Source organism: Stenella coeruleoalba (assembly GCF_951394435.1).
Source record: "Stenella coeruleoalba genome assembly, chromosome: 10".
In the NCBI taxonomy this organism is placed as follows: Eukaryota; Metazoa; Chordata; class Mammalia; order Artiodactyla; family Delphinidae; genus Stenella; species Stenella coeruleoalba.
The window spans coordinates 38,391,475-38,508,507 of NC_137156.1; the positions used below are offsets into that span (position 1 = coordinate 38,391,475).

At 44.2% G+C, this 117,033-nt stretch overlaps 3 protein-coding genes across 3 annotated transcripts; 2 read left to right on the forward strand and 1 right to left on the reverse strand.

The window, feature by feature from the left end:
- Positions 1–13,673: 13,673 nt before the first annotated feature.
- On the reverse strand, positions 13,674–79,094 carry TBC1D22B (TBC1 domain family member 22B). The gene is made up of 13 exons (XM_079933264.1): positions 78,851–79,094; positions 66,413–66,469; positions 58,029–58,336; positions 55,549–55,728; positions 54,943–55,013; positions 53,407–53,535; positions 52,087–52,152; positions 47,990–48,104; positions 29,622–29,728; positions 29,082–29,157; positions 26,653–26,780; positions 26,292–26,387; positions 13,674–15,668 (listed from the first exon to the last, which is right to left on the reverse strand). The coding sequence occupies exons 1-13, from the start codon at positions 78,904–78,906 to the stop codon at positions 15,540–15,542; spliced, it is 1,518 nt and encodes a 505-aa protein (XP_079789390.1). The 5' UTR covers positions 78,907–79,094; the 3' UTR covers positions 13,674–15,539.
- Positions 79,095–96,521: 17,427 nt separating this feature from the next.
- Positions 96,522–97,094, forward strand: TMEM217 (transmembrane protein 217; the record flags this gene model as incomplete). Its single annotated transcript, XM_079934315.1, has 1 exon — positions 96,522–97,094. The coding sequence occupies one exon, from the start codon at positions 96,522–96,524 to the stop codon at positions 97,092–97,094; it is 573 nt and encodes a 190-aa protein (XP_079790441.1).
- A 10,176-nt stretch (positions 97,095–107,270) lies between these two features.
- Positions 107,271–108,052, forward strand: TMEM217B (transmembrane protein 217B). Its single transcript, XM_079933528.1, has one exon. It carries the CDS (start codon positions 107,328–107,330, stop codon positions 107,880–107,882), a length of 555 nt encoding a protein of 184 aa, XP_079789654.1. The 5' UTR covers positions 107,271–107,327; the 3' UTR covers positions 107,883–108,052.
- Positions 108,053–117,033: the final 8,981 nt, after the last annotated feature.

Here is a 117,033-nt window from a genome sequence, read left to right on the forward strand (position 1 = left end):
AAGTGACTCAGTTATACATATATATATTCTTTTTAAAAAAATATTTATTGACTTATTTAATTATTTGCGCCCACTTTTAGTTGCGGCATGCGGGATCTTCATTGCCGCATGCAGGATCTAGCTCCCTGACCAGGAATCCAACTTGGGCCACCTGCATTGGGAGCACTGTCTTAACCACTGGACCACCAGGGAAGTCCCTATATGTTCTTTTTCATATTCTTTTCCATTATGGTTTATCACAGGATATTAAATATAGTTCCTAGGGCTATACTGTAGGACCGTGTTGTTTATTTTATACATAGTAGTGTGTATATGTGAATCCCAAACTCCTAATTTATCCCTCTCCCCCCTTCCCCTTTGGTAACCATAAGTTTGTTTTCTAAGGCGGTGAGTCTGTTTCTGGTTTTGTTTTTTGGGGTTTTTTTTTGCGGTACGCGGGCCTCTCACTGTTGTGGCCTCTCCCGTTGCGGAGCACAGGCTCCGGACGCGCAGGCTCAGCGGCCACGGCTCACGGGCCCAGCCGCTCCGCGGCATGTGGGATCTTCCCGGACCGGGGCACGAAGCCGTGTCCCCTGCATCGGCAGGCGGACTCTCAACCACTGCGCCACCAGGGAAGCCCCAGTGGCTAGATCTTGGTTTCTAATACCATTTTCCAATAAAAGGAAGCAGGGCTCTTTGGAGAAATGGCTCATACCAGGTCTAGAAAGTAAGGAAGCGCTCAGTAAAACACAATGATGGGAATATGCCAAAGGGACAATGTAGCCAATTGAAAGAGCTCTCAACAGCCAAAGTAGGTACAATTTGAGTAACAAAATAAAGTGGAATTGGATTATAGCACAAAGTATAAAATAATCATCCATGAGTTCATACTGATGTAATAAATGACTTGGTAAATAAATGGGGACGAAGAGACAAATTTCCCATGCAGAAGAATTCCAAATAATTTCTGTGGTTACCATGCCCTTAAGGAAGTGGAGCGTAACTAGGCCCATGAGCCATGGCCGCTGAGCCTGCGCCTCCAGAGCGTCCGGAGCCTGTGCTCTGCAACGGGAGAGGCCACAACACTGAGAGGCCCGCGTACCGCAAAAAAAAAAAAAAAAAAAAAAGATCTAGCCACTGGGTGTGCTCATCGCTACTGGGATGTTACTGGTTCTCTCAACAGGCAGAGCAGTGAATACATGTGTGAATACTAACCCCTTTATATCCATACATTGATGAATATTTATGTAGGCATGCATGCATGTATATTGTATGTCTTATGTAATAACATGTGTATATACATAAACATATATACATAAACATACATATATATCTCCACCTGTAAACTAAACATGTGCATACTGATGTCTTACAACTCTAATGCATTATTGCTGGATCATTCTTGCTTACCTGTGACCTTCCACCACTCCAAAAGTGAGAAACCTGGCTCCCACCATCTGCCATCCATTTACTTAATCATCATTTCCAGTATACATGTATAGTGGTTATAGTATTGTTAACCCATACACCCATGGAAAACAACTTTATCAGTTAGAGTACACAACTTATACACAGGTCTTTTGCCTTTAGTCATATAGATTATTTCCAGACTTACTTAGGTCAGCACCCTTTTTCCCCACCCCCTTCAAAGAGATTGTTTCATAAAGTTATATTCTTTTGCCACCATCTGCATTCTATCTGAAATCCCCTGACTTCCTAAATGATTTTTTTAAATTATATACATTAAGGTTCATTCTTTTGAATGTAAAGTTCTATGGGTTTTGGCAAATGCATAATGTCATGCACAGTATCACAGAGAATAGTTTCATCACCCTGAACAAATGCCCCATTCTTTACCTATTCAACCCTCCCCCACACCTGCACCTTGCTTGTTTTATTTAACAATATATCATGGACATCACTCCATAGCAGTATAAACATATAGTCCTCCTTCCTCTTTTCAGAGGTATATTACTCCATTGTGCTGATGTACCATTGTTTATTGAACCAGTCCCTTATTGATACATGGTCGTGTTCTTTTCAGTCTTTCGAGATCACAAATAGCCCTGCAATGAATTAGTAGGTACAACTTTTTAGTACCTATTACAAAATTTTTTATATTATCTTACTTGATTCTCACACCATCCTGCATCCATTTACCTGTGAGGAACCTGAGACTACTGTGTTGCCCAAGGTCTCATTACCATGAGCTTCTTGAAGGTTATGTCTTGTTTTCCATTGCATTCCTGGCATTTTTATTGAATGAATGAATGAAACTCTATAGTAAATGGCAGCACAGGGAACTGAAGCCAGGGCTGGAGACCGGATCTTTCTAGCCCCAAAGTTGCATTCATTACTGTCTGGCAGTGGTCTCTAAGGTGGAATGGCCATATCCCAGGGAGTATACAAGGTGGCCCATTTGCTTGTGGAAAGAATATATCAGGATGTCTAATTAGGATTTTATCCTGTTCTTTTAAAAACGTCCAGTTTTGTGAATATTTTTTACTTACATAAAAGAACATAGAGAATATGTATAGACTTTTTATGAATAAATAAATATTCATATATCAGGCTGTATGCTCAGACTTTATTTTGACACCAAGAGTGCATGATGAAAACAGTTTGGAGTTACTGCCTTCTAAGATTTGGGGATTTTATTAACTCCACCTCCCCTGTATCTTCCCTTATAACAGTGATTCCCAACCAGGGGTAATTTTTGAGCCCCAGAGGACATTTGGCAAAGTCTGGGGACATTTTTGATTGTCATGACAGGGACAGGTATGCTTTTAGTGAGTAAAAGCCAGGGATGCTGCAAAACATCCTACAACTCACAAGACAGCCCGCACAGTGGGAATTATCCAGTCCCAAATGTCAGTAGTGGTAAGGTTGAGAAATTTTGCCTTATACCCATCTCAAGAGGGAAAAATGGAGGCGCAAGAAAGAGCAGGATGCAGAAAAGGAAGTAGGTTGTTATCTATATCTGTAGATCTAACATCTGTCTCATTACATATGCCCAATTAATGTTCATTGAAAAGAGCCGAGGAGTTGGCAAAGGAGAGGCTTGGGGAATGGGAAAGGAAAATGGCAAGCAGAAAAGGAAGAACAGGGCAGGAAGAAGAAAGGGAAAAGGAGAAGAACAATATGGGGAAAGTGCAGCAGATCGTTTTCCAAGATGATTGCAACAAGATCGCCCATGCCACCTGCTCTCACAGTGTGACACTGACATTCCTCACATTGCAAGGTGGCATCTGTATTTCCTTCCCTTGAATCTGGGTGTGTATATGACTCCAGCAGAAGTGATGCTGTGCCATAAAAGGTGATACAGCTTCCACATGGCTTTTTTGGGATGCTCTTAGAGCCCAGCCAACCATGACGAAGAGGAGAGGTCACATGAAGAGGCCACATGTACATGTTCTGGCCAATAGTCTGAGGTCCCAAATAACATGGCAGACTTATGAATGAAGGTACCCCTAGAGGATACCAGCCTTTGAGTCATTCTGCTGAGGCCCCAGACATCGTGGAGTAGATCTAAAACATTCCTGCTGCGCCCCATTTGAGTTCCTTACCCATACAGTTTGTGACCATTATACAATGGTTATGTTAAGCCATTTGGTTTGGGGATGTTTGTTACACAGCGATTAAGAACTGGAACAGGAAGGGTGTGTGGGGGGGACCCTTGGAGAGTTGTTGGTTGTCTGCTTTATATACTAGTTAGGGTAGTGCTAGCTGCTGTAACATACAAACGCTAAATTTCAGTGGCTTAACACAATAGAAGTTTATTTCTTACATAATTATTCAGAGCAGTGTTCCTGGTTGGTGGACAGCCTTCCGTTAAGTCACTCAGGAACTCCAACTACTATCATTCTGTGGCTTCTCTATTCCCCAGGGCTTGGAGTCCTCTGCATCCAGAAAGCAAAACAGGGGATGAGAGACTGGAGAAGGCACACCTTCTTCTTAACTGTCTTGTCTCAAAAGTGATATATATTTTATTGGAGAGAACTAGTCACACGACACCACCTAGATCCAAGGAAGTTTGGGAAATGTAGTCCCCGGTTAATCAGCCAATTCCCAGAAACAGTTGTATACTATGGAAAGGGGAGCATGGATTTTGGTAGATAGCTGTCTCTGCAGACTTTAGAACTGAAGTTAATGAACTAAAATGATGATCATGACAAAGCTTTCTCTTTCCCTCTCTCCCATTTCCTTTCTTTTTATCTCCCTGGAATAGAGGTGGCATAAAGGGATGGAGTACAAGTGATCACATTTTGCTCACTCTGTGGTTTTTGTGGGAGCAGCCCTTACTCAATTCAGTGGTAAACCAGTGGCTACTGCAGCATGGTAGTGAGGTGTGTGGAGTTGGAGCTAAGTTGCCTGGGTTCAAATCCCAGCTCTGCTACTTATGAGATCATGAGCAAATTACTTGACCTCTCCAAGCCTGTTTCCCCATTTATAAGATAAGGGTAATGATAAGGATAGCATTTAACTTATAGGATTGTTGTGAAAATTGATTTGGTTAATTCCTGTAAGATAGTTATGCTTGGTACATAGTAAGTACCCAATAATTGCTAGCTACTGTTGAAGAATGGAGTGTCAGCTTCTGCAGAAGCTACCTCCTGCAGGTATAAACTCTATCTCCCTATGCCTCTTCTATGCTCCCTTGTCCAGGCATGAAAACAAGGTGTTTTCTTCTCTTTAAATTGGTGAAGTTACAAAGTAGAAATCCCTTCAATCAATTTTAAACTTTTATTACCCGTCTCCAAGCAAGATGGGTTTTTAAAATGTCTAAACGAGAGAGCTCCCTCTGTGAGCAAGGGTTGATTCAATCTGGGGCACATCTCTGCCAATTGATTTGAAGCATGGTTCCTCTTTGTGAGGTACAGTAAAGGTGAGGTGGGACTTTTTCATTGTGTTTTTTTGAAAGATAGAGCAGAGAAGAAAGGGGTCTTGATGTAGCATCTCAGGTGAGGTCCTGTGTTTCTCCTTAAGTACTCTCTAACCTTGAGATCACAGGCCAGTTTTTCAATAGACTGCTACAATTGGGGGTGGGGTGGGCAGTGAGTGCACAGATGGGTCTCTTAGACTTGGAGGAATTCAGGGTAACTGAAGGGAGGTAAAATCCCAGAAGGGGTGATCCAGCCTTTGCGTCTGGGGGTGGGGGTCAGAGGTGGAGAGTTGAGGCTGACGCTCCACATTCTTGTTCATTCTACCCTCTTTCTTACTCATTTATCCTCCCACCTTCTCTCCTCTGCCCATCTCCAAAATGGAAGACTCTATGCTGAAAGAATCAAGGAAAGATGTCTTTTATTTTTGAAAGAGAACTGTTTTAGAAAACAGGAAGTAGGTGAGGAGGAAAAAAGGGATCAACTGCTTTGAACAGCTTGTTTATTAAGTGCTATTTTATGTAAACATAGGGTTTCAAGTATAGAGTCGTAAGATATTTCTGATACCTTTAATTAAGTTTATTTTGGAAGTACTTATAAGTCATCGAATTTATTATATTCTGGAGTTATCTGTAATCAGTAATTAAGGTGGATGATTTGGAGGTACTTGAAATAGTACTGGAGGAAACTACCTTCTTCCTTTTTTGTTGGGGCCCTGGCAAAGATGTTTTTAAACATCTTTATTAGAGTATAATTGCTTTACAATGGTGTGTTAGTTTCTGCTTTATAACAAAGTGAATCAGTTATACATATACATATGTTCCCATATCTCTTCCCTCTTGCGTCTCCCTCCCTTCCACCCTCCTTATCCCACCCCTCTAGGTGGTCACAAACCACCGAGCTGATCTCCCTGTGCTACGCGGCTGCACCTGGCTGTTTCTTTAAGCATCTATATCCTTTAACTTGCCAAGGATCAGTATCCGGTTTAAATATTTATTACCCATCTGATTTTATTAAAGGGGGTGCGGGGTGAGGAGGTAGGCAAGAGGGAGGGAAAGAAGGCCGTGGGAATCAGGTATCAATAATTACTGCCTTGTTTTCCTCTCATTGCAGAGTTGGCTTCAGACTGTTTATTTTGCAAGTAATACATGGTACAAAGCACCTAATATAAAATCAGGCTTGGGGTGACTTACAGTTGGATCATATCACTCTGAATTGGCTACTTTGGGACTACAAAAATCACAAAGATCCCTAACTCAATTCACTTTCATCCGGGGTTGGGGAAAGGGGAGAGAGTGGGGCTATTTCTCATTTGGAGAACCTTGAGTTCTACAATCCAAGGTAATAATGCAATTTTCATCACATTTTTTTGACTCATAAATTCATTGCACTATCAGCTTTAGTATTTATTATTCAGGACTTGTTGAAATGTGCTTACATTTTTTACAGCTAGTAGAAGCCTTCTCTCTCTCACTTCCGTAGTAATGTCTGGAGCTGTGTTTTTCAAACTCAGGTTAACGGTAAAGAGTCTTGACCAGCATTTTTGAAAAATGGAATACAATAGAACAGGTCAGAGGCCATCACGCATAGGGAGGCTGGGCACTGTTTGTGAGACGTTGTTCATCTTTGTGTGTGTGTCTGTACTGGGTCTCAGTGTAAAATGTGTGTTTTTACTGTACGTTGTGATCAAAACGTTTGAAGGGTTTTTGGTTCCGGACAAGATGAAATAAGCCCATTGCAGTCTCTCTGCCAACAGTTACAACTAAATATTCTCGACAAAATACAACTACCTGAGAACTCTGCAAAGTAAACAAGCAGGTAAATTAGGGAGCTTGGAGAAGCTATCTGTATTGGATAAGTTTCTCAAATTTTTTTCCTTTTTTTCCTCTCAGCTTTGACCGGAGAGTAGGCCCCAATGGGAAGCTTCACAGTAGCAAAGTCAGCAAAAACTGAGAGAAACCTAAAAGAAAACAACTCTTGTTTCTTCTACTCTACTCACAACTCTACTTCTGACACCAAAAGTGTGGGGGTTTTTTCCACACCAACCAATTCTCTTCACTCTTCAGACACCGACTGTGTGTCCTACAGCTCAATTCTGACGTTAACTACCTGGAGTTAGTGCAGACCTCGAAGGTTAAGGGCGGGCTTCCCTGGTGGCGCAGTGGTTAAGACCCTGCCTGCTAATGCAGGGGACGCAGGTTTGAGCCCTGGTCTAGGAAGATCCCACATGCCGCGGAGCAACTCAGCCCGCGTGCCGCAACTACTGAAGCCCGCGCGCTAGAGCCTGTGCTCTGCAACAAGAGAAGCCACCGCAATGAGAAGCCAGTGCACCGCAACGAAGAGTAACCGCCGATCTCCAAAACTAGAGAAAGCTCCGTGCACAGCAATGAAGACCCAATGCAGCCAAAAATATAAAATTTATTAAAAAAACAAAAAGGTTAAGGGCTCAGTCCCACAAGATTGCCCGTTTCAGATGCCAGTCACAAGTCCCAGGTTGTCACCTATATTCTGACCAACTAGCTACAAATTGGGGGTTCCCATACCCTACCTCTTCCTCAGGTTCGATAATTTGCGATATCAGCTCACAGAACTCAAGGAAACACTTACTTACATTTACCAGTTTATTATAAAGGAAGATGAAGAGGTACATTAGGGGAGGTCTGGAAGGGTCCCTGTGAAGTTGCGGAGCACCACTCTCCTGGCACATGGATGTGTTCACCAACTGGAATCTCTCTGAATCTTCAGTAAGGGTTTTTTATGAAGGCTTCATCATGTAGGCATAATTGATTATTAATTCAATCCCCAACCTTCCTCCCCTCCCCAGAGGATGGGAGGTGGGGCTGACAATTCAAAGCTTCTAATCATGGCTTGGTCTTTCTGGTGACCAGCCCCCCCATCCTGAAGCCACCCAGGAGCCCACCAAGAGTCACCTCATTAGAACAAAAGATGCTCCTACCACTCAGGAAATTCCAAGGGACTTAGGAGATCTGTGTCAGAAACCGGGGCGGGGGGGGGGGGGGGTGAGGGGGAGGGGAAAGACCAAATGCTAGAAAAAAAGATACTCCTAACACCCCTATCCCTCAAAAAATTACAAGGGTTTTAGGAGCTCTGTGTCAGGAACTGGAGACAGAGACCAAATATATATTTCTTATTATGTCACGAACCCCATCTCTCTGACCAGAGGACTTGGGAAAAGGGTTCTTCCAAGTCAGAATTCTCATTAAAAATGTTTTCTCTCTCTCCCAGACCTGTCCCAAGGGCAGCCCTCAATTGTGGGGCAGTGGTGGTAGCAGTATAGGCAGCTAAAATTTCAAGAGAAACACTGTCATTCTGGTTCACTGACTAGGAAATGGAGCCCTGGTGAACCAGAGAGCACAGGGAGGATCCCAGAGAGGAGCCAGCTAGAAAGGGAATCCCCTAATTCTGTGTATGAACTAGCACAAGTTTTACAAACCCTAAGCAGCATAGCAAAGCCTCTGAAAAACTGAAATGACATCAGAACTACAGCCCATAGAAGATGAGACAGAACTTGCAGTTTGAACCTAACTGGATTGCCTGATAAAACAAAACAAAATCAACGCTCTCTACAGCAGGGGTCAGCAAACTTTTTCCATAAGGGAACAGATATTACATAGTTTGGGCTTTGTGGGCCATACAGTCTATCACAACTATTCAACTCTGCTGTTGTAATGCCAAAGCAGCCATAGACAATATGTAAACAAAGAGGCAGGGCTGTGTTCCAACAAAACTTTACTTATAAAAACAGGAGGGAATTCCCTGGCAGCCCAGTGGTTAGAACTCTGTGCTTTCACTGCCGAGGGCCTGGGTTCAATCCCTGATCAGGGAACTAAGATCCTGCAAGCCATGCAGTGTGGCTAAAACAAAACAAAACAAAACAACAGGAAGAGAGCTGGATTTCAATAAGACCCAGAGTCTCACACACAGTATTCAAAATGTCCAGGATACAATCCAAAATTGCTCAACATAGACGACTTAGGAAATGTTAGAACCGAAAACCACACTATCTGAAATTAAAATTCACTGTATGGGTTTAATAGCAGAATGGAGATGACAGAAAAGGAGTCAATGAACTTGAAGATAGATGAAGACAGATCTGAAGAACAGAAAGAAGAAAAAAAGATTAAACAAACAAATGAACAAGAGTCTTAGAGACTGTGGCTCCAACATTCCTATCAGCAGAGTCTCACAGGAGGAGTAAGAGATTGGTGCAGGAAAAAAAACAAATTTGAAGACATAGCTGAAAGATTCTCAATTTTGGTGAAAGACATAAAATTACAGATTCAAGAAATTCAGTGAACCCCAAACAGGATAAATGCCAAAACAAACCAACCTTCCAAAAACCAAAGAAACAAAACAACTTACACTCAGACGCATAAACCCAAAGAACAAGAAAAAAAATCTTAAAAGGACTCTGAGAAACAATATGGTGGTTCCTCAGAAAATTAAAAATAGAATTACCATATGATCTGGCAATTCTGCTTCTGGGTATATACCCCAAAGAACTGAAAGCAGGGCCTCAGAGAGATATTTATATACTCATGCTCATAGCGGAATATTCACGATAGCCAAAAACTGGAAGCAAGCCAACTGACAGATGAATGGGAAAACAAAATATGGTATATACATACAATGGACTACTTAGCCTTAAAAAAGAAAGTCTGACATATGCTACAACATAGATGAACCCTGAGGACATTATGCTAAGTGAAATAAGCCAGTCACACAAAGACAAATACTGTGTGATTCCACTTATATGAGGCACCTCGAGTGGCAAATTCATAGAGACAGAAACTATAAGAGAATGGTCGTTGCTAGGGGCTGGGGGGAGGGGAAAATACGGAGCTATTAATGGGTACAGAATTTCAGTTTTGCAAGATGAAAAGAGTTCTCGAGATAGATGGTGGTGATGGCTGTACAACAATGTGAATGTACTTAACACTACTGAACTGTACTCTCAAAAACGATTAAGATGGCAAATTTTATATATAAAATTTGCAGCTTGCAGGATCTTAGTTCCCCGACCAGGGATTGAACCTGGGCCCTGGCAGTGAAAGCACCGAGTCCTAACCACTAGACTGCCAGGTCACCCTTCAAAAATGCTCAAGATGGCAAATTTTATATTATGTACATGTACATATTGTTACAATTTTTTTTAAAAGCAGTCTGATAAAAGTGATTAATTGGATATAGAACAATGATTTCAATGGCTGTGGATTTCTCATTAGAAACTGTGGAAGCAAGAAGACAGTGGGACATCTTTAAAGTGCTGAAAGAAAATAACTATATCCAGAGAGAATAAATTCAGGAATGAAGGCAAAATGAAGACAATTCTCAGATGAAGGAAAACTAAGAGAATTCATTAGCATACTTGCTCTAAGAGAAGTGCTCAAGGAAGTTTTTCAGGCTGAAGGGAAATAATAGCAGAGGGAAACTTGGAACTTAAGGAATTAAGGAAGAACATACATTGTAAGTGTCTCCTCTTAAGTCCTTTAAACTATGTATAACTATTGAGAGCAAAAATTGTAACAGTATCTGGTAAGGTTTTCAATGTACCTTGACATAATTTATACAACAACTACAGTATAACATAAAAGGGGGAGGGTAAAAGGATCTATATAGCTGAGGCATCTACATTTTACTTGAAGTGATAAAATATTAACTGCAAGTAGTTAGATATGTATATTATAATCCTGAGAGCAACCTCTTAAAAAGTATAGAGATATAACCAAAAGTCAATAGATATATTAAAATGAAATACTAAAAAATATTCAAATAATCCAAAAAGTGGCAGGGAATGGGACAGACAGGAACAGAAAACAAATAAAATGGTAACCTAAATCCAACCATACCCATATCATTCATAAAAAGTCTATTTTTAAATTTTTTTGGCCACACCCTGTGGCATGCAGGACCTTAAGTTCCCCAACCAGGGATGGAACCTGTGCCCCCTGCAGTGGAAGTGCGGAGTCCTAACCACTGGACTGCCAGGGAATTCCCTGTAAATGGTCTAAATGCAAAAATCAAAAAAAAAGAGATTATCAGACTGGATTGGAGAATAAGATCCAACTATATCCTGTCTTAAGAATCCCACATTAAATATAAAGACATAGGTTAAAGGGATGGAGAAAAATTTTGGAGACCAGTGGCTTGAAGAGCAGGTCTGAGTTTTCCTCTCTCAGATAGCTGGGTGGGGTAGGACAGGTGTGTTTCGGTCACTACAGAGACAAGCGTGGTATCCCAACAGCAAAAGCAGTGAGTCCCCCGAGTCTGGCTCCCAGACTCGCCACCTCAGCTATCAGTTCAAGCAGGGACTTTCACATTCATCATCCAGAAGCCAGAGTTCACAAACCACCTGCTGAATCAAACTCAACAGGGATTCTCCTTGCTTCCAATAATTCTAACTCAGCTTTTGCCAAAATAAGGGCATGCTCTGATCGGCTGTAGCTGTGGCTATCCTGGCAAGCTGGCACAGGCTCCAAAGAGTCTGGTCTTGTACAATGTGCTTTATGTTCTCTGATCCTCTGTGAATCTCATCTTTTCCATCATGAGTCAAATCAAAAGTGTCTCCAACTGGTAAGGGAATATTGGAAGTCCTGAGGAGACGAATGAAGAGCTCAGTTACTGGGCCTTAGGTTCTGACTCCAATCCTTGAAGCTTTACAAAGCTGTTTGACATGGAAAGTCCAATCCAAGACAAGCCAAAAGCTTAAAATGAGATGCATGCCTCTAGGAGCAAATGCAGTCACTATTCGAAGAATCTGTGCCACTGTCCCCTCACAGATGAATAAAAACAGAGGTAAGGCCTACTTAAGTAGAACCGTAGAGGTTTTGATCGCAGAAAGAATAGATAAACTACAGGTCAAAGTATGCCAGGATTAGTTTGAAAGTTTTCACCAATTTCCTAATCATGATCAAACATATTTCAGAAAATGATTAACTTCCCGCATAAATGAAAAACAGAATTTTTGAATGAAGGCTAGTCCAGGTCAGTTATTTTCTCTACCAGCCTCAGGAACAATTAATGGTCTTGGTCCAAATAACACCAAGTAGAAATGCTGTCCATGTTTTGTTTCGTTTTGTTAATTTTTATTTTTTTATTTATTTATTGGCTGTATTGGGTTTTCATTGCTGCGCACGGGCTTTCTCTAGTTGCGGCGAGCGGGGGCTGCTCTTCATTGCGGTGCGTGGGCTTCTCATTGCTGTGGCTTCTCTTGTTGCAAAGCACAACCTCTAGGAGCACAGGCTCAGTGGTCGTGGCCCATGGGCTTAGCTGCTCTGCGGCATGTGGGATCTTCCTGGACCAGGGCTCGAACCCGTGTCCCCTGCATTGGCAGGCGGATTCTTAACCACTGTGCCACCCGGGAAGTCCTGACTGTCCATGTTTTATGAAAAAGGTTAAATTCTAAGGTTAATCGTGAAAAATCACTTGAATTTCAGTCAGATCTACCCCCCACCCCCATATGCTTATGGGAAAGTCTGGTCTCCATTTTCAACTTATTTTCCTAAGTTCTTATTGTACAGATTGCTACCTGAATCCAATATCTGTTCTCCCCTTCCTCCATGGTATAGAATCCTGATTCTGAGCCAGGCAAATGGTGGCCTGGAATAGACTAATCCCCCAACCTCCCTTGCAACTAGGTGTGACCTACCATGGGACTAAGTCCTAGCCTGTGAGTTGTAAGAGGAGATATTATGGAGCAGCCTTCAGGAAACTTCTATAGAACACTGCTCACACATTTCCTGCACTCTTTTCTGTCTCCTTTCTTTAGTCCATCTAGTTGCTTGGAAAGTGGATGTAGTAGCTGGAGTGCTAGCTGCCACCTTGACCATGAAGACCCGGAGGAGTCCAGGTTCCTAAAGACTTTGTGAAACAGACTCATCACACCAGCCCTGGGTTGCCTACTTTTGGACTTTCATGTTAGGGAGAAGTAAATTCCCATGTTGTGTAAACGCTGCTGTTATTTTTGGTTTGTGTTACCTGTAGCTGAATCTAATCCTAATATAGCTCCTAATGACTGAAACCAAGAAACACTCTCCAGGGATTCCCAGGAAGACGTTCTAGGTGGAGAAACCACCATTCCAGTCTATTCTTTGTAGAAGAAAAGTGCGGTCAACTGCCTTTCTTGAGACATTTCACAGTAAGGTTACCAAGAGAAAAACCAACCAACCAACGAAACAAAACAAAACACAAACACAAACACACAAAAACAACCAACAACCCCAAAACCAAAACCTTAATGAAAACCCTAAATGGAGAGCCAGTCTTTGAAAACATTTTAGTTCTGCATGATTTGGTGGGAAAAACACAGTGCAGGTAAGCTGGAAGGCCTGTCCTCTTAGTTCTCATTCTGATGCTCCCTTCCTTGGCCTTGGGTTGGGTTTTCCTCTGTGAACAGTGAGGGTTGTTGAACTAGATAGCTCCAGGCTTTCATACAGCACTGAAATTCTAGTCCATTTTCTAACTTCCATTACATTATATACTCCTTTTTGGATAAATTAAATAATCCTCAAGTGTTTTTCACAGTGCTCGGCACACGGCAAGGTGCCCCATAAACGTCAGCTAGGAGGGACCACGTTACTCATTGTTGTAGTTTCCACAGTGTCCTGCACAGAGGATGTGCTCAGCAAGTGTCTGCTGCATCCTCCGAGGCTGCCTTATCTTCTGTTGGTCCCCTGCCTGCCCTACAGAAAGCTTCTCCCCGGTACTTACTGGCGTCAGCACGAAGAACCTGAGAAAAGGAGACGTTAGGTTCCAGGTTACACAAATGCATGGCAGAAAAATCAGCAGTGGAGGAGGAAATACACTGTTTATTTACAATTCTTTCACTTTATCCACAATTTCCCATACAAACATAAAAACTAAAAAAATAAAACCACCACTTGGGAACACAAGTGTCTTTCTTTAATTAGTCCATCGAGGGAGGGTCACAGCCCTCTCACTCTGTGAAGGAGACTATTGAGGCACACTGAAGGGGAAAAGGAAAGGGCTAGAAAGAATGCCTGAGAAACAGCTCCCGATGAGAAATGTAACATGCCAGCGTGGTGGGCTTCACTGGCAGGCTCAGGGCCTTACCCACAGGGGAAAACTGCCTGGCTTTCCAAGAGGGTGCCGGCTGTCTGCCACCTCTTCACTACCAAACACCCAACATCCAACACAGGTCACACATCTCATGAGCTGTGTGGGGTGTGATGGTGACAGTGGGGGACACCGAACACCTCTCTCTGGGAAGAGCCCAAAACCCCAGGGACACACAGGAACCCCTCTCCTTGGCACTGACAGTCAGTCACAGCTTCTGTCTTGAATACAATGCTGACTTAAAAATGTAAAAACAAAAGCCCTCCCCAGCTTCCAGGGGAAAGGCAGGGGCTAAAACATGCAGAAGGGCTTCTGCCTCTGGAGTCCTCTCTCTGGGAGGCTGCTAGGGGAGAAGGGTGGGGAGCTCTGACCGCTGAAGACGTGTAAGGAGCACGGCAGATGCTCCACAAAGGCCTGGGGCAGGGATTGAGGGGTGGGGGGCAGGGAGAGAAAACTCTGAGACACGGATGCTTGGGTTGGCTGCCACCCGGTCTTCAAAGCAGCTCCATCTGCTTGGCTGTGCTCACTCTAGCAGACTCCCGTTCACTCCCCTCACAGGAGGGCACCCAGAAGCCAACCTGGAGGTGCTGAAGCCACCTGCCCGGCAACTTCATTTGTGCTAGTGACCTAGATTGCTTTCACATGTTGATGCACATTATAAATATAAAATCATATCTGCTACAAAGAAGACATATATTTATACATCTTTACCCATATACATAATAACACAATTTACACACAATATCTTGGAGTGGGTCATCATGGAAAAAGCGTCTGGAGAGGTAAAAAGCCCCTTCTCCCTCCCCCGCCCTGATCCTTCTCAAGGGATGCTTGTGTATGTGGTCACTGGGGCCCTTCCCAGCTGGTTGCAATGGGGATAGTCTGGACACAGACATTCAGACGTGTAACTAAATGCTGATGGGTGTGTATACCCACATACACACACAGACGCAGGCACACATACAGATGTCTGGTGAGAAAAGGAAAAATGAAATTCCTAGCCCTTGGGTGTAGGCCTCTTCCCAGAGTTATAAGCATCAGTGCCTCCTCCATCTGAGAACAATGGTCTTAAAAAGCTGCCCCTCACTGGCTCAGACTTGGGCAGAAGGGGAAAGGCTAGGAATTGGGGGTAGAGGGGAGGGGCCAGGAGTCTTTTGAAAACATAAGGCGTTTTTGACCTGTGAGCAAATCAAACTATGTCACAAAAAAGCAACAGTATCAGTTGGAGCTGGGAGGCAAGAGACAGCCAGTCCATGTAGGGCAATGTGACTGGAGACCCTGAGCCTTCCCCTTCTTCTGTCCCGTTTCTTTTAAAGGGGCAGACAACCCTGTACCTCCTTTTCTGTCCTCTCCCAGAGCTGGGCCCATCCACATGTCATGGAATACTGATAGTGGTCCAGGAGAGCCATCTGGAGACATGGAGTGGTGGACAGGCACGCCAAAAAGTTAAGACCTGGGTGGCGGATGTGAGCTTTTTACAGCAGGAGTGGTTCCTGGCCGGGGTCCACGGCTCGCACAGTGGCCACAGTGATCAGATTGCCATCAGAGATGGGGGCAGTCTGGGTCCCCGCGGGGAGACAGCACCTATCGGCGGTAGTGATTGGGGGCGTCGGCAAACATGTACTTGAGTCTATACGCCTCAGCGAGGAGCAGCCCAATCTCTTCGTTGCCCCAGTGTATCGTAGGTAGGTTTTGTAGCAGCATGAGGAGACCCTGGAATGCAAGAAAGGACTTTCATCATTTTATCACTGACCAAGGGACCGGCAGGCCCTGGAATGGAGCCCCTTCTCCTGGGTCATGCATCCCAAGGGTCTGATCTCCCTCCTCCCAGGCGGCACACAGCCCTTGGCCCCTAGTTCACATTCAGGAAGCCTTGAATAGCCTCTGCTGAGTCTCTGATTCACTAACACCTGCTTCTTTAATAATATTATAAATAGAGAATGACAACAATAAATAAGGATCTTTAAAAGAGAAAAATAATCACTCATCATCCAAATATACCTCTCTTAATTTCAAAGTATTCCTTTTTAGTCTTTTTTCACATGCATATTTCTTTGAATAGTTGTAATCATAATTATGATTTTACATGCTTTTTAACCATCCTTTTTTACTATAATTTTTGTGTTTTCCCATGCAGCCTTCAAAAATGATTATTCTCAATGTCAGTATTCTAGCATGTGGCTATACCCTAATTGACTCAACCCTTTCCCTTTTTCCCTTTTATTAGATACTTAATTTGTTTCCTTTAAGGAAACAAAACAAAACAAAACCTTTATTGATAAGGCTGCTATGTACCCTTTTGCATTTGACATCTTTCTCTGAATCCCAATGTTCACTTGTAATCACTTTATCCTCTGCCCTGTTCTCCAAAGACTCTCCTCAACCTACCTATCCAGCTGATTTCCCACTGTTCCCAACATATGAGCCTCATCCAGCCAAGTCCACTTCAGCCACATTTATCTGTGCCTCCAGGGTTTAATTTAGGTTGTTCCTTTCACTTGGAACACCTCCTCTTTTCTCCTCTCCCTATCTAAATCTTATTCAGTTTTCAAAGCCCAGGTCCCTCAAACAGCTCCATGGAGATAGCCTATTAAAGAGGATATTAGAGTAAAAGATGAATGTGAGGATTTCCCTGGTGGCGCAGTGGTTAAGAATCCACCTGCCAATGCAGGGGACACGGGTTCGAGCCCTGGTCCGGGAAGATCCCACATGCCGCAGAGCAACTAAGCCCATGCGTCACAGCTACTGAGCCTGCGCTCTAGAGCCCGCAAGCCACAACTACTGAGCCCACGTGCCACAACTACTGAAGCCCGCGTGCCTAGAGCCCGTGCTCCGCCAATGAGAAGCCACCTCAATGAAAAACCCACCTGCTGCAACGAAGAGTAGCCCCCACTCGCCGCAATTAGAGACAGACCGCGCACAGCAACAAAGACCCAATGCAGGCAAAAATAAATAAATAAAATAAATAAATTTATAATAAATTAATTAAACTTTTTAAAAAATGAATGTGAGACTTTAGGTTATCTCTGTAATTTAGCTACCCATGCTTCTGCTGGTACTTTGTATTCTTTCTCTGTCTTCTTTCTGAACTGGATATTCTTATTTTTCTGATTATTAAAGAAATAGTAGCAAGACAAAACCCAGAGACAGAAGGAGACTGACAGATTTGATACAAATTTGAAACCTCAATATGTGGAGGCACAAAAACAAGGTTAAAATAGAAGAAACTGACTGTAAGAAAATAGAACACTTATAAAGGACAAAAGGTTAATATCCACAATAAAAAAAAGGAGTACCTACAAATCAGTAAGAAAAAAAGGAAAACCACCAAATGGAAAAAATGGATGCGAATAGATAATACACAAAATATCAATGGCCCACCAACATGCTAGAACATGCTAGAACCCTGCCTTTGGCTGACTTTCACCATCCAGCAATGCTTTGTAGTTTTCAGTGTAGAGGTCCTGCATAGCTTTTATAAAATTTCTTCCTTTAGTAATAGAAAGTTAGTGGGGCACAAAGCTGCCTCAGCACATCAAGGCTATGTATGGCCAGCATGATTAAGTTCTGGCCAATTTTGGAGACAGTGTAACTCCTGGGTTCTGCCCTAAGCTTACCCTTCTCTCCTTCCTAGAAAATGGCTATGAATAGAGGAGTGGAAGTGGTCACCTTAGACTGTAAGAATAAAGCTATGTGTTGAAGATGGCAGGGCGACATGAGAGAAGAAATCCGAGTCCCTGCTACTCTGGAGCCCTGTTAGCCCTGGACTCTTACACTCAGACTGTTAGTTGAAGAGAAGTAGACAGCTACCTTGTTTTACACCACTGTTATTCTCTGGTCTTGGTTTCAAGAGACAAGTTTATATCATCTTAACAAACACAGGCCACATCTATCAAAATCAGAAATGCAGGTAATTCCCTGCTGGCCCAGTGGTTAGGACTTGGAGCTTTCACTGCCAGGGCCCGGTTTCGATCCCTGGTCAGGGAACTAAGATCCCGCAAGTTGTGGCAGTGCGGCCAAAACAAACAAACAAAACAAAAACAAAACAAAAAACCAGAAATGCACATGGTCTCTGATCCAGCAACTCAACTTCTATGTACCTCTCCTTAGGAAATATTCACACTCCTGTACAAGGGTCTGCACTGCATCATCGCCTCAAGTAGTGGGGAAAAGGACACGAGGGAAGTGTCTGTCAGTATGGGACACTTAGATAAACCAGTTATCCAAATAATGAAATACAAGGCATCACCTGTAAAATGAAGCAGGCCTACATATGCCAAGGTGCAAAGATATCAAAGACATTTTAGGGGGGCGGGGGAACAAGCAAGTTGCAGAAAAATACTCATAGTACAATCCCACTGAGGTAAAAGAAAAAACACAACTATATGTTTGTATATGTACACAGGTATATAAAATTTTTAGAAGGCTAGGTGGTAAACTGTTAACAGTGGTTACCTTTGGGGATGGGAGACTTTCACTTTTTCTCATCATACGTCCCCTTGTTTTCAATTATTACAATAAAGTCTTTGTATATTACCTACTTATAAACTATTTTTTCGAGTAATACACATTCTCTGGAAGTTTAAAGTTTTGCTTACTTTATAAAAAGTAAAAAATCAGAAAATAAATTACCCTTAACTTTATAATCAAGAGGAAGCCACGTTTAAACGTTTTGGCATATTTCCTTCCAGTCCTTTTTCTGCACATTTTACACAGTTGAAATACTTTCTCTAAATAATTTTGAATCTGTTTAGCATTTATCATAAGCATTTCCTCTAATATTAAAAACTCCTTTTAGACATTTTCAACGGCCAAAGAATTTTCCATGATGCAAATGTACCATAATTTACATCTTCCTGCTTTGAGTGTTTAATCATTTCTGGTTTTTCACTATAATGAAATTATAATGAACAGCCTTGTGCAAAAAGCCATATTTTAGATGATTTCCTTGGGCTAAATTCCTAGGAATGCAATTACTGTATCAAAGGGCATGAACATTTTAAAGGTACTTAAAGCTCATCCAGAAAAATGCTTATTTCCCTAGATCTCTACCAGCACTGAATACTCTCATTCAACAAACTTTGTTAGTTGTAACTCCTGTCCCTGAGATTTCCAAGCCTGAGAACAGAACTCAAAGCCATAAGTCAAAGGAATTCCCTGGTGGTCCAGTGGTTAGGACTCCGTGCTTTCACTGCCACTTTCACCGCCGAGGGCCTGTGTGGCGTAGCGAAAAGAAAAAAGATAAATCTGTAAATTGGAAAACCCTGCACTCAAGTTATTATTTTAATGTTTTCACAATTTTTATACAAGCATGTACTCATGTAATGTGAAAAAAATACAAAAATGGGGAAAATCATCTAGATCTATGCTTTCTGACATTATAGAACACCCACTATATTTTGTACAGTGATAAAAAGAGGTTACAAAAACAACGCATACAAAATGTTTCCATTAACAGTTATATACATACAGTATGTTTTTATTCATATGGATTTGCATGGCAAAATGTCTGGAAGGAGATATATCACCTTTGTGTGGTAAGATTTCAGGTAACTTTTTTTTTTTCTTTTTGCTTATTGGTATTTCTAATTTTTCTATAATGGTTACACACACTTGCATAATTGACAAGCAAAAATAACCAACAAAGGGGTGACCTCTCTAGAAGAGAATATTCTTTGATAGGAGAAGCTCTACCTGTAATTTCCAATTCTTCTAGTCTTGCTAGAAACCTGCCAGAAGCCTTGAAATATTTCTTCCCCTGACCAAAGTCAACCTCCCACCTCTCCCAAGGGCAGGGAGGCTTAGGTGGAGGTACCATTCTGCCACCTGGCGGCCATGCCTAGGAACTGCACCGCCCACACAATGCTGTAACAATGGGAACCCTGCCCATGATGCATTGATAAATTAGGGATAAAGAAGTAGAAACCAAATTATCACGTGTGGGGAAAGAAGGTGTTAATCACAAATCAGGTGCTTTAATGAAGGGGTAGAGAAGAGACACTGCTAGGGTGGGGAACAACTGAACATACGTTACAAAGCCAGCTCATGGGAGCACTAAACATAACATGCAGTCAGGTGAAACACTACAGTCGTGAGAAGATAACTTGTGGGGCAAACAGCAGAGAGTGTTTCCACGTTAACAGAAGGGGGCAACGGCTTTCAGAAAAGAAAAGCTCGAAATGGCTGAAAAAGGTACCTTCTGAGAATCCACAGATTCCAAAGGAAACGGAATATTGCAGAGGAAGAATCTGAGCCATGTGTGAGGGGGTGGGGGGAAGACAACGATTAGACAAGGGGGCCAAAGGAGAAGGGATAGTAGGTAACAAGCAAAGAGGCCTTGGTAAGAAAAAAATGCAGGGGAAAGTCATTAGAGAATGTCCAACAGATGGAAGAATTGATGAGGAAGAGGGGGACCATGAAAGATAATAGTCTTCATAATGGTAATTATCATTTACTGAGCACTTACTACTCACCAGATGGGGTTCTTCACACGTACTCTACTATCACATTTAATTCTCATATCAACTCTATGAGGCACATATTATTACCTCCATCTTACTGATGAGGAAACTGAGGCACAGAAGTTAAGGAAGTTGCCTGGGGTCAGAGCGTAATGCTAGGCTGGGATTTGAACCCAGGCAACCTGGTTCTAGAGCTTGTGCTCATAACCACTATACTATATGCTGCATGCCTGGAGTAAGAAAAGTGGGGCATGATGGAGAAGGAATGAAAAGAAGTCATAGAAGAGGCTGTTTGAAGGAAATCTGGAAGAGCTGATTAATTTTACTTGGTAATAAGGGCCAAGGACAACCAAAGAGGATGAGTAATAATTAACAGCAAAGAACTTACAGGTCACATTAAATATATACTATTAAATATGACACTGTGTACAGAATCACCTAGCAATACTAGAATACTCTTTGCAAACGTTAAGTGTATTCAGGCATGTAAAAATACTTTCCTATTCAAATAAGTATTTTGAAACAAATCCCTCTTGTTTTGAGAATCAGTGAGGTAGCAAAACAATTCCCTTGGTCTCAATAAAAACTTTCAAAAACATGTCCTTGTATGTAAACTTTTTCAGTCAAATGTATTCATAGGCTTCCCTGATGTCAAAGCACCTAGTACTTTTAGCAAGTTCCCCCACCAGAGAAAGCCGTGTCCCCCTCCAATGTTTGTTTTGTTTACATGTTGAGGAATCGTGCCCTTTCTCACACCAGCTTGTTCTTGGTGGAAGATCTTTAGGTCCCAGGGTTGTCCCTGAACCCTTCTTCTGGGCAGGATTCAAATTGGCAATTTACTGGATATCTGTGAAGATGGGGCCTGCATTTGGGCAATGTTTCACAATCCTACCCTTAAGTTCCTGCAGAAGTGGTGGGTGGACGCCATCTGGTTCAAGGGATTTATTTACATTTAGTTTGTTATTTAGGCCTGGAACATCCCACGGGCTTAGCACTATTTCATTTAATAACTCTGACCTATCTCCCACAAAAGTCACTTTCAGAGTGGGAATCTCTCCAAGGTTTTCTTCCATAAGATGAAAGCAAAGGATTCTGAGACCAGCTGCTACTCTGGTTTAGAGTCATCAGCTGTCCCACAACTCCTCTGCCAGTTCCCTTTTTATGTATTTAAAGGAACTGTGGTTATTAGTCTTAGAGTTCCCTGCGCGGGGCTTCTCAACATCACTTCTGAGCCATCTGTGGGGTCCCATGCTCTCCTAGACTCTCAAAGATGCTGCTTTTCCTGAGGGGACGCTTTAGGCTGCAGGTGACCAGGCATTTGCTCAAGTGCCTGTCCTCTCTGACTTACATAAAACAATGTATTTATTTATTTATTTATTTATCCCCCTCCTCCATAATAATGGAGGAGGGGGAGGGGGAGGAAGAATCTTGCCCATGAGCAGGTACCACGTAAACCGAGTTCACGTGCCCCAGGAAGTGCCTGTCCAGGCCCTGAGGGAGAGGCATCAGAGTATAATCCATGCCTGGAGCACAGGTTCCAGGTTTCTACACTTACTCCCTGGGTGATCTTGGCCTAGTCAGTCTCTCCGTGACTCAGTTTCCCCATTTGTGAAATGGGGGTAGTAATTACAACTTATCTTGTGGGACTGTTGCAATGAATTAACATAGAGAGACATTTAGGATACTGCCTGATGCATTAAAAGTACTAAGAATTAGCTATTATTAGATTGAACCTTATTAAATTGCCAATACTTGATTATTTTGACCTATAAAAATAATTTCATAAGATGCAACCTAACATTATCACCATTATTCTATTACGCCAGCCCAGGCTGAGGGCCAGAATTGCGGAGGCCCCCTCTACCATGAAAGAGCCTTGGTGCAGCTCTGCTGGAAGCTCTCATTTGAAGCAGCCTATGGCCCAGAGGATGGGGCCATTCTACCCCTACAGCACCTGTGCACGGACACGCCTGAGGTTCCCTTGCTCAGAGGTCTCAGGAAGGAAACTTCTTTTTCTGTTGTTGTTGTTGGCCGCGCTGCGATGTGGGATCCTAGTTCCCTGACCAGGGATCAAACCCGTGCTCCCTGCAGTGGAAGTGCAGAGTCCCAACCGCTGGACCACCAGGGAAGTCCCAGAAACCTCTTAAAGTGAGCCTCCTGTGTCAGTTTTTGGTCCCCTCTCCCAGGCAGACCCCAGACAATCGCCCAGCTAGGGAGAGGCAGATGCCTTTCTTCTGGGCACTCTCACCACAGCTGGGGCACCGCCCTTTGCCCCTGCATCCTCTGAACACCTCCTCTCCAGCCCCATTTGGTCATCCAGCTTGGTTTCACCCAGGGTTAGCCTAGCACGGTTTACTCAGAGACTTGGGTTTCTAAAGCTGTCTTCACTTCACTGCTCCCTGGACTCAGAGTACATTGCAGGAAGTAATATTAGTGCTAATAAGCTCACTGTTTTGAGGGCCATATGCAAAGTACACCAACAGCTTCACATGTGATGATTTGTATAATCCTCATAATAGTCCTAGGAGGTAAGTACTCTCATCCCCATTTTACAGGTAAGAAAACTGAGGCATAGAGGGCCAATTTACTTGCTTAAGGTTGCACACCTAGAAAAATGGCAGAGCTAGGATTTGACCCCAGGCAGACTGGCCCCAGAGACCGTGGCTTAACCACTGTACTATTCTGCATAGTCCCCAACTTTAGAAGGAGGGTTCCTGCTTCACCCTATACCCTCAGCTGGCTCCCCTTCTCTGCTCTTTAAGGGTGATACATCGCCGGTCTGCTGGAACTGCCACAACTCTTTTATATCTGCAGCTACTTCACCTGGTTTTTCTTCGAGTCACTCAGCTTTTAGCCCTAAAAACTTCTGTCCCCCAGGCTAGGCCTGTTTGGCTCTCTGGGATACCTGTATTCACTGACAGAGCTTCCTCTGCAGTGATTTAATTGCAGGCAGCCCTTTAGCAATTAGGATGTACGGGCCTTCTTTCTCTACAGAGGTCACAGAACAGCATCTCACAACCCCACACAACGCTCTTCTGCCCTTGTTCCTCACACCCGTGCCATGCTTCTGTCTCCTAAGGGACACCGCTCGTCTATCCTAACACAGCCAGGTGCAGTTTTTCTTTTATTATTCATAGAATTATAGAACTACGGAGTTGGGAGGAACTTTAATCACCCATTCTGTTTTATCTAAAGGAAAGAGGGGAGACTCCTCTATGAGTAGGACTAGCTGAGGTGCTAATAAGCTGACAAAAAGTCCACTGTCATTCTGTGGATTAGTGCAGAAAGACCTCAGGTCCATCAGATAATCGAATATGCTACCCAGCATAGAATACCTCCATGTCTACCAGAGTTTTAAAGTCACAGACTATTGTCCTGTACTCTATCGATATTGTGAATGGCTAAAAGCCATTCCAGGAATCATGTCCACCTCCCTGAGCTAATCTCGGAAGCACTTTTATCACATATGACAAGGCCCTCTGAGCCTGGCTCATGATAACCAAATTAGACTTCGTGCTCTCGATATCCTGCCCCACCTCAACCACATTATCAAAACTGACGGCTCGCCCAGCACGTGGCCAGTCCGGGCCCTCGTCCTCATTTATCCTAGGGCGTCACACAAGCTGCTGGTTGGCAGAAGCTGTGGCTCTTTATCCGCTGCCTGCAGCCTCGGCCCCATGGCTACCATCTACTCACAGAAGCCCACTCTTTCCTTTTTTCTTCCAAAGCCCTTCCTTGGGCAAATTGGGTCCTGTCTTTCCATTTATCTGCTGAACAGGCTTCTGTGCTTTAACCACCTAACACCAATTATAGAGTGGGACTTCCCCGGGGGTCACTTGGAGATGCTGCTGTTCTTGAGAACACCTATGGTATCAGTTAGAACTTAGAAAAACATTCAACCCCCTCTGGCTTTTTCCCCCTCCCATTTTTAAAAGGAATATCTACCCATTAAAACAAAAACAACCAGGCTTCCCTGGTGGCGCAGTGGTTGAGAGTCCGCCTGCCGATGCAGGGGACATGGGTTCGTGCCCCAGTCCGGGAAGATCCCACATGCCGCGGAGCGGCTGGGCCCGTGAGCCATGGCCGCTGAGCCTGCGCGTCCGGAGCCTGTGCTCCGCAATGGGAGAGGCCACAACAGTGAGAGGCCCGCGTACCCAAAAAAAAAACAAAAAAACAAAAACAACCCCCAAATCCCTCAGTTCAGCAACATACAAAGCAGAAAAACAAAAGCCCACTGCCACCCCCGGAGATCACGACCATGAACTGCCCTCAGGACTCTCTCTCTGCAGATGACAGAGCCTGGCAACCTGTCTCCTCAATCCCCACTCCCCGTCCCCCTGTCCTGGGCCCCCTGCAGCAGCTGCCTGGCTTCCGCCACCTCTTCAGTCTTCTTCACATCCCCCCCTCGGGTTCCAGGACACTGGGCTCCCACTGGTCACCTCCCTGCCTCCTGGCCTGTCTGCCTCGCCTCCCTGACCTCTTGCGTAGGAGGGTGCAGGGCTCAGGCCTGGCCCTCTCCTCTCCTCTGTCCACTCCCACCTCCTTCGGATCTCATGCAAGGCGCTGGCTTTAAAGACCATCTAGCCAAAGGCTCCTAAACATACACGTCCAGCCAGATTGCTCTCTCTTCCGACTCCAGCCCCCTAAGGTTTATCTCCCTATTCTACCTCTCCATTCGGATGTCTAACGACATTAAGAATCCGACACACCCAAAGCCGGACTCCTGATCTTCCTCCGTAAACGTGCTCCTCCTACAGCTAGCTTCTCACAAACTGTAAAGCCACCCTGACTCATCCCTTTGTCATACTCGACACACAATTCCTCAGGAATTCCTGTTGGCTCTACTCCTGTTGGCTCTATACCCAAGCTCAGGCCGCTTGTCACACCTCCACTCCATCATCCAGGTCCAAGCCACTCTCGTGTGTTACCTGGAGGACTTACACTAGCCTCCTGGGTGGTCTCCCTGCTTCCAGCCTTGCCCGCACCTGCAGTCCACACCAGAGTGAACCTCTGAAACCGTAAGTCAGATCATGTCCCTCCTCTGCTCAAGACCCTCTTCCACTCAGAGTAAAAGCCAAAGTCCTTACTCTGGCTATGAAGTCCTCCATGATCTGGGTCCCTTGTGACTTCTCTGGCCTCACTTCTTCCTACTCTTCCCTTGGGCCACTCTGCTCCAGGCCACACTGGCCACCATCATGGTTCCACCAACAGCCCAGGCACATTGCGACCCCATGGCCTCTGCAAGCCTGTTCCTCCTGCCTGGACGCTCTCCCCGCAGATCCCCAGATGTCCACATGGCTCGCTCCCTCACCTTCTCCCAGGCTTTACTCAAATGTCACCTTCTCAGTGAGCCTATCCTGACTACTTTGAAATTGCAACCTGTCCCTCCCCTACCACCTAATAATCCCTTTATCCTACTCTACCTTTAAAAAAATTATATTTCTTATCTCCTTCTAACATTCATTTTAATTTACTATGTACTAGGCTTTTGTTTACTTTCTCTCCCCAACTAGTATGTAAGCTCTACAAGAGCAGAGTTCTCTGTTCAACTTTCTCTATGTCCTACTCCCTCAGTGGTGCCTAGTATGTTGCAGGCGTTCAACCAGTGCTGGTCAGCAAATGACTGAAAGGTCTCTTAGACCCGCCCAGCTGCTCTGCAGCCTTTCTGGCACTAAGACCCTTTCACACTGAAGAACTCTGGGCCCCAGTACCTTCCTGCCAACTGGGAAGGGCACCCTCTTGTGAGCATCCTTTCTCCTTTGCTCTTTCCAGCCAGGTACCTGCTGTGGTAGCTTCTATGCGCACAGCCCCACTAGAGGGATGACTCCCATTCTGACGCTCATTCCCCGTGCGGGCTGAGCTCCAGGCCACTCACCTGAAAGTCCTCCTCATCCAAGATCTCTTTCCTCCACTTGATCAAGAAGGCTGCACACACGTAGAGATGAAAGTGGGAGAACCCTTCGGGTTCAGACTGCGAAGGGAAAAAACAGTTAGGTCTCCAAGCCCTCTCAGAGCCACTCCTTCTGCAAGGTGGGAAAGCAGAACAGCACCCCTTTAATGGCTGGGTGAGCAGAGGCCTGAAAAGATTTAGCAGAGGCCCTGCCCATGAGGTTAAGGCAGACACAGAGGTAGAAAGGAGGTGGCGGGAACTTCCGAGCAGCTATACTGCACACCCGGCAGGGAGCTGGGTGCCTCAGGGACAGCCTGGCATGGAGAGGGCAGGGGTCTCCTCATACCTGGTATGTGTCCCACAGGCGGATGGTGCAGCGAAGGGGAAGCTCCCGCATAAGCAGGTTGTTCATCCAACGAAAGGCAAACTGTAGGTATTCGACCTCGTACCTCCTGAAGTGATTATGTACCTGCTCTGAAACAGAAAGTGTCATTGGCCCCCTGAGAGTAACCTAGGGGACTGGACCCTGAAAGAGTCACATGAGCCAAAAAGGTGGTTTCCATTTCTTTTCAGCCACTCTCCCTGGAGAAGCCAGACACAGAGGGGCCAGAAGGGCATCTGACCATCCTTTACGTTTGATTCCACCACCTCACAGCAACTCTGCATGGTTACGACTCAGCCCTGCATGTAGTAGAACTATTTGAACACCCCATAGTGATATTCTAGGGACCTTTCTTCCTTCACACGGCTGCTCGAGCCATAGAGCAGGAGACGTTAAGGCTCACTTGGCTGCTTGACCTTGGTACTCATCAGAGAAGAACCCAGAATGGAAAAGAACGGTGCGGGTCACCTTGGCCATCCTCCCACCAGTGAGGATTCCTCTTCAGCCTCCCTGACAGATGGCAGCCAGCAGGAACTTAAACCGCCAGTGAAAGATGTTCACCGACTCCACTCAAGGGCAGCCTCGCCCACTGATGATTAAGTGATTCACCAGGAAGTGCCTCGTCGACACCAGCAGACACTAGCTCCCTCCCCACTCCCGTCCCTTGGTGTTGGTGTAGTATTCTGGAGCGACCCAGACAAGCCTGACCCCGTTCTACATGACAGCCCCTCGGATGCTGCTTGACAGGATTAAAAAAAAATCACTATCCTCCTCAGTTTCCTAATCTATAAATGGAGATAATCATCCAGACCTCAAAGCTTGGGGGAGAATAAAATGAGAAAATAAAAGTGCTTACAATAGCACCTGCATGGGGCAAATACTTAATACAATTTTTGAAAGAGTAACTATCAACGATGGTTATTCCTGGGGAGTAGAATTTAAGGAAGGGGGAGGATTTTTACTTTTTATTCTGTGTTTTTCTCAAGTGTCTAAATTTTTGTAATGAGTAAGTATTACTTCTATAATTCAAAGCATAAAGATATATACATTTAAAAATCCACCATCCTAAAGTACTGTGCCTGTATTTTTCAGGTATTTTTGAGGGCTGGAAAAAGAAAAAAAAAAAAAAAAAAACAGGACAGGCCAGGAAGTGGCAAAAACCAGAGCTCCGACCCTCTGGAACCTGGCCCTTGTCAGACAGCTTAGCACAGGCCCTGTACCAGGATCCAAGTGAGGGATGCAAGAGAGCTGGATGTGGGCCCCATCATGGAGCTAACAGCTGGGCCAGGGCAATAATGCAAAGAGGCTAAAAGTATCCCACATACGATGCACAGGATAAAAATAGTAAATTATCAAACATGCTGGGAAGACTGAAATCCCAAGTCATAAAAGGAAGCTGGAGTGAGTGGAACAAATCACAGAAGGTTTTCATGGAAAGAGAACCTGGGAAAGGAGAAAGATACACAATCTCTATACTGGGGAAGGGAATGCTTTGGTGAAGCAGAAAAATCCATGATAGAAAACCAGACAATGGGACTTAACAGTTGTGTAGTAATTGGTGGAATTAATTGGTGCTAGAGATTCCTCTTAACAGAAGACCTCGCTGTCAGACCTCTACGTGACAGTAATTCCGACTTCTCTCCCTGGGCCTCAGTTTCCTCATCGGTCAACAGCAGGGCTTTCCGAGTTGCCTTCAGTTCTAACACTCCATGATTGCACGCCAGAGCCGAGGACTTACTGTCGGGCTCCTGTTTCTCAAAGACATTCTGCATCAGGAAGCCACGACTCATATTCCCCACCCAGACAGGTCATAGGGAGCTATGGGACGTCCTGTTGGGGTATCAGCCAGACCTGGGGACCCGGCATGGAGCCCAGGAGTCCTGAGTCACATTGCAGCGTGAAGGACAAGGTCAGACTACCTCTGACTTGATGCTAAAAGCAATGGAGAGCACAGGAGGTTTCACAGCAAAAGAGGGACATGACCAGAACAGTGCTTTGGAAAGATGCAGGTGTGTGATAGATGGTGTGGAAGAGCAAAGAGTATGGAGAAGGCAAGTTCTTCTAGGAGGAAGTTGCAAAAACCCAAGCAAGGCTGGACCAGAGCTGTGGCTATGGACATCGAGAAGAAAGAGGGAATTTGAGGAGAGATGCTGAAGGAGGACTGACAGACCTCAGTGGTAGAAAACTAAGGAGAGAAAAGAACTTGACATAACAGCAGAGTTCTCACCTCACCTTCCGGTTGAGATGTGGAAGGATGCCAGCACCGCCAACAGCACAGAGTGAATTGAAAAGGGTTGTGGCTAGGAAGGGGGCTGAGTTATGCCCACAAGCATAACTGGTTTGTGTCAGAATCCCACTGCGCTACTGCTAGAGAATTCTTCCTCTGAACCTACCATCAATCCGACTGACAAGCTCTTCTAGTGCCTTGACCTTCTTCTGGATCCCTGGTTGTGCAAAGGTGTAGTTATCCTGCAAACAACATAGGACTCAGGATGAGCAGGGATACCAAACAGTCGTGCCGCCATCCCTCAAATTCACTGAAATACATTTATAAAACACAAGCTGTTTTTCCGAAGCTGGTGCCAGTGTTTTGGGGAACAAAGGAATCTCATAGAACAGCAGAGTGTGAGGAAAGCCTAAAAGAGCCCTGTGCTGTGGAGGCAAACAGCACGGCCCGGGAGCACAGAGGAAAGGAGGGGCACGGTCTGATGACAAGGGCAGGGCAACACGGAGACCTCCTTAGGCTCCAGGGGACACTAGACCATTGCCTTTTGAAAGCTGTAAAGCTAATGAACGAGGTAAAGATGGATGGACCAAAAAGGGGAGGAGCCATGCTGGGTGGGGGGCCCTGTCTGATGCAGAAGAGCAACAAGGAACCCAAAGGGCTGCAGGGAGCCCCAACCCAGGTGTCCCACAAGGGCAGAACCACTCACCTGTATCCCATCCAGCAGTTTGCTCATGCACCAGAAGCTGTCGGCTTCTATGCTTCGCAGCATGTCCTGAGACAAATTGGTCACGTCAAAGTTCTCCACGTCCTCTTCTGTAAAACAAGAGGTGAAGAAAGTCCAGAGGTCTTCTCCAAAAAATGGAGAGAGAAAGACAGAGTCTAGTATCTTCAACGGGGTCCTTAAGGTCAGGAGAGAGAGCCAGGCTAACACGATGCCAAGGAACAGGGGCCTGCCCTCCCCGTCCCCTTGTCAGGTGGGCAAACATGTCCCAGGAAGGCTCTTGAGGATCTCCTTACAACGCTGAACAGGCCATTTCTCACACCAGTTTTGCTGGGTCCAACACATCTTCCTCTTCCACTGTATTTGTTCATTTAGTTTGAGGAAAAAAAATACTTCAGGCCTCCTGTTCAAAGAGCTATATCCAGGGGCTTCCCTGGTGGTGCAGTGGCTAAGAGTTCACCTGCCAATGCAGGGGACACGGGTTCGAGCCCTGGTCTGGGAAGATCCCACATGCCGCGGAGCAACTAAGCCCGTGCACCACAACTGCTGAGCCTGTGCTCTAGAGCCCATGGGCCACAACTACTGAGCCCGCGTGCCACAACTACTGAAGCCCATGCACCTAGAGCCTGTGCTCCGCAACAAGAGAAGCCACCGCAATGAGAAGCCCGCGCACCACAACGAAGAGTAGCCCCCGCTCACCGCAACCAGAGAAAAGGCCATGCGCAGCAACGAAGACCCAACACAGCCAAAAATAAAATAAATAAAATAAAAATAAATGAATTTTTTAAAAGAGCTATATCCAGCCCCCTGGAGATGGTCTGGAAAAATTCTTTGATTTCAGAAATTCACTGAACTGTCTAGCACACTCACACTTACAGGTAGTGGAAAAAGGTGGGATCAGGTAGCCCCAATAGTTCATTTTAAAGATGGGATCCCCCAGTCCTGACAAGGCAGACCCATGGTCTCACCACTCAGAAGTGAAGATGAGTGTGTGAAGGAAGATGGCCCAAACCCGTGAAAGCTCCCAGGATTTAATCTCACCAATCTGGAAGTTATCAAGATGGGCTCTGCAAAACCTCAATCCTATAGGATATTCAAGAAAAAAGGTTCCACAGACAAATATGGTTGAGAAATGCTGCATTATATAAACTCATCTTGGAGGTTCACGAAGATCATAGCATACAAAAGGATTTGAGAAGTTATTAGACATTCTGCATTAAGTAAATCTCCTTAACCTTGCTCACCCAGCATTTCCCCAGCTTCTTTAGCCATGGGACCTCTTTGAAAGAGGATCGCCTATTAGCTTCTCATGGAAATCCCACACTAAATGACAAGAGTGAGAGGTTGTCTATCTGGTCTGAGATACAAGCGGGGAGAACATAAGAGTCTTCTAGAAGAAGGAAGAGGCCATGTGATGTTTCCTTCCTGCCAGAGAGAGGTGGACAAGACAGGCCACCTCAACCTTCAGGTCCCTGCATGCCTGTCAGAGGCCACACATGGAAATGTTCAGGCCCTTGAGTTCTGTGCCAAACGCAGCTTATGTCCTTGGAGCCCTGTTTTGAAAACAGGGTGTTCACTGCAGTCCCTGGTGCTGCAGAGAGACACAGGCATATGATGAAATGTATTCTCTTTCATTTATGAGAATTATTACTCTATTTAGACCTACATCTGGACCTTCTTGGGAAATGTTTAACAACTCTCAGATTCTCATCCTGTATAAACAGTGTTTTTCTAATGGACATCAAGGGCTGTAAAAACCCTTTTGGGGAGGGCGGGGTGCTTTGTCAGAAAAGCTATGACCCTGGGAACACTGTAAAAGTCCATAGTTAATACAAGTAAAGTGTCAACAACAGTGCCTGGCACACAGTAGGCACAATATAGTTTATTTTAGATGAAGTTTACTAGGAATTTGTAATGACATGGGAAAGCATGTCACAGCATTGAGGGAAAGGAGTAAAGTACAAAATTATTTATGGTTTACTCTCAACTACTGCACATACAATATTTATGTGTTTGTATAATCACAGAGGAAAGATAAAGTATATCACAAAGGTTTACAGTGCTTATTCCCAAGGTGGTAGGGATAAAGAATTTTTATTTTCTTTAAGCCTTACTCTTCAAAATTTCTACAATAAGCATAATTTTTATAGTCAGGAAAAAATGCACATGATTTTAGAAAAAAGGGGCTACCATTGACTATATCTGCCTTTCACCATCAAAAAAGAACAAACAAGATATTGTAAAACAACACTAAGCCTGAAGAAATGAAGACTTCAGATAATATATAAAGGTCCGTTTAAGAAACCACGCAAAAAAAATCCTTCCAAAAATACCATCTTTCTATTTTTCTAACTTAAACACTTATTGTATAGTGGGGGCTTGTGTGTGGGGGGGGGTGGCCATATATATACTATTAATTTATTTAAGTGATACTGGGCTCTAAGACCCAGCTCAGAAACTTCCTTTTTCTTGTTGCTTCATCTTACATTTCTAAGATCCTTCCGTGTTGCTGTACAGACCTCTAGTTCACTGCCCCACACAGAGCACCACCTCTTTATATATCCGTTCCCCCCATGGATGGATACCCAGGTGCCTCCAACTCCCACTACCGCGAACAATGGCCAGAGGAACCATATGAGAACCACTCTGGGCCACAGGTTCAAGTGACCTAACCTCTGGTACCACCAGACCACTCTCCAGGACCAGACGCCCAGCAGTGCACTAGGGAAGTGTGTGTTTTCCTTTTTAGTGAGTGAGACTGATCACACCAACCGTCCAAGGCAGTAGTTCCCTCTTTATGAAAATAGGGTTGTGGAACTTCCCTGGTGGTGCAGTGGTTAAGAATCCGCCTGCCAATGCAGGGGTCAGGGTTCAATCCTTGGTCCGGGAAGATTCCACATGCTGTGGAGCAACTAAGCCCATGCGCCACAACTACTGAGGCTGCGCTCTAGAGCCTGTGAGCCACAACTACTGAGCCCATGAGCCACAACTACTGAGCCCGCATGCCACAACTACTGAAGCCCGCGCGCCTAGAGCCCGTGCTCCGCAACAAGAGAAGCCACTGCAATGAGAAGTCCGCACGCCGCCATGAAGAGTAGCCCCCGCTCGCCGCAACTAGAGAAAGCCCGTGTGCAGCAATGAAGACCCAACACAGCCAAAAATAAAAATAAATAAATAGATTTATTAAAGAAAAAGAAAATAGGGTTGTAAGAAAAAAATGAAACCCACAAGGAAGGCTCAAGACAAAACCACCCCCACTATTCATACACGTTTCCCAAAAGAAAATCCAGAGTGCCACAATAAATTGAAGGGTCTTTTCCTACCTGGGCATTCTACCATTCCAGAACATTGCAGCGGGAATGTCACTGGGAATGGAAACCACACACAGCAGAGTAACAAGGGAGAAAGAGCCTGGGTCCCCAAGTAGACTGGGGAGCACAGCTGCCACATCAGCCCTGGTGACCTGTGGCTTTTCTGTCAGACAGAAGAGCACGTGGCTAAGAGCACAGACTGGAGCCAGACTGTGTGGCTCAAATCCTGGCTCTGTCACTCACGAGCTATGTGGCTTTAAGCTAGTGACTTTACCTTCCGTGCCTCAATGCCTCATCTGTTAAGGTGGTAACATCCTACCAATGTCAATGCACATTGTAAGGATTAAACAAGTCAATACACGAAAAGTGCTAACAATGCCTGTCATAAAATAAGCATTATGCAAATGTTAGCTAGTATTATTGCTATTATATGAGGAACAAATAAACTTCTACCTTGTTTAAGCCACTGTTATTTTAGATCTCTGTTATTCGCAGCCAAACCTAACCTAATTCCAAACGTACCTAAAAAATAAAAGTCAATTTTCAAAGCTTTCCATTTCCACCTTCTGGTCTCAAGGAAGAAAACTGAACATGAGGTTTAAGGTGGTAAGATACAGCTCTCAGTAACTGTGCCAGTTCCAAACCTTTAGCTGTCCAGGGGGAAAAGGGACCAGACAGGATGCTGAACCCTCTCTTGGGGCCTCGAGTTGGGGGTTGTTGTTTCCCCACGTTCTGCCCTTACGCCTGGCCTGCGCGTTAGCCCGTGGCTTTCACAGTCAGCGGGAGAGCTCACCAGCATTTCAGAGAGTGGGAGGAGAGTTTAGTTCTGGCTGCTGAGAGGATAAAATTCACACATTCAGTCAAAAACTGTGAGCTGAGTGCACCATCAAAAAGCAGCAGAGAAAGGGAGGCCCAAATGCTCTCTGAAGGGCTTCATTCAGCATAAACAGTCTGTTCAGAAGGATCATTAAACGTCCCACTTAAGAAAATTCAACATATAATTGAAGAGGAACGGGAAACCATGCCAGCAACACAGTCTCCAATGAGGGCAGCGTCTCTGGTTGTCATTATGCAGCGTTCAGCCGCCAGGACTCAGACGGGAGGGAATGAGATTTTAAGGGATATTTTATGGCTGTTTTAAGACGCAAAGCATCCAAAAAGAGGAAACCCAAAAGTTCTTTATAAAAATCAAATTGCCCATTCCGGGCTTGACAAGAACATGCTGTCAAGCCCAGCATTATTAGCTAACAAAATGTCCCACCTGAGTGGTAGCCCCAGTCAAGTATTTATTTTTCTGAGAACTCCAGATCTCAGGCCTAAAATCAGCCTCACCTATGCCTCAAACACTCCCCTACGGCTTCGGGAAGAACGGCTTTTGCTTAAACTGACAAGAGTTAACTTGTCCATTAACTGCTTTAGGCATTTCCCAGGAACCATCTGTGATCGCAAGGCAATTTCTAGATTTTGTCATCTGTTGGGTCAGAATTAATCAGCCTGACTGGCAGGCATGAGAGGATTCAAGGCATCAGACTACAGACGGCCCTTCTATTTTCCAAAGCCTCTGGCTTACCTGATGCCTCTCTTTTTTTTTTTTTAAACTGGACTCACAAGAATACCTTACATAATATTTTCTGATCACAAAAGTAAACTGATTGAGAAAAGAAAAAAAAAATCTTTTCAGCTATACATCTAAAGAACTTCATAAAATAAAAGTTAAACATTTCATCCAGAAAAACACAGTTTGGGGCTTCCCTGGTGGCGCAGTGATTAAGAATCTGCCTGCCAATCCATGGGACATGGGTTTGAGCCCTGGTCCGGGAAGATCCCACATGCCGTGGAGCAATTAAGCCCGTGCGCCACAGCTACTGAGCCTGTGTTCTAGAACCCGTGAGCCACAACTACTGAGCCTGCACGCCACAACTACTGAAGCCCGTGCGCCTAGAGCCCGTGCTCTGCAACAGGAGAAGCCACCGCAACGAGAAGCCCGCGCACCGCCACGAAGAGTAGCCCCCACTCACCGCAACTAGAAGAAAGCCTGTGCAGCAGCGAAGACCCAACGCAGCCAAAAATAAAAAGTTAAAAATATATATATATTAAAAAAAAGAAAAAGAAACACAGTTTTAAGAAAAGTGTCAAGGAATTCATCTGGTCACCTGTATGTAATAATTTTTAAGTGGTTCAAGTGCTATAGAAACTTATTGTTGGGTGTTACTCATCTGGTATTTTCAGTCAAGTATTTGATAGCAGCAGCTGAGACAAGGCCACCACAGCTGAGCATGTACAAAGTAGAGGGGCCCCGGGACTTCCCTGGTGGTGCAGTGGTTAAGAATCCGCCTGCCAATGCAGGGGACGTGGGTTCGATCGCTGGTCCAGGAAGATCCCACATGCCGTGGAGCAACTAAGCCCATGCACCACTACTACTGAGCCTGCACTCTAGAGCCTGCAAGCCACAACTACTGAGCCCACATGCCACAACTACTGAGGCCCACATGCCTAGAGCCCGTGCTCCGCAACGAGAAGCCACCGCAATAAGAAGCCCGCGCACCGCAATGAAGAGTAGCCCCCGCTCGCCGCCAACTAGACAAAGCCCGCGCAGCAGCGAAGACCCAACGCAGCCAAATAAATAAATAAATATTTAAAAAAAAAAAAAAAAAGCAGAGGGGCCCCTTGGTTAAACCCAGAAAAGTCAAACCACCTAACAAAGAAAGGGCATTGAGGACAGGGAGGAGGTTAGAGGAAAGACTTCTTCTGAGGTTCCTAAAGAGCAGAGACCCATGCCGGGCTTTTCTGCTTCATGAGGACCGTATTCCAGACTGAATGAGAGGAGATGTGCTGTTTCCAAGACACAGAGAAGCAGCTGACCATGGAGCCCTTCCCGACGCTGTGCCTGTCAATCAGGGCAGTGACTAAAAGGTAAATATTAACTCAAAATGATCTCTGGCTGTCCACTACTCAGCGTGGGGCAGCCTGGCTAAAATTAATTTTAAAAACCAACATAGGGGCTTCCCTGGTGGCGCAGTGGTTGAGAGTCCGCCTGCTGATGCAGGGGACACGGGTTCGTGCCCCGGTCCGGGAAGATCCCACATGCCGCGGAGCGCCTGGGCCCGTGAGCCATGGCCGCTGAGCCGACGCGTCCAGAGCCTGTGCTCCACAATGGGAGAGGCCACGGCAGTGAGAGGCCTGCGTACCGCAAAAAAAAAAACCATATCACTAAACTGTCTCTACTTTCCTGAGGTTCCTGGATTACTTTTACTTTTATTTAACAAACACAAGTGACTGCTGGCTATGACCTCAGATTACATGAACCTGAACTATATGAGTATTCAGGTTATGGGGCAAGGGAGGGGCCAGGTCCAGCACACACTTCACCTTCTAGGACCTGTCCAAAGACTACCCACAGAGCCAGGCAGCATGTCACCAAGACACTGTGTATGTCAACAGGCTGTAGGGAGTCCAAGGTCCCCTGTGCCAGAGGCTCCTCATCTAGGCTCAAACATCTTGACTATGTTGGCTACCTCAATTTCTCCTCTGTTATAATTTCTCATTTTTGGGGGGGTCAGATGAGAGAGAGAGCAAGTGAGCATGCATGTGTCACTTGGTTTACCACCAGGGAGAGAGCAGGCCGGGCCCTACAGTGCCGGAGATGACAAGCTACAACTCGCCCTTGGAGAGCTTACCTCCTACAGGGGAGAAAATCCAGCACTGGACATCCCACCAAATGCTCACATTGCTCTCAACTGTCCGCTGAAAGCAGCTCAGCTCAGCACTCTGACTGGGCGTCTCCACATACATGTCTGTTGCTGGAAAGAGTCTCATATGTCTCAACTATCACATATGAGGCTGCTGCATCTATGAAGACGGGGCCAGGAGGCACCTTGAAGAAAGGGGTAAAGTTCCAAACAGGGTGAGCGCTAAAAATTCAGCATCGGTCTCACTCCCAGTTCCCTCCAAACCAGTAGCATGAAAATGCAAAGGGATATCCTTACTCTATGATTCAATTTATATAAAGTTTAGAGACAGGCAAAACTAATCGAGGTGTTAGAAGTCAGTAAAATAGTTACCCTTGTGGGGGCGAGGGGAGGGCCTGGAAGGGAACACAAGGGAACTTCTGCAGCGCTGGAAATGTTCCACTTGGGTGCTGGTTATTTAGGGGAAATTTATTGAGCTGTGCATGTAATGACATATGTACTTTAAAAAGTGTATGTTATACTTCAATACGAAATTTACATTTTAAAAGGAATAAAAGGAACGTCCTCTTAAGACAATGAAAGACTACGGAAGTCTGTCCAGATTCATCTTTGGCCTCCACACCTTGCCAGGTGGGGAGGAACAGGATCGGCAGGGCAGAGTCGGGTGTGAGATGGACAATGAAGCCTCCCAGGATCTAAGAGCACGGAGCTGGAGTATAATCCACAGCAGCCCAGGAGCAAGACACGGCAACAGGGGCCACGGTACCTGGGCATGTGGGGAGTTATTAACAACAACTCCTTTCCTCTGAAAATCTGAGTGTTAACTACCAAAAATTAACTGCATGGTTCACCCCCTCTCCTCCTTCAGGACTTTGCTCAAACATCGTCTTCTCAGTGTGACCCCAGCTCACTACCCTGATTAAAACCTGCTCCTGTTCCCACTCTTGCCAACAGGGCACAACTGTGTCCTTCTTTCCTCCTCTGTTCTCCTGCGTAGCACTTAGCTCGGTCGAGGTGACAAATACCTTACTGATTTTTCTATTTATTGTCAGTTTCTGCTCATCAGAATTTACACTCAGTGGAAGAGATTTAGTTTTACATATAATTTACATACATTAGACTACACATAAGCTCACGGTTCTGTTTTGACACATGTATACATCCGTGTAGAAAAGTGCCCCAGGGCTTCCCTGGTGGAGCAGTGGTTGAGAGTCCGCCTGCCGATGCAGGGGACACGGGTTCGTGCCCCGGTCCGGGAAGATCCCACATGCCATGGAGCGGCTGGGCCTGTGAGCCATGGCTGCTGAGCCTGCACGTCCGGAGCCTGTGCTCCACAATGGGAGAGGCCACAACAGTGAGAGGCCCGCGTACAGCAAAAAAAAAAAAAAAGTGCCCCAGTCCAAAGAGAGAACATTTCCAACACCCTATAAAGTCTCTTCTTGCCTCTTCCTAATCAATGTCCCACCAAGAGTCGACCATCGTTCTGATTTCTATCACTGTAGATTATTTATGAACTCCATTTAAATGGAATCATACATACAATGTATACTTTTTCGGTATCTGGCTTCTTTTGTTCAACATAATGGTTTTTGAGATGATTTCTTCCATGTTCTTGCTTTTATCAGTAGTTCATTCTTTTTTATGGCTGAGTAATATTCCATTGTGTGACCATCCATTCTCCTATTAACAGATATTTGGGTTGTTTCCAATTTTTGTCTATATTAATACAGTTGTTATGAATATTCCTATGCAGGCTTTGGGGTACTATACGCTTTCATTTTCCTTGTATAAATACCTAGAAGTGAAAGGCAGGGATTTTCGTCCACTTTGTTTATGGTCGTATCCCCAGTGCCTAGAGCAGCGCCTGGCACGGTGTAGTTCCTCAATAAGTATTTGCTGAATGAGTGATGGAACTCCATCTCCATCCCTTACGAGAGAGAACTTTTGACTATCTCAGCATAGTAGCAGAATACTGTAATTCACTGCCCTCCAGTGGCCAAGCCCAGCAAAGCTGCACTATTTCCTGAATATCTAGCAACGTTATGAAATTTTCATTCTTTCATTCATCTAGACATGTATGGAATGCCTATTTTGGACACCAAAATAAAAGCACTGGGAATATAAATATGTTTAAAATAGTCTCTGGCCTCAAAGAACCATACAGTCTGGTGGGAGAGGGTAGGAGAGAAACACAATAATTGGTGTGGTAAAGTCCTACAAAGGGGAAATGCACAGGGTTATGGAAAGAGTACCACTGGGGTGGTGGGGGTAGGGAAGAAGTCTCAGGGCAGGCTTCCAGGAAGTAGGGGTGTCTTAAAGGATGCAAAAGGACTAGCCCAGGGGATAAAGAGGTGGTACAGGACAAGGCTTTAGATTAAAACTGTCAATTTTGGATTTCTGAGTTTAAGAGGTGAGGCAGGAGGTAGAGCACACAGGGCCTTGCACAAGCTAGAGAATCTGGACTTTTTTTTTTGGCTGTGCTGTGTGGCTTGCAGGATCTCAGTTCCCCGACCAGGGATTGAACCCGGGCCATGGCAGTGAAAGCCCAGAATCCTAACCACTAGGGCACCAGGGAACTCCTGAGAATGTGGACATTTTAACTGTAGGTGATAGGACGCTAGTGAAGGGTTTTAAGCAAAGGAGCTGCACTGACAAGTCTGTGTTTAAATGGTGTGAAAGATGGGAAGAACGGGACAAAAACCAGAGATGGGAAAACACACTTGGCCATTTCAGCAATCCAGGGCTAAGCTAGGGTAGTCACAGGAGGAATAGAGGGGGAAGCAGATTCAAGAAATATTTAGGACATGAAATCATCAGAGCTCTGTAACTGATTGGATATGCAAGAATGAGAAAAAAGGGCTTCCCTGGTGACGCAGTGGTTGAGAGTCTGCCTGCTAATGCGGGGGACACGGGTTTGAGCCCTGGTCTGGGAGGATCCCACATGCCGCGGAGCAACTGGGCCCGTGAGCCACAACTACTGAGCCTGCGCGTCTGGAGCCTGTGCTCCGCAACAGGAGAGGCTGGGATAGTGAGAGGCCCGCGCACTGCAATGAGGAGTGGCTCCCGCTTGCCGCAACTAGAGAAAGCCCTCGCACAGAAACGAAGACCCAACACAGCAAAAATAAATTAATTAATTAATAAACTCCTACTCCCAACATCTCCTTTAAAAAAAAAAAAAGAATGAGAAAAAAGAATTACAAACAAGTCTTAGCATTTCTGACTTAAGTGACCGGAAATGCTGGCAACTGAGAGAAAAGGGTGGCTGGGTATGGAGAGGAGTTAGTCAAACACTGAGTCTGAGGAGCCTAGGGATAGCAAAGATTGTCACTATACATAAATAACTATAACCCACTCCTCCTTGGTGAAAGGACCCATAAGGGTACTGGCCACCTGGGATACAGACTGTGTTTTCCAGGCTCACTTGCAGATGGGAATGGCCATAAGACTAAGTTCAGACAAGAGAGATTCAAAACCAAGTGTCATGTACTTGGGAAGTGTCCTTCAACAGAAGGAGTATGCCTTTCTTCCTTTCCCCCTCCACACTGGCTGGAATATAGATGTGATGGCTAGAGCACAAGCAGCTATCTTGGATCATGAGTACAAAAACACACGCTGAGAATGGCAGGACGACAGAGAGAGGAGGCTGGATCCCTGATACCATGGAGCCCCAGACTACTTACCTCCTGACTTTTAATGTGAGAGAAGTAAGCTTTTCTCTCCTGCTTAAGGTATTGGTTCCCTGTCAGTGCAGACAAGCTAATCCTAACTGGTCATTTATGACATATCTAAGTGTAAATGTCACGCAGGGAACACGAGTCAGAGGTATGGGAAAGACTTCCCTTCTGGGAGTTCTACTGCTGTCATGCTTCTAAGTAAAACCTGAAATGAAAATCCTGCTGTACTACTTCATGCAGAGGAGAAGAGGGAGAGTTATTTGACAGTGTTTCATTTTGTAACGAAAGAAATCACCAGGCACCACTCTTCTTCTGAAAACAGGACATGTCATGAGCCCCACTTTTCTATACAATTTCCTCATTTGCATCACTTAAACAGTTGCTGTTACGCAGCTTAATTTGGTGATGGCCACATCATCGATTACATTTGACCTTAATACATTCCAAGCTAGATCAATAATGTCATCTAAGTCCAAAAGGTTTTGGAGATGAGAGTCTAAAGGCATTCCACCATCTCAGGGGTCACAGTCCAGAGACTGTATCTCCCCAGGGGTGACCCTCCAGCATTGTCACCTCTGGACCCAGACATAGCTGGCTTATCCACAGAGGACCCACTTCTATGTGAGTAGCTGGTTTCAGCAGATAAACAGGCTACTGGGGGGCTAAGCCAGCTACAGAAAAATCCTCTAGCAACTCAGAGGAGAGTCACTGGTTCCCCCCGTTTTCAACTATTTTACAACAAACATGACACAAAGCATGAAGCCAGCTCAGGTACCAATTTATAAAAGTAATAAAGAAGAGACAGGGGAGGAGATAGGAGAGAGGCCAAACAGTGTTCTGGTGGCATGTGGATCCCACAGCTCTACTAGGACACATCCTCCATGCTACAGCTCAGTAAGATGGGGCGGTGGGCTAAGGCTGCCTGATGATACCTGCCTGGGATGATGAGGGCAACTGCCTGGCCTGTTCCATGGGTGAAGGATACCTGAGGCCTCCTGTGGTAGGGAGAGTCATATCAGAGAGGTCATGACAACACACCTCGCACAGTAGCTGCCTTACTAGGATATGGCACTATTAGAGAAGGGAAGAAAAGCAGCATTATTACTCAGACAAGAGAACTATTCTTGAAGGCCACAAACAATGTTGAATCTATGTTCAGGAAAGGCCTTGAGGCTGGAGGAAAGTCTGTATGCCTTGTTTCTTTGAAGCTTAATTTATACCCAGCAACCGATGAACAGACAAATAAAATGTGGTATATTCATACAATGGAATATTTATTTGACCATGAAAAGGAATGACCATTTTTATGAAATGTCCAGAAAAGGCAAATCCATAGAGACAGAGAGTAGATTAATGGTTGCCTAGGAACGGGGGGGGGGGGGGGGGTGCAAGGGCTTGGGAGTGATGGCTAAGGGGTACAGCGTTTCTTTTTGGGCTGATGAAAATATTCTAAAATTGACTGTGCTGATGGTTACACAATTCTATAAATATACTGAAAACCACTGAATTGTACACTTTAAATGGGTGAATTGTATGGTATATGAATGCCATCTCAACAAAGCTGCTATCAAAAAAAGAAAAAAATACCCCAACAAACTAATTTGTAAATTTACTGCACCTCCAATAAAAATTCGGAAGGGTTCCCTACATCCTGAATTTGGCAAGTTGATTCTAAAGTTGACCTGGAAGAAGAGCCAAGACAATTTTTACCAAAGGATGATGAAAGAGACTGGCCCTGAAATAATAATAAAACACACTACAAAGGTCAAAAATCCAAGCTGTTGGTACATGCATAGAAATGGAGATAAATGGAACAGAAATAAGTAAACCATATAAATAAAGAAATTTATATTATATTATGAAAAGGGATCTCACATGAGTGAAGAAAGGATGTACTATTTATAAATAGTGTTGAAAAAATGAACTATCCAGTTGGAACAGTAACTTTAAATCTCAGCCCCCACTGTACAGGAAAATAATTTACTAATGGAATTTAAAAAGCTAAATGTAAAATCAAAACCACAAACATATTAGAAGAACACATGGAAGAATATTCTTATAATATTGGGGTGGGGAAAGACTTCCTAAGCAATATACCGAATCTAAAAACCATAAAGGAGGAGGTATTTCCTTCATGTCCTTCTCACACTTTGCAATGACTTGTTTAATTTTTTGTGAGCCCCTTAACCCCTGCACTAGATGGGAGGCTCCGTAAGGGCAGGGCCCACATCTGTTATCTTAGTCACTCTACCCTCTGGCACATAGGAGGAGCTCAATAAATACCTGTCGAACGGACAGATTTGACCACATAAAAATTAGGAAGTGCTACATTAGGAGACACAATAAACAAATTTGAAAAGACAAATGATGGTCTGGGAGGGAAAAAAAAGAATTAGCTTGAACTATATAAAATTCCCATGGAGGGATGCGGCAAAAATCGTTGAATATTAGCAATTTCATGTGGTTTGACCTAATATTTTTAACACATAGCAGATGAAAAATGAATATATCTAATCCACACAAAGCTCTTACAAAACAAGACCAACAGTCCAATAGAAAAAACTGGATAGGACTTCCCTGGTGGTGCAATGGTTAAAACTCCGCCTGCCAATGCAGGGGACATGGGTTTGATTTGGTCTGGGAAGACCCCACATGCCACAGAGCGACTAAGCCCGTGCACCACAACTACTGAGCCTGCACTCTAGAGCCCACGAACTACAATTACTGAGCCCACGTGCCACAACTACCGAAGCCCACACGCCCTAGAGTCCAGGCGTGGCAACTGCTGAGCCCATGTGCTGCAACTACTGAAGCCTGTGCACCTAGAACCCGTGCTCCTCAACAAGAGAAGCCACCGCAATGAGAAGCCCACACACCGCAACGAAGAGTAGCCCCCGATCGCCGCAACTAGAGAAAGCGCGTGCACAGTAACGAAGACCCAACACAGCCAAAAATAAATAAATAAAGTTATTTTTAAAAAAACGATAAAACTGGATAAAAGAATTTTTTTTCTTTTAAGCCTACAGCACCCGGTATTCCCAGGCGGTCTCCCATCCAGGTACTAACCAGGCCCAACCCTGCTTAGCTTCCGAGATCAGACGAGATCGGACACATTCAGGGTGGTATGGCCATAGACTGGATGAAAGATCTGAACAAGCAGATGACAAAAGAAACAAATGCTAATACACAAAAGAAAAGATAAACCACCTCACTGAAGAGCAAGTGGAAATAAAAATTGAAAGACAAACCATGGTTTATTTGCCAAATTGGTGAAACACAGTTAGACTAAAATACCCAGTTTTGCTAAGGATGTGAAGAGTGCACCCAAACATTAGTGGTTGGAGTATAAACTGCTGTAAACCTTTTCACAGTGTAATTTTGGAGTGGTACCTATTTGGCACGCTTTTAGGACTAGTAATTTCCGTTCTATGGGCTCTCTTTCAGGGAAACATGTATTTTAACACGAATGCATAAGAAAATATGTACAAGGATACTCATTGAAATGTTCCTTATAATAGCTAAAAATTGTAGATTATTTAAATGTCCTATTATAAAAGAATTGTTTACTATAGTAAAATTTGATGAAAGTAATTGCTGAAAGTGATGAGGTAGATCCATATGTCCAAATTTGGAAAGCTGGCCAGATATTTGTAAATGAAAACAAGCAAGATAGAGAAAAGTATGGATAAGTTTGATCCCAGTTTTCTGGATACAACAAAGAAAAATAATATATGCAGCTCTGTCCGCACACAGGAAAAGGACTGGAAAAATACACACCAAGAGGTCAACAGTAGTTATCTCTGGTGATGGGGCGGGTAGCAGTGAGGTAATAAAAATTCTATATTGTTTTTATTTTTTTTAATAAATTTATTTAATTACTTGTTTATTTTTGGCTGCGTTGGGTCTTCGTTGCTGTGCGCGGGCTTTCTCTAGTTGCGGCGAGCGAGGGCTGCTCTTTGTTGTGGTGTGCGGGCTTCTCAGTGCAGTGGCTTCTCTTCGTTGCGGAGCACAGGCTCTAGGCACGCGGGCTTCAGTAATTGTGGCATGTGGGTTCAGTAGTTGTGGCTCACGGGCTCTAGAGCGCAGGCTCAGTAGTTGTGGCACACAGGCTTAGCTGCTCCGCAGCATGTGGAATCTTCCCAGACCAGGGCTCGAACCCGTGTCCCCTGCATTGGCGGGTGGATTCTTAACCACTGCGCCACCGGGGAAGTCCTTGATTTTTTAAAATGAGTATGTACCTCTACTGTATTTTTTTTTTTTTTTTTTAAGAAAAGGAGCAATAAGAAATGTGCTGCCTGCTTTGGAGCAGGGAATGGAGAAGAGGGAGCCACTAAGTTGAGATACCACCAATCTCTAAGTTGGTGCTACCTCTAAGTTGAGATACCACCAATTCTTATAAAAAGCACAAGTATTTAGGTCAAAGACCTAGGTTTGAGTTTGGGAAGCTCATTTAAAATAGATTGATACAGGGCTTCCCTGGTGGTGCAAGTGGTTGAGAGTCCGCCTGCTGATGCAGGGGACACGGGTTCGTGCCCCGGTCCGGGAAGATCCCACATGCTGCAGAGCGGCTAGGCCCGTGAGCCATGGCCGCTGAGCCTGCGCATCCAGAGCCTGTGCTCCGCAACGGGAGAGGCCACGACAGTGAGAGGCCTGCATACCACACACACACACACACACACACACACACACACACACACACACACACAAAAAGGTTGATACATCTACCTTAAAGAGATATTGGGGGCTACTAAATGAAATCAGCAATGGTTTCACTGGTCAGCAAGTGAGACTGACAAACCAAACACCCAGATCAGAATGCAGTCATATCAAAAGACCTAGGTTTGAGTTTGGAAAGCTCATTTAAAATAAGGTTGACACATCTACCTTAAAGAGATATTGGGGGCTACTAAATGAAATCAGGTAAGTCAAAGTACTTTGCAAATGGTAAAGTGCTTTAAAAAATCAGGGTTATATTACAGGTTGGCCTGGCAAGTCCTAGTTTGATAACTGGAAAAATAAGGGTTAAAGGTACAAACGCCTAAGGAAAAGAGACATGGATGGGAACTGATAGATTAAGAGAGACTTAAGAGACATATCAACCAATTAGTAGAATGTGTGGACCTGATTTGAACCCTGATTCAAACAAACTGTTAAATATATTTACGGGAATCAAGAAAATTCGAATAGTGTTATATATTAGATTATATTAAGGACCTATTATAACTTTTTAGATGTAATAATTGCATTACAGCTGTGAGTTTCTTTAATCATTATCTTCGAAAGGTACATATGGAAATATTTATGGATGAAATTATATGGTGCTTGACAGTGAGATTTGCTTACTCACAAAGATGAGTGGGTGAAGAATGGACAGAGTTATGAAGTTGCATGACAGGTATATAAGGATTTATGGTATTATTTTTTCTACTTGTACATATGCTTGAAACTGAAAAGTTTTTGTAAAAAAAGAATGGGCCCCGCCTTCCTAGTTCTAGGAGGAGGTACCAAATACCCATCTGAAGTCTGCTGCAGAGGTGAAACTGAGTACAGCCTTGCCAAGAAAGGCTTCCTTGCTGAGGAGGGGCAGAGAAGCCCATGCTTCACTGTGTAAACGCTGTGGGTCAGCAATGGTTTCACTGGTCAGCAGGTGAGACTGACAAACCAAACACCCAGATCAGAATGCAGTCATATCTATCAAAGAAAGGCAGAGTGGACTTCCCTGGTGGTGCAGTGGTTAAGAATCTGCCTGCCAATGCAGGGGACACAGGTTTGAGCCCTGGTCTGGGAAGCTCCCACATGTCGCAGAGCAACTAAGCCCGTGCGCCACAACTACTGAGCCTGCGCTCTAGAGCCCTCGAACCACGACTACTGAGCCCATGAGCCACAACTACTGAAGCCCACAGGCCTAGAGCCCGTGCTCCGCAACAAGAGAAGCCACCACAATGAGAAGCCCACGCACCACAACGAAAAGTAGCCCCTGCTCATTGCAACTAGAAAAAGCCCGTGCACAGCAACAAAGACCCAATGCAGCCAAAAATAAATAAATAAATTTATTAAAAAACAAAAGAGAAAGGCACAGTGCTTGGTGCGGCTGATGGTAGCAATGGGATGGGCGCCTATAGAAGGTAAAGGAAAATTTGGTACAAAATATAAATGACAGCTAACAAGATAGTTAATATCCAATTAGAACTGCAGGTGCTGAGGATTTCCCTTAATTGGCATAAAAACTGGCAATGCCAGCGTTCAGACCTCAAATGTAGATTAATGAATGGATTAATACCTTCCTAGGCTCATCCTTGAATACCATTTCAGAAAAGTACTACTGCAAGAATCAACCCCCAAATCCCAACAGACCAGCTGCACCACTCTTTAATAAGGTTAAACCACACAGAATTAAGGTGCCTCTGAAAACTGACCTATTAATGTGAGGGGAAAATGAAAGTTCTCCAGCAAAAGCTTTATTTATGTGCTTTTGCTTAGGGTCACTGGACAGAGTGGACAAGAGTGTGACCTTCCACCCTTACTCCCAGTTCTGCCCTGGCTGCTGTCACTTAAGGGGAACAAGGAATGGCATCATTAGGTTGCCTTACGTTTTGAGTAATGAAAAATTAAAAAGGCTGCCACATGAAAGACCAAAACACCACGCCTTTGAGTCCCACCAGAAAACCTGAATGGGAAGGATCAAGTGAGACATTTCTTATGCCCTCCCCCTCCAAGGGGCTCCACTCCAGTCCCCTTCTCATTACCATCCTACCCCCTGCAATGGCTTTCTATGAAAAGAATAACCCACCGCCCTCAGAGTCTGAAGAAGAGGGTTCTGGTCCTAGCCCTGCCACTAATAAGGAGGCAGGGAATCTCACAATCCATCCGTGAAATGAGGGGAGTAGACGGATAGTTTTCTAAAATCCTTTTCAATGTTCTTGTTCCCACCTGAACTTCTCTTTGACTAAGAGAACAAAGCACCAGGCCATGACAGATAGGTTTTCCTATGAGTCTTGAAGCACAAGTGACTGAGGAAACCAAAAAAGTGGAGGATCCTCGATGCCTTTTAAGACTCTGCCTGATTTAGGCCTGGCCGGAGCAGGTGGCTGGAGCTGTAAGAAAACCTAACTGCTGCCGTGACAGCGAATCACTCTATTCAAAGTGACAAGAACCCAGTGGGGTAAGAGGTGAAGAAAGAGGAGGAGAAACCAAGGTCCCAGAGCTCTCCTTGGCCCATTCCATTACCTCCAGTGTGAGCTGGATTCTGGCACCTTTCCTGCTCTATATGTCCACATCCTGCTCCTAAGATACAGCATGCGAACTGAAGTGTGAAGGCCTAATGTATAATCTAAAATTCCAGCTTTCACAGATGAGGGCCTGCATTTGAGACAAGTTCAAAATAATCCAAAAGGAACCTCAGTCAAACCATCAAACCATCTGTTTATGGCAGAACATAAATATATCAATTTGGTCATTCTTTGGCAAAGGTCTTCTTAGGTGAGATCTGCGACCATCTCGAGAGAGAAATTCCTGGCTGCTGCTGCAGCTGCTGTTAAAAGAGGTTTAGCTGTGTATTCTAAAGCCACTATCTTTTTTTTCAGCAAGACGTGCCCACTGGCTGCACTCTTGGGAAAAACAAACAGACCACAGATAAGAAAGAGCAATAGCTTGTTCAACTTGGTACTCATGCTTCTTACCGACATATTCTGAGAGGAAGACGACAAAGAACGGAGTGACCAGGTCATTAATTCCTTGGACATACCCACTGGCAGGGTGTCGGATGGCCCAAATAAATAGAATTCTTTCGAAGATCTAGGAAAATGAGAAAAAAAGACAACATGATGTTAAATCACGGGGATACTCTCCCTCCCTCCATTTACCTACCTCACAATTTAACTCAGCATTGCTACAGAATTTGTAGAAAAAATTTTAAAATATTGTGGACAAAGGCAGTCTACAAATATAAAGTTTCTAAGACACTAACTGTTTTTAAACAGGGGTAGGTGCTTCTTGCCCTTTCTCTTTTCAGTATTTAGCCAACGTGATATAAAATTGGGAAACGTAAAGGAGAGTGACACAAATGGCTTAGAAAAAGGTTTGCTGTGGATGTCATTAATTCAGGCCACCATGCTCATTTGTAGATGCTGTTTCTCTATTTCCAGGAGCAAGATATCAGAATATCTAAGTTCTGATACATTTTCTAAATCTCTTTCGGTCATTACAGGATTTAAAGAGGAAATGCCTTCTTTACCACACTCCCCTTTCTCCCTGCTGAGACGGAAGGAGATCTAGATCTGGATTTAGTTCTAACCCAGCTTGACTAGGAACCAGTGACAGACTCTAAATGCAGGAAGTCATTTCACATATCAGGATGCAACCCAGACGTTTACTGGGGACAGGAAGTCAAATAAATCAAATCCTATGGACTCCTCCAGCCAGGAACTTGAGAACAGAGATGTCAGCCAGGGCCTCCATGGGGAAAGCCTCTGGGGTTAAGTACATTAGCCACAAGAGGCCAGAGGACTAGACTGGGGAGAAAGAAAAAATCTTTTTTTGGCCGCACTGCACAGCACGCAGGATCTTAATTCCCCAACCAGGGATCGAATCCGTGCCCCCTGAAGTGGAAGCACGGAGTCCTAACCACTGGACCACCAGGGATGTCCCTAAAAAGATCTTTATGGTCCTTTTACAGAGTCCGGCCCTGTCGCACTCTGTTACACTCCTCTCTGTTTTCACTATGCCCTTGGAGCTTTTCCCCTGTCTTCTCTCAGCTTGCTGACACTCATCCCCTGGCTTCATCCTGCTGACCACAACTCCTGGGCCCAATACATTCCTTAGACAGGCTTTGACTGGGCTGCCTCAGGTCTCTGAACCACACCAGAGGGATGACAGAGGTGGTAATGACTACATGTGGAGGGACAGGAGATTTGGGGCCTCCACAGCACCTGGCTCTGCAGAGCCCAGAGTCAGTCAGCTCTGCAGGCAAATTGAAGAGGCCCTCTCGGAGGTCAGGTGCAAGGGAAAAAAAACCTCCCATGGGGAAAAGTAAAAAGGAAGTGGTCGTATGGTTTTGGAGTTGGTTAGCCAGTGTAGGAGAGACGTGGAGAATCTAGACACAATAAAGGATGTTTCCCAGCCCTTGTGTTGAGTCTGCCTTCCAGCTGGCAGAGACAGCCAAGAAATACTCCCACCGTCAACACCCCTGCCCTCGCAGGCAGTGAGAGCAAAGCCCAGCCTGGAAGGAGTTGGCCTCTGCCTCCACTAGATGGGCCCACTTGCTCCCCGGGGCTGAGCAAAGGGTGCGGCGTCCTCATTTGTGTTAGGCCCAACACTCCAATGGGACCCCTCTTACATTCCTTGCTGCTAAATACCCTCCTCCCTCCCTTGAAACTGTGGCTCAAGCTAGACCCACCAGGAAGATCTCAAGAGTTCACTGCTCCACTCTGTCTCCTCACACCTCCTGTGGCCTGTGTCTGTCTGGATGTCTCTGTTAAAAGCTCTTCCAGATCAATCCTTCTGAAGGACTTATCACAGCTTCTACTTCACACTATCAGCTCCTTGTGAATACACAAATCCCTGGTGACTGGCTTAAACAATGGCCAAGCGCAGGGAAGCTAGCCATTCAGAATCAGGAGACCTGCAATAATCCCTCTCTAGTAAGGATGGGACAGTGCAGACACTGTACTCACACTGTACAAGTGAAAATGCCAAAGAGATGGAAATAGATGAGCACCAAGCCTGGTTACCAGGGGAGACCATGGAATCTTCCCTACAGAAAAAGCCTGGGACAATCTTGTCTACCTCTGAGACACCTCTTCTACTAGTGTGGGTAATTCTCACTTACTATAGTCAATTCTCAAGTATCTTTAGGTTTATAAAACGAGTTTTTCAATACTCAATGTTACTTAATTTATTCTGTTTATGATAACTACAGTCTGCTAGATGGAAAGGTGATTCAAAAAACATTGGGAAGACTACAGTTTGAATTTCTTTCTCTGTAGGCAGGTTCCACTACTAGGAGAAGCCTTTTAAATAAACTACTTTCCCTCTCTCCAAATTTAAAGTAACCATGCACAGGCAAGAGAGAAGAATCGGAACATCTTCAAGTTAAAATGAGGAATAAGCAGGGCTGAGCCATGGGAAACTGAACGGGAGACACAAAGGGATCCCGGGCGGCTTTCAGCTTCCTTTGAGCTGACTCTTACAGGTAAAATAATGGTGTCACCCTCAAAATCTTCTTTATGCTAGTGGTAAGTTATGAGGGATCCCATCAGTAGACACATCTATATTTAAACGGAATTATGAGTATAATCTAAAGTCAAACAGAAATTATTTTGAGCATTTTTTATCACGTTTTCTCTATTATGAGGATGAGTGAAAATATAATTCAAAGAGCACTTACATCCAGTATCCTAGCTACTATGAAGCTGCAAAGGAAATCCCTAATCTTCAGGAGTTTATATCAATACTTACTGCTTGGTCAAAAGATTAACAGTCCCACTGAAACCTTTCATGTGCTTTGCCAACTTGTTAGGTCTCAACATATCACTACTAATTGACTTCTGGGTAGGTACCCGAAAGAATTTAAAACAGGGACTCAGATATTTGCACACCCACGTTCACAGCAGCATTACTCACAATACCCCAAAGGTGGAAGCAACTCAAGTGTCCACTGACAGATGGCAGATCAACAATACGTCTTATATAAATATAATGGAATATCATTCAGTCTTAAAAAGGAAGGAAGGGGGGCTTCCCTGGTGGCGCAGTGGTTGAGAGTCCGCCTGTCGATGCAGGGGACAGGGGTTCGTGCCCCGGTCCGGGAAGATCCCACATGCCGCGGAGCGGCTGGGCCCGTGAGCCATGGCCGCTGAGTCTGCGCGTCCGGAACCTGTGCTCTGCAAGGGGAGAGGCCACAACAGTGTGAGGCCCGCATACCACCAAAAAAAAAAGGAAGGAAGGGGACTTCCCTGGTGGTCCAGTGGTTAAGACTCTGTGCTTCCTATGCAGGGGGCACAGGTTCGATCCCTGGTTGGGGAACTAGGATCCCACATGCTGCGCGGTGCGGTCAAGAAAATAAATAAATAAAAATAAAAAGGAAGGAAATTCTGACACATGCTACAACATGGATGAACCTTGAAGATATTATGCTAAGTGAAACAAGCCAGTCACAAAAGGACAAATACTGTATGATCCCACTTATTTGAGGTACCTGGAATAGTCAAATTCATAGACACAGAAAGTAGAATGACAGTTGCTGGGGGATGGAAAGTTATTGTTTCATGTGTACAGAGCTTCAGTTTGGGAAGATGAAAAAAAGTTGTAGAGATGGATTGTGGTAATGGTTGAACAACAATATGAATGTACTTAATGTCACCGAACTGTACACTTAAAAATGGTTAAAATGGTAAAATGGTAAATTTTGTTACGTATGTTTTCTACACACACACACATACACACCACTACCAGCTAGGTAAAGCAGAGCAAACACAGGACAAGGAATTCTAGGGTGTAGTTTCTGTCTTCATTCTGTCACCAGGTAGACTCAAGATGCTAGGCAAGTCCCTTAGCCTCTCAAAGTGCTACTCAGCCCACAGGTTTGTTATGAGGATTGAATGAGAATGCATAAGAAAGTGCTCTGAAAGGACCAAAGCTCCTTTGGGAACACAAGGTACGATCACGATTAGCCTTAAACCTGCCCAAGCCTAGAGGGAGGGCTAGGCACACATCCACACAGACGGTGCCACAGAAGGATGGGGGGAGGAGGACTGAGAATGTTGAGCACTTCCCTCACCTCCTGTACAAGTGGTTGCTGGAACAATGGAATGAGAGGATTCGTCCTTGGAATGTCGATGTGAATCTGAAAAAGAGAAGCCGTATCCAAAAACACAAATGCCAGTTTGTTCTTTTGAGAAGTTATTTTCTTAGGAACCGGAAATCAAGGGAGTAAGAGTAAGAGCACAATTTACCTTTAGAAAGAATTGACTGACATACAAAAATAGTCTAGTTAAACCTACCTACCTGTGCATCTGGAATACATTCCCATGACAGCAATAGCTTTTTGAAAGTGAGGAAACCTTCCCAAATAAACCACTTACACCAAACAGCAATAGGCTTCACAACTTAAGAGAATCACCCGCTTTTTTCCTATTGTCTGGAATCTGTTTTACTCTGGGCTGGTACTTATTTAACAGGTATGATCAAAATGTGTATGGCTCTTTCAGATTCTTACTCAACAGTTCCCAAGAAGTAAAAGAGCTCTGAAAGCTGCAAAAACATGCCAGGATAGAGAACTAGACGGAGCTGGCCTTTAATAACTGGCACTGAAAGTTCTGACTTCTGTTACCAAAGAAGTCATGATGATTGGTTTTGGCTTCGGGATTTCCCAAATGTCTAACAATCCTAAGGACTGTGTCAATAGCCGCAGAGGCTACTTCAATTCTTGGAGCTTGTTGTAGACAGTTGCCTCCCCCAGTATTTTCCCCTCTGCAACCACGAGACTCCCCTTCACACCCTCCACCTTTCTGCAGGCTGTGGGGACCACTATGCGCAACGATAGAACACCCCCTGCTAAGGCTGCTGAGGGCTATGGCTCCTGCAGACAGACAAACATGGTTGCTAAAGAGGCACTGCAGCTGCCAGAAGGACACACTGATGTCACAGTCCAGAGGGATGGACCACAGAGTGAACTCATCTTTCAGCTTGTGTCCCATAACCCTTACTACTCTCTGTGTGGTCTGTGGACCAGCAGCAGGTGGCATCACCTGGGAGCTCATTAGAAGTGAAGGTCTCACCCCAGGCCTCCTGAATTAGAATCTGCATTTTACCATAATCCCTAGTTGGGATTTTATCATAATCCTAGATGATGTGTACGCACATTAAAGTCAGAGAAGCACTGCCACTGACCAGAACCCCCCAGAATCTATCTATTTAAATGGCTAAGATAAGAGCTACTGAATTAGAAAGAGGGGAAGTAGTTCTGGGAATAAATTTAATTCCTAACCAGCACACTGTAGCCTGAAGACTTGGAAAACTCGCACCCCAAGAGCACTTCCAGGAGCCACACCTTAAGATTATGACTAGTGAGCAAAAGGGCAGCAGGCAATGACTGTACCTGTCTGTAGGTATCCTGGTGATGTTCCTCATTTCGAGAGTCATAATACTGTTCAATGAAGCCAAAATACTCCTCCCGCTTCCGCTGCAAGGTCAACTTCCTCCTCTCGGTGTTTGCTGGGAGATAGCCCTGTAGAGAGGACTGCTAGTCAGATGGGGACAGGCACTGGTTGGATGAATCCTTACTTTTTATTATAGCCTGAGCAGTGGCTTGGAAACTATCAAAGGAACCAAAAGAAAGCTGCCAAGACACAAGCGTAAATCCCATCTTGGTTCTGGCCACCCAGTGTTTGCCCTCTCCTCATTCAATGAGATGCACATGTGGGCAGATGAAGCACGGCCAGCCAGGGTTATTTACCCCTGCACCCCCTGCACTGCGCTAGGAGCAGGTACTACTGGAGCACTGCGGAGCTCCGGAGCTGGCACAGGAGAGAAGCGAATGTAGGTCAGTAGGAGGGAACTGGACCTGAGTCAGGACCTCCTGGGGCTGCGTGTGCACGAGGCAAACCTTCCCAGGGTCACGGGGAGGTGGCCACCTCTGTGGCATATCTCAGTGGTGTGCCACGTGAGTCGGTGCCGGTTACACATTCTTTTCTACGGTAACATTCAGAATTACCAGCTTAGGAACCTGAATGGAATCTGCAACACAGCAGCTGCAACGTCCAGACACAGAACTGCTGGCAGCAGCCCCCCTCCTGGCCCCAGCTCCAGGCCAACTTACATTCTTATCCCTGGTCTAGATCCCACTCTCAATTCTTACATCTCCTGTTCCCCTTCCATTCTCACCACATCTACTTCTGATAGCATTCAAACTTAGAAGAAGCTGGGGCAATGATTACACGGCTGCAAGACTGGGGGTGGGGGCAGTCAGGAGAGAGCCATCCTCTTGCAGGCAGCTAAGGGATACATTCCATAGCGAGCGAGCGAGCAAGCGCCTGGAGAGCAGGGGCTGTGCCGTCTTCACTTCCCTATATCCTCACAGCACCTGGCACCATGCCTGGCGAACAGCAGGCCCTCAATAAATCCTTATAGGATTTATTGAACGAATGAATGAATTTTACAGGCTCAGGAAGTCAAAGTGTTCGTATCACAGTGACAGGCACAGTGCTCCGTTACTTAGTGAAAGTGGGACTAGGGCAGGCTTCTGAGGGAGGCCCGTTTATCAACTCTTCACAGTTGCAAAGTGGGTTTAACCACCTTGGTTATTCCTACTGAAAAAGGAGGGAAGCCCAGGGAATGTGGGAGCCTGTTCAAACAAGTACTGGCTCACCCAGCCTCACTGTATTCTTCCTCCTTGGTGCTGAGAAGGCGAGATCAGGACTATAGGCACAAACGTGTGCTCTTCTACATGTGTGGGAATAAACTCTCAAGAATGTGTTTCTTTATGCAAAGCAATAGGACTACGGTCCCACAGGTCTGTCACATCCGGTAGGACTAGAGAAGTCTACGGTGCAAGACTTATGTGACCAGACTAACCTCAGCAGGTAAGAAGGGCTGTGTGAGGCTCACGCTTCTCTACACAGTGGGTAGAACTCACCGACAGGAGTCTCCAGGTTACAGGCCGAACCTCCCTGGGAACCCCTGGCCAGCTACACTTCCTCAGTTCATCTGCAAATAGATAAAGGCTTTGTTGGGTTTAGCCCTTCCCACAGATGCCCTAAGACAAGCCTCGGCCAGCGCTGCCTGGTGCCTCCCACCGTTCCAGTAGGACGATTGCCATCGCCACCGCCACCACTGCCGCTGCCACCACCGCCACCAGCTACCGACAAGCACAGGGAAAAAGCCCAAAACACAGCCCTGAGCAGCAAAGTGCTCTGCAGCAGTGATCCAGTCAGCTCAGAGATTAGAGTTAGAGGGGAAGAGAAAGGCCAGTAGGTGTGGATTTCAGTAAGAATCACCTGGAGGTAGGGGAGACCAAAGCCAGAATAGCTACAGGCCACAGAATCCAGTCCCACCTAATTTGGTCCCTAATTCCTAGTAACATATTTCTGACTTAATACCTGCATGTCACTTCAATGGGCACCAGATCAGGAGATGCTGGAAAAGTAAAAGAAGGAAGAATAAAGAGCAATAGCTTCCAGGTCTCTGAGAATTCCAGTCACCAAGAGGTCCTAGCTTTGGCCCAGGGCTCACGGGGACTCACCTAAGTCGGTGTTGTGGCTGGAGAGAAGCTGACGGAATTTTTCTAGGCGGGTTTTCTCCCGGACAGTCATCGGGGGTGCCCCAGAAGCGTTCTGGTCCGAGATCCGGGCAACAAGGGGGATGATGGGTCGGAGAGGGAGTGACTGCTGTTTGTGGAGTGGGTTCCTCAGGCATGTATCACCTGAGATAATTTGAAAGAGAAAGAGAACAAGCTGTGTGAAGAGCACAGATTCTGAGAAACCTTAAACCTGACTGTTGAGCACTGGTCTCCTCCACCAGAGCTGCGGCTTCATGGTTTGTGCGCTGCCTGAAGGTGCTCGGTGTGGAGCGGCCAGGGGATGGAAACCCAGCTGTGCTCCATTCATCCGCCCAGAGGAAGGGCTGCGTTTTTATCATACATACCAAGGCACCTTATGTGCAAACAGAGACTCCAGCTGCGGTAGCAAATTTGACAACATTTTTTTGTGACTTCAGAGGAAAATCAATTGTTTTCTTTGTACCCCAACCTGGAACTTTTCTTGGCGCCTAATAGCAAGTTTTGGGGCAACGCAGTCAAAGGCAGTGCTTGCCTTCCTTCTCCACGTCACAGAGCACAGAGAAAATGACACTGTAAAGCACACCGCAATGAAAGGAGGTGGCTGCTCTCCCGAAGCCCCAGCCCTAGCCAGCTGCCCCAAGGGCTGAGAGGGTCAATACCTCTGGCACAACTCTCACCTGTTCTTGGCCCACTAGTTGTGCTCTGCACACAGGTGAGAGGCTCTGGCCTAAGGCAGGTTCCTCTGTGCTCGCATATTTCTCACCAGCCAATCACATTTCTCTAATTGAAATAACAGGAACACAGACTCAAGCTGAACTCTGCGTCCAGTTCTAGACACTTCTAAACTAGATGGTAGGTAGGAGAAATGAGCAGTATAGGACTAATATTTATTGAATGCTTATTAAGGCATTATGCTCGTCACAGTTACATATGACCTCTCATTTGATGCTTACAACATATGGTAGGAATTTATCGCTATTTTAGAGATTAGGAAACTGTAGCTCAGAGAGGTGAAGTAATTTGCAAGAGAGAGCTGAGATACCACCTTAGGTCTGCCTGACTCCAAAACCCTTATTTATTTTACTACCCCAAATGAAACTCAGTTTTAAGTTCTGACTGTCCTTTCATGACTGTTTCATATTCTTTACATATTAGGGCCTTAAAAAGTAGTAGTCACAACAAGAATAAAACAGTAAATACTCATCAACCGGCATGACAAGAAGGTTTACAGAAACAAGTGCCACGGAGTACTTGGCTTGGATGCCTAGCGTAACGCGGGGCCTAGGAAACGCAGACCACACGCTGCAGAGCTCAGACCAGCGCGCACTTTCGGAATCAGTGACTGACAGACAGATGCTCCCAGGAGGGAACCTCGTAACAGGAATGGTCTGGGCAGTCCTGGCTGCACAAGGGCAGCTCATTAGGGATGGTGGTGGGGCCTTCCCTCACACTGGGACCCTGTGAAGACCCTCAATCATGTGTGAAGACACTGCCACAGCCTGTAGCTGCGGCCACCCGGTCAGTGGACACTGAATGCCTGTCCTGGGCACGTCATTGAAGGTTCAAGCTGGGGCCCGAATCAGCCACGGAAAGTGACTATGGAATGATTTTAAAGGCCTTTCAGCCTAATTTCCTGACCACAACCTTAGTCTGAACCTGTAAAAGAAGTTCTCTTAGAACATGAGCCAGGACACGCGCCAGGGCTCTGGCATTCTACTTTCTTTTCATCCTTTACCAGTCAGCTGTTTTAACTTTCACTAGCTTGAGGGTACTTCCCCCTCCAGCTCAGAATAACTGGCTTCCATAAAACCCTTCAGGGCAACATTAAATACAGCAATGGATATTTAAAAGAGTACACCAGGCATCCCCAAACATCTGATAAAGTCACCATCATCTCAACCAGTTACTGCTGCCAGTTTCCTGAAAAGAAAGGGTATATCCTCCCGCCCCACCCAACCTGGTGGGCAGGGAGCCGTGACACAGGGACTCCGTCCCTCAGGAACAGGAAAAAGACAACCTATGCTAGTGCTGTTCCCCACAGCTGAGGAAGTCAACCAACAGTGCCAAACATTTGTGAAATTCGGCCACTAACAACTGTAACTACATATAGTCAATAGTCTTCAACCTGAGCAGGCCTAAAGCAATGTGAAGCAACCAAACCACAGAAGTTTTGGACCCCACCACAGGTAAAGGAAGAAGAGAATGGCAGGCAACACTCAGGTGTCAGGAAGTGAAACCCCGGGTCGCAGGGCCAGGCAGCCATCCAGGTGGGAGGAGTAAGTACAGCTCAGGACCAGTTAGGCTCACTGATGTCCCTCAGGCTTGAGCTCGCCTATTTATCACCCAGTGGAAGATCTGAGGGAGGCCCTAAAAAAACCTGTTTTTATTTAAAATGCACTCTGCTGAAGAGGCTGAGCCTAAGGAGAGGAGCTGGACAGACTTACTGGAATTTCTGGACAGCTGGGCGTCACTGCTGGACTTTATAACCTTGTGGCTGGCAGGAACTTCAGATGTCGTGGACTGGGACCGTTCTGGTCTCACTCTCAGCTTGCTGTGGTTTTCTAGCACTTGGGCAGCAGTTGCCAAAGCAACTTTTGAGTTCAGAGTTTGGAAAGAAGGGGAGGAAAAGTCCTCTTCCTCGTCATCGCCAATGTCCCAAGCATCACTGGTGTTCCGGGCAAACTCATGAAAACTGGAGGCCTTCTTATTCTTCAGAGGAACCGTGCTGACTTTTGACCGCTCTTTAATGAAGCTTTAAGAAAGGAGACACCGTTACGAAGGAATGGTCTGAAACACCTGACCATCTTCACTTGCTTAATATTAACAGTATTATAAACTATCTCACGCACAATCATTACCTTCTTCAAACAAAAAATATCCATTTCCATTCCTCATCTGATGCATCCAGACCACCTCTATGCTGCAGAGCCAGACAAAACAAGGACAGCAACACTCTCCAAATATTCCATGTGCTCCTCTATACTTTCCAGCCCCCCTGCACTTAGGTGACGCTAGTTCTGGCCAATGGGCTAAGGAGAGAAGTGAGGCAGTCCCTTCGGAGCCAAAGTATAAAAGAACAGGTGTGAGTTCTCTGTAAGCTTTCTTCCATCATGACAACTCCAGATGGTGGCGCCTCCCTCAGCCTGGATAACAGAGTGACCACGTGGAGCAGAGCCTGCCCACCACACGCACCTGACTCTACTCTGGATAGGTGGTGTGAGTGAGAAATAAGCCTTTGTTGTGTCAATCCACTGAAATTTCACAGTTAATCTGTTATGACAACATGACCTAAACTATTTTTTAAAGCAGGACATCAGCTACTGGTAGAACAAGAGACAATTTTAGGTAGCCCACATGTATTACGAACACTGAGTTCCAAAATGAACAAGTTGTTCCCTTTTTATTCTGTTGAAGTCCTGCTGCCCTTGAGGAGAGATCTGAGTTCGCTGCCACTCTGTCTTTACAACTATTTTTTAACAAAGTGAGGGCAGTCTCAGGATCAACATTTTGTAAGAACAGAATCTGGCTTAGAATTTAATTAATAAGATTGTTTTGTGTTTCACTGTATTTATTTTTAAGGTTACTTTCTATTTTTGGCAAATGATACTGGTTTTCCACTTAGGGAACTAATAAGGTTTATTTTAAAAATAAATTAACTGAGTATATACAAGTTTATTTTTTCAAATGTATTTAATAAATAATAGCATAGAATACAGCAAAAAAATCGTGGAGACAGTACGTGACTGAATAATAGAAATAAAGTGCACAATAAATGTAATGCGCTTGAATCATCCCGAAACCATCTCCCCACGCCGCCCCCCAGTCAATGGAAAAACTGTCTTCCATGAAACCAGTCCCTGGTGCCAAAAAGGCTGGGGACCACTGATGTAGACCTTTCCTACTTTCCTGCACTTTTCCTCTTCTTTTTTTTTTTTTGGCTGCACCATGTGGATTGCGGGATCTTAGTTCCCTGACCAGGGATCGAGCCGGTGCCCCCTGCAGTGGAAGTGTGGAGTCTTAACCACTGTACCGCCAGGGAAATCCCCCTGAACTTTTCCTCTCTGTGAACTCCTTAAGGGCTGGGGGCCCTTATTCTGGTTCCAGGGGACTAGGTAGTTGGGACATTTCTAATTCAGTCTTAATTAGCATCCCTGAGGACTGGAATGCGAGGCGTAAAAACATCATTAAAATGCCTGTTTCCCTCAGCAAGGCAGGGCAACTCTAGACTAAAAACAAGGCTCTGCTGGAAGAGCTGAAGTTCCCCCATTTCCGAGAGATGTTTCTTCCCTTTGGGTAGAGGTGGGTGGTCTAATACCCATCCCATCTCCCTAGATATGTCCAATAGTTATTCTGAAAGATAATTGTTCCTAACATTGATAAATACAGACTCGTAACTCATACAGCTCATCGGAAAGTCCCTATTATTAACACCAAAACAGGTATCACTGAGGCATATTTTCAAACACTAGTCTCACACAAAGGAAAGGAAAATATATCACACTATCACTGAGGATGCAGGAGATAACATAAGATTACAAGAAGTAACAGTTCAAACGTAAAGGAGGGCTTCCCTGGTGGCGCAGTGGTTGAGAGTCCGCCTGCCGATGCAGGGGACACGGGTTCGTGCCCCGGTCCGGGAAGATCCCACATGCCGTGGAGCGGCTAGGCCCATGAGCCATGGCCACTGAGCCTGCGCGTCCGGAGCCTGTGCTCCGCAACAGGAGAGGCCACAACAGTGAGAGGCCCACGTACCGCAAAAAAAAAAAAAACATGAAGGAAACAAGATACCATTCTCCACCCACTAAATCAGTAAAGATTTAAAGATGCATCCTCTTTGGTGCTAACTAAGGTGTAGTGAGACCAGCTCTCTAATACTGCAGGTGGGGGTGTATGTTGTACCACCTTCTGGAAAACAATCTGGCAACATACACACCATGAGCCTGAAAATGATTCATAATTTCTGACCATAAGAAAATAATCATTGAATCAAACAAAGGTGACCTAAAACAGTTTATAATAGTATTATTTATTTTGGTTAAAAACTACAAACAAGGGCTTCCCTGGTGGCGCAGTGGTTGAGAGTCCGCCTGCTGATGCAGGGGACGTGGGTTCGTGCCCCGGTGTGGGAGGATCCCACATGCCGCGGAGCAGCTGGGCCTGTGAGACATGGCCGTGAAGCTTGCGTGTCCAGAGCCTGTGCTCCGCAGCGGTAGAGGCCACGACAGTGAGGGGCCCACGTACCGCAAAAAAAAAAAAAAAAAACTACAAACAATATAAACATCTAGAAATCGCAAATGATGAGATATATTATGTTTCAGCCACCGGATGGAATGCTATACTGCTTAACGAAAATCACATCTTGAAGGCTATTTAATAACACTAGAAAATGATCTCAATAAAGTGAAAATTGAACCAAAATTATATATTTTTTATGATCTCTATATTTCTTAGAAAGTATATGCACAGAAAAGACCAGGAATAAAATGCATCAAAATGTTAACATTGCTTATCTCTGGGCTATGGAATTATAGGTGATAAATTTAATTTTTATAATTCTCTGAATTATTCATGTTTTCTACAATGAGCATATTATTTTTATTAATCACTGGAAAAGGTTGTTTTGTTGGCTTTTGTCAATCCCCAAAGTAAAAGTACTGAATGAACAATCAAAAATGAACAAGAGGGCTTCCCTGGTGGCGCAGTGGTTGAGAGTCCGTCTGCCGATGCAGGGGACACGGGTTCGTGCCCCGGTCCGGGAAGACCCCACATGCCGCGGAGCGGCTAGGCCTGTGAGCCATGGCCGCTGAGCCTGCGCGTCCGGAGCCTGTGCTCCGCCACAGGAGAGACCACAACAGTGAGAGGCCCGCGTACCGCAAAACAAACAAACAAAAAAAACAAGAGCCCAAATCAAAGAAAACAAAACTGAGGCAATGCAACGCAAAAATCTACACGTCAAAAATCTATGAGCCAGTAAAGCAATTATACCCCAATAAAGATTCTTTTTTAAAAAAAAGCATCTGGAAATATTAAAAAAAAAAAAATCGGGCTTCCCTGGTGGCGCAGTGGTTGAGAGTCTGCCTGCCGATGCAGGGGACACGGGTTCGTGCCCCAGTCTGGGAGGATGCCACATGCCGCGGAGTGACTGGGCCCCTGAGCCATGGCTGCTGAGCCTGTGCGTCCGGAGCCTGTGCTCCGCAACGGGAGAGGCCACAACAGTGAGAGGCCCGCGTACTGCACCCAAAAAAAAAAAAAAAAAAAATCATCCATGAGCCAGAGGCAAATTACTTCTCTGCAGACCTCTTGAGGCTGTATGTTCTGGAGTCATCACTATGCTTCTCCTCTGTGAAAGGAGATCCAGGATCCACAACCTGCAGTACTCACCTCAGTGGGTTCACTGTCAAGAACAAATAGGTGGATGTGTAAGAAAGATCTGCCATCAAAAACATGCTGCATAGGAGTATGCGGCTATTGTTATTGTTTTCCTCCTTAGAGACCACGTGTACCTCAAGATTGCACAGGACGATTCCAATGGAGTGATAAAGAGTACTTTGGACGCCAAGGTTATTTTTTTTTTCCTTGGTTGATGTTTCTTAAATACCCTCTTGATGTCTTAAGAATTCTTTAAATAAACCACGAATCAAGAAGCTGAATTTTAACTCAGGTCAAGGAATTGACTAGATGCTATTAGTCTAACATTGGGTGAAGCATATGCACACCCTGGAGTGGATCAAAACACTGCACCAGGGACTTCCCTGGTGGCACAGTGGTTAAGGATCTGCCTGCCAGTGCAGGGAACCTGGGTTCAAGCCCTGGTCCGGGAAGATCCCACATGCCGCAGAGCAACTAAGCCCGCGAGCTACAACTACTGAGCCTGCGCTCTAGAGTCCGTGCTCCGCAGCAAGAGAAGCCACGGCAATGAGAAGCCCGTGCACCGCAACGAAGAGTAGCCCCCCTCGCTGCAACTGGAGAAAGTCTGCGCGCAGCAACGAAGACCCAATGCAGCCGAAAATAATAATAAATAAATTTTAAAAACAAACAAACAAAAAAATACCGCACCAAGAGATGGGCCATGGTGAGTGTCAGTAAAATATTAATCCAGGTAATTCTAGCTGGAGGTGCCTTTGGCTTATAGGCTGCCTAATTTTAACATGGTCCCAACTAATCTATAACTAACCTGAGGCACAATAATGCCACAGTGTGGCTTGAAGTTTAACCAAAATTACTTAAACAGAACTATATCGAAGTTACAACCAACCTGGCCTCGCATAGACACCTTCACCATACCTCCTTACATCTGTATGCCAAATTATAGTTTGTTTGTTATATGGGTTAGGAAACAAAAGATCAATCATTCTGTGATTTGATGAATACTACGTTGTTTTACTGAGACGGCTGTTCACTTAATAGAAATACAACACAAATTTATTTAGAAAAATAACGTTTGACACTGGTAAAGGGGTGTGAAGCAAGTGGGGAATTTGCTAAATCCAGTCATATCAATGACTAGTGTGGCTTCACATGAACTAGATTTATAACTCAGAACTAGGATATCAATTCAGAAAACAATAAGTTTAGAAGTTTATCATACCATCAAGTGGCCAATGAGGCCGCTCTGCGGTAAGACTAGTTTTATCTGAGCTATAAAAATTATTGCAGGCAATATTATCACTAATGGTAATAATTTGGCAAGTGGAAGTCAAAATACACAGACAGGTAATGACTTGCTGTGCTCGTGCAGTTTAGATGATTGAAGACCCAATGTAAAGGCTTCTACTGTAATGAGGATTAACCACACAGTAATTAATGGTAGCTTGAAGTGGAACGGTAATCAGGTAGCAGAGAAAGTAATAAAAATGTCCCAACAAAGGTACTCAAATAAGGGCAATAAATGTTTTATTGTAACAATCTGGAATTGTAAAATGGTCCAGTGCAGACCTAGATGTTGTCCCAGATTGTAGAGTGGTAATACCAAACCACCACATGCACAAAAAAGGGATGCAATTTATTCAGTGACAATTATATTCCTCCCAAATTGCAGAGCTAAATAACTACTTCTACTGAAAGTATGAATGTAACTCTGCTGAATGACCAGTGGAAACATTCATGGTTTTATATCATTAATAGGTGGGAAAAGGGGACTTCCCTGGCGGTCCAGTGGTTAAGACTCCGCGCTTCCACTGCAGGGGGCGCGGGTTTGATCCCTGATCGGGGAACTAAGATCCCGCATGCTGCGGTGCAGCCAAAAAATGAACATAAAAATAAATTAAAAATAGGTGGGAAAAACAAGAGTATATAAAGTTTGCCTTGGCAGTCTGGGATATGGTGATATTCCTCAAGACCTGCCTTAAATACAGAATCAGGGAAAACTCAGTTGATGACAGATGCAGAGAGGGTATGGTGACTCTGACCCAAACATAAAATAGGATAGTACATCCCACTGCCTTATATACAGGTGGATGGCAGATTTTACGTTAGCCATGTGTTTATCAAAGGCCATGATAAATTATGCTGTAATGGATCTATTACCAATCAACAAATCCTGGCTGCGAACAGAACTGGCTACAAGGAACAGAATACTCAACTATGATCCTTAAGTTGTAAAGACCACGATGTCAGGGCACTGAGCTGGTGTCTCTGCAATTCTCTTGTCTTTCCCTCAGGGTACAAGTTAACTGTTACAGTTCTTCACATCTCATTTTCTTTTCTTTTTTTTTTTAAATTAATTTATTTATTTTTGGCTGCGTTTGGTTTTCATTGCTGTGCGTGGGCTTTCTCTAGTTGTGGCAAGCAGGGCTACTCTTCGTTGCAGTGTGCGGGCTTCTCATTGTGGTGGCTTCTCTTGTTGAGGAGCACAGGCTCTAGGCGCACGGGCTTCAGTAGTTGTGGCATGCAGGCTCAGCAGTGTGACTCGTGGGCTCTAGAGCGCAGGCTCAGTAGTTGTGGCGCACGGGCTTAGTTGCTCCGCGGCATATGGGATCTTCCCAGACCAGGGCTCGAACCTGTGTCCCCTGCATTGGCAGGCGGATTCTTAATCACTGCGCCACCAGGGAAGCCCTTCACAACTCATTTTCACACTAACGCATTGAAAAGCAGGAAATGTGAGTGGAGGCAAAATGCAGCTTTCTTCACAAAATGTTCTCTCCCTGGTCAAAAAAAGAAAATCCTTCCAAGAACCCTCCTTCAGGAGACTTTCTTTTACATCTCATTGGCCAGAACCAATGAGATGAGCCCATCATAGACCAGTCACTGGTATTACCAAGGAATTATTATAAAAGGCTTAAACTAACCCAGATACCTACTCTAAGTACACTGTCACCGGCTCAAGAACTGAATAGAACTGTGGTTCCTGAGCAAGGAAGAAGCAGGTGCAGGGAAGACTGTTGGGAAGGTAATTAACAGTGCCTGTTACACTGGCCAACAGACCAGAGAGTCCACGGATGGTAAAACGAGGAAATAAAATTCATTATACTTAATGAAAATATCACAAAACTACCACAGAAAACATGTTTCCCCTTAAGAAGATCTAATACAAGGTACATACTAAGAAACGTTAAAGAAAAACCCATTGTCTAAGTAAATGCAGGGACTTCATTCCTTCATTCCATAAATATTTACTCAGTGCCTACCATGTGCAACCTGCTGGTCTAGGTGCTAAGGGTACAGTGGTGAACAAAGAGCTTACACTCTAGCGGTTCCTGATATAAAAATTGTGCATTTTACAGAAATGAACAGTAGTCATGCCTCTATAGTAATTCAGAAGACTGTACCTTCTACACATTGGCCAAACTGCAAAAAGAATGAGTTTGTAGAATTATAGAAAGTTCACCACACATTAAGTTATTAAAAGAATATTAAAATATTGATGATGCATATTTGATAAGGTATTTTTCTAGGTATTCAAAATATTTTAATGTACATTATCTTTACTTCCCTGTTGACTATGAAGAAAGAAAGGGTAGATATTATCACACAGGCCCCTGAAGGATGAGAACCTAGGTCTCCTGTACCTCTCAAATCATTCAGCTTTCATTACAAGCAACAACTTTCCTAGAAATAAGTCTCTAAGATTAAGCCTGCTCAAAGATAGAGGCAAAAGTTCTCAGAACATGCGAGAAGACGACCCACCTCCTCATTTAAATTTATTGTGGCTGAACGATGGCCTATGAGAGAAAGATGTGATAAAGCGATAATTGGGGATACAAATACACATCCACACATCTTGGATTTAACTAGGGTCTCTGCTGTGTTAGAAAATAATTTACTAGAATTTTACTAGAAGAAATAGCCTTCAGGACAGGGGGTGGGGCGGGATTAAAAAAAAAAGAAAAAAAAGAAATAGTCTCCTGGGAGCTTTTAACTCCATTGTCTGGCTGCGTTTCCTTGAGTGTGTCAAAGAGAAAGAGGACCTGAAAACTGTCAGTCCCACAGTTATGTTCTATTTGCCTCAATTCTCAGAGAATAAGGAAGAGGGCAGACCTATATATATATTCAGAAGCAATGGGCCCCAGAAACCAGAAGAAGGTCATCAATCATTCAATTTCAGGACAATATTTAATCAATAAAGACCTTCTCACAGAACAGAGAATCCAACACCAAACCCCTACATATACCACCTTCCAATATAAGAAAAAAATCTCTGATGTAAGTTAATTTTCCACTTAGTAATGGACTGCTTAGAGGTAAGAAGATTGCTCATCTTCTGATCCAAAACAGAGCAGAGGAGACACTAGAAAAGGTCCAAGTGGAAACTGTCATTTCAACAAAGTAGGGGAGGGTTTCAGGGTTTTAGGAGAAGTACATGCATGAAAGGAAAAATATCTTGACTTACTTTTTGGTGAGCCGGGGGTCCAAAGGAGGGTGCTGTGCTCCATACACGGGCTGGATGCTAAAAGCAAGGAAAAAAGGAAGAAGCAAGTTGTCAGGAAAGTAAATATGTTGGGTGAGTACCACCTGCATCACAACATTGGAAGGGACTTTGAGAAGCAGGTTGCCTCCAAGAACAACTATACCCAAGCCAAAGGATAGCACCCTACTCTTTAAAAAAAAAATGTTCATCTTCCCTGGTGAGGTTTCAGTGCCCTACGTAACTGACTGTCAGGAAGTTCTATCTGTAAAGAAGGCAGCATGGAAAGGCTTTAGAGTTGGAGAGAACAGAGTTCAAATGCCAGTTGTGTCATCTACTACCTCTATAAACTTGCATTAAATTACCTGACCACTTTGAATATGCTTTCTCATCTATAAAATTGGAATATCACCTACCCCAAAGGACCACTTGGACTACAAGACAGTGAAGCAACACCACAAATCAAGACTAGAGTGACCCACGGGACTCTCACACACTGCTGGTACGGATATAAAGAGATACGACCACTTCAAAAATGTTTGGCTGTATCTAGGACGAACAAAATATGCATACCCTAAGACCCAGTATTTTCATTCCCAAATATATATCTTTAGAGAAATATATAGATATGTGTATCAAGAGATACATATAAAAGTGTCCATAGCATTATGGATCCTTTTAGCCCCAAACTAGAAACAACCCAAGTGTCTATCAACAGAGAAATAAACTGTCATGTGTTCACATAATAGAATACTTTACAGCAACGTAAATAAATGGAGTAAGGCTGAAAGTAATGTGAATGGATCTTACAAATGTCATGTTGAGCAAAAAAGCAAAGAATAAAAGAGTAGATACTATATAATTCTATATATATATATATATATACACTTCAGAAACTGACAAAAATGATTTCTATTGTTTAGGGATGCATCCATAGTAGTAACACTATAAAGAAAGCAAGGACTGATTAACATAAAAGGACGTGGTTATCACTGAGGGGAAGGAAGGAGGTGTGAGAGACAACAGACACAGGGGGATTCTGGGGTGTTCACTTTGAGATTATTTACCAAGTATTATACCAAACAATTGTTTCATGTACTTTTCTGTAGTAGTTCACAGTTTTTAAAAAAAAAAAAGAAAAAAAGAGTGACCTGAAAATAATTGTTTATCAATCCAAACTGTTAAGTACAAAGGTGACAGAAAAACATGTTTCAATATGTAAGAACTCAGGGAATATGGTCTCCCTGACTCCTTCCTGAAGAAACTACTAGAGGAAAAACTTCTATTAATAATGAAATAAATGGAGAAACTATAGCAAAAGGACTGATGGAGAGCATTTAATTGATTTTACCTTAAGCCTGAGTCTTAAATTTGAGGCTTTATGGTTGCAGAAGAGAATGTAAAAATAATGTAATTGGCAAATGTTAAAGTGGGATGGAGGAAAAAGTAGATTGAAATAAGTAGACTGATTTCCTCATCTTTTACTGACAAGGCTCAAAAGATATTTAAAGCTGATAGCTCAAGTAATATAGGTGTAAGTATGTTTCAAGATATAAAATAAAACTAAGAAAAATAATATAATCAACTAAAAGCAAGTGAGGAAGAGGCAGGAAATATAACTACTAATTTTATCATTACTCATGGCAGGGAGTCAATAGATACTGTCTGAAGAAATATGGTAAAAAGTTATACGCAATCACTAGAATAAAAAGAAACCTTTCAAATCATCAGAATATACACACGCACACCCACCTCCCAAAGCAAGTACTGTCCTGATAGTGAAAGATTTTTTTAAAAGAAAATATTAAAAATAGAACTAAAACCAAATATATCAGTCTTTCCAATAAATATAAATGGGCTGAACTTTCCTATTAAAAGAAAAAGGATTATTGTCAATGGGGCTGGTTAAATAAATTACAGTACATCTGTTAAAAAGAATTAGGCAGTTCTACATCCACTGACATGAAACATTCATTGAAAAAAGATGCAGAGGGCTCTTCCCTGGTGGTGCAGTGGTTGAGAATCTGCCTGCCTATGCGGGGGACATGGGTCGGAACCCTGGTCCGGGAAGATCCCACATGCCGCAGAGCAACTAAGCCCGGGCACCACAACTACTGAGCCTGTGCTCTAGAGCCTGTGAGCCACAACTACTGAGCCCATGAGCCACAACTACTGAGCCCATGTGCCACAACGACTGAAGCCCATGCACCCTAGAGCCTGTGCTCCACAACAAGAGAAGACACTGCAATGAGAAGCCCGCGCACCACAATGAAGAGTAGCCCTCGCTCTCCGCAGCTAGAGAAAGCCCGCATGCAGCAACGAAGACTCAATACAGCCAAAAATAAATAAATAAATAAATAAATTTATTTTAAAGAAAAAAGATGCAGCATTATATGCACAATAATACCTCCATTTTTGTAAAAATCTTTAAAATAAAATATATCCACATAATTATATATGATCATGTCTATGTATTTATAGTGTATCTCTGAAAGAACACATAAGACACCAGTAGCAGTGGTATGGAAGTGGAACTGATGACTGGAGGGCCCTGTGACAGTGACTTAGTTTTCAGTGCAAACCTTTTTGTACCTTTCTGAATTAGTATTGTGTACATTATCACCTTTTTAAGAAATAAATTAAGCAATCTTAAGAGGGTTGGGAGGTTTAAACGGGATAATGTGTAAAAAGCCCTTCAGCACAATTTCTGCAGATAGTAACACTAGCAAGTAGTGAGGTGAACGCTGCCTGGCACACACTCAGTGCTTAAGAAATGTTGGTTTTCTTCCTCCTTCCAATTTTTGTAATTTATTCCTTACCTAACATTTAGAAAATAGAACAAGTTTACCAAGTACCTACTTTGACATAACAGATGTGATCCTAAAGTTGCTTTTAAATAAAAATGTAGCCAATTCACATTGATTTCTACTAAGATTCCAAAGGGAATATTCTTTTTTTTTAAACATCTTCATTGGAGTATAATTGCTTTACAATGGTGTGTTAGTTTCTGCTGTATAACAAAGTGAATCAGCTATACATATACATATAACCCCATATCTCCTCCCTCTTGCGTCTTCCTCCCACCCTCCCTGTCCCACCCCTCTAGGTGGTCACACAGCATGGAGCTGATCTCCCTGTGCTATGCGGCTGCTTCCCACTAGCTATCTATTTTACATTTGGTAGTATATATAAATCCATGCCACTCTCTCACTTCCTCCCAGCTTACCCTTCCCCCTCCCCTTGTCCTCAAGTCCATACCCTATGTCTTCGTCTTTATTGTGTTAGCACGCGGTATTTGTTTTTCTCTTTCTGACTAACTTTACTCTGTATGACAGACTCTAGGTCCATCCACCTCAGCACAAATAACTCAATTTCGTTCCCTTTTATGGCTTAGTAATATTCCATTGTATATATGTGCAACATCTTTTTTATCCATTCATCTGTCGATGGACACTTACGTTACTTCCACGTCCTGACTATTGTAAATAGAGCTGCAATGAACATTGTGGTACACAACTCTTTTTGAATTATGGTTTTCTCAGGGTATATGCCCAGTAGTGGGATTGCTGGGTGTATGGTAGTTCTATTTTTAGTTTTTTAAGGAACCTCCATACTGTTCTCCACAGTGGCTGTATCAATTTACATTCCCACCAACAGTGCAAGAGGTTCCCCAAAGGGAATATTCTTGTGTACAATCTTTAGTTATGACTATGTCCCTGACTTTTTTAGTTGTAAGAATCCCTACTCCCTGAACTTCTCTGGAAGATTAAGTAATTTGTAAATTAACCATCACATGTAGGACCACAGAAATACAAACAGTACTACTTGACTGTATTTATAGAGTATCCTAGGCAGAGGAAAAGAAGAGAGAAAATACGAGGGATTAAAGAATACAGGAAAGTTTGGCTTAGAGGGAGAAAGCTTAGACAAAACAAAAAGCACAAACAAACTAGAAAACCCAAAGGGACATTGATTTCTACTTTAATGTTTGCAAATACTCTGAGTACACCTGAACTCTCCAAGTCCATAAGCTTCTATGTTAGTAAAATATAAATATCAGAGAATAAACTTTGCAGGAAGATTTCAATGGGTAAGTTGGGTTGGGTGACTGAGTAGAAAAATATGAGAGAATCCTTAGGTTCTCTCCATAAATGAGTATTACCACCTGCCAGTAATCCATGCAGAAAAAAAACAATCCTAATTGTGCAGGTTTAAAGGCCAAAGGCATCAATTACCATCCAAAGACTAAATGAAGACAGACAGAAAGATCCTGGTGATTAAGGTGCTCAATTTCCTGGCATGTATAATTCACTTATCAACCTGCACCATCTACTCCTCCCAAACCCAAACTCAACTCTAGAGCAGGCTGGTCTCCACTCCACCTTCCAAAAACACCTTAAATACTAAACTGGGCTCTTCTGCCTACTCCATTTTCAAAATCTTATCTGTCCTAAAAAAATTCCTTCAAATTCTACACCCACTGCCCCATAAGACCTTCTCTGAGCATCCACTAACCCATTCCTTCTCTGATTCCCTAAAATGCAGACATCAGGGCTTATATTGCTTAAAAAAAAAAAAAGCTATTTTTTTAAATAAACTAGATTTAGACCATAATATAGGGTACACCCAGGTAGATGCTTAACACCTACATAAGAAATAAGACCTTATTGGACTTCCCTGGCGGTTCAGTGGTTAAAACTCTGCGCTTCCAATGCAGGGGACATGGGTTTGATCCCTGGTCAGGGAACTAAGGTCCCACATGCTGCGTGGCACAGCCAAAAAAAAGAAAAGAAATAAGACACTATGGAGTTGAAACCCCAGCACAACCCTTCCTCCCTTCCTAGGAAACCATTTTATCGAATCTGGCATTTTTCACCCTCATTTTTGTTTTTACATTTTCTATGTATGTATCCTTAAACAATATATAGTGTTGCTCTGCATGTTTTAAAGACTTTATATAAATGACATCATACTGTATTTATGACTTACTTTGACGCTAAATCATAAATGCTACTTTAAATACTACTTAATTTCATGGCTGGCTGGCTGATTTCTCCAACACAAATTAAAGAAACATTTGCTCTACCACAAATGTAAAAGGCATTTAATTCACATTTTCAAAAACAAAGAAAAGTCCAGAGAAAGATATAACATCCATGTACCCATCACTCTGACTTAACAAATATTAACACTTGTCACATTTCTGTTTTTAAGAAAATAAAGCATTAGAGAGACTTCTGAAGTCCCAGTTGCAGTCCCCAGCCCCATTCCCCTGCCTCCCCAAGAGATAACCACTATCCTGAAGTGGGTACAAAATCCTTCCCGTCTGCTTTTATACTTTTATATATATTCATGTATCCATAAACAACATATAATATCTTTTTTATGTTTTAAAACTTTACATAAAAGACTGCATGTACATATCGGTCTACATCTTGCTTTTCTCACTCAACAATGTGTTTTTACCCAGCTCTGCTTTTAAGTTTTTCTGATTACAGAAGTAACATATGTTAAGTGGAAAAACTGGAAAGGCAGTAATATGCAGCATCCTCACCAGGGGAAGCTGTGCTGCCAAGGAGTTTTTCAGCTTCTACTGAGCAGTGGTGGCACCATGTCTTTTTCTGGAGTCCCCTCACCACCTGGCAGAGCATGACACACACCAGCAGGCACTTAACAATCCTTAGTGAGTCAAGGCTGGAACTATACAAAACCCAGGCCTCTGTTTAAGCTGACTCCTGTCTAGCTAGACCTAAAAACAAGAGGCAATCACACTGCACACACAGAGAAAAGAATGCCACGGGCTGTGCTACAACAAAGACAAAATGAAGCAAAAATCTCGGTCAATCTCCGTTGTTCTCTTCAATAAACCAACGCCAAAGGATGTATTGGCATAGCTGGTTCACGTAGTCGGAACGGTGCGTAAAGCTTGGCAGGAAAAAATCAACAGGTGTTTGTTCAGCACTGACAGAGGAGCTAAAGCAAACATGGGAACAGAGCTATCCAATTTAAAGCCAAACATGCTGGCAATCAATGCAGGGTCACACACTCACTTGATGGAAGTCTTCCAGAACTGGCTGTTTCAGGGATAATTCAGTATCTCCTAGTCACTGACTTTATCAATAAAGCATTTTCAAGTTAAGAATAGGTGGTAATGTACCTGCCCAGATAGGCTGGGACCATTACGCCGAGTCTACTATCAGATTCATTAGTGTTCTGAAAAATGACCAAATGACAGAGACGGTTTCAGTTAAAAATCCATGGGCTCCTAAGTAATTCGAGTGATTAGACACTTTTCTCAACTTCACTGAATGTTCAAAGAGCTCCTTGACTTTCACAATAAACACTTTTGCTTAAAAAGAGGGAGAAGCCCTCCCCAGAAGGGTTGGAAATAACGTGGGAAATGAGCCAGGCTTTGGCTCACATTTGTCTCTCCTACTCCAAGTCTCATCCGCAACTTTTCAATGGCAGCGTCCACACCCTTGGACTGGATGAGGTGCTTGGACAGACGGTGTCTAAATCTTCGCAGAGATTGAGGGAAGGGGGAAGCAGTAGCAGAGTGTGGATCAGAAGTCAAGAAATTTACAGTGTCCTTTGGGGCAAGTCACTTTCCCCCTCTGGCCTCAGTTTCCTCACTGGCAGTGCTCTTAGGGTGGAATTCTAACATTCTACAATTTCGTGACACTCAGATGTTCAGTGGGGCCAGTGATTCACTGCTTTCAAAAGCACAAGACAGAAAAACCCACTTCTGGCGTGCCCCTCCCAAACCTACTCTTACCTGTAGATCATGCTTTTGTGAGTGACAGAGCAAAAAAGAAATATCCAGTGACACGAGTTGGAGTTGGCAAGTTTAACATTCAACGTCAGAACTGGTAAGAGCCTCAGAGCTCACTTAATCCAGACTTCTCATTTCATAGATAAGAAAACTGAGCATGGAGTAGTTAGTACGTTGTCCAAAAATGTGGCTTTTTCTGAGGATAGGACACCACAATCTTACCTGACCACCCAAGCCAGAAACCTGAAGGTGACATCTCTTTGGCACCTCCTTCTCCCTTACTCCCCAAATCCAATGATTTACCAAGTCCTGTAGATATTCCCAAACATGTCCTTTATTGCCATTGCCCTAGTCCAAGCCCTCTTAACCTCTCCCTCTACTAACTGCAGTAGCCTCCTAACTATAGCTGACTTGAACAACGGGGATTAGGGTCACCGACTCCACTCACAGCAGGGAGACCAGTTAGGAAGGTATAGCAGTGGTCCAGGCAAGAGAGGACTCAGTCTGATCCTGGTAGTAGGGGGAGAAGTGGTGAGAACAGCTCATATTCAGGCTATATTGTGACAAGCCAATACAGGACTTGCTAATGAATTGGATGTGGCAGGAAGATAAAGAGAAGGATGAAAGACATTAGGATTTTTGGTCTGAGGAACTTGGTCAATGGGTCATTAAGTGAGATGGACAGAAGACCTTTGCAGGAGTGGGCAGATGTGGAAATCAAGAATTCTGCTTGGATGTGTTACATGAGAGATGCTATTAGACAGCAAAACAGAGATGCATTAACTGTACAGTATCCAGGGACTTCCCTGGCAGTCCAGTGGTTAAGACTCCGCACTTCTACTGCAGGGGCCACAGGTTCAAACCCTAGTCGGGGAACTAAGATCCCACATGCCTCGTGGTGTGGCCAAAAAAAAAAAAAAATTGTTCAGTATCCATACAGCAAAAGCATCCAGCACTAGAAATCAGGTTTCTTTCAGTCTAATTCAGGGTTATTTTTCTCAGTGGTTCTCAAAGTGCAGCTCCCAGATTAGCAGTAGCGGTATCCTTTGGGCACTTCTTAGAAGCTCAACTTCTCAGGTTCCACCTCAGACCTACTGAATTAGAAACTCTGGAAGTGGGCTTCCCTGGTGGCGCAGTGGTTAAGAATCTGTCTGCCAATGCAGGAGACATGGGTTCGAGGACTGGTCTGGGAAGATCCCACATGCTGCAGAGCAACTAAGCCCGTGAGCCACAGCTACTGAGCCTGTGCTCTAGAGCCTTTGAGCCATGGCTACTGAAGCCCGCATCCCTAGAGCCTGTGCTCTGCAACAAGAGAAGCCACTGCAATGAGAAGCCTGCGCACCACAATGAACAAACACGCAATTCAGCCAAAAATTAATTAATTAATTAATTTAAAAAAAAAGAAACTCTAGAAGTGGGGCCTGGCAATCTGTGTTTTAACGAGCCTTCCAGGTGACTCATTACAGTTTGAGAACCACTGCTCAAAATCATACTTTTCATCGCTAACGAACACCTGACAGCCACAGAGACCCTGCATTAGGCTTCTTTGTGCCTCCGTAAACCCTCTGTCTATTTAACAATAGGTGGTATTTTTTTCCACCCAGGACTCACTGGGGGCTCCAGACACACCACTGATCAAAGTTTTTCAATTCCAGTTTCAGAAACTAGAGCAACTAGGAGAAACAAATAAAAATAGGAGCTACTGTAATCACAACTATCATTTTCATAATGGCTAATATTAGTGAGTACCTTCTATGTACTTTCTATGCATTATCTCATTTAATCCTCATAACAGCCTTATAAGGTAGTCTGTCCCCATTTTACAGATGAGGAAACTAAGGCACAAAGAGGTTAAGTAACTGCCCAAGGTCACACAGTTAGAAAGTGTTAGAGCTGGGATTTGAAACCAGGCAGTCAGGTTCCAGAGCTTGCATTCTTTTTTGTTTTTTCTCCTTTTTTGGAGATATAATTGACATATAACATTGTGTAAGTTTAAGATGTACATTCTGTTGGTTCAGTACACTTACAGTCGCCCTCCGAAGTTTGATCCACGGTTGGTTGAATCTGCGGATGGATGTGGAACCCACGGATATTGAGGGCCAACCATACTGCCATTTCATATAAAGGACTTGAGCATCTGCAGATTTTGGTATCTGAGGGGGTCCTGGAACCAATCCCCCCCGACACTGAGGGCTGACTGTACTGCAATATGATTACCACTGTCGCATTGGCTAACACCTCTATCATGTCACATAATTATCATTTCTTCTTTGTGGTTAGAACAATTAAGATCTAGTCTCTTAGCTACTTTGAAGTTTATAATACAGTGTTGTTGACCATAATCACTATGCTGTCCATTAACTCTCCAGAACTTATTTATCTACTAGTTTCAAGTTTCCAGAGTCTGTATTCTTAACCACATGGTACATACTACGTCCTGTCTTCCTAGGCATCCACACAAGGACCATTTGATGTATTAAGTACATGGGGCTCTTATGAATAACTGAAAGAACTTAAAAAAGATGTTTAATTCCATCAAACTACCATATGACCCAGCAATTCCACTCCTACATATACTCAAAAGAATAGAAAACATACTTTCACACAAAAACCTGCACGTGAATTTCATAGCATTATTCATAATAGCCAAAAAGTAGAAACAACCCTAATGTCCATCAATTAATGAATGGATAAACAAAATGAGGTACTTCCATACAAGGAATATTAGTTAGCCATTAAAGGAATGAAATACTGATACATGCCACAACATGAATGAGCCTTGAAAACATTACACTTAATGAAAGAAACCAGGCACAAAAGGCCTCATATCACATTATTCCATTTATAGGAAATGTTCAGAATAGGTAAATCCATAGAAACAGAAAGATTAGTGGTTGCCAGGGGCCAGAGGGAGGAAGGGATGGGGAGTGACTACTAATGGCTATGAGGTTTCTTTTCGGGGTGATGAAAATGTTCTGAAATTAGTGGTGATGGCTGCACAAAACCATTTATACTCTAGATGAATATACTGAATACCACTGAATTATACACTTTAAAAGGGTGAATTTTTATGATATGTGAATTATCTCAATAAAGCTATTATTTTACAAAAGGATGTTGTTGTTGTTGTTGTTTTTGCGGTACGCGGGACTCTCACTGTTGTGGCCTCTCCCGTTGAGGAGCACAGGCTCCGGACGCGCAGGGTCAGCAGCCATGGTTCACGGGCCCAGCCGCTCCGCAGCATGTGGGATCTTCCTGGGCCGGGGCACGAACCCATGTCCCCTGCATCGGCAGGCGGACTCTCAACCACTGCACCACCAGGGAAGCCCCAAAAGGATGTTTAAATCATTTTGAACTTGAGGCTATTTTACTATTTTCCTATTTGTTGTAATTAAGGTTGCTGGATCATGATCAAAGAAACTGAAAGTAATCTGCCATCTCTTTGAATTTTTACCTTTCAATCTGCAAAGAGTAAACTAGTTTCACTTCTAGGTTGCCATGGACCTAGACACAGTTATCTGTGTCATTTCCCCAACCAGAGAAAGTTTTTCTTCAGTATGACTGAAAGAGCACAAATGCAAAAGTTCTGTTCTTGAGAAAATGTCCTAATATTTTCCTTAAATCAAAGCACGTTCTATCTAAAAGACCTTTAGTTTTCTCCCATAACCAGGGGCTCCTGGAGCTTCCCTGCTAAAAGCACACAGCTGAACAATGTTTCTCTTCAACAAGCAAGGTACTATTATGAATTTTGGCAACATTTTAATGCCTTAAGATAAACAATGAAAATAAATACCTAGCACTGGAGTAAGGATCAGAGAAACATTCTTTTAAATGTTTACTTTCTCTAATAATAACAGTAATACTAATAACTACTATTTATCAAGCAACTATAATGCGCTAAATAAACACTGTCCTAGGTTCTTCACAAATACGGTGTTTAATTCAGTCCTCACGGGAACCTTTAAGAAAGTATTTTTATCCTCATTTCACAGATAAGGAAACTGAGGCCTAAAGAGATTAAGTAAATCATTTGCCCTTGATCACACAGGTAACAGCCCCATAATAATCCAAGTCTTTCAGAACTCAGATGTTCTCTCTTCTATTCCTGTATATTCCTCTTCAGAATGAAAAAGGAAGCCAGAAACTTGAAGAAACTGAAAAGACTGCTCTTCCTATCTCACAAAAGTAGTGCTTTGCAAAACAGATGACTGTTTCTACAATCCAAAAGAGGAAATATGAAAACAAAAATTGTTAATAACGACCAGCAGTCAGTAGGCACAAAATACTTTGCCATGTCCCACATCTCAAACACTGCTTCCTGATTTAACAGCTTTCCCATAGGTTCTGATTATAACCTTCAGATGTCAAAATTTAATGATCTCACCATGGAAATCCCCAGAGAACAGCAGTTAGCGAGACTGGAGAGCTCCCTAGACCAGGAAGGAAAAAGAATCAGTTGGCAGGAAGTGGTGCCTATCTAAAAACATAGAAGTCTTTAGCATTAATATTAACACTGGAATTCCACAGCACTTTAACCTGAAGCTATTTCTGCATTACCTTGTATTACTTAAAGCTGATCCCCAGATGTCTAACAGGATCCTAAATAAAATAAGACTGCTGCATAACAACCACTGACCCTCATTTCTCTCTTGCTATTTAAAAAAAAAAAACCCACAGGTTTAAAGGATTATCCCTGAATCAATCAATAAGGAAGGGTAGCACGTGGGGCACAACCCAACATGAATTTCATTATCAAGTAGACTGTGGCTGTCAGAAATCTTAAATTTAAGACTGTAATATACACTCCTTTTACTCCTTAGGACTACCCCCAAACAGATTTAAACTATAAACCAACAGTAGACTGACGAATGTACAATTGCTAAGAGACTCAACATATACCAAAAAGGGGGTGATGGTGGGAGTGGAGAGTAACTTAGAAAGTCCGTTCTCCTACTAAACAATTTAATGCAAGAAGTACATTACCAGGCAGAGGGGAAGAGGTCACTTGGGGTTGAACAAATCCTTAGAAAACGCTAAAGAAATATTCTCAATTCTAGGTCACCCTGTAATAATTCCTAACGGGAAAGGGCCAACTCAAGATAAAGTAAGGTCGAGCTTAAGAATTTTCCTCACTTTTCTTGTCCCCTCGCAGACGCTCCCACCAGAACTTTTTTGGGAGTCCAGGAGAAAAATTCGTACGTGCAGAGCTGGGGGAGCGACGGAAGGGGCCATCCTCGTGCAAACAACTACCTGTGCGCGGTGGAGACCCCCCTCCCCCCACGAAGGAGTTCTGTTTAAAGTGAAAAGCAGCTCTGGGGATGGCCTTCCAAACCCAGGACCGACACTGATTATTCACCCAATTCCACTGTCCCCTATGCCCGAACTCCGGCCACCTCCCGGCCGAGGGCAGCCGCTCCAGAGCCCTACGCCCCCACTCCCGGGTCTGCTCCCACACCCAGCCACCTCCAAAGCTCGGTGCCCGCTCCTTTGCCTGACAGCTGTCCTCCCGCCACCAGGCAGCCCCAGCTCCCCCCGCCCAGGTTCCCCAAACCAGCCTTCTTGGGTCGCTGACGCCCCAGGCCCGCGGGATTTAGGGTTTAGGATCTGGAAGGGTTTGGTCCAATCCCCTCTTCTCAGCGTCCTAGGCTCACCTCCCCGGTAGCTTGGCGCTCCTCTTCCAAAACTGCTTGCTGTTCTCGGCGGCCATTGCTCCGGCCCGGGGAAGGCCCTGTAGGCTGGCCAGGGGGGTACCCAGCGAGATGCCCCCAGGACCCCGCAATCGCAGGGCCAGCCCAGGCCGCTTCCCCGCTGCCGGTCACCCTCTCCCAGCTCCCGGGGGCGCCATCTTGGATGTGGGCACCCTCCCACCCAGCGTCGCTGCCATTGGTGGGTTGCGCAGGCTGTGGTCAGACAGACCAATCGGGAGCTGGAATCCTGCAGGCCGCTGAAGCCGAACGGTAACGTCAGGGGCTGGGCACACAGGTGAACCGGTCAGGCGGAGCTTGGACGAGCCGGGAGGCGGGGCTGAAAGTTCCTTAACCCAGGCAGGAGAAGCAGCAGGTAAAGAAAGGGACCTATGGGAAGGAGGAGAGGGTGCTGTTTTCTTTGGGGGGTAATGAGGTTCCTGAGTCTAATACTTTTTGGAAAGAGAGAGCATATATATTTATATACATAAATCTTTGACCTAAAAATAAAGGCCCATGTGTTGGTTGCAGCCCATTTTTAACATCTCCCAACTCAACGACACTCGTTATTACCTTCTCCCCTCCCCCGTTCCGTTCGGACCCTGATATATTTTAATCTGTGGAGGAAGATCGATACTGACCCGATGGCCCAGAGTTGCTAACTGTTCAACACGTGAGTAACGGTTGGTTCACAAGAGCCTCGCTCTCCTCAGGTAATTGATCACTATTAAAGGACTTGTGCTGTAGGTGAAATTCAAATGATCAAATCTCTGTTTCAACCAATAACTGTCACTTTCTGACTATGAGAACCCAGATGCTGACAAACTTCTTATTTTATCTATCCAGTTCAGACTACAAAGTAACATTTCTTGAGAGGACATAGCGCATCTCCAAGGCATGAATCACAAAGATTAAGGATGTACCCTCAAACACCCTTAATGTCCCTTATTAATCAATTGTATATCCTTCGCCCTTGAATTTATTTTCAACCTAGTTTTGACTCAGAATGAGATTTAATATTAGCATTTTGAATCCTTTTAATGTCTTGTCGGTGTTTTTTGCTCTTTTTGAGTTTCTGTGGTTGTATACCACAGAGACTGAGGTGGGGCCGGGCAGGGGGTGGGGGTGGTGCAGGGAGCACACCCTAGTCCAGAGTAGTTTTTGTCCCAACGAAGGACTGATGAGATAGGCTGATCGTTCTCCAACCCCACTCCTGGTTACTGCTAGCACAGTCCTTCCACATACTGGAAGGTCTAAAGGACCTTCTTTTATATGCCCTCTGATGGCCCCTTTCTACACAGAAATACCTCCATTTTCAAGCTTCTTTTGTCCCCTGATTTTACAATCATGAGATTGTATGAAAAGGGCTATTTTAATTTTCTCTGAATTTCTCATCTTTTTATAGACTTTCATCTTATCTTGTCTCAGATGGTCACCTTTATGGGCATTTGCTCCATCAAACAAAAACTGCTCTATCCTTTTAATCCTTTAAGCTGCCTTTCTTTGGCTCTTTTTCTTAGGATGCGGTGGCTAGCACTGCATACTGAGATCCAAAAGGGATTTCCTGAGGTTTTTGTTGAAACTGATGCTTTGTCTTTACTCTGGACCACCAGAACTTTTACTGGCATTTTGGATTTTACAAGAGCTGATGTCTTGAAGGGCTAATCTACAGCAACTTCTGATCCCTTTCCTCAGTGGCAGCTGGCAGTTCAGAGTTCATTATCTTAAAGATGTCACCTGAATTGTCTCCCCCTATGTGAGCTGCCTTACACTTGTCCACCTGGCAAGTGACCTGCCACTTTCCAGCCAATTCACATAGCTTTAGAAATGTTCCAGGAGATGCCCCCTGTTGACTTGATATTTTCCTATGTGGAAAGCAGAGTATAATTTGTGTACCTAGAAATGTCTCAAAGTATTCCTTTTTCTTGATCATTTATGAAATGTTAAATAACACCGATTCCCAGGGGATGCCTTAACATTGTTCAACCCAGAGAAGCCCTTAATATTCTTACTCTTTATTTTTTACATCTAAACCATTTTCCCATCCAAGATAAAAAAAAGTTTACTTGTCTAGCGATAACTTTAAAAATACTCTTTGTTAGGGAAGTTGAGATTGTTGGGCCTTTTTTCACCACCACCATGACCACCCAAATCGAAACCACCCACAGCTTTACAGCAGCCTGCTATTAGGCCTCTTGCTTCCACTCTTGCCCCCTTAGAGTCTGTTCCCCACACAGCAGAGAGAGAGCCTTTTAGAATGTCAGATTATGTCACTACTCTGATCAATATCTTGCAATGGCTCCATCACACTTGGCATAAAATTCAAGCTCCTTAAAGACCCTACATGATTTGGTTCCACTCTCTTCCTTGCTTAATCTGCTCCAACCACACTTATTGCCTTTTTGCTATTCCTTGAACACTCCAAGCATGTTCCTACCTCAAGGTCTTTGTATTAGCCATTTCCTCTGCTTGGAATTCTCTTCCCCCAAATATCTGGATGGCTTGCTCCACATTCCATATTCCCAAGTGTCTTCACCTTGGGGATACCTGCCCCTACCACCCACCTTAAATAGCGGGCTCCACCACTCTATTTTTCTTTAAAGCACTCTCCCTACCTTCCGTACTATATACCTGTTTCTTGTCCATCTCCACCCCCTAGAATGTAAATTCCACTAAGGCAAGGATTTTGTCTGCTTTGTTCTCTGCTCTTCTCTGCTATTCTCACCTAGAATAGTGCTTGGCACACAGTAGGTGCTTAATGTTTACTGAATGAGAGAATGAAGAGTATAAACTATTCTTGTCTTTTGGTTCTATGTTGTTCACACACATTTTTTGTTGGAAAAGATGATAGGACCCATTTTTCTCACCCCTAGCAGGATGTGTCCACTTTACCAAAGAGTCTATAAGCTTACCTATGCTCTTGGTTGAAGAACAGTCTTCCTTGCTTGGGAAAGATTGTCCTCTTCAAACCGTTTTGCATCTTCAGAGGGATAAACCTGTACCTAAAATGATGAAGGAGGGAGGCCACACACCTAGCCACCTGTCCATCAAAGGGTGATAGCTGTGACAGCAAGATCACCGCCACACCAAACTTTGCCCAACTAAAGGTGAAAATCATTGGTTTGAGGTTCCCAAGGGGTCCTTGGAGTACTTTTGATGGAGACTCTTAGTGATAGGCACTCACTGGTCCACTATACTGGTGCTTCTTATACGTTAATGTACATGTGAATCACCTGGGGATCATGTTAAATGTCTAGATTCTGATTTAGCAGGCCTGGATGGAGCTTACAGTTATGCATTTCTAACAAGCTCCCAGGTGACACTGATGCTGCCGATTTGCGGGCCTCACTTTGTAGATCTTCTGTTACTTGGCACAATATGGCCTATGATCCTTAAATTTATCACAAAGATTTGATTATTTTGAAACTCTAAGTAGAAGACTCTCAATATTGTCTGCCTGCAAGCTCTTTGGAGCAAAGGGAATGAGCTATGTCTGGGTTGAATGTGCACTCAAAAGAGTGGGCTATCCCAATCCTTAGAGAAAGTTCTATGGAAGAGATAAACTGTGCGTGGAGACACATGCAGGCAAAGAAAGAGAAAGACCTGAAGGACCTTTCAGAGTAGCAGCTCCAGGGGGAGATAAAAATCAAGAAAAAAGCCTTTGGACTAAGTTACAAAGAGATCACTGGCTGACTTTAACCTCAGTGTAGGAGTGGAGTGGACCCTGTGCTAAGAGGAAGGGTTAAGAAATGAGAGCAAACAGCAGCCCTCACAATGCACTGCAGAATGTTGGACCACCAAAGGGACGGTGAGGTCAAGCTGGGATCTAAAAGCAAGAGAGCTTTTGCGGTACCTAAACAACCACTAGACAGAGCCAACTGAGAGAGATCAGTTATGTTAGGGAAGGCAAAGGGCTAAGCAAAAAGACTGAAGAAGCAAGGTTATAGGAGTAAAGAAAGGAAGAGAGAGTAGTTAGAGTTTGAAGGAGTGGAGGGAAGGTTAAGAATTTCTTTCCTAGGAACTTATTCTAAGAAAGTAAGTCAAAAGGAGGGGGAGAAAAGCTCCGTGTACAAAGGTATTCTTTGCCTAGTAACCAATAATAAACGGGACAAATCAAAAGAATATAAAGGTTTAAACATGAGAAGGCAGTTACACAAATTACGGCGTGTGGTTTGTAAACTTGAAGCATGCTAGGTCATTAAATGGTGCAAATTTGAATGCTACATTGTGCGTCAAAAAGGTTTATGAAGTGAGGTACAGCAGGGAAAAAGCAGAATGCAAAATGTCTTTGCCCGATTTCAAAAAAAATATATGGGTTTTGTCAGAGTAGAAGAAAACATGGAGAAATTTAGAAAATTTTGTTAGATAGTAGAATTATACATCATTTTATTTCCAGAATTCTTCTCTAATGCTACCATATTTTTTATTATTATGAAATACATGTCATATAATAAATTAGGGGGTGGCAAACATTTTTCTATAAACGTCCAGGCTGTAAATAATTTTCGGCTTTGTAAAACTAGCAAGGCTGTGTTCCAATAAAACTTCATTTGTAGCTACAAAAATTGGGATTCTATATGATTTTCACATCACAAATTATTCTTCTTTCAGTTTTTTTCCCAAATATTAAAATATGTAAAAACCATTCTTAGTTCACAGACCATACAAAAACAGTGCACCAGATTTGGCTCACGGGTAGTAGTTTGCCAACCCTGCAGTGAAGACTAAAGAATAGGGAATTCCCTGGCTGTCCAGCGGTTAGGACTCCACACTTTCACTGCCGAGGGCCCAGGTCCAGTCCCGGGTCGGGGACTAAGATCCTGCAAGCCGTGGGACTTCCCTAGTGGCGCAGTGGTTAAGAATCCACCTGCCAATGCAGGGGACGTGGGTTCGATCCCTGGTCCGGGAAGATCCCACATGCCGCAGAGCAACTAAGTCCGAATGCCACAACTACTGAGCCTGCACTCTAGAGCCTGCGAGCCACAACTACTGAGCCTGCGTGCCACAACTACTGAAGCCCACACTCCTAGAGCCCGTGCTCCGCAACAAGAGAAGCCACTGCAATGAGAAGCCCGCACACCACAACGAAGAGTAGCCCCTGCTAGCCTCAACTAGAGAAAGCCCGTGCGCAGCAACAGACCCAACGCAGCCAAAAAAAAAAGATCCTGCAAGCCAAGTGGCAAAAAAAAAAAAAGAAGAATAAATAACAAGATTAAGAAACAAAAAACCTTATAAGTCCCCATTTTGCCCCTCCTTGATCCCATTCCCCTCCTTCTCCAGTGGAAACCGGGATCCACTCTCATCCATGTTGTCGACTTTTACTATATATGTGGGAATCTATAAACATGTTTTTCATGTTTTGAAACTATAAATAGCAACACACTGTACATATGCTTCAGCAACTGGGTTTTTTCACGCTGCATTCTGTTGACACAAGGAGCTCTTGTTTGTTCATCTTAACTGCCCTATTGTGTTCCACTACGTAAATATTCCTCAGTTGTCATCGCCAGTTATTTTTATTTTGAACAGTGTTCAATTAACATTCTTTAACACATTTACCGTGTGCAAAATTTTCTCTACTATGGTGTTTTTCAAAGTACAGTTTGTCAACTATTAGTGAGTTGACATTAAAGGTTGTGACCTTTAATGAAATCAAATAGGAACATTTATATCTTAAAGTTACATAATGTGTCAATTATATCTCAGTTAAAAAAAAGGAATAGACAGGATTAGAAAAGATCAGATCATGTTACATGTAATAGGAAAAGGCATTGTGGTGCAAAATTTTAATTTCAACTTTATACGCACTTACACATACATGTGTTTGTGTGCGTTTATGTGTACTTGATTGTAATGTATTTCTTAGTAAGCGGTTGTCACAAAGTTTGAAAAACCCATTGCTTTAAGGCGCCTAGGGACACCCAAGAAAAATATTGCAGGATCACAGAATATGCACAGTTTCCACTTAACTAGACTCTGCAAAATGCTCTCTGAAATGGTTTTTCCAATTTATATTGGTCCTCACCGCAATGAGTTTCCATTGCTTCACATCCTCACCTGTAGTAGGTTTTTCTCATGGGATGTTAAATATACCACATACACGAAAGAATGTATAAAACTAATGTGTATCCGCCTGCCAATGCAGGGGACACGTGTTCGAGCCCTGGTATGGGAAGATCCCACATGCCGCGGAGCACCTAAGCCCGCGAGCCACAACTACTGAGCCCGTGAACTGCTGAAGTCCGCGTGCCTAGAGCCCATGCTCCATAACAAGAGAAACCACCGCAGTGAGAAGCCTGCACACCACAACGGAGAGTAGCCCCCGCTAGCCACAACCAGAGAAAGTCCGCGCAGCAATGAAGACCCAAAGCAGCCAAAAATAAAATTAATTAATTAATTAATTTTTTAAAAATTAATATGTATAGTTTGATGAATGATAATAGCATTTGCCTGCATGTACCCACTCCCCACACTATGCAACAACAGGACATCACCAGTACCTTAGATGCCTCTTGGAGGTCCCTTGCTCTGGGCATTCCCCTTTCTCCCCACTTCAGGTGTTACCACTGTGCAGAATTTTGTATTAATCATCCTCTGTGTATTTATATTTTTCAACCTACGTTTGTAACCTTAAGTAAAGTATTGTTTATATTAATGATATTGTATGGTATCCATTCTCCTGTTGCTTGATTCTTTAGACAACAGGATGGTTTTGAGATTTACCCTCATTTTCCACTGCTGTATAACATTCCGTTTCATAAATAGCACAGTTTATCTATGTTACTACTGGTAAGCATTTAGTTGTTTCAGGCTGATCTGCAGCCTGAAGCAAGAGTGAGAAAAATAGATGCTTGTGGTTGTAAACCACTGGGTTTTGCATTATTAGTGTGGCCATAACTGATTATTATAGAAGTGGAATGGAAGAAAAGCAGAAGAGAAAAGTCAGCTAGGTGTACTCTTTCAAGAAGCTTAGCTGTGGGGGAATTCCCTGGCAGTCCAGTGGTTAGGACTCTGCACTTTCACTACCAAGGGCGTGGGTTCAATCCCTGGTTGGGGAACTAAGATCCCACAAGACACATGGCACAGCCTAAAAAAAGAGAGAGAGAGAGAGAGAGAGAGAGAGAGAAAGAAGAAGCTTAGCTGTGAAGAGATTGAGAGGCTAGTTTCCTCCTCTTCCTCCCCCTCATCACTGTTCTTCTGTTTTAGTTCTTTAGTTGCCTGTAATATAAACCCCTTTCCCATGTACGGAGAATTTTTCACTCTATGAAACTTTGTGAGAAGCAGAGCTCACCTACCAGTATTGCAGCTAAAAATGGCAGCTACTTAGTTTTCCATCCTTCCTTATGAACTAAGTCATATGCACATGTCATAGGCTCTGCTAATAAAATTTTCCCAAACTAGACTTTGAATCAGGAGGAGCTTATGAGGCAAAAAAAAAAAGAGAACAAGAAAATCCAAAAAAAAAAAAAAAAAAAAAAAAAAAAAAAAAACAAAAAAAAAAAAAAAAAAAGAAAATCCATTCTTGGTGGGCAGTGCCAGCTGTGACAGCAACACCCAGTTTGGGGGAATAGCTCTGGCAACAGCAACATCTAGAGTCTGGTGCTAGAAGGCCTCTCTCTCAGTGTAACTATGGTATCAAATGCTCATTGCTGGCAGCAGCAGTGTCTTCAGTGGCCCAGCCCTGTGGTGTGATATTGGCTACCATCCTGTAAGCAAAACCTCTGAATGTGGTGTGGTAGACTGATGGCATTCATGCCCCAATTCTTCACCTCTCCCTGCATCCGTATTATCTTGTGAGACCTTCTCATTCTTTTTTTTAAAAAATATTTATTTATTTATTTGGCTGCACTCGGTCTTAGTTGCAGCATGCGGGATTTAGTTCCCTGACCAGGGATTGAACCCAGGCCCCCTGCATTGGGAGCACAGAGTCTTAACCACTGGACCACCAGGGAAGTCCCATGGACCTTCTCATTCTGACTCTGGACTGACTATTGTGACTTGCTGTGATCAATGGATGTTCGCAAACATTACACAAGCAGAAGCTTGAAAAGCACTTGGGTGGCTGCACTTGCTCTCTGTCTTAGTCTGTTTGTGATTCTATAACAAAATATTACAGACTGAGTGGCTTGTAAACAACAGAAACTTATTTCTCACAGTTCTGAAGTCCAAGATCAGGGTGCCAGCGTGGCCAGATTCTGGCCAAGGCTCTCTTCCGAGTTTCAGACTGCCAACTTCTTGCCATGTCCTCGCATAGTGGAAGGAGCAAGGGATTTCTCTGGGATCTCTTCATTCAGGAGGGCTCCACCATCATGATCTAATCACCTCCCAAAGGCCCTTCCTTCTAATACCATCCCATTGGGCATTAGATTTTCAACGTATGAATTTGGGGAGGACAAAAGCATTCAATCTGTAGCACTCTCACTGTTGTCCTCTGCCATTGCCATTACAACATGTCTAGGCTAGCCTGTTGGATGATGAGAAACATGTGGCCCTCGGCCAAGTCTCCCTGAGTTATCCCAGCTGAGGCCATCTTAGATCAGCCAACAGCCAGTTGACCCTCAGGCATATGAATGAGCTCGGCCAAAATCAACAAAATTGTCTAGCCAACCAACAGTTGACCCCAGACACTCGAGTGAGTCCAGCTGAAATCGGCCCAGCTCAGCCCAGCCCCAGATAAGCTGAACCCCACAGACTTGTGAACTAAGTACTGTTCATTGTTACATGCCACTGAGGTTTTGTGGTTGCTTATGTAGCATCATTGTGGCAATAGATAACTGGTCCTTTCCACACATCTATGAGCTATGCCTTTTTTGCTTAAATCAGCTAAGAGCCAGTATCTGTTGCTTGCCCTAACACAAAGCCTGAATGTAAATCAGAGAGAGACACAGGGTCAAAGGAGAGATTGTCTGAGCTGGGAAAGACTTTGGCATGCTTACAGGCAGAGGATTGGAGGCAATTGTGTTTATTAGGATATAAGTTTGGCTGCAAAATAACAGTGCTTTAAACATGATAGGAGTTTATCATTTCCCTCTCTCATGTAAGAGCCTAAGTAAGTGGGCAGCCCTGCTCTGGGAATCTTCAGAAGCCTAGATCCTTCTCTCTGTGTTTATCACGTCCTTGCCCAGTTGGTCTGAGATGACTCCCTACTCCATCCACGTTTCAGCCATTGGGAAGAGGGAAAGGGACGACATGACTTTCTCCTGAACACCTGGTGGTTACATTCATTTCTCCCCCTTCCAACCCACTCTCAGAGATTGGTCACACAGTTACACCCAACTGCAAGGGAGGCCAGAAAAGGCAAACCTTATTCTGGCCAATCATGTGTATATCTAAAAATCCTTCTTCTGTGGAAGAAGGGGCAAACAGATAGTAAGAGTTCTTGCCATGTCATTGGGGAAGAAGGGATAATTAATGGAACAGGATCTCTGTGGTAGACTTTATTAGCCATTTCCTTCCTTCTTCCCCGTTAAGGGGACCCATCTTTTGGCGAGGTGAGGCAACTGTGTTCCCAGTCTGGGCATAACTCATGATATGTCTAAACTAATGATGGCAATTCTACTCAGCTTTGTCAGGAACTGGTTTCCCCAACCTCCCCTGCAGCTGTGGATGACCATGTGACCCAGTTCTGGCCAATGAGCCATGAAGGGAAGGCTGCTGGGGGGGTTCGGGAAAGTGGTTTCCTTCCCATGGAAGAGACAAAGAGAGCTGACTGTCGCACTCCTGTTTGTGATACTGGTGTGAGGCTTATAACCATAAAAGAAAGGCCAAGAGAATTACAAATGCCAAACTAGAGCCCTGGCACCTTCTTGAGGATTCCAGTGACCTTGAGGGATGAGTGTGAGTGAGCCAGGTGGAGAAAGGGAGAAAAGATATTTGAGAAAGTAAGAGTATTATAAACATGAGAAGGGATGCTCAGAGATGTTCCTGGAAAGTTGGACTGGGGTCACATCGTGAGGACTTTGTATGCAGCAGTGCGATTTGTTGTCAGAATTGCCTCATTCAGAGTCGGGGCTGGTTTCCTGCTTCTTGGTTGATACACCACCAAAGCATGACAGGCATTTTTCCTTTGTAGGTTTAAGATGACTGAGCATCTCTTCCCCCGTTGGAGAGTTAAAATACTTTTGTTTTGGAAAATCTAGGCTCTCAAAGGCAGAGATTTAGATGATGTGGGTGGGTAGCGGGTGTAGATTTGAAAAGATGAGGGAGAAGGGAATCATTCCCAACCCCTACAGCAAGTGGGATTTCCCTGCCCTTGGGGAATGGAGAGGTGCCTGGCTCTGACCACCTTGGGGCCTGTGTTTGACTCCCTCCCAGACCCCAGAGTGACAGGATGTCTGTGTGGACCCCAGGCTGGGGACTGAGCTGTGAGCCACAACCTTCGGGGCTGTGGACAGTGGGACCACTGAGGCTAGGACATCAAGCCTCTCACAGTGGGCAGCCACACCCGCCTGAAGTCTAGAGCCCTTCCTTGAGTTTCCAGGATTGGATGAACTTGGGAGTTCTATGTGACTCCAGCAAGGAGAGAGGGGAGTGAAAACAAACAACAAAAAAAACTGATTGAGATAGAGTTTCTCCCTAACTCCTTGAGGAAGAAAACTGAGTCCGATTTGATATTATTTTTTAAAAATAAAGGGAATTCCTCCCTGGCGGTCCAGTGGTTAGGACTCTGTGCTTCCACTGCAGGGGTTACAGTTTCAATCCCTGGCTGGGGAACTAAGATCCCACAAGACATGTGGAAATATAAAATAAAATAAAATAAAATAAAATAAAATAAAATGAAATACTGCTTTCTTGCATTAGAGTGTCCAATTATGGTACGAACTGATTCTGTGGTATACAAAGCCAAAGGAAAGGGAGTAAGAAGAGGTTATAAATTATCTCAGTAGCTTTTTTATTTAAGTCGATAGATTTTTTTACAAGAGACTGTAGAAGATGTGTCTCTAAGAGCTCATATACGCAAAGTATTCATTTTCATTTTTTTTTAAATAAATTTATTTATCTTGGCCTGCATTGGGTCTTCGTTGCTGCATGCAGGCTTTCTCTAGTTGTTGCGAGCAGGGGCTACTCTTTGTTGCGGTGTTGCGGAGCACAGGCTCTAGGCGCGCAGGCTTCAGTAGTTGTGGCTCGTGGGTTCTAGAGCACAGGCTCAGTACTTGTGGTGCACAGGCTTAGTTGCTCCGTGGCATGTGGGATCTCCCAGACCGGGCCTTGAACCCATGTCCCCTGCATTGGCAGGCAGATTCTTAACCACTGCGCCACCAGGGAAGCCCTCCACAGTCTTCTAACTGAGATCACACACTTGGTTTTAGGACTTAATGAAATTCAGGTTCTTGATGTCTCATCGCCAAAAGAATTCAGTAAGAGACAAAGTGACAGGTTAGAAGCAGATTTATTTAGAGAGAAACACACTCCACAGACAGAGTGTGGGCCATCTCAGAAGGCGAAAGCGGACCCAGGATGTGGGGTTGTCAGTTTTTATAGGGGTGGGTAATTTCATAGGCTAATGAGTGGGAGGGGTATTCCAGCTATTTTGGGGAAGAGGTGGGGATTTCCATAAATTGGGTCACTGCCCACTTTTTGACCTTTATGGTTGGACTTGGAATTGTCATGGCACCTGTGGGTGTGTCATTTAGCTTGCTGATGTGTTACAATGAGCGTATATTGAGGCTTAAGGTCTAGTGGAATTCAGCTTGTCATCTTGGACCTATTTGGTTCTAATCAGTTTACTTCGAACCCTTGGGCTATGTCATTCTTTTAAAGGTTGTGCCCTGCCCCCTTCTCTCCTGTTTCATAACTACTGGACTGCCAAGGAATTCGCAATAGTAGTTTTATATGCATAATAAATAGTGGTTACCCCTTGGCATAAAGCAAAAATGATGATAGCAAAAACTCCTACATAGTACAGTGCTTACCATGTTCCAAGCATTGTTCTGAGTGTTTTAAATATATTAACTTGTTTAATCCTCACAGCAACTTTACAAGGTAAATGCTATTATTATCCGTGTTTTGTTTTAGTGTTTTTTATTGTTCTTCATATGCTCACAATTAGACATCATAATCCTCGGTGCATGACATATTCCTCACTGATCCATGCATAGCTCTTTTAATTACTTTTAAAATACTAGTTATTTTTAATAAAGTAATATGTACCCTCAAATCCTCTACCCAAAATAAAATTAGGATCTTGTCAGTAATTCAGATCTGAGTATATGAGCTGCCCAACCCATTTCACTTCCTTCCTCTGGCCCAAGGTGATCGTAATTTAGAGTCCTAAATTCATCATTCCTTTGCTTTCCTTATATAGTTTTATTGCTTCTATAGATACAGTCCAAAAATTGTGTGTGTGTGTATAATATATATCTATAGTTTTTAACTCTATATCTTCTTTTGGTACTTTTTTTACTTACTATTACATTACTAAGATTCATTCCAATTGTGTGTTGCTACAGTCATTCATTTTGATGACCATTTAACATCCCATTGTGTGAATATGTAGCAGTTTATTCATCCTCAAACCATTCTTTACTGAAGTACCTATTATATTCTCAGTGTAAAAGTACCTATTACATTTTTTTTTCTGGTTATTAACTGGACTAACTTTGTCACATCCAGGTTTGCTAATAGCTTCATGTGATTTGAAGCTGTTCTTAATATTGATGCCTCCCTTACATTGTCTACGATCTATTTCTTCCCTTGCCTTTTCAGGATACCGTGGATGGCTCAGAACATGACTAATTAACTCACTCCCCCAGGGTTGAACCTCCCTACCCCTGAGGTTGAACCTGGCAGGGCAGAGCTTCCAAAAAAACAAAACAGGGAATTCCCTGACAGTCCAGTGGTTAGGACTCTGCGCTTTCACTGCTGAGGGGCTGGGTTCAATTCCTGGTCGGTGGGGAACTAAGATGTCGCAAGCCCGCGCAGCGTGGTCAAAAAACAAAACAAAGGGCTTCCCTGGTGGCGCAGTGGTTGAGAGTCCGCCTGCCGATGCAGGCGACACGGGTTCATGCCCCGGTCTGGGAAGATCCCACGTGCCTTGGAGCGGCTAGGCCCGTGAGCCATGGCCGCTGAGCCTGCACGTCTGGAGCCTGTGCTCCTCAACGGGAGAGGCCACAACAGTGAGAGGCCCGTGTACCGCAAAAACAAACAAACAAACAAAATAAATAAATAAAAAATAAACATTACACACTTCTACTGAGTTCAAAAAGTATGATGTTAAAGTGAAGTGGAAGGATAAAAATCAACTCTTTCTTTTACAATATTCTGTTATATTAATTTTTTTATTTTTCTAGCATAGTTTATTTAAAAATCTACGTAGAGATATCTTTAACTTAAAAACCATTTAAAATGTTGTAACTATTCAAAGATAGAATCAGAATCTCTTCTTGTTGTGTAGTAGTTGAAATGATGTATCATTTTCAGAAAATTTCATAAATAAACAGAAAAGACAGATTTCCCTGGTGGTGCAGTGGTTAAGAATCTGCCTGCCAATGCAGGGGACACGGGCTCAATCCCTGGTCCGGGAAGATCCCACGTGCCTCAGAGCAACTAAGCCCGTGTGCCACAACTACGGAGCCCATGTGCCGCAACTACTGAAGCCTGCGTGCCTAGAGCCCATGCTCCGCAACAAGAGAAGCCACCGCAATGAGAAGCCCGCGCACTTCAACGAAGTGTAGCCCCCTCTTGCTGCAACTAGAGAAAGCTCACGCGCAGCAGCAAAGACCCAACACAGCCAAAAATAAATAAATTAATTAATTAATTAAACAGAAAAGACTTTGCACTATCACCAACTACTTTCCATGGTAACATTTTTAGCTCTTGGTTCAGACTACCACAGAGTTATCCAGCAAACCTTGCTCCCATGAGGCCAGCAAACCATTTCTGGGGCTACGAACATATTGTATTAAAGTTACACCAGCCAAAAGGGAGCCAGTGGGATTTATTTAATGATCTGGATTTATTAGGAATTCATGGAACAACTATATCTTCATAAATTTATTTTTATTAAAATTATATAAGTGTAGTAATAATACTTAAAGGCTTATAATAAAAACTTCAGTCCTCTGTACTCCCCTCACCCCTAGTCATACTTCCCACAGGCAACCACATCAATTCTTCTATTTCCCCTCCTATGTACCTCTTTATCTCTAAATTACATACTTATACTGCTATTTCTTGATTAATCATTTTTAGACATTATCTATTGACTTCCCATCATGATAGTGAGGACTTCTTATCCCATACACACATAAGCACTGCCTTTCCTCACAAACTCCCAACATGGCTGGGTCACCATGCATGATTATATCAAGACTACAACCGCATAAGTAGTGTTAATCACAGAGCAGACATGGTGGTGATTGGGCTATGGTGGTGGCAGTGGAGATGGGAAAAACAATAACTGATTCGAGAGATATGTAGGAGGGAGGGTAAATGGAACATAGTGTTTTTCAATGTAGGGGATGACAGAAAGGCAGGTACATGGGGAAATGGGCAGGTGGACGCTGATATTTACTGAAATATCAGAAGGTCGTAGCAGTAGGTGAGGGTGGGGTGGGAGAAATCGTAAGCTCAGTTTGGAACATATTGAGCTTGAGCAGTCCAAAGACAGTTCCCAAATGGAGGCAGAAGAGTTTAGTGTGCCAGTTTGGATCTCCAAGTAGAAGACTGGACTGGACTTGGGAGTCGTCAGTGTGTAGATGGCAACTGAACCACGGGAATAAGTGACGTTACCTAGGAAGAGAGTATAAAGTAAGAAGAGCGTCTTGGTTTGTGCACTGAGGAAGAACATTTAAGAATAAGCAGAAGGAGGGACTTCCCTGGTGGAGCAGTGGTTGGAAATCCGCCTGCCAACGCAGGGCACACGGGTTCGAGCCCTGGTCCGGGAAGATCCCACATGCCGTGGAGTAACTAGGCCCACGTGCCACAACTGCTGGGCCTGTGCTCTAGAGCCCACGAGCCACAACTATTGAGCCTGTGCGCCACAGCTACTGAAGCCCGTGCGCTTAAAGCCCGTGCTCTGCAACAAGAGAAGCCACCGCAATGAGAAGCCTGCGCACTGCAACAAAGAGTAGCACCCGCTTGCCGCAACTAGAGAAAACCTGCATGCAGCGACAAAGACCCAATGCAGCCAAATAAATAAATAAATATTAAAAAAAAAAAAGAATAAGGAGAAGGAAGCTAGTAAAGGGTCTGCTCTAATCAAGGCTCTTTTCTAGTCAAGACCCTCTGTTAGGAGCTGTGGGATAAATAGAGTCTCTGAGCTCACAAATCTCTGAGGCAGATAAGGCACAAGTGGGTTGAGTGTTAAGACTGGTTTTAGAGCCAGGCAGGTGTGAGTTCAAATCCTGATTTTGCTACTGACCAGATGTACAGCTTTAGACAAAATAAATTAACTAACTTCTCTAATTCTAATGTCCTCATTGTTAGCCACTAGGATGACTATTGTAAGTATAAAATTTTATACTTTAAAATGGGTAAGATGGTAGGTTTTTTTACATGTATTTTACCAAAATTAAAAATAAAATAAAAATTTTAAATAATTCAAAAAAATGTCCTAATCATAATTGTTTAATAATGTGGTATTTTTGCAGTTCTGTTATTTCTGCTGGTTCTCACAGTGCCTTGTTCCTTGTATGCTCAGTTATTTTTCACTATGTACTAGTCATTGTCCCTGAAAAATTACTGATGGTGATACTTTGAGGACCAGCACAAAGATGTATCCTTCCAGAGAAGGCCTGAGTTTGCTTCTGCCAGGCACTTAGAGACACTTCAGTTTAGGACTACTTTAAACTAGACTTAAAAGTTTTTTTGAATACTTCATGTAATTTGGGCTACAAATCTATAAAAATGTTAGTTATGGTTACAAAGTCTCAAGGAGAGTTCCCCCTGCCCCCCGCAGCCCCTGCATATGTTCAGTGTAGTACTAAGTTCACTTTCCTTGGAGTCTCTTGGGACAAGATGTGGGGGTAAGTTTACTTCTGATTCCCCTTTACTCTAATCATAGACCTTTGTGGCCATGACTAATACAGGGAAGGCCTTCTAATAGACTCCCCACCAGGACTTCCCTGATGGCTCAGTGGTTGGGAATCTGCCTGCCAACGCAGGGGATATGGGTTCAATCCCTGGTCCAGGAAGATCCCACATGCTGTGGAGCAACTAAGCCCGTGAACCACAACTACTGAGCCTGCACTCTAGAGCCTGTGCTCCGCAACAAGGGAAGCCACCACAATGAGAAGCCTGTGCACCGCAACGAAGAGCGGCCCCCACTTGCAGCAACTAGAGAAAGCCCACACACGGCAATGAAGACACAACACAGCCTAAATTAATTAATTTAAAAAAAATAGACTCCCCACCTTGGTGGACGCTGAGCTTTAATTTCATTCCTCCTTACCCTACAGAGTTCTCATAATGAAATTCAAGTTTGCCCAGATTGGCAAATACCCTCAGAGCAAATTTGACTTTCATGTTTGCTTACCTGTCCCAATTCCTGAATTCCTATAGTCTTTGGTCTCCTACCTCTTATCTTGTCATCTCTTCTGTGCTTTCAAGAATATTTTTAAACTATTTTATACAGCAGTTTTTAGTTGTTGGGGTTTTTTTTTTGGCAACAAGTTGGCCCCAATAACCTTAGCAATCAGAAGACCCTCTGCTTTATCTTTTCTTCCTTTTTATTGATTTCTGTTCTGTTATATATTTTCTCCCTCCTTTGTTTTTTGTTCTTATCCTTGGTTGTTTTTTTGCCCCCTTACTTCTTGGGTTGAATGCTTAGTTCATTATTGCCTTTTCTTTTTCCATGATAAGGCTATTCTATTCTAAGTTTCTAAATTTCCCTTAAAGTACGTCTTTCATTGTATTCCTTAAGTTTTGGTATGTAGTGGAGGAGTGATTGCTCAAAGCCTAATTGTCTTCATCAACTCACCCCAGCAGGGCTATTGCGCTACCCTGATTTTTCTCCTGTGATACCTGTACTCAATGTCTGGATAATGCGGCCAATTTTCCCCATCAGGGGGCAGCAATGGTTGCCCAAAGCAATGCTGGAAGAGATAAGAGCATAATTTAAACTAACTTTTTCTGGGACTTCCCTGGCAGTCCAGTGGTTAAGACTCCACGCTCCCAATGCAGGGGGCCCAGGTCTGGGAACTAAGATCCCACGTACTGCAGCTAAGCCCACGTGCCTCAACTAGAGAAGCCTACAGCCAAAAATAAATAAATAAATTTTAAAAATATGTAAACTAAGTTTTTCTATTCAGTGTTTTTCAATACTGCCTACATATGAAAATCACAGGGAGGTTTTTAAAAATACTGATACCTGGGTCCTACCCAGAGAATGTTCTAATTGGTGTGGGGTGCTGACTTTCAGTGACTGTAATGTGAAGCTGGCATTGAGAGCCACTTCTCCAATTTATCTGCTCACTGCCACCAAGGCCCAGACTTCATCTCCCTCCTCCCCACTCACGCTCCCAATTAATTTTAAACAGTCTTCTGTCTTTCTCAAAGCTGTTACTGCCTGGTTTCCATATTTCTCTCTATTGTTTCTCCAAGTGAATTTGGGGAAGGAGGCAGAAACCCTGGTAATTTACCACATTGGCAGGAATCAGAATTCTCCCCCATGTTATTTGTCTTCACAGGAGGTCTCAGCATGAGACGGCAGCACTGGTGTGGGATGACTGCCAAAATGGGCTCCATGTTATCAGGGGTCTTTACCATCATGGCCATCGACTTGTACCTCATCTTCGAACAGAAGTACTTAAGGAGAAGCAATTGCACTGAGCTTACCCCACAGACCAAGAGTACAAGTATCCTGATAAAACAGTTCATGATCTGCTGGAGTTTGACTATCGTCTTCTTCCTATCTTTCATCACCATCATCATCTGCTTCTTGCTCCTATACTCAGTATATGCCCGTATGTACAAGGGCCTGGTGATCTACATCATCTGGATCTTTTTCTATGAAACTGTAAACATTGTAGTACAAACGCTTACCAATGATGATTCTAACATTGGAGAGGTCAGAATCATGCGCTGGTTTGGTTTGGTGTCCCGTATATTGGTGCACTGTTTTTGGATGTACTTTGTCATCACCTATGCCTACATGATCTACGAAAATCAAAGCCAGGGCAATATCATTTCCTACAACAGACGTATTTCTATAGGCAGTGAATTCCCACGGCGGAAATCACAGATAATACACTTTACCCACCGGCCACTATAGTGAACGACGTTGGCCCTTTTCCGTGATAGGCAGATCTCCCAGGTTCTCATGGTAGTTCAGTTTCCATCTCTTTCACTTTTCAGCAAGCAGAGACTCTACTGCCACTCTTTTGGGGGGATACGGAGAGAAAAGTGATTATAGTCACAACTGGAACACGCTGCTCATTAAGGATGTTTAGTTAAAGGACACTGTTACTATCAAGCACTCTGTGAGTTCCTCTTTCCTTGTCTTGTCATTACCTCCTTATTGGTCAAAACGAAGAGGGTGAGGAATGAAATCAAACTGAATTGCAGTCTGGCAATCCTTTCATCTTGGTATATCTTCATCAGCCTTCAACCCACAGCTCTCTGATTTAACCCAGCGACAGGCAAACCTGTATTTATATCTGAGTGTCGTAGCGCAAAGAATAGTGTTGGGGCCTTGAGGTCGCTTTGTGTTACGGTTTTCCCCCCATGTCCTCTATACTATATTCCAGATAAGTGAAAGAATAAAAATAGAGAAAAATCATACTTCATTTTCTGTCTTGACTCCCCACCCCCCACATTTTTCAAGGAGCACAAAAGACACTTGTGGTTAATCAAAAGGTATTTGTTAAACTTTTCTGTCACTGTGCTGGACACTGCAGGAGGATACAGAAAAGTATAAAATATGAGGCCTGGCCTTGAGGACTTTTCAGTTTAGTGGGAGAAACGAAATCATGTCTATGAATCAATTAGCCAACCACATAAGACAGTACAAGATTACACACTATCACATAACAACAAACTTCACTTTGAATTCAGGTTCAGAAATTGTCAGAAGCAGTTTAAACCAGAATGGAAGACAAACCAAGCAAACCTCTACTTCAAACATTAGACATTATGTTAAGTGTCTGTTTACTTAATAGCTTTCTTGAGGTATAATTGACATACAGTAAACAGCACATGTTTAAAGAATATAATTTGATGAGTTTTGACACTAGTATATCCCAGTGAAACCATCACTGTAATTGAATTGGTGAACACAGGTATCACCCCCAAAAGTTTCCTCCTAATCCCTGTCTCCTGCCCCTTCTTGCACCACACACCCCCGCCATCACAAGGCACTGATTTGCTGTCCCTATATATTAGTTTGCATTTTCTAGAATTTTACATAAATGGCATCATACAGTATATAATCTTTATTTTTTTTTTTTGGCCTGGCTTCTTTTGCTCAGCCTAAGACCTTAAAGAGTCACCCATGTCATTATGTATATTGATAGTTCATTCTTTATTGCTGAGTAGTATGCCACGGCATGAATGTACCACAGATTGTTTATCCATTTGCCCACTGAAAGACATAGAGTGGTTTGTAGTTTGGGACAATTATGAATAAGAACACTATAAGCAATTGTGTACAAGGCTTTGTGTGGATTTATGATTTCATTTATCTTGAGTAAATACCATTTTTACTTTTTAAGATACTAGCAAACTTTTTTCCAGAGGGGATGTACCATTTTATACTCCCAGTGTATGAGAATTCCAGTTCCTTCACATCCTTGCCAGTACTTCGTATAGACAATACATTTTTCATTTTAGCCATTCTAATATATATATATATATATATATATATATATATATATATATATACACATAGAGAGAGAGAGAGAGAGTGAGTATATAGTGGCATCTCATTGTGGTTTTAACTTTCATTTCTTTAATAACAAATGATGTTGAGCATCTTTTCATGTGCTTATTTAGCATTCTTATATCTTTTTTGGTAAGGTGTCTGTTCAAATCTTTTGCCCATTTTTTTGTTTTATTCACTAGTTTGTCTTATTTTTTAGATTCCATATATAAGTGAAAACATACAGTATTTGTCTTTCTCTGTCTGATTTCACTAAGCATAATACCCTCCAGTTCCATCCATGTTGCTGCAAATGACAAATTTTCATTATTTTTTATGGCCGAGTAGTATTCCATTATATATATATGAATACGCATATTATATATATAGTATATATATTGGAATATATATATAATATATATTCCATTCATCTGTTGATGGACATTTAGGTTGCCTCTACCTTTTGGGTATTGTGAATAATGCTGCTGTGACTATGGTTGTCCTCAAGTTTCATCTGTGTTGTAGCATGGGTCAGAATTTTCTTCCTTTTTAAGGCTGGGTAATACTCCATTATATGAATACACCACATTTTATTTATCCATTCATTCATTGACGGGCATTTGGGTAGTTTCCAACTTTAGGCTATTGTGACTAGTGCTGCTGTGAACGTTGGTATACAAGTATCTGTTTGAATCTCTGCTTTCAATTCTTCTGGTGGGTATATACTCAGAAGTGGAGTTGCTGGAAATATGATAATTCTATTTTTAATTTTTAGAGGAACTGTCATACTGTTTTCCTCCACAGAGGTACTATTTTACATTCCACCAACAGTGCACAAAGATTCTAATTTCTCCACAACCTCCCCAGCACTTATTATTTTGGTTTTTTGATAGTAACCATCCTAATGGGTATGAGGTGGTATCTCACTCTGTTTTTAATTTGCATTTCCCTAATGTTTAGTGATGTTGAGCATCTTTTCATGTGTTTATTGGTCCTTGTATATCTTCTTTGGAGAAATGTCCACTGAAGTCCTTTGCCCATGTTTAATCAGGTTATTTGTGTTGCTGTTGTTGGGTTATAGAAGTTCTTTATACATTCTTATTTATCACATATTTGATTAGCAAATAATTTCTCCTGTTCTATGGGTTGCCTTTCCACTCTATTGATGTGTCCTTTTTTAAAATTTATTTATTTTGGCTGCAAAGGGTCTTAGTTGCAGGATGCTGGATCTTCATTGCGACATGTGGGATCTTTGGTTGGAGCATGTGGGCTCTTAGTTGCGGCATGTGGGCTTCTTAGTTGTGGCATGTGAACTCTTAGTTGCAGCATGCATGCGAGATCTAGTTCCCCGACCAGGCATCGAACCCAGGCCCCCTGCATTGGGAGCGCAGAGTCTTACCCACTAGACCACCAGGGAAGTCCCTTGATGTGTCCTTTTATGCATGGAAGTTTTTCATTTTCGTGTGGTCCAATTTATTTTTTTTTCCTTTTTTCCCCTATGCTTTTGGTGTCATATTCAAGATATCATTGCCAAATCCAATGTCATGAAGCTTTCCCCTTAGTTTCATAGTTTTAACTCTTAGATTTAGCCCTTTGACTCATTTTGAGTTAATTTTTGTATATGGTGTGAGGTAAGGGTCTAACTTCCTTCTTTTGTGTGTGGATACCCAGTTTTCCCAATACCATTTGTTGGAAGGACTGTCCTTTTCCCCGTTGAATGGTCTAGTCACCCTGCTGAAAATCATTTGACCATATGTATTAGTCTGCTCAATCTACCATAACAAAATGCCATAGACTGGGTGGCTTAAAAAACAGAGGCTAGAGATACATGATCAAGGTGCCAGCAAATTCAGTTTCTGGTGAGAGTTCTCTTCCTGGCTTGAAGATATCCACCTTCTCTCTGTGTCATCGTATGGTCTTTCTTCTGTACACAGGTTGGGAGACAGAGTGAGCTCTCTGGTATCTCTTTGTCTTTTTATAAGGATACCAATCTTACTGGGCTAGAACCCCACCCTTATGACAACATTTAAGTTTTATGACCTCCCTAAAGGCCGTCTCTTCAAATACAGTCACATTGGGGGTTAGGGCTTCGACATATCGATTTTGGGGTGGGGGACACAATTTTGTCCATAACACCATATATGCAACAGTTTATTTATGGGCTCTCTATTCTATCCTATTGGTCTGTATGTCTGCCTTTATGCCAGACATTCACACTGTTTGATTAATATAGCTTTGTGATACATTTTGAAACCAGGAAGTGTGAGACCCTCAACTTTGTTCATCTTTTTTGAGATTGTTTTGGTCATTGGGGGTCCCTTGAGATCTTATATGAATTTTGGGATGTTTTGGTCATTGGGGGTCCCTTGAGATCTTATATGAATTTTAGGATGGATTTTTCTATTTCTTAAAAAAAATCCTGTTGGGACTTTGATAGGGATTACATTGAATCTGTAGATCGCTTTAGGTAGTATTGTCATCTTTTTTTTTAATAAATGTTTTTATTTTATTTTATTTATTTTTGGCCGTGTTCAGTCTTCGTTGCTGCGCACAGGCTTTCTCTAGTTGCGGCGAGCGCGGGCTACTCTTCGTTGTGGTGTGCAGGTTTTCTCATTGCGGTGGCTTCTCTTGCTGCAGAGCACGGGCTTTAGGCACGTGGGCTTCAGTAGTTGTGGCTCACAGGCTCTAGAGCGCAGGCTCAGTAGTTGTGGCACACGGGCCTAGTTGCTCTGCAGCACGTGGGATCTTCCTGCATCAGGGATCGAACCTGTGTCCCCTGCACTGACAGGCGGATTCTTAACCACTGCACCACCAGGGAAGCCCACTATTGTCATCTTTTTTTTTAATATATAAATTTATTTATTTTATTTTATTTATTTATTTTTGGCTGTGTTGGGTCTTCATTGCTGTGTGTGGGCTTTGTCTAATTGCAGTGGGCAGGGGCTACTCTTTGTTGCGGTGGGCAGGCTTTTCATTGCAGTGGCTTCTCTTGTTGCAGAACTCTAGGTGCACAGGCTTCAGTAGTTGTGGCACATGGGCTCAGTAGTTGTGGCTCACAGGCTCTAGAGCGCAGGCTCAGTAGTTGTGGCGCATGGGCTTAGTTGCTCCGAGGCATGTGGGATCTTCATGGACCAGGGCTCGAACCCATGTACCCTGCATTGGCAGGTGGTTTCTTAACCACTGCTCTACCAGGGAGGTCCCTGAACTTCATTATGTCTTGAGACCAGGTGTGATCTCAGTTAAAAGACCATGGGGGCTTCCCTGGTGGCGCAGTGGTTGGGAGTCCGCCTGCCGATGCAGGGGACACAGGTTCGTGCCCCGGTCCGGGAAGATCCCACATGCCGCGGAGAGGCTGGGCCCGTGAGCCATGGCCGCTGGGCCTGCGCGTCTGGAGCCTGTGCTCTGCAGCAGGAGAGGCCACAACAGTGAGAGGCCCGCATACCGCAAAAAAAAAAAAAAAAAAGGCCATGGGTTCAAGTCCCAATCTGAGTTACATGGTTTCAAAACCACTTCTTTCTGCCCCTCTCCCAGCTCAGCCAGTAGAAACTCTACTCCAGATTGATGCAGCCAAGAACACAGGGTTCCCTTTCCCTTATCCCCCCAGTCAGGGTTTCCTTCCCAGGAGGAGCCAGACATTGGCATTTCTCACCTTGTGTCCCAGGTACCTGTTGCTGAGGCTAAGAGGTAGGGGCTCCCTTCTGATGCCTAGTCCCTACTCACGGGATGGAGGCATTACCTTAGGTGTGGCACCACTGAGAATACTGGGGTCCCAATTGCCCTTGCCCCAGGTTGTAAGGTAGTGGTTCCAATGACAGGAGAGGCAAGCCAGGAAGACCCCAGACTACTGTCTTCCCTTTCCCACAGAGCACTCAGCTCCTAAAGCAGGAGTATCACTAAGACAGAAGCATACAGTTGTCCCCTCCCCCAACGCCAGAGCCGTGGACCAGAGGTTTTGGCTGAGGCAGGGGAGAAGTAAGCCATAAAACAGATATTTGCAATCTCTCCCCCAAAGGAACTGGTTTTTACAACAGAGCAAGAAGTTCAAGCCTAAAGGTGTTCTAAATAGTGACAGTTGTGGCAAAAGGCAATTGAGAGATGTATAGATCACACAGGAAGATTCAGGCTAAACTGTAGGCTAGCTAGTTTTCAAGAGAGAAGTGGGGAAAGAAACAATTGGAAGAAGCCCTCCTGGGGTCAGAACAAACATCAAACACTGACTTCTGGAAATATTACTTCAGAGGAGACTGAATTTGATTGGATGGTCTATGGCGCAATTTATGCCCCATGGCAGTACTGAAAACAATAGGGCAATCGGCCAGCAATTAGTAGGCCTTAACAGCTGGGTGTGGTCAAAGAAAGAGGGGGAAGAGTTCTGGCAAAACCACTGTTATCCTAGAATCACTGTGGGCATATCCTAAGCTGCACCTCTATGAGAAGCAACATCAGAGGCTTCACATGTGGGTGTTGGGTGGTGAGGGGGTGGGGTGGGGGGAAGAATGTAATTTACTAAAATAATCCAGCCAGTGACACTGAGCAGGGCCCTGTGGGGCTCCTGGGCACAAAGCCTTTCTGTGTCCCCCATTTCTTTGATTACTGGAAATAGCCTTCATTCAGCCTCCATTACCTTCCCCGACTTCCAATGGACAGATTCAAGCAGTTGTTATTTAGGAAAGGGAGGGGATGCCAGACAAGGGAGAAACAAACAGTCAAGAGAAACAATAGTGCAGCCTTGGGATAAGGTCACACAAAGATATCTTTGAGCTGTTTTTCAGATACTGAAACCCCCTCCAGGTGGGAGAAGGTAACGATTAATGATGGTATGCTGCCCACAAGCATGTGGACCCCAGAGGAGTTGAAAATTGAAGGTTGATGATGCTGACCCCTACTTACCTCACCATCAACCCATCAGAAGAATGCAAGCCCAACACTGCCTTGATCCTTATCACCTACCCCCCACCACAAGCCCTGTCTATAAGACCTCTCCCTATTCCCCAGGGAAGGGGCACAGTTTTTGAGGCCTAGCCTACTGTGTTCCCTCTTTGCCTGGCAAAGAAATAAAGCTACTCTTTCTCTTTCCTCTGAAATTCTGTCTCTGTATTACTATTTGGCACCAGGGTACAGAATACAAATTAATTTTTTATTTATTTTTGGCTGCATTGGGTCTTCATTGCTGCATGTGGGCTTTCTCTAGTTGCAGTGAGTGGGGGCTACTCTTCATTGTGGTGCATGGGCTTCTCATTGTGGTGGCTTCTCTTGTTGCAGAGCACGGGCTCTAGGCATGCGGGCTTCAGTAGTTGCAGCATGCAGGCTCAGTAGTTGTGGCACATGGGCCCTAGAGAGCTTGGGCTTCAGTAGTTGTGGCTCATGGGCTCAGTAGTTGTGGTGCGTGGGCTCTAGGGTGCGTGAGCTTCAGTAGTTGTGGCACACAAGCTCAGTAGTTGTGGCTTATGGGCTCTAGAGCACAGGCTCAGTAGTTGTGGCGCACGGGCTGAGTTGCTCCAAGGCATGTGGGATCTTCCTGGACCAGGGATCGAACCTGTGTCCCCTGTATTGGCAGGCAGATTCTTAACCACTGAGCCACCAGGGAAGTCCCACCATAATTTTAAAAAGTAAAGGAAAATACAATGGCAATTTCACATCAAATAGAGAATATCAATAAAGAGATAGAAGTTATAAAAAAAGAACCAAATGGAAATTCTGGAGTTTAAAAGTACAATAACTTAAATGAAAAACTCACTAGAGAAGCTCAGCAGTAGGTGTGAAGTGGCAGAGGGAATAATTAGTGAAGATAAGTGGTAGAGATTATGCAATCTGTTTTTCTGAACAGAGAGAAAAAGAGGTGAAGAAAAATAAACAGAGCCTCACAGAAATGTGGGACATTATTAAGCATACCAACCAACATATGCATAATGGGAGTATTGGAAGAAGAGGAGAGAGAGAAAGGAACTGAAAAAATATTTTAAGAAAAAAAATGGCTGAAAACTTCCCAAGTTTATTGAAAAAGATTAACCTACACATCCAGGAAACTCAATGAATTTCAATTAGGATAAATCAAAGAGATCCACAAGCAGACACTGCACAGTAAAAATGCTCAAGTCAACGTCAAGAAGAAAACCTTGAAAACAGCATAGGAAATAAGTCACTCGTCACTTAATAAGGGAATCCCAATAAGATTAACAGCTGATTTCTCAGCAGAAACAATGGAAGCCAGAGGGTAGTGGGAGAATAGCATATTCAAAGTGCTCCCCTGAACCACTGTTAATCAAAAATCCTATATCCAGCCAAGTTATATTTCAAAAACAAATGCTCAGATTCCCTCTGAGTTCCAGGTTGATGGAGGTGACTTCATGGTCGACATGTCTATTTGGATGTCCCAGGGGAATTCAAACCCACCATTTCCCAAAATGTCCTCATCATCTTCCCCACCCCCATAATAAGGAAAAATAATTCCTTCCTCCATGCTCTCCAGCTCAGTGCATGGGCCACCCTCCACCCAGGTGCTCATTCCAGACTCCTTCTCGCATAGCCCCAGGCCCCAAACACACAACCCCACATCCCTCTTCACTCCATTTCTTTCAACAGCCTCTCAACTTCTCTGCTTGCATCCACGTTTGCCCCCTTTCTGACGCATGGCCCCCACAGGAGCAAGAAAGATTTTTCTTAAATGCTCTGGAAGCTGCTCTGTGAGTAGGGATGAGGTTTAGTTGATGCGGACAGGGAAGTATCGGTGCAGCTATCCACCGGCCAGCACACTGCCTCTCCCACCCCACATGGGACCCTTCAGGGCCTGGGGTGCAGTGAGAGGTCTGTGTCTCAAGGACTGAACTGTGGAGTCACACATAGTTGGGAGGTTGGTGGGGAATAAGGTGTAAAACTATTTGGGCTGAACCTTGAAAATACTGTGCTGGTGGGGGAAAGGATAAACTGGGAGATTGGGATTGACATATACATGCTACTATACATAAAATAGATAACTCATAAGGACCTACTGTATAGCACAGGGAACTCTACTCAATACTCTGTAATGATCTATATGGGAACAGAATCTAAAAAAGAGTGGATATATGTCTAAATGATGTACTTTTCTGTACAGCAGAAACTAACACAACATTGTAAGTCAACTATACTCCAATAAAAAATTTTTTAAACCTAAAAAAAGAAAATATTATGCTGTGAAGTAAGCCAGACACAAAAAGACAAATACTGTATGATTCAATTTATATGGGGTACTTAGAGGTAGTCAGATTTATAGAGACAGAAAGTAGAATTAACAGGGGCTGGCGGGAGATGAGGGAGGAAGAATTAGTGTCTGATGAGTACAGAGTTCTTTCTTGGAGAATATGAAAAAGTTGAGGTGGGGGGTGGTGATGCTCGCACAACAGTATGAATGTACTTAACGCCGCTGAATGGGACACTGAAAAAGGGTTAAAATGGTAAGATTTATGTTATGTATATTTTATCATAGCAATAAAACAATTGCTACTGACAAAAAAAAAAGAATATTTGGGATTGATAGAGTGAGCGAGGAGAAGGCTGGAGGGAGGCGGATGGCAGCCTGTCTGTGCTCTGACAGGACTGAAGAGGAGCCCTGTCCAGCGACCTTAGAAGGAAACCATGCCGAGCTTCCAACTGGTTGTCCCTCATCGGAAACACATCAGCCAGAGGCCTGCACGCGTTCCCCTCGTGTGTGACTCTTGCCCCTCTCTGCCCTCACAGTGGTAGCTGGCCAGTGTGGGGAATGAAGAGGAGGCAGCTTTGCTCTGGAGTTCTCCCAACTGGGAGCCAGTAAGAAGGCGATAGGATCTGGGAGGGACGATTGCTCCAGGGCCTGCCCTACCACAGCCTTGGGCCCTCCGCCATAAATACCTTCAACAGGTCTACGCGGGAGCTAGGCAGCTCCACCCTGGCTGGAGCCAGCCTCTAGAGTTCAGGTCTAACCTAGGTTGCAGCTGGGGGTCGGCCTGCTAGATTTTCACCTGAACGACCTGGCTTATCGTTGTGGCACCTTCACCCTGGGCAAACGAGATAGTCAGCCTTGGATCCGTAAACCTTCTCCCATTCCATTCACTGCTGGCTGAATCCTGTGACTTGGGACAATTCTGGGTCAGACCCAGGGAGTAACTCAGGGAAATTACATTTTTAAGGGCTTGGAAGGGAAGAAAAAGGGGCCAAGGGGAAGGTCAGGGATGATTCTAGGCCCTTGAGAAGCCATGCTAGTTTTCTGAGAAAATGTGTTTCTTCGGAGAAACGAATATCCCAGTAGGAGCCCAGAACTGACTCTACCATTATTCCAGATACAGGAACTTCCTAATTCCCACAAGCCTGACACCAACAGGAGTACCCTTTGTGCCACCTTAAAGCATGGCTGCTGCTGGAAGAGCAGAGCTACCTGAAGATTATTCCAAGCCAGTGATGCCCTCACTTCCCAGTGATGTGCTCACCTGTAGCTAGTGAGGCCAGAGCAGCGTCAGAGCCCGTGTCCCTTGACTTCCAGCCCATTGTCTGTCTATATACCCTTATTACTCTTAGCTCTTCCATTTACATCTAGTGGCTTGAGGATTTGTCCTGGGCTAGCCACTGCCCTCTTGTCAGGTATCTCCACAATTTTTTTTTTTTCTGCAGCCGATGCTCCGGTAAAACAAGTATAAAATGAATGACAAGAAGTTCTCCTTCATGGTGGGCATCTTCTGTATCCTCAACACCATCCAGTTCCTCATCTTTGAAGTGAACGAGGTTGCATACATCGGCTACGAGGACAACTTCAGCATCTACAAGGAGACAAAGTCTGAGCTAGTCTCTTGGGTCACGACCTACAAGAAGCACATCAACATCTGCCTATCCACCATCACCCTCATGGTCAGCTCCTTGTTCCTCTATTGCATCCACATCAGCAACTACGTGGGGCTGCTGTGTTACATCATGTGGATCATCACCTATGAGCTCCTCAGCTTCTCCGTGGTCCTGCTCACCAACGGGACCATCAAAGAGCAGTTCAAGGAGCTGAGGTACTTGCACTTGATTTTCCAGGTCTCCCGAATGATCCTGCACTTCTTCTGTCTGTCCTTCGTCACCAAGTATGCGTACTCCCTTTACAAGGACCTCAAGGCTTTAAGCAAGACAGGCCGCCGCAAACGCTCCTCTGTCGGTACAGTTGACTCGTGGTCACCTGTCGGGCTGGGAACCTTGTCCCACAAGTTAAACTAAACTGTGCCAGGAAGAAGGGAGAGAGAGGGACAGCGCTCCCCAGCGGTGGCTTGCCCTTCCCTGCCTGCCTTCTGCTGATTCTCCTTGCCTTTTCCGGCTTCTCGAGTTTTATGCGCTTAAGAATGACCCTTGGGGGAGGGAGGGTTGCGTGGATCAGTTATTATACATGTGTATTTGTGACTTGTTTTGGCATTTAATTATAGACCGCCCTTGTGCTTACTTAACCATCTCATTGCTGTATCCTGTTGTCTCTCATTGTACCCTCCTCTCTGCACTTTTCTCTTGTGGATTGCCCACTGATGCCTGGTTCTGCTGAATCCTTTATGAGCAGCGCTATTTGATAGAAATTTCTGCGCTGATGGAACAGTTCTACATCTGTGCTGTCCACTAGCCACATGTGGCTACTGAGCACTTGGGACATGGTTATTACAATCTAGGAATCAAATTTAAAATTTTATTTGGTTTTAATTACTTTCAGTTTCAATAGCCACACGTGGCTGGCTTGTGGCTACCATGTCGCAGAGCACAGTAATCTGGAGCCTCATTTTACTCCTGCATATAACTGTAGACCCCCTTTCCAACTTCATGCATCACTCTGCTTTCCTCATAATGTTCAGAAAGCAGTTCCTCATGTTGGTTCATAACACGGCAAGAAGAATCCCCATTTAAGAAAGTTCCGGGCTTCCCTGGTGGCACAGTGGTTAAGAATCTGCCTGCCAATGCAGGGGACACGGGTTCGAGCCCTGGTCCAGGAAGATCCCACATGCCGTGGAGCAACTAAGCCCGTGCGCCACAACTACTGAGCCTGTGCTCTACAGCCCACGAGCCACAACTACCGAGCCTACACGCCTAGAGCCCGTGCTCCGCAACAGGAGAAGCCACCGCAATGAGAAGCCCGTGCACCACAATGAAGAGCAGCCCCCGCTCACCGCAACTAGAGAAAGCCCGCACCCAGCAACGAAGACCCAGTGCAGCCAAAAATAAATAAATAAAATAAATAAATGTATAAATAAATAATAAAATTTTTAAAAAGTTCCAAGATTTCTCAACTCAAGCACTATTGACATTTTGGACTGGATAATTCTGTCTCATAGGGGGCTGTCCTGTGCATTGTAGGATGTCTAGCAGCATCCCTGGCCTCTACCCACTAGATGTCAGTAGCATCCCCAGCCTTTTTTTTTTTTTTTTTAGCATCCCCCAGCCTTGTGACAAACAAAAATATCACCATGCATTGCCAGTTGTTCTCTGGGGGGCAAAATTACCCCCGGTTGAGAACCACTATTTTAAAGCAACACACCCCCAGTGCTTAGAGCTGGTATGCCACTACTATTAACTAATGGAGTGTACCTTTAATAAGAGCTCTTTACATTTACCACCTTGTATAGTTTTTGTGTTGTTTTGTTTGTTCGTTCGTTTTATTTTGCTTTTGGCTGCTCACGGGCTTTCCCTAGTTGCAGCGAGCAGGGGCTACTCTTCATTGCGGTGCATGGGCTTCTCATTGCGATGACTTCTCTCGTTGTGGAGCACGGGCTCTAGGCGCACGGGCTTCAATAGTTGCAGCACGCAGCCTCAGTAGTTTTGGCGCGCGGGCTTAGTTGCTCTGCAGCATGTGAGATCTTCCTGGATCAGCGATCAAACCCGTGACCCCTGCATTGGCAGGTGGATTCTTAACCACTGAGCCACCAGGGAAGTCCCACCTTGTATAGTTTTTTTTTTTTTTTTTCCCCCTCAGGTAAGTTTTATTTATTTATTTATTTATTTTTAAACATTTTGTTGTGAAGCTGAAACTAACATACCTTGTATAGTTTTTAATTCTAATGTTCCCATTTTATGGTTTGATGAAACTTGAGACTCAGGCCGCTTAAGTGATACGATCAAGGTCCCATAGTATCAAAATCAGGATTTGGATCTACATCATCTAACTTCTTTTTTTTTTTAATTAATTTATTTTTGGCTGCACTGGTTCTTCGTTGCTGAGCGCAGGCTTTCTCTAGTTGTAGTGAGTGGGGCTACTCTTCGTTGCAGTGCACGGGCTTCTCATTGCGGTGGTTTCTCTTGCTGCAGAGCAGGGGCTCTAGGCGCGCGGGCTTCAGTAGTTGTGGCACTCAGGCTCAGCAGTTGTGGCTTGTGGGCTCTAGAGCACAGGCTCAGTAGTTGTGGCCCATGGGCTTAGTTGCTCCGCGGCATGTGGGATCTTCCTGGACCAGGGCTCGAACCCGTGTCCCCTGCGTTGGCAGGTGGATTCTTAACCACTGCACCACCAGGGAAGTCCCTAGATCATCTAACTTCTTATATGACTGTCCTACTTGGTTCCCTGAAGCACTCTTACTTTTACCAAGATAAGAAGAGGGACCTCCTTTTAGAATAATTCCTTTTCCTTCAAAAAATGTTGGGAGTGAAGTCAGGGACACTGTTTTGACCGTGCTCCTCCAAACCATGCGCACAATGACAGCAGCCCAGTTTTACTGAACACAATTTGTGCCAGGTGGCATTCTAACAATTCCCTCAATTCTTCCCACCACCCTGTGAGGGACAGATTTAGATCCAGGCCAGGTCCCAAAATGACCACCAGATGGCAGTCAGCAATCAGCTTTTGCTTAGTGCTGTTTGCCTTCTAACCCAGGTCCTCTAGGGGTGGCTGATTTTAGGATTTAGGGAACCTCAAGCTGATGACTGGGGATTAATAGCATGTGTCTCCACCCTAGTCTCATAATGTGTAACTTGGTACCAGAAACAAAAAACAAAACAGGCCAACTTCAGGGTTCTAATCCCCTGTCCCAGCTGGGGTAGCAGTGGGAAGGTCGTGTGTGGGGGTGGGGGTGGGTGTGGGGGGTGTGTGTGCAAAAGGGGTGGAGAGAGAAACAGCGTTCCAAGAATCAGCTCAGCTAAGAGTTACCTGCTGCCCTCAGATACAAGGCTGTGCGTGCCTCGACACCAAGAGTCCTTGGAAAGTGCTGTGTCCACCTCCACTTCCCAGCCTCCCATTCTCTCTGGAACTCCTTCCACTCCACTGAGACAGCTCTTGTTAAGCTGATCTCCAAGCTGCCCAATCCTGAGCTCAGCCTTCCCTTGCCAGACTTCTCCCTGGCTTTTGATCAGCTGATCCCTCCCTGCCCTGCAAACAGGTTTCTCTTCTGGCCTACGGGACACCAGGGCCACCACTCTCCATTCACCACCTACATCACTGGTCCTCCTCCATCTCCTTTGCTGGTCCCTCTGCATGTCCCTGACCTCCAAACATTGACGAGCTCCCAGGCTCAGTCCTTGATCCCCTTCTCTTCTCCGTCTGGGTCACTCCCAGCTGTCTTGGCTCAGGCCCGTCATGGGTAACCCCCATATGGACAGCTCCTGTCTGGACCTCTCCCTGAAATCTGTACTTGTTGGTCCAATTGCCTCCTTGCTGTGGCAGGTGCCTCTACATGGTTCCCAGAGGTCCCTGCCAATTGATATGCACACTCGTCACCTCCCCCTGAGTGCAGGCTGGGCTAGCAACCCTCTTCTAATAAATAAAACACAGCAGAAGTGATAGGATGTCATCTCTAAGATTAGGTTACAAAACCACGATGACCTCAGGGTTGCTCGCTCTCTCCACGGGAGGCCAGCTGCCACACTGGGAGCATCTCGATGGAGAGGTTGGCATGGTCAGGAAGGACGTTGCTAACCAACAGCCCCCAAGGACCTAAGTCCTACCAACAGCCTCCTAAGTGAGCTTGGAAGCAGATCCTCCCCAAGTCGAGTCTTGAGAGGGGCCACAGCCCCAGCTGGACACCTCCACTGCAGGTGAGAGCCCCTGAGTCAGAGGACCTGTGCCAGCTGCGCCAGGGTTTCTGACCCACAGAAACTGACATAGATGTGTGTTCTCTTAAGCCGCTATGTTTGGGGGTAATGTGTTACAAAGCAATTGATAAGTAATACATGTGCCCAATAGCTATCTCAAAACCTGTTGCAATGCATACTTGTGGTGGTTTTCTCCCATAAAGCTGCCCTAACGCCCAGTCTTTCCCTCCTTCACCCTTCCAGTTGCTCAGGTCAAGGACCCAGGAATCATCCTTGGGTTCTCTTTCTCTCTCTCAGCCTTTACCCAACTCCTCAGAAAACCCTATCGGCCCCACCTTCAATGTGCATTTAGATCCCACCACTTCTCATCCCCTCCCCTATCACTGCCCTGGCCCTGGCTGTCACTGCCTTTTGCCCCGGCTGTTGCAGTAGCAGCATCCTAACTGGTCTCCCTGACACCACCCTTGTTCCCTCTGCAGTCAGTTCTCCACCCAGCAGCTAGAGGGATCTTGTTGAAACCTAAGTCAGATCATGTTCCTCCCTCTACTCTGCTATTCACATCCTGCCAGGGCTCCCCACTACACTCAGAGGAAAAATCCCATGTCCTCATCATAGAATGTTGGTGCTAAGTGATCCAGTTCTCTGTCATCCCTCCAATCTCCTCCCTAACCATTCTGTCCTTCCTCCCTCTGCTCCAGCTGCCCTGGCTGCCTTGCAGTTCCTCTTACACACCCAGCACACTCCAGCCTCAGGGCCTTTGCACCTGTCTCTTCAGCCTGGGATGTTCTTACTCCAGGGGTCCACTGGCTTCCTCTCGTTTCTTTCAGGGGTCTGCTCCAAAGCCATCACAGAGCTCTTCCCGACCAACCTATGTGAAGCAGCTCCTCCCCCCACCCCTCTCTAACCCACTTACCCTGCTTTACTTTTTCCATAACACGTATTATCACCTGACTTACTATATACAGTTATCTCCCCCCAAAATATAAGCACCATATTATCTTCATTGCTATTTTCCCAGCACTGAGAACAACACCCAACACATAACAGGTGCTCGATAAATATTTGTGGAATGAACGGGCCTGTACCCTCAGCAGAACAGAATGGCCTGTTGTTGCTTGTTTTCGAAATGATGCTTACAGTAGCTGGGCTGGTGGCGGGCAAATTACTACTCTGCTCTTTTGGCCTCCTCTTTCGACTCCCTTTTTTCTCTCACTCACTTCTGGAGACTCTGGTGAAGACTGTAGGCAGTTACATGTGGGAAAATACCCACAAAGGATACAAGAATATCAGCTTCCTTGCCCCTTTCCTCCTTCCCTAATACTTTTCCCTGCACCAGCTGCTGACACTAGAAACACCACCTCATCTCCCAGCGCCACCTTACCAAGCCTAAAACAAGCCTTCCAAACAATGCAGGAGTCCCTGGGAAGGGCAATACTCTGAGAGCTGTCACCCACCCCTGTGAAGATCTCTGGCCTTCCATCCTCTGTTTCTTCACTAGGTTTGCTGAGTATCTACTGCATAGCAGGCTCTGAGCTAGGAACAGGGGGATACCCTGAAAAGTAAGACACAGCCCACATTTCAAGGGGCTCCCAACCTAGTGAGGGGTGGGGGTCATTCAGGGCCATTTGGACCCAGTATGATAGGTATTGAGGGAAGCACCGGGGGCCACAGAAGGAAGGAGGTTGGAGAGTCAGGGAAGTCTTCCTGGAGGAGGAGACCTTTAAGCTGAGTCCTAGAAGAAAGTTTGATTTAGCCCTGAGAAGGGAGGGGAGGAAATGGAAAGGTGGGAGCCTGAGAAGGTGCAGATACCCCTGGGACAGTAGAGCTGTGCACTCGTATTCATCATTTCCACCTCAGGGTGAAGGAAGGGGCTCTGCACAGGGGAACGGTGGTGTCAAGAGGAAGCAAGCAGGTTCCAACTTCCCCAGAGAAAAGAGCGTCTCCCCTTTTCCCACGGCCTCTGCTGGCTGCTCCGGAAGGTGCTTGCTCTTAAGCATATAACCCCCGAATATTTCTGAGCATCTTTCCCACCTCACTGCTGTCACCTATAAGTCCAATGTCCCACGAAGGACAGAGTTCGTTCCGTGTTGACGTCTCCCCACCGGTTTGCACCGGTTTACACGGTGTGTAAACATTTCTGTAGGTCTTACTTCTTTTTTCCTCCCGGCCTTGGGTCTCCATTCCCCCTGCTTTCTTTCCCCCAGAAGTCCCCACATCGATTGCTACTATTCTCAGCCTTTGAAGCCCTCATTTTTCCTTTCTTCGGTCTCTTCTATCATCAATCTCTAGGCACAGACTGATGCTATACTTTTCTTTTTCCAATCAAATTGCCCACCCAGCAAGTGGTTGATGAGGGCCCCTGAGAGTCGGCCCCTAGGTGAGGCTGCTGTGGTGTTGAAGGCTGAGCTCCTGACTTTTCAGGACAGCCTTTCACAGGGCGAGCTGCCTGGTGAAACCCTCCTAAGCTTCCTTCTTCTTCCCTCAGCCCCTCACCAGTTGTTAATAAAATAGATTTTTACCATTTTCAATGCTGAAAATTTTTTTTAAATGCAATAAATTATGATTTTCTTCCCTGGGAAACAGGTCTTACAAATATCTTTTGACTGTATTAATTTTGTTTCAAAAACAAGGGCGTTGCTTTAGGTTTGTGTGTTCGTGCATGTGATTCTGTGTGTCTGTGTATCTGTGTTTGTAAATGTTTGTATGTATTTGTGTATGTTGTGTGTTTGCACGTTTGTGTATATGTAAAAGGCTGAGTTAAACAATTATTTGGTGATTGTCAGAAATAACTTACATATTAAAGATATAAAAAGATCAAAAACTTTTTAAGGCTTTATATTTTTCTAAAATTTTCTTTTGCCTCCTACGAAGGCTACCTTTTCCCTTCAGAAATCTATCCAATGAGGGGCAACACTGAAATGCACTTTGTTTTTTGGCCACACCGCACAGCTTGCAGGATCTTAGTTCCCTGACCAGGGGTTGAACCTGGGCCGCAGCAGTGAAAGCACCGAGTCTTAACCACTGGACCGCCAGGAAATTCCCAGAATGCATCTTTTTTAAAAGGGGATGTTTGGTTTTTCTCTTGCCCCATAGCACAACCCTGACAAGATGTATTTTATGAATGATGTGGAGAATGGAACTCACGGCCCTCTCGCTTCTCAGAGTTTTAGGGGGACAAAAGGATCCCATCCAGAGGAATTGGGAAAAAGTAGTTGTAAAAAGTGTCCAAGAAATGAGAGATCCGTATCAAGTCTGCTAGTAGACACCTGGCAGCTTCTTTTCAAGGATTCTCAGCTCCTGGCATCTTCCTCTGCCCAGGCTGAGCCTCCTGTTAGCTACCTTGAACTCAACCTGACCCCATCTGCCTCTCACTCTGATCAGAGGATCTCTTGCATTTTCTGGCCTGATTGAGATGATTTTATTTAGCATTTAATCACTTTTCTGCAATAGCCACCCTCCTTCTCCACTTTATTACATCCTAAAACACACCCTTTCTTCCTTAACATGTGCATTCACGCCTTCTTTCTCATGTATCCATTCATCAAAATGCAGGGCTTGTCAACTATTTGCTGGGCATTATGCTAAGAAGTGAAGCAAAAATAAAAAAAACAAGATGCAGTCTTGGCTCTGAACCAAGAAGAGTGCCTGTGAGGGAGTAATTACAATATTATATGGTAAATCAGGTAACAGAGGTAAGTCCAAAGTGCTATGTTCTCTCTATTTTTCAGTGGTTTGTTCAACAAATGTTTATTGAGTGCATGCTATATATCAGGTATGTTAGACGTTGGTCACAGGGATGAAGAAAATAAAGTTCCTACTCTCATGAAACTTGCATTCTAAGGAGGGAAGACAAGTGATAAACAAGTGAACAGATAAGTATATATAATAATTTCTGTTAGTAATAGGTACTAGGAATAAAATAAAGCAAGGTGATATAATAGAGTTTTATCCCAGATAGTGAGACTTAGCCTAGTAATTCCATCCTCTTGCAATTCACTGTTTTAGAAACAGGCCCAAGCCAGTGGAGAGGGGCATCTAGGAGGTCTTTGTATGAGGAATGTCTCTCTGGGGAGGTGAGGCCATCTAGGAGGTCTTTGAATGAGGAATGACTCTGGGGAAGTGATGCTTAACAGGACTCGGAAGATCTCTGGGAAGGGCATTCCAAGCAGAGGGAACAGCAAATGCAAAGATCCAAGCATGGGGGAAAAGTTTGGTGTGTGCTGACAGCAGCCAGAAAGCCAGTGACTGGAGCACAGTGAATGAGGGCATGGGGGATATACTGATCAACTGGTCCAGCATCCCTCTCAATCCCTCTAGAGTACCTTCCTTAGTCTCAGAAGGGAAAGCTAAGACCAAATGCTCCAGCCTCCTTTGCAGCTGTGGTTCTACAGGCTAGACATGGATTGTGAACTTGAGAAGGCAGAAGTGAGGCAGAGGCCATCTTCCTGCCACCTTTGACTGCTCCTGACAAACAAGGTCGTAGAGTCAACCTTTTTCTCTGCAGCAATGTTCCAGTGATCGGTCACTAGCTTGTGGGCAGCAGTAGCCTCCTGATCCCTGGGTTGCTATTGTGGTGGTGTTTTCTGGAAATCAACAGTCCAAAGGTGGCCTCCTGATTCCCACCTCCCCAAGGGGGGTGGTGGCAGCAGCTCTCCTAGCAGGCAGGTTCAGCAGTGTTATTCCAGGAGTCATCCCAGAGGCCTAGCACAAAGCCTCTTGTACTCTTCCAGAGATTTAGAAGGAAGCAATTCCTTATTCAATCCCTTTGTGCCTCAAATACCTGGAAAGGTCTCTGGTTTCCTGCAGCTACAAGGGGTGCTGAGTTATATGGGGGTTTGGGAAACCCGGCTCTCCACTTTGGGATACCCCACATTTAAACAGAGGAGTACCCATCTAACCCAACTTGCTGTTTCCCAGGGCAGAGCCAACTTCATATTCATAACAAAACATTTTTTCCTCACTCAGGGTAGTTCAAACTTGGTCAAACAATTGTTGACAATCTTAATAAACAAGTCCACAAGTTTCCTTTTGTCTGCCATGCTTGATGAATTGCTCAAAGAACTTGAATAGATGTGTCAGGCTTGGTTTCCTTTGGCTATGTCTTCCTGAGTAAGTTACACTTGGTTGGATGTTCACTGACCTGCCCTTTATTACTAGGCTAGCCAGATATGGAAATGATACTGGTATGGATATCCAGGTGACTTGCCAATTAAAGTCAGCATATTTATGGAGGGCTACTTTGAGCAAGTCTTGTACAAAAAGCACCAAGGGAAAGGTAAAGCTTCTCTTCAGGTGCTGACAATCTAGTAGAGATAAATAGATAGATAGACCATAATAACTTATGCTGATAGAGTGTTTAGGTACTGATTCAAAT

Bases quoted from the DNA above. Each gene is read 5' to 3' on its own strand.
- TBC1D22B (XM_079933264.1), bottom strand. From the start codon at position 78,906: ATGGCCGCCGAGAACAGCAAGCAGTTTTGGAAGAGGAGCGCCAAGCTA. The intron at 66,470-78,850 runs GTGAGCCTAGGA...CCTTGCTTTTAG, and splicing joins AGCGCCAAGCTACCGGGGAG to CATCCAGCCCGTGTATGGAG. The intron at 29,158-29,621 runs GTGAGTGGTTCT...TGTTGTTTGCAG, and splicing joins AACTGCTGGATGGGATACAG to GATAACTACACCTTTGCACA.
- TMEM217B (XM_079933528.1), top strand. From the start codon at position 107,328: ATGAATGACAAGAAGTTCTCCTTCATGGTGGGCATCTTCTGTATCCTC.